Source organism: Papio anubis, chromosome 1 (genome assembly GCF_008728515.1).
Source record: "Papio anubis isolate 15944 chromosome 1, Panubis1.0, whole genome shotgun sequence".
NCBI lineage: Eukaryota > Metazoa > Chordata > Mammalia > Primates > Cercopithecidae > Papio > Papio anubis.
Genome location: NC_044976.1, coordinates 148817608 through 148961786, shown reverse-complemented (window position 1 = coordinate 148961786; position 144179 = coordinate 148817608). Strand labels below are relative to the sequence as shown.

General features: G+C 43.3%; 3 protein-coding genes across 17 annotated transcripts in view; 2 read left to right on the top strand and 1 right to left on the bottom strand.

The window, feature by feature from the left end:
* Window positions 1-27235, top strand: part of FLVCR1 (FLVCR heme transporter 1) — a 32233-nt gene extending 4998 nt beyond the window's left edge. Inside the window, exons 2-10 of the mRNA XM_003918797.4 lie at window positions 501-645; window positions 9362-9502; window positions 15386-15453; window positions 17333-17436; window positions 19616-19726; window positions 20221-20326; window positions 20878-20989; window positions 26802-26869; window positions 27036-27235. Of these exons, the coding sequence (XP_003918846.1) occupies window positions 501-645; window positions 9362-9502; window positions 15386-15453; window positions 17333-17436; window positions 19616-19726; window positions 20221-20326; window positions 20878-20989; window positions 26802-26869; window positions 27036-27110 (930 nt within the window). The 3' untranslated portion in view covers window positions 27111-27235. The remainder of the gene's footprint in view (window positions 1-500; window positions 646-9361; window positions 9503-15385; window positions 15454-17332; window positions 17437-19615; window positions 19727-20220; window positions 20327-20877; window positions 20990-26801; window positions 26870-27035) is intronic.
* A 36080-nt stretch (window positions 27236-63315) lies between these two features.
* VASH2 (vasohibin 2) lies at window positions 63316-119477 on the top strand. Of its 8 annotated transcripts, none has more exons than XM_017954609.3 (8): window positions 63316-63395; window positions 63814-63898; window positions 88642-88730; window positions 93502-93558; window positions 94036-94110; window positions 100063-100444; window positions 101441-101556; window positions 106592-109702. In XM_017954609.3, the coding sequence occupies exons 2-8, from the start codon at window positions 63842-63844 to the stop codon at window positions 106716-106718; spliced, it is 903 nt and encodes a 300-aa protein (XP_017810098.1). In that variant the 5' UTR covers window positions 63316-63395; window positions 63814-63841; the 3' UTR covers window positions 106719-109702. The 8 variants fall into 8 exon arrangements, with proteins under 8 accessions (XP_017810098.1, XP_017810097.1, XP_009197300.1 ...); XM_017954608.3 differs by having other exon boundaries at window positions 63814-63907; XM_009199036.3 differs by lacking the exons at window positions 63316-63395; window positions 63814-63898; window positions 106592-109702 and adding exons at window positions 77954-78059; window positions 116413-119477.
* Window positions 119478-120089: 612 nt separating this feature from the next.
* On the bottom strand, window positions 120090-143919 carry ANGEL2 (angel homolog 2). Of its 8 annotated transcripts, none has more exons than XM_003918800.5 (9): window positions 143660-143919; window positions 141164-141489; window positions 135964-136220; window positions 134906-134975; window positions 132777-133198; window positions 128498-128624; window positions 128026-128083; window positions 124846-125009; window positions 120090-123089 (listed from the first exon to the last, which is right to left on the bottom strand). In XM_003918800.5, exons 1-9 carry the CDS (start codon window positions 143716-143718, stop codon window positions 122938-122940), a joined length of 1635 nt encoding a protein of 544 aa, XP_003918849.1. In that variant the 5' UTR covers window positions 143719-143919; the 3' UTR covers window positions 120090-122937. The 8 variants fall into 8 exon arrangements, with proteins under 8 accessions (XP_003918849.1, XP_003918851.1, XP_003918850.1 ...); XM_003918802.4 differs by lacking the exon at window positions 141164-141489 and adding an exon at window positions 138964-139214; XM_003918801.4 differs by lacking the exons at window positions 141164-141489; window positions 143660-143919 and adding exons at window positions 138964-139214; window positions 143213-143559.
* Between the last annotated feature and the right edge of the window lie 260 nt (window positions 143920-144179).

Below are 144179 nucleotides of genomic sequence, written 5' to 3'. Positions count from 1 at the left end.
GGTCAGCAGTTTCCCTTTAACAATACAATAGTAAAAAAGACATTGGAACATAGTAGTTTAGGCTGGGTGCAGTGGCTCATGTCTGTAATCCAGCACTTTGGGAGGCCGAGGCAGGCAGATCATGAGGTCAGGAGTTCGACACCAGCCTGACCAACATGGTGAAACCCCGTCTGTACTAAAAATACAAAAATTAGCTGGGCGTGGTGGTGTGTGCCTGTAATCCCAGCTACTCAGGAGGCTGAGGCAGGAGAATCGCTTGAACCTGGGAGGGACAGGTTGCAGTGAGCCGAGATTGCATCACTGCACTCCAGCCTGGGTGACAGAGTGAGACTTTGTCTCAAAAAAAAAAAAACAAAAAAAAAAACAAAAAAAGAACATAATAGTTTAATTTTCAAAGCACCTTTATAAACACCAGCTGTCCTCTTTATGTTCTGTTAATTGCCAGCATTTACTTTTTTCTCTAATGATAATAGCTGTTAACAGGACTATGTGTTTTTCAGCTTGGAACTGCAGTTGGCTTTTTGCTACCACCAGTTTTAGTACCCAACACACAGAATGACACAAATCTCCTGGCTTATAATATCAGCACCATGTTTTATGGAACATCAGCTGTTGCCACACTTTTATTTATTTTAACAGCAATTGGTAAGTGAATTACTTTCCCTAAAGCTTAAATGAATGCATGATAGAAATTTGAGGATGACTAACTCTGGAAATTTTTGTTGATAATATCTCAAGTGTCATATGCTTGTTTCATTCTTCCATGCCCTGTCTTGCTTAGGTAATGAATGCTACAACCCTAGGGATGTTATGGCCCACTACATCTGTTTTCACATCGTAAAGGGTTTGAGGACTAATTCATTTATCTCTCTACTAACTTTTCTTCTTGGTAACTGTTGGTTTCAAATATATTACCTGCCTCCTTTTCCCATATTCGCCTACATGATCTGCATCTTATGCCTTTTATGCCTACCTAGCCAGGAAAAAGTTCTTGCCATACTTTGAAGTGATGCCCGTAGGCTATGGTCTTTCTGGTAATGCTAAATTCTCCCAAGATTTCCAATTTAACAATTAACTGGATCTGAAAATGTTGACTAGTGAATGGTCCTGGGCAGCAGCTGTTCAGCAGAATTTCAAACTGTGGCAACTATCTACTTGTTAGGCCACTCCAGCAAAGCACGGCTGCCACCACCCGTCACTGAGTCCTCTCGTCTGGGCCTGTCTCTTGAAGCAGTCAGTCAAAATCAGCTGCAAGCAGCCATCATCAGTTTGGAAGAAGCTTTGGGAAGGTCTGCTTTTTAAAGTTTATTTTTAATGGGAAACTTTTGATTTCAGGGAAAAGGATAGGTAAGGTTTATTTAAGTAATATAGCTGCTAGCATAACTATAATATTGCCCTTTAGGCACTCATATCTGAAATTGATTTGAAGAGGAAAATAACTAATAAAGTTGAAATGCTATCTTTTAATCATTCAAATTTATAATTTCAATATAGCTGGAGTTTCAAAATTTTTATACTCGTTTTTACAATGGCTATAATAGTAATGGAAAATTCATATTTTATGATCTCCAGATATAAAATCCTTAGTTTTCAAAGAAATGTATGCTGAACATTCTAGAGTGTTTGAATAGAGACTGCCTTGGTAGATGAACTGCAGGATCCAGGTACAGGAAGGTCAGCCCACGTACTTAATTTCCCTTAATATAATGAGCAGAATGTTCTCTTGGTATCATATGAAGTATTCCAACATGTCTAATCCACTTACTGGTTTTTGTTTTCAGTTAGTTAGGGAATGGCATATTTGTGATTTGCAGACTACCAAAAAGGACACATTATTCCTATCCTATTTTAGCAGTTTAGCAAAGTTTTAAAAGAAATTTGTATTCTTAAAAAAAAAAAAACACCAAAATTATTAAGTCTACTTTTCTGGTAGCCATGTTTGATTTGCTAGATGAAATAGGAAATACATTTTGCATAAATGGACCTTCCATTTGCAATAGGGAATTTTTTTTTTTTTTTTTTTTGATACAGAGTCTCGCTCTGTCACCCAGGCCAGAGTGCAGTGGCATGATCTCAGCTCACTGAAGCCTCTACCTGCTGGGTTCAAGTGATTCTCCTGCCTCAGCCTCCCAAGTAGCTGGGCTTACAGGCATGCACCACCATGCCCAGCTAATTTTTGTATTTTCAGTAGAGACAGGGTTTCACCATGTTGGTCAGGTTGGTCTTGAACTCCTGACCTCAAATGATCCACCTGCCTCAGCCTCCCAAAGTGCTGGGATTATAGGCATGAGCCACTGTGCCTGGCCAGCAATAGGGATTTTTAAAGTATAGAATTCTCTTTTCTTTTTTTTATCGAGACGGAGTCTTGCTCTGTCGCCCAGGCTGGAGGGCAGTGGCGCTATCTGGATTCACTGCAATCTCTGCCTCCTGGGTTCAAGCAGTTTTCATGCCTCAGCCTCCCTCCCTGGAATTACAGGCGTTTGCCACCGCACCTGGCTAAGTTTTTGTGGGTTTTTTGTTTTTTGTTTGAGACAGAGTCTTGCTCTGTCAGCCAGGCTGGAGTGCAGGGGTGCAATTTCGACTTACTGCAACCTCTGCCTCCCAGGTTCAAGGAATTCTCGTGCCTCAACCTCCCAAGTAGCTGAGATCACAGGCGCATGCCACCATGCCTGGCTAATTTTTGTATTTTTAGTAGAGACAGAGTTTCACCATGTTGGCCAGACTGATCTCGAACTTCTGACCTCAGGTGATCCGCCTGCCTTGGCCTCCCAAAGTGCTGGGATTACAGGCCTGAGCCATGAAGCCCGGCCTTTTTTTGTGTGTTTTCAGTAGAGACGGGGTTTCACCATGTTGGCCAGTCTGGTCTCGAACTCCTGACCTCAAACAATCCGCCTGCCTCGACCTCACAAAGCGCTGGGATTACTGGCGTGAGCCACTGCACCCAGCCAAAATTCTCTTTCTTTTGATTGCTTTTGTGTCTTCACATAAATTCCAGTTTTCCTTTTTTTTTTTTTTTAAATCCTCTTCAATTGCTTGTCTCAGAAAGAAGTGAGAAAGTAAGAGATTGCATGTAAGATATCACAAAATCATACATGTGATGTGTGTATGTTTAAACTGCTACAAATATAAGATTTTTACTTGTTGAAGGAGGGAGACCAAGAATGTTATTATAATAATAGGTATGACTATTGGCATATTACCCTTTGTTATTTGAGAAATTAAAAGAGAGAGCTAATTATGTACTTAACTAATTATGTACTCATGGCCTACAGGTAGAGAATGGAAATAGAAATGAGGGGAAAATAATGAGAAAAATGCCTTTAAAAAAAGGCTCTTGGTCAATTTTTGCTTGGAGGACTCTAATTTTAATTTTATGATCCCAAACATATTATAAAAGCAAGATAATATGTAGTTGTGATATGAAAGTCTTAAGTTGAAAATTGTGACATTTAAATAGAACATGTACTTGTTTTCCTCGTTCCCAAATATTTGCTGTTGAGCAAACTTTGGATTATTTAAAAAATCCATACCAAATAAAGTTCCTTAATTACTAAAAGGTGATTTTACTTCTCTCTAAATTCTACCCATAGTTATTTTGGAAGTCCCACCAAATTCTTACAAAGTAATTTAATTTTGTTAAGGTTTTTCAGCAATGTGACATGTACTAAATTGATAGCAGTCTACTTAAAATATTGTCTCAAAGGTTCATGCCATGTAATTGTGTTCCTCTCCCTCATGGAGCTTATATTGAGTATAATCCATCTAGTGTTTCCAGGAATTAACCCAAGTATTCCACTGAATTTCACACTAATACTATTCCTATTAGGAGAACTCTATTATATCCTCAAATATTTGGTTTGTTGATATGTACCAAACGTGTTTAGAGGCTTACTACATGCTGTATATCATTTAATCCTCATGACTGTATGAGGAAGGTACCAATATTATTCCCATTTTATAGACGAGGAAACAGACACAGAATTTAGTTAAATCTAATTTGTCCAAGGCCATAGTAAACACTGAAGGTCAGATTTAAGCCTAGACAATTTAACTCCATATATAAAAGTTACAGATAAAAATATATCATTTTAATTTTTACTGAGCCTATTTTTTGTTCGAATTCAGATTCTTGCATAAGTGGTAATGCTATTGTATTTAAAAGCTGTTCTTGTGCAGCAGAGCAGTAAACTATGTCATTTAACTCATGTGTCAATTAAAATACTTTCCTGTCAGGCCGGGCGCGGTGGCTCACGCCTGTAATCCCAGCACTTTGGGAGGCCAAGGCGGGTGGATCATGAGGTCAGGAGATCGAGACCATCCGTCTCCGTCTCAAAAAAAAAAAAAAAACCTTTCCTGATTCACTAAATTGAGTGGATGACAGAAGCCAAAAGTAATCACAATAAAAATATTTAATATTAATATACTTAAACACATAAGCATATAATGTGTGTATAATTTTACTTTTGATTCTTTTTTAAGAGATGGGGTCTCACCCTGTCACCCAGGCTGGAGTGCAGTGGCACAATCTCAGCTCACTGCACCCTCGATCTCCTGACCAGACTCAAGCAATCTTCCTACCTCAGCCCTCTGAGTAGCTGGGACTACAGGTGTGCGCCACCATGCCTGGCTAATTTTTATATTTTTTGTAGACAGGGTTTCACCATGTTGCCCAGGCTGTTCCCAGCTTGCCTTGGGCTCCCAAAGTGCAGGGATTACAGGCATGAGTCACCATGCCCAGCTGCTTTTGATTCTTAATTCAGGATATCTATAAACTTTATTTTGGCCGGGCGCGGTGACTCACGCCTGTAATCCCAGCACTTTGGGAGGTCGAGGCAGGCGGATCACGAGGTCAGGAGATTGAGACCACCCTGGCTGACACGGTGAAACCCCGTCTCTACTAAAAATACAAAAAATTAGCCGGGCGTGGTGGCGGGCGCCTGTAGTCCCAGCTACATGGGAGACTGAGGCAGGAGAATGGCCTGAACCCAGGAGGCGGAGCTTGCAGTGAGCCGAGATCACGCCACTGCACTCCAGCCTGGGCGACAGAGTGAGACTCTGTCCGCTCCCCCCCCCCAAAAAAAACAAAAACAAATAAACTTTATTTTATTTTGTTTTGAGACAGAGTTTAGCTCTTGTTGCCCTGGCTGGAGTGCAGTGACGCGATCTCGGCTCACCGCAACCTCCGCCTCCCGGATTCAAGCCATTCTGCCTCAGCCTCCTGAGTAGCTGGAATTACAGGAGGGCGCCACCACACATGGCTAATTTTGTGTTTTTAGTAGAGACAGGGTTTCTCCATGTTGGTCAGGCTGGTCTCAAACTCCTGACCTCAGGTGATCCGCCTGTCTCGGCCTCCCAAAGTGCTGGGATTATAGGCGTGAGCCACCATGCGCGGCCCGGCTGCATACTTTTAACAGAAACACATTTAACTTAGTCTGTAAGAATTTCAAGCTCCTGAGGTAGTCTCTGATTTTTTAAAATAAATATTCGTCCAAAAAAGACAATATATTTTGTGTTGCACTTGATAATTACAGAATTATTTTACATATATTGTATCATGTAATCTTCATAACAGCTTGTTATTGTTATTTACATTTTATGGATGAGAAAGCTGTAAAGGCGAGAGACAGGGATTTACTTCCTCAAAGTCATACAGTGAGCTGAGGCAGAGCCAGGATTCAAACATTTATTTGTCTTTTAATAACCGAATATATGTAATATATGCCTGAATCACACAGGGATAAATAATGAAATTTTTAAAATGTTAAAATATGATTGAAGAAGTAAAAGTGGCCCTAAACAGCAATAGATTTACAACATATTCATCACAGGAGGAAAAGTTTGAATGTGGTGCTCGAGAATATTTTGGCTACTTTATAAGACTAACGCCAGAAGTGGAGAATAACTGCTTCAAATAATCAATTGTTTTATTGGTGCAAATTTTTGGTTGGGAGAAGACAATAGAAAGCTATTATTTTTCTGTTTCAAAGGAGAAAGAAGAAGCCATATTTCATCCTTTAAAAGTAGCAGCTAGGCATAAACAAGGTCATAGATCTGTGGCTTTTTGTTTCTCTTTCTTCAAGTAGACTTAAGTTCGACTTTCCTACAACATGTAGCTGGTAAATACAGGCTTGATTTTTGCCAAAAGATAGTTTGACTTCCTGAAACTAAAAGATAACTCTTGTATTAAAAAAAAATAAGTGTAGTGGATTTAAAGACTGGTAAGAAGTATTTTCTTTTCTTTTCATTTTTGAGACACAGTTTCACTCTGTTGACCAGACTGGAGTGCAGTGGTGCGACCTCAGCTCACAGCAACCTCCGCCTCCTGGGTTCAAGCGATTCTCCTGCCTCAGCCTCCCAAGTAGCTGGGATTAAGGCACCCACCACCCCTGGCTAATTTTTGTGTTTTAAGTAGAGACAGGTTTTTGCCATGTTGGCCAGGCTGGTCTCCAACTCCTGACCTCTGGTGATTCGCCTGCTTCAGACCTCCCAAAGTGCTGGGATTACAGGCGTGAGCCACTGCGCCCAGCCAGAAGTCAGAAGTATTTTCATTTTTGCATTTCAGTTCAGATTTGAGCCATTTAGATTTATTTTGCCATGGTAAATAAAAAAGTAAGAGACTTAAGATTCATTAAGTACCCATGACTACCTAGTAAGCATAGTTTTTACTTTCTGAAACTTCGTTTTATAACTATATGAGTTCTGCATTACCAATCTTAGTAAAAAGAGATATTTCCTATCTAATTAGGATACAAAGAGACTCAGAAAAGGACAACAGACATCCTAACAGTACAAGATCAGATAGAATGAAAGGAAGAGGAGGATTTGCAACTTAAACCTTTTATGTGTACCAGCCTTCCAATGTAAGGATATTAAAAAGTAAATATTTATGAGTTATATCTCCACTTTAATTAGTTGTGAGATCTGTGAAAATAGAAGTATATTTTAGTTTGGTAAGTTTTAGTTATATCACAGTTAATGTGTTAGTCAGCAATGAACTGTAATTTAAAACATTTTTAGCAGCAAACAGGAAAATTAGAGAATTACAGTATTTCATGGAAATTTTAAGGGTTGTTTCTTACTTTCCCAGTGATTGTTTCTCCCTGGCTGGTTTTCAAAAGCATTTGGGGAGTTTTGTGTTTAAAACAGTTTCTTTGGCTTCATCCTGGAGTTTCTGATTCATTGAGCCTTGGGTAGAATCTCAAAATCTTTATTATTTTTAAATTTCCAAATGATTCCAGTTGATAGGTCCATCAGATATAACCCTCTTTCAAACTACAAAGCAGGTCTTCCTTGTTGGAAGAAAGAAATAGCCAATTAAAAAAAAAAAAGAAATCCTAATTTCTATTAAAAAATGTTTTTTCTTACTGTCTGGCTGAGGATGGCAGAAAAATCCTAATTTCTAAAAAAAATTCCTAAACAATGTTATTTTCTGATTCCATTTACCTTCTTTTTTCTTTCTGTTTTTTTGTTTTGTTTTGTTTTTTGAGACAGTCTCACTCCGTTGCCCAGGCTGGAGTGCAGTGGCACAATCGTGGCTCACTGCAACCTCCACCTCCTGGGTTCAAGCAATTCCTGCCTCAGCCTCCCGAGTAGCTGGGACTCCAGGCATGTGCCACCATTAATGCCTGGCTAATTTTTGTATTTTTTTGTAGAGATGGGGTTTCACCATGTTGGCCAGGCTGGTCTCAAACTCCTGACCTCAAATGATCCACCTGCCTCGGCCTCCCAAAGTGCTGGGATTACAAGTGTGAGCCACTGTGCCGGGCTTCTTTTTTCTTTTTGAATTTACCCTGTTTCATCAATCCCAAGGTATACTTTTTTCATGAAATCTCTGAAATCAAGATGCCTTTAATAATCAGTGGCATCTAACATTTGTGGTAATTGAGACATGGTTATGTGAAAACCTTCTATTGATACCTGGCAAGATCATTGACTGCAAGCATTAGAGTATTTTAGATTCAATGAAGTACAGTATTTTCCTACTATTGTAGTTAACAATTTTGAGACACTTTAAAGTTTGGAGTCAATACAAAGACTAGATTTTAATTTCTGCTGTACCGTATATTAGCAGTTCAGCCCTTCTGTAAATAGTTTTTTGTGTTTTTTTGTTTGTTTTTTACAGACAAAGTCTTGCTTTATCACCTAGGCTAGAGTGTAGTGATATGATGATCCCAGCTCACTGCAGCCTTTACTCCTGGGCTCAGTGAAGCGATCCTGAAGTGATCCTCTCACTTTAGCCTCACAAGTAGCTAGGATTATAGGTGCATGCTGCCATGCCTAGCTAGTTTAAACAATTTTTTTCTAGCAACAGTCTTGTTCAAATGATGCTTCCACTTTGACTTCCCAAAGTGAGCACCATGCCTGGCCTATGAATTAGTCTTGACTTCTGGTTAGCCTAATCCTAAAGAAATCTCTCTATAGCCATCTTTTGTGGAAAGTTGGTTGATCCTTTCCTGCACAGCTAAAAGGTGGTCTCTAGACGTGTGCCTGGGATGGCTGTGAAATTTCTAACTAGAAATGGACAGTGCTGAAACTTACATTATCAGACACCATATACTACACTTTTATGTCTCTTAGCTCTACCCCTGTACTTTCCATATGCAGCTCAAGTGAGTTAGTAAGACCTAGCTCTGCTTCCATGAATCCACCTGAAGTTTTTCAATCCCAGAGGTGCAATTGGATCAGATGATAAACTTTATATCAAATTTCAGAAGAAAATGGTTACTAACTCAAGTCCTTTAAAAGTTCAATAGTATATTGGCTTCCTCATATCTGATTTTTTATTTCTCTCTTCTATTTTCCTTTTTTTTTTTTGAGAGAGGGTCCTGCTCTGTTGCGCAGGCTGGAGTGCAATGGCGCAATCACAGCTCACTGCAGCCTTGACTTCCCAGGCTCAAGGGTTCTTCCCGCTTCAGTCTCCCAAAGAGCTGGGATTACAAGCATAAGCCACTGTGCCCAGCCTTCATGTTTATCTCTAATTACAAATTGAACTGAATTTAAAAGTAGAGTTGTTGAATATTTGATGTAGTAAAAATTAGTCTTTCTTAGGTAAATAGAATAATCAGTCAGCAAGGTTGTGGCATGTTATTGATGGTTTTGCAGTTCATTATGTGAAATTGGCCATATCTCTGAGTTTTAGTCGGTTTCAGAGAACTGAGATGACAGTGTTAAACTATTCTTCACTTAGAAATCAGTGAAAATGAAAACCCTCACCATAAAAGACTTATACTACCTCTTTAAACTTAGACTGTGTTCTGTCTGCTCACTAAGGAAGAGACATATAATTAATTACTTATTGTAATATATAACAACATATCATACATATATTAAATATACATAATCTTTTTATATATATTCTCAGCCTTCAAAGAAAAACCTCGGTATCCACCAAGTCAGGCTCAAGCAGCTCTTCAAGACAGTCCCCCTGAAGAGTACTCCTATAAGAAATCAATAAGAAACCTGTTTAAAAACATTCCTTTTGTCCTTCTGTTGATCACTTATGGTAAGTGGTTTTCTTGTACTTTCTTTAATGTCTGTGTGAGCCTTTCAGCGTTGTGAATTCTTTTCATTTAACCTAGTGGTTTGAACTTCAACAAGATTGGCCTGTTAACTCTATAGCATAATCATGAATTTAAATTTTAAACTAAAAGCAGAAAATCCAGGATGGATCTTCTTACATGTTTTTAAAAATAATAATTTTTAAAAAGTAGTTTTTGGCCAGGCATGATGGCTCACGCTGGTGATCCCAGCACTTGGGTTGGCCGAGGTGTGTGGATCACTTGATGTCAGGAGTTTGGGACCAGCCTGGTGAACACGGTGAAACCCCATCTCTACTAAAAATACAAAAATTATCTGGGTGTGATGGCACGTACCTGTAATCCCAGCTACTCGGGTGGCTGAGGCAGGAGAATCACTTGAACCTAGAAGGCAGAGGTTACAGTGAGCCAAGATTGCGCCACTGCACTCCAGCCTGGGCAACAGAGTGAGACTATCTCAAAAAAAAAGAAAGAAAGAAAAGTAGTTCTCAAATAGAGAAACTCAGTCTTCTTTTGTGAGTTCTCATGGAGTGTTTTAGGCCATTTGTGAACTATAGTTATACTGGTATAAGCATGTGGGAAATGCTATCAGCAATACCTTTCTTTGACACTGCAAGCTGGCATCTGTTTTGACTTCTCAGTCAAAACTAGACATTAAGGAACTCACCTTAACCCGTTTTGACATCTAAGAAAATTCTCTCTCTCCAGATCTTTCAGGATAGCTGACAGGTATTCATCCTGACACTGTAGGTTTGACTACAGACACCAACACACTTGGTTTTCTTCAGAGTTTTCTGACAGTTCATTCTTTGTTTCTTGTGTTAACACCATTTACGTGAACACCAGCACTCCCTATTTCTATCTTACTTGCCTCCAGAAATCACTCACTGCTATTCTCTGTTTCACATTTTTTGGGGATACAAACCCTGGTACATAAATGTTTTACAAGTTATAGCAGATTAAGTCCTGACCTAAACTATTTTTACCAGGATTAGTTCTTTTTTTTTTAGTAGAAATTACTCATCACCAAAGTTGAACATTTAATCTAATAAATTCCTATATACCTATGTCCTGTGTATGCCATCACCCAGCTTCAACAGTTATCAACATTTTGCCATTCTTGCTTCATCTATTTCCTCCATTTTTTTCCTGGAATGTATTTTTTTGAGACGGAGTTTCACTCTTGTTGCCCAGACTGGAGTGCAGTGGTACAATCTCAGCTCATTGTATCCTGCACCTCCCAGGTTCAAGCAATTCTTCTGCCTCAGCCTCTCGAGTAGCTGGGATTACAGGTGCCCATAACCACACCTGGCTAATTTTTCATATTTTTAGTAGAGATAGGGTTTCACCATGTTGGCCAGGCTGGTCTCAAACACTTGACCTCAGGTGATCTGCCCGCCTTGGCCTCCGAAAGTGCTGGGATTACAGGTGTGAGCCACCACGCCCAGCCTTTCCTGGAATATTTTAAAGCAAATCCCAGATGCCGTATCATCTCATCCTTATATATTAATACTTTTGCATGACGTAGTTCGTTTTCTTAATTTTGCTGGTTACCTCCTTGTTTAGCTTAAACCTAAAATTCCTAATTAGATACAGAGAAAATATAGTGGCTTATTGTTAAATAGTAGAGCAAATTAATTTCTTTTGCCTGTCATTTAAGGTGGCTTTTTTCTTTTGTTTTTTTTTTTTTTTTTTTTGAGACAGAGTCTTGCTCTGTCACCCAGGCTGGAGGACAGTGGCGCAATCTGGGCTCACTGCAACCTCTACCTCTCAGGTTCAAGCAATTCTCCTGCCTCAGCCTCCCTAGTAGCTGAGATTACAGGTGCATGCCACCATGCCTGGCTAATTTTTGTATTTTTAGTAGAGGCGGGGTTTCACCATGTTGACCATGCTGGTCTCAAACTCCTGACCTCGTGATCTGTCTGCCTTTGCCTCCCAAAATGCTGGGATTACAGGTGTGAGCCACCACATCTGGCCTGGCTTTTTGTTATCACTCCTTTATCACTCACTTTCCCAATACAAAATTCTCTTTCAGCCACACTTATAACTAACCCCCTGTCACAGACATACACAAGCACACACACACAGACACATCACCACATGATATACACTGTTAATTCTAGTCTCTGTAATTTTGTGCCAATATTTCTTTTACCGGAAATGTGCTTCTTTTTTCTGTAAGCAATCCTGCAAGAGCTAGCTTAATCTTTGCCTCACTTATTGTTCATTTTGGTGTTCATTCTTTTATTTATTTATTCCATCAATAGCTATCAAATACCAACTAAATGTATAGTAGTGCTCTAGATGTTTTGTGGCTAGAAAGAGGCATGATATATGATTTCTGTCCATAGGAAATTGATCATCTAACTGGGGAGATAATATAAACGTCTGAAAAGTAAGCAACATTACAGTTGGTATTTATCAAAAGGATAACAACACAAGATAAGTTGTATGGCAAGTGCATGCTGAAGGCCTTCATTGAGACCTATCATTGAGAAAGGATAAACAAAGGGAAGGCCTAGGGATGGCAGGGAGAGTCTCACAGAAGGGAGTGGTTGAGCTGGGCCTTGAAGAGTGGGTTGGATTTGAATAGACAAAGGGGAGGAAGAAAATAGCACCAGCGAGGGTGTTAGATTGTGCCTTCAGTGAACACTCAGGTATCTGTGGAGTTTTGGTGTCTTTGTACCACATCGCTTAATACTTACTGGGGCTGGGCACAGTGGCTCACGCCTGTAATCCTAACACTTTGGGAGGCCAAGGTGGGTGGATCACTTGAGGCCAGTTCAAGACCAGCCTGGCGAACATGGCAAAACCCTGTGTCTACTGAAAATACAAAAATTAGCTGGGCATGGTGGTGTGCACCTGTAGTTCCAGCTACTCGGGAGGCTGAGGCAGGAGAATCACTTGAACCCGGGAGGCAGAGATTGCAGTATTATGAGACCGTGCCACTGCACTCCAGCCTGGGTGACGGATCAAGACTCTATCTGAGAAAAAAACAAAAAAACAAAAACCTTGATTATACATAAATGATTAAGTTAATTGCAATATCGGTTTTGTTGGTTTCTCACTCTGTCACCCAGGCTGGAGTGCAGTGGCGTGATCTTGGCTCACTGCAACCTCTACTTCCCGGGTTCAAGCGGTTCTTTTGCCTCAGCTTCCTGAGTAGCTGGGACTACAGGCAAGTGCCACCACACTTGGCTAATTTTTGTGTTTTTAGTAGAGATGGGGTTTTGCCATGTTAGCCAGGTTGGTCTCGAATTCCTGACCTCAGGCATCATCTAGGTATTAAGCCTAGCATCCATTAGCTATTATTCCTGATGCTCTTCCTCCCGCAAACCCGAAATGTCCCAATGTTTGTTGTTTCCACCCTCGTGCACCATGTGTCCATCATTCCGCTCCCACTTATAAGTGAGAATGTGTTGTATTTGGTTTTCTGTTATTGCCTTAGTTTGCTGAGAATAACTGCTTCCAGCTCCATCCATGTCCCTGCAAAGGACATGATCTCATTTCTTTTTTTTTTTTTTGAGACTGAGTCTGGCTCTGTCGCCCAGGCTGGAGTGCAGTGGCCGGATCTCAGCTCACTGCAAGCTCCGCCTCCCGGGTTTACGCCATTCTCCTGCCTCAGCCTCCGGAGTAGTTGGGACCACAGACGCCCGCCACCTCGCCCGGCTAGTTTTTTGTGTTTTTTAGTAGAGACGGGGTTTCACCGTGTTAGCCAGGATGGTCTCGATCTCCTGACCTTGTGATCCGCCCGTCTCAGCCTCCCAAAGTGCTGGGATTACAGGCTTGAGCCACCGCGCCCGGCTTCTTTTTTTTTTTTTTGAGACAGAGTTTCACTCTTATTGCCCAGGCTGGAGTGCACACAATCACGGCTCACTGCAACCTCCGCCCCCCAGGTTCAGGTGATTCTCCTGCCTCAGCCTCCCGAGTAGCTGGGATTACAGGCATGTGCCAACATGTCCGGCTAATTTTTGTATTTTTAGTAGAGACAGGGTTTCACCATGGTGGTCAGGCTGGTCTCGAACTCCTGATCTCAGGTGATCCACCTGCCTCAGCCTCCCAAAGTGTCAGGATTACAGGCATGAGCCACCGCACCCGGCCTGATCTCATTTCGTTTTGGCTGTATAGTATTCCATGGTGTAAACATACTACGTTTTCTTTATCCAGTCTATTGTTGATGGGCATTTGGGTTGATTCCATGTCTTTGCTATTGTGAATAGTGCTGCAGTAAACATACATGTGCATATATCTTTATAACAGAATGATATATGTTCCTTTGGGTATATACCCACTAATGGGATTGATGGGTCAAATGGTATTTCTGCTTCTATATCTTGGGAATTGTCACACTGTCTTCTACAGTGGTTGAATTAATTTATACTCCTTCCAGCAGTGTAAAAGTGTTCTTTTTTCTCCACAGCCTCGCCAGCATCTGTTGTTTCTTGACATTTTAATAATCGCCATTCTGACTGGCATGAAATGGTATCTCATTGTGGTTTTGATTTGCATTTCTGTAATTACCAGTGATGTTGAGCTTTTTTTCATGTTTGGCCACATGAATGTCTTTTGACAAGTGTTTGTTCATGTCCTTTGCCCACTTTTTATTGAGGTTGTCTTTTTCTTGTAAATTTAAATTCCTGTAGACTCTGGATATTAGACCTTTGTCAGATGGATAAATTGCAAAAATTTTCTCCCATTCTGTAAGTCGTCTGTTCACTCTGATGATAGTTTTTGTTTTGTTTTGTTTTGTTTTTTGCTGTGCGGAAGCTCTTCAGTTTAATTAGGTGCCAACAAATGAACTTTCTGAACCTGATAAAGCTTATCTACAAAGACCCTATAGCAAGTATTATACTAAAGGCAAATGTTAGAGCCATTCTCCTTAAGAATCAATAAGAAGTATCCTTAAGGATATTTACTGTCATCACTTCCATTCAACATCTAACTGGAGGTACTGGCTGGCTCAATAACACAAGAAAAAAGAAAGAAAAGGCATATGAAACAGAAAACAGATGTTATTGCTCATACTGTAATTATTCATATCAGAGGTCAGCAAACCGTGACCCATGAGCCAAATCTGGCCATTGCCTGTTTTTATATTAAAGTTTTGTTTGTCTACATATTGTCTATAGCTGCTTTTGAACTACTAGGGCAGAGTTGAGTAGTTACATTAGTTACATCAGAGACCATATGTCCTACAAAGCTAACAAAGGTTTGCTACCTGGTGCTTTACAGAAAATGTTTGGTGATCATCCATCTATTAAAATAATATGAAAGAACCTAGAGATAGCTATTAAAACTAGTAAGAATGAGTTAGCAAAGTTACTAAATAGCTGACAATGTGAAAATATCAATTGCATTCCTATGTATTTATAAGTATTGTATTCCTATGAAAGATATCTTTTATAATAGCAACTAAAACTATAAAGATATCTTAAAATAAATATACCAAAAGAACTTCATAGAGAAAATTATAAAACATTGAAAGGTATAAAAGGAGACCCACATCCTAGGCAATGTGGCAAAACCTCATCTCTACAAAAAATACAAAAATTATCCAGACACAGTGGCCTGTGCCTCTAGTCCCAGCTATTTGTGGGGCTGAGGTAGAAAAATCATTTGAGCCCAGGAGATCAAGGATGCAGTGAGCTGTGTTTGTGCTGCTGCACTCCAGTCTGGGCGACAGAGCGAGTCTCCGTCTCAAAAAAAAAAAAAAAAAAAAGAAAAGAAATATATTTCCACAATTGTCACATAATATTCCATGTCACTTCATGAACTGGTAAATGACACACTTTTAGTATTCTCTTTATTATTGTAGATATCATGATTTAACATCATCTTTATTATTGTAGGTATCATGACTGGTGCCTTTTATTCAGTCTCAACATTATTAAATCAAATGATATTGACATATCATGAGGTAAGCTTCTGCTTGTGTCAGATTGCATGCCTGACCAAGAATTTTTCTTTAGCAATATAACTGTCGTTAGCAGGGTCATGAGATTAAGGATTATGACATTGTTGCTATCAAATATTTACATTTGTTTTAATTGAGAATATATTTGTTAAAAAATGAAATTTCCACAACTTTAGAGATCTGATTGGCTTTTATTATCGATTCCTTTATTGGACAGCATCCCATCTAAAGATTTAGAAAGGTACTGATGAGCTGAGCAGAGGAGACGGGCTTTATAGACAGAAAAAGACTGAAGAAAGCAGAAACAAGGAGCAAAGAGCAGATTCGTTGTTACAAAGTTACTTTCCTTATAGGATTAAAACAAGGGGGACTGGGCCCCATCTGACAGGTTGCTTATGAATCTCTTTTTTTTGGAAAAGTGGCCCATTTTAAATTTCAGTTTGATTATGTGGCACCTAGCGCTAGTGACACTGTTCTGTGTGGTCTGGTCTGTTGGGTCTAGTGTGGGAGCTCACTCCAAAACAATGGCCTCCTATCATTTTAATTTAACATATTTAATCCAGTTTATAAAACACACAGTATGGCCAGGCGTGGTGGCTCACGCCTGTAAACCCAGCACTTTGGGAGGCCGAGGAGGATCACCTGAGGTCGGAAGTTTGAGACCAGCCTGACCAACATGGAGAAACCCCGTCTCTACTAAAAATACAAAATTAGCTGGGCGTGGTGGCGCATGCCTGTAATCCCAGCTATTCGGGAGGCTGAGTCAGGAGAAACGCTTGAGCCTGGGAGGTGGAGGTGGCGGTGAGCCGAGATCGTGCCATTGCATTCCAGCCTGGGCAATAAGAGCGAATCCCTGTCTCAAAAAAAACAAAAAACACGCCAGATGCTGTGGCCCACACCTGTAATCCCAGCCAAGATAGCACCACTGCACTCCAGCCTAGTGACAGAGTGAGACTCCACCTCAAAAAAACAAACAAAAAAACTCACACAATATGGAAAGCAGAAGTTACTATCCCTGTGATGATACCTAAGTTTATTTTTAGGAAATAATATGATTGGTTATATGGAAAAAGACAAAACATTTTAAGGGAACTCAGCATAAATATAGATAAATAAATATCAAGTTCCGATTGATGTGTCTTTGCTTTTGAAAGGGTAAAAGCAGTTGTACTATGTAAAAGCTATCGATTAACCTCCTTTTGAGACATCTATACAGTGTCATACCTTGCTTAGTGACAGGGATACCTTCTGAGAAATTCACTAGGCAGTTTCATTGTTGTGAATATAATACAGTGTACTTCATTGTTGTGTGAGTATAATACAGTGTAGTAGGCAAACCTAATGGTGTAGCCTACTACATACCTAGGCTGTGTGGTATAGCCTGTTGCTCCTAGGTTACAAACCTGTATAGCATGTTACTTTACTGAATATTGTAGGCAGTTGTAATGCAATGGTAAGTATTGTGTATCTAAATATATCTAAACAGAGAAGGTAGAATAAAAATATGGTATTATAATCTTACGGGATCACTTCTGTATATATGAGTCAGTGTTGAGCTAGATGTCATCATGGAACACATGACTATCTATACTTAAGAATCCTCACAAAAATCATTGTACTTCTAACCATAGAGGATTAAGGAAATTTTTCCTTTTTTATTTCTTCTATTATTTTAGGTTTCTTTTCTTGTTTTAAAATGTAATGCTTATGTATATTCTTTACCTGCCCTCCCCTCTCACCCTAACACGTGTACTAAATCTTCCTACTGTGTGCTTAGTTTTATCTAATTATTTTCATTGACTATGAAAAGGTGTGGGAATGTGAAGAGTCTGAATTAGTTAATCCATTTATTTGATCAACTTCTTATGCAAATTGTTTTCAGGGAGAAGAAGTCAATGCTGGAAGGATTGGGCTAACACTAGTAGTAGCTGGAATGGTGGGCTCTATTCTTTGTGGCTTATGGCTGGATTATACCAAAACATACAAGTAAGTGAAAGTAAATACATGTATGGTGTGTAACCAAAGGTATTTTGATTTTAAAAGACAATTTGCTTTTTATTTTAAGAAATTTAAAACATGTTATTACTTAGATATGGATTCTAAACACTAGTAGGTTCTCTTCACTTAAGTGTTTCAATACTCTATGTATTGTATTATTTTATTGGTCACATTTATTTCAATTTTGAGAACTTGGATACCTTATGAATCCCTTCTTTCTAACAATACTCATACCTACCACTTCAGAAGGAATTATTTCTATTCTAAAAAGAGCCCTTTCTGAGAAATATTTGACTTTTGATAGACTTTGTCTTTTTTTTTTTTTTTTTTTTGAGGTGGGGTCTCACTCTGTCACCCAGGCTGGAATGCAGTGGTACCATCTTGGCTCACTGCAACTTCTGCTTTCCAGGCTCAAGTGATTCTCCCACCTCAGCCTCCTGAGTAGCTGTGACCACAGGTGTGCACCACCACACTCAGCTAATTTTTTGCCTTTTTGGAGACAGGCTTTCACCATGTTGCCCAGGCTGGTTTTGAACTCCTGAGGTCAGGCAGTCCACCCACCTCAGCCTCCCAAAGTGCTGGGATTACAGGCAGGAGCCACCATGCCCGGCCTATCTTGTTCTTTTCTTATGTTGTGGGCTTAAATACAAAAACAAAAAAGTAATTATTTCCAATCAAAAAATTATCATTGAGCATAAGGCTTTATTTTGCTAAAAACTTTTTGGCTAAAGTACCCCCAGACTATAGTACCAGTTAACTGTAATATAATGCATAATGTGAAAGTGCTGGCTTGATACAATGTCTTACACCTGTAATCCCAGCACTTTGGGAGGCCAAGGTGGGTAGATTGCTTAAGGCCAGGAGTTGGAGACCAGCCTGGGCAACATGGCAAAACTCCATCTCTACTGAAAATACAAAAAGTAGCTGAGTGTGGTGATGGGCATCTGTAATACTAGCTACTCAGGAGGCTAAGGAAGGAAAATTGCTTGAACCCAGGAGGCAGAGGTTGCAGTGAGCTGAGATAGCATGCCACTGGACTTCAGCCTGGGTGACAGAGCAAGACACTGTCTAAAAAAAAAAAAAGAAAGAATATATTCTGTTAATTGTACATTATATGGAGCCACCAAAATGCTAATACCAAAGAAAATAAATGATACCAACTGGGAGACTAAGAAAGGGTTTCAGAGGCAGCATATTTTGCTCTGGGAGTTAAAAGAATCACCACATTTTTTAACAGGCCAAAACTTCCCCCTGTACTTGGAAATGAATGAATGAAACTATTAATAAATAAATGAATGAAATATGGAACTGTGTCCTGTGCACCTTTCAAGGCTCAAGATATATTTGATATTATTAGTCTAAACCCTACCAAAAATATCTCTAATCTTGAAATTCTCCAAGATAATTTTTCCATAATTTAGGACAACACTTACCTTAGCTTCATTATTGTAAACTGATAGCTTAGAGTGAAACCTACTTGATTTATAGATGAAGGAAGCATAGGTAAAGGATTAAATTCCTTAAGTTTTTCATCCATTATACATTTAGAAAACTTGATCGGCATAGACGTGTGTTCTTTGCCACTGTGGCTTTCTTCTCAGGGTAACTGCCATTCATTCGCCAAACTCCTGTTATGTGCATCTCTCTTAGATGAAAATTATGGCAAGCAGTATGTGATCCCTGTTGTTAACATGTTTGTGGTCTAAATGGAGCAAATAAGGCATTCACATGTGAAAAGTTAAATAATATAACAAACTAAAATAGATGTCATCAGTTTTATAGTACCAAAATGACAAAGGAATTTGGAAGAAAGAGAGACCCTTATAAGCTGGTGTGGTTCCAGAAGGCATTTGGAAGAGGTAGAATTTGATCAGAATCTTGAAATGTGAATAGGGAACTATCCCATTTGGTGGCATAAAAATGATTTTATTCATAAAAAAGTATCCCCGTCTGAGCATTCGATACAGTGTGGTTTTGTTTCCTGATGCTGCTGAATCTTAAATTAAAAATGCTTTAAAATTTATGCTTTGGTGGATACATTTTCCATAGACAAGAAGCAGTGAAATTTGAAAAACAAAGATTCATTACTGAACAGATAAGAGTGATGATTTTTATATGTCTAGGAGAATTAGACAAAATACTAACAACTTTGTTGTTTTTGTTTTAGACAGACTACTCTGATAGTTTATGTTTTGTCTTTTATTGGAATGGTTATCTTTACCTTCACATTGGACCTTGGATACATTATCATCGTGTTTGTTACTGGAGGGGTGCTTGGGTAAGTATCAGATGTGTTTAGGAGGAGTGATAGCATGCTGTTATAATTCTGAAGTATTATTACTCTGGTCTCTAATTTTTTAAGTTCATCCAAAGGTTCTTCAATATTTTAAACTTTAAGGATTCATTCTATGCATATAAACGTGTAATTCTTAAGAACTATTAAAATTCTTTAAAATTGGTTTTTGGTATACCATAGGTAAAAAAAATGGATAAGCCTTACTTAATCTGTGTAAGTTTATTTGGTTACAAAGACAGTTGACTTACAAAACTAGAAGTAAATTTTTCTCAGAAAAAAATTTGATATTTGTTGCTTCCAGTTCTGTAACCTTGAGCTGATTGGTCAATAATAATAGTTCCTTACTTTGACATAGCAACTTCAAAATATTCACTTATTTGGTCATTAGAATAAGCCTGAGATGCAGAATGATTACATCAGTATGTGATTGTGACCTTCTGATAATTCTTTCTATAATTCTGGATTTATTTTCCTAGCTTCTTCATGACTGGTTACCTCCCTTTGGGTTTTGAATTTGCTGTTGAAATCACTTACCCTGAATCTGAAGGTACTTCATCTGGTCTTCTTAATGCTTCTGCACAGGTAAACCTCTGATTTCTCTAAACCTGAGATGATTATTGTACCAGATATTCTAGTGAGTAATGAGTTTGACCATGGTTTTATTTGTTGTTGTTGTTGTTTTGTTTTTTGGAAACAGGGTCTTGCTCTGCTACCCAAGCTGGAGTGCAGTAGTGCAGTCATGGCTCACTGCAGCTTCAAACTCCTAGGCTCAAGCAATCCTCCCTCCTCTGCCTCCAGAGTATTTGGGATGACAGGTGCACACCAGCATGCCCAGCTAAATGTTTTTTGTTATTTTTTGTAGAGAGGGGGTTTCGCCTTGTTGTCCAGGCTGGTCTCGGACTCCTGGGCTCAAGCAATTCGCCTACCTCAACCTCCCAAAGTGCTAGGATTACAGGTGTGAGCCACTGTGCCCAGCTTGACCATGGTTTTTGTTTAATAATTCAACTTTTCAATGAATGTTTCTAGAAAACAAATCATATAAACAATAAGTTAAGAAAAGTTCTGGTGAAAACTTTATACTTGTTTTAAATAAGTAAACTTAATAACAAATTATTTTTCTTATTGTATTTTAGATATTTGGAATTTTGTTCACATTGGCTCAAGGAAAGCTCACATCAGACTATGGTCCTAAGGCAGGAAACATTTTTCTCTGTGTCTGGATGTTTATAGGCATCATTTTAACAGGTAAATTAGGGTGTTTGCCTGGCAAAAGGACTTGTGTCATGTGTTGATTTTCATGTATATTGCTTCTCAATAGCTTGGCAGAACTCAAGGGGAAAAAATGAGGTAAAAAGCAGGACATTATTTGTTTTCTTCTAAGGACATGAATCTATTACTTCATTCTGCAGATTTCAAATTCAATATAGTTACTCTGCATAGCAAGCAAAACTGTTGTAAAAAGAGTAGTAAAGGCCTGGTGCGTTGGCTCATGTCTATAATCCCAGCACTTTGGGAAGCAGAGGCGGGCAGATTACTTGAGGTGAGGAGTTTGAGACCAACCTGGCCAACATGGCAAAACCCCATCTCTACTAAAATTTGCCAGGTGTGGTAGCGCGCACCTGTAGTCCCCGCTACTTGGGAGGCTGAGGCAGGAAAATTGCTTGAACCCAGGAGACAGAGGTTGCAGTGAGTCAAGATTGCACCAGTGCACTCTAGCCTGGGCAACAGCAAGACTCTGTCTCAAAAAAAAGAGTAGTGAAGACCTGGAGTTGGGAAGACCTGGCCTCAAATTGCGATTCTGCTGCTCACTGGGAGTGTGACTTTAGACGGGCTGCTTAACCTCTCACATCCTCCTTTCCTCATTTATATAATAGAGCGTTAAAGCCTGCTTTATAGGGTTACCGTGAGGATTAATTGAAATGGTTCATGAAAAGTTCCTAGTGTCTGGCACCTGGGACGTGCCTAACACGTGTTTCTACTGTTACAGTGTGGTAGAGGTGGTAAGCAGTCAAGTGGTAGTGGTGGAAATAGTATGTGGAATCCTTAGCTAGTGCTTATACTTCTCAGGTATAGTCATCATAGACATGGGCAGGAAAGAAAATAGTGCTCAATCTCCAGAGAAAGAGAATGTCAAAGAATTTTTATCCATAGTTTGCCCATGCACATGGGTGTACAGTAGATTTGGAAGCAAGACTTATGTTCAGAAGTATTTCCAGGTGCATGCTGGCTTGTAGTATTATTTTACTTTGTGAATTTCCTTCTGTATCCCTTTACCGTCGTGAGGGACAGAAGCTTTGTATATTCAGGAGAGATTATAGTCAGCCCTTTGTGTATCCCGTGGGTTCTTCATCTGTGGATTCAACTGTGGGTTGAAATTAATTGGAAAAAAAATGGATGGTTGCATCTGCACTGAACATGTACAGACTTTTAAAATGTCATCATTCCCTAAACATTATAGTATAACAACTATTTGCATTGTATTCGGTATTAGTAATCTAGAGATGGTTTAAGTATGTAGGAGGATGTGTGTATGTTATATATAAATACTACCCAGGGGGGTCCAATCTTTTGCCTTCTCTGGACCACATTGGAACAAGAATTATCTTGGGCCACACATGAACTACTCTAATACTAATGATAGCTAATGAGCTAAAAAAAAAATTGCAAAATATCTCATAATGTTTTTAAAAAATTTATGAGTTTGTATGGGGCCACATTTAAAACTGTCCTGGGCCACATATGGCCTGCAGACCACAGGTTGAACAAGCTTATACTACACCATTTCATATAAAGGAATTGAGCATTCATGGATTTTGGTATCTGAGGTGGGTTCTTGGAATCAGTTCCTTGCAGATACCAAGAGAGATTGTGCTTCTTTGATCTGGTTATAACTTAGTTGGAGGACAGAATCTATCAGAAAGATGTGAATCAGAATTTCTTCTACTGTTTGTTGAATACCTGATCATTCTTTGTGAAACCTTCAATATGAAATCTCACCAGTGATAAAGATTTTGGGTATACACAACTACCTAAGGTTGCTCACTCATTGTTTTATGAATGATAGGAACCTGAGCATTCATTCGTTAAGCTAAAGGAAAGTGAGTGTAGTCTGTTTCCTCAAAGAAAAAGCATCTTATCACAAGGGAGTTTTTCCCCCATCCAATTAGTAAAATGAAACATACAAAACTGTGAAATATGTAATATATTAACAATATATTAAATAAATATGTAATATTTAACTATTCTTTAATAAGTAATTCCATGTTGGTTCTTAATTTCTAGGCAAGTATTATATCTTATCTAAGACTATTACTATTGGCAGGACGTGGTGGCTCACGGTTATATTCCCAGCACTTTGGGAAGCTGAGACAGGCGGATCATTTGGGGTCAGGAGTTCGAGACCAGCCTGACCAACATAGTGAAACTTCATGTCTACTAAAAATACAAAAAAATTCAGCCAGGTGTGGGGGCACACACCTGTAATCTCAGCTACCTGAGAGGCTGAGGCAGAAGAATTGCTTGAACCTGGGAGGCGAAGGTTGCAGGGAGTGAAGATCACACCACTGCACTCCAGCCTGCACAACAAGCAAGACTCTGTCTCAAAAAAAAAAGTATTATTGTTATACCAAAGAAGGGAGCAGTTTTGTAATTCCCTTTCAAATTACTTTTACAAGAGATTCATGAATACTAATTCAAACAAATCAAGTCTTGAAAAATAAGAAGTGAGAATAAATCTTTAAAATTAGTTTTACATTAATGCTTTTACCATCTCAAATGCTAATTAATTTCTCTCATATGTTGAGTATTTTACTACAGAGCTTTATTATTATTATATCTGTTATGGTCTTCTGCGATAGTGATCTTTGGTGTTACTATTGTAATTGTTTGGGGACATCATGAACTACACCCATAAAAGACAGCGAACTTAATAAAGGTTTTGTGTGTTCTGACTGCTCCACTGACCAGCCATTCCTATATCTCTCTTCCCCTTATTGGGCTTCCCCTGTTCTCTGAAACATGCAATATTAACATCAGGGTCCTGATTAATACCCCTGAATTAATATCCCTACAATGGCCTCTAAGTGTTTAAGCGAAAGGAAGAGTAGTAAATCTCTCATCTTAAATCAGAAGCTAAAAATGATTAAGCTTAGTGAGGAAGTCATGTCAAAAGCCCAGAGAGCCCAAAAGGTAGGCCTTTTGCACCAAACAATTAGCCAAGTTGCTAATGCAAAGGAAAAATTCTTAAGGGAAATTAAGAATGCTACTCCATTGAACACACAAATGATAAAGCACAACATCCTTATTGATATGGAGAAAGTTTGAGTGGTCTTGTTAGAAGATCATACCAGCCACAACATCCCCGGAAACCAAAGCCTAATCTAGAGCAAGGCCCTAACTGTCCAATTCTGTGAAAGCTGAAAGAGGTGAGAAAGTTGCAGAAGAAAAGCTGGAAGCTAGCAGAGGTCAGTTCATGAGGTAAGGAAAGAAGTTGTCTTCATAACGTAAAAGTGCAAGGTGAAGCAGCAAGTGCTGATGTAGATACTGAAATAAATTATCCAGAAGATCTAGCTAAGATTGTTGATGAAAGTGGCTACAATAAACAACAAATTTTCCACGTAGATGAAACAGGCTTATATTGGAAGAAGATGCCATCTAGGACCGCCATAGCTATAGAGGAGGAATCAATGTCTGGCTTCAAAGGACAAGCTGACTCTCCTGTGAGAGGTTGATGCAGCTGGTGACTTTAAATTGAAACTAATGCTTGTTGACCATTCTGAAAATCCTAGGGCCCGTAAGAATTAGGCTAAATTTGCTCTGCCTAAGCTCTATCAATGGAACAATGAACCTGAAACCTGTAGTTGATAGTACATCTGTTAATAGCATGGTTTGCTGAATATTTTAAACCCATTGTTGAAGCCTGCTACTCAGAAAAACATTCCTTTCAAAATATTACTGCTCTTTGACCAATTCACCTGTTTACCCAAGAGCTCTGATGAAGATGTACAAGGAGATCAACGTTGTTTTCATGCCTGGAAATACAGCATCCCTTCTGCAGCCCATAGATCAAGGAGTAATTTCAACTTTCAAGTCTTATTCTTTAAGAAATACATTTCAAAAGGCTGTAGCTGCCAGAAATAATTATTCCTCTCTTGGATCTGGGCAAAGTAAATTGAGAACTTTCTGGAAAGGATGCACCATCCTAGATGCCATTAAGAACATTCTTGATTCATGGGAGAAGGTCAAACTATCAACATTAACAGGAGTTTGGAGGAAGTTAATTCCCATTCTCATGGATGATTTTGAGGGGTTCAAGACTTCAGTGGAGGAAATAGCTGCAGATGTGGTGGGAATAACAAGAGAACTGGAATTAGAAGTGGAATATGAAGAGGTAACTGAATTGCTGCATCTGTAAAACTTGAACAAATGAAGGGTTGCTTCTTATGGATAAGCAAAGAAAGTGTTTTCATGAGTTGGAATCTACTAGTAAAGATGCTGTAAATGTTGAAATGACAACAAAGGATTTCGAATATTATATAAACTTAGTTGATGAAGCAGTGGCAGGGTTTGAGAAGATTGACTCCTATTTTGAGGAAGTTTTGTGGGTAAAATGTTATCAAACAAGTATTGCACACAGAGAGATCTTTCGTGAAAGGAAGAGTTGATTAATATGGCAAACTTCGTCACTGTCTTACTTTAAGAAATTGTCACAGCCACTCCCACCTTTTAGCAACCACCACCCTGATCTGTCAGCAGCCATCAACATCAAGGCAAGACCCTCCACTAGCAAAAAGAGAACTTGCAGAAGGCTTGGATAATAATTAGCATTTTTTAGCAGTAAAGTGTTTTTTGTTTTGTTTTGTTTTGTTTTAGATGGAGTTTCGCTCTTGTTGCCCAGGCTGGAGTGGAATAGCGCCATCCCGGCTCACTGCAACTTCTGCCTCCTGGGTTCAAGTGATTCTCCTGCCTCAGCCTCCTGAATAGCTGGGATTACAGATGCCCACCACCATACCGGCTAATTTTTGTATTTTTAGTAGAGATGGGGGTTTCACTATGTTGGTTAGACTGGTCTCAAACTCCTGACCTCAGGTGATCCTCCTGCCTCGGCCTCCCAAAGTGCTAGGATTACAGACATGAGCCACCGTGCCTGGCCAGTAAAGTGTTTTTAAATTAAGGCATGTAGATTGATTTTTTTTAGACATAATGCTATTGCAAACTTTAAATAGACTACAGTATAGTATAAACATAACTTTTTATGCACTGGAAAACCAAAAAATTTGTGCAGTTTCGTGATCTCGGCTCACTGCAAACTGCATCTCCCAGGTTCAAGCAATTCTCCTGCCTCAGCCTCCCTAGTTGTTGGGACTACAGGCGCGTGCCGCCATGTCCGGCTAACTTTTTGTTTTTACTAGAGATGGGGTTTCACTGTGTTAGCCAGGATGGTTTCAATCTCCTGACCTTGTGATCCACCCACCTCGGCCTCCCAAAGTGCTGGGATTACAGGCATGAGCCACCGTGCCCAGCAATATTCACTCTTGTGGTGATCTGTAGCTGAACCCACAATATCTCTGAGATATACCTGCATTCCCTTCTGCCTAGAATGTCGTCCTCTCCTCTTGTCTGCTTGACAAGTTATTACTCAGTTTTTTCCAGTATCAAGTATGTCTTCTCTGGAAAGCCTTCTCTAATTTCCTTTGGCTGACGACATAGACTTTTTTGCTCCCACTTCCCCACCATACCTTGCAATTATCATACACTGTTATACTTGTTTACATGTCAAAGTTTCCCTAGATGGGAGAGTCCTTTCATAAAAAGAATTAGTTTTTATTTTTGTATCATTGGTTGCTAGCATTCCCGTGTTTGTTCGATAATGAATGACTTACTAATTGTTAACAACTTCAGAGAGGTACTATTATTTTTCAGGCTATTGGGATGCTGTTAAATATCATGACACTACAGTGTATTAAATTTGACAATACCAAGAAAGACTTTGAGTTGCTTTTAAAAAAATCTTCACAAAACAGTTTATAGTAAGTCCATTGATGCCTCTCTGTTTCAGCATTAATCAAGTCGGATCTGCGAAGACACAACATAAATATAGGAATTACAAATGTTGATGTTAAAGCTGTAAGTAATGAATATTTTTATGATTATACTGTTGAGAAGTATGTATAGAATAAATGTGAAACCATGTTTTTTTATTTAGCTATTTTTCCCCCGAGTCAACTGTTGATCTGTTATAATAGGATATGCCAGATGCTATACATTTTTAATCTTCTGATTATTTTTATAGGTACCAGCTGACAGTCCCACAGACCAAGAATCAAAAACGGTTATGTTGTCCAAGCAGTCAGAATCAGCAATTTGAAGAGAAAGGAAAAGTTACTATCCTGTAGTAATTGGGGACAATGTGATCATCCTTGGAGAGATATATGAGCACCAAGACTGGGTTTGTATGTGGTGGGGGAATAGACACACTTACTTGAAAATTACCATATGAGCTCTAAATGCATAATTATTATTTTGCTTAATTGTTAATTTAAGGGAAATTTTCTTAAAATTCTTCTGTTTACATCATGTTAACACTATTGTTTATCTAATCAGTATCCAGTTTTTAGTCTTATATTGTATCTGAAAGTAAGCTTCTTGACATTTACTTTTTAAAAGTCGATGTTTTTCTTTTTTGTAGAAAATGGAAGCTTAGAAGACTTTTTAAAGTGATAATATGGGGTGTTCAGTCCCCATAAGATATAATAGTTCATGCAGTTTATATATTAAAATATCCAGTGGAACTAAATGTACAATATATTCCTAATTGGCTGCCTTTTCACTGTGCTGACCAACTGTTCAAGCCACTTCATATGAGTACAACATACCAACATGACACTACTCACCCACAAAGGACAGCATTGGGATCAGGCTTTCAGATGACCTCTACGATTTTTCCCATTTACTGTACTCTTGTTACAAAGTACTTCTTAACACATGCAGTCAAATGGCTACAAAAACTATTCTGTGTACAGATTCTACCCAGACTTTGGTCTTAGAATTATGTTCTCATTAAGGAGCCTGGTTATAGGCTCGTTCTGTCTTGAGTTCTGTTCTGTGCTGCCTTTCTATCATGGATAAATGCTAACACTGTATTTCTTTCATTTCAACTTGAGATAGAGTAGTTTTGTACCCATTGCCTTTTTTTTATTTTAAACTCTCTTCTTTCTTTTTCCTGATGTGTAACTTTCTAGTAAGACAATTTTATCATATATGTTACTGGCTATTTCATGATTTCTTGTATCACATCCTATATTTTGCTTCGAAGATTCCTGAAATAAGGAAATCTGTAATAACCAGATAGCCTACATGTCTCCATTTAGTGGAGATCTCTTGAATGCTGTTTGAATTCTGCAGTGTCATTTTTATGACCATTCTCCTTTGAGGAATACTATTCCCAGGTACATGCTCCATCAGTGTGCCAGGGAGTGGATTCTTTTCTTCACTGCAGCGTCATCACACTGTTGGAGTTGTCTGCTCTTTTACATGCTCAGGTAGGGAAAATAGGACCAAATATATTTCCACAGTGCCTACCACTGTGTCATGTTTACAGTGAGAGGTTAAGTATTGTTGATGTCCTGACTCTGAGCTCATGGGGAGTATCTTTATAGTAATGACATTTGATCAGCCATAGAATTTACATTATGTTCATATGCACCCAAAAAAGCTAGTCAGGTAATGAATACCCTTGAAGTGAATAGCAGTTTTGATTTAGGCAGTGTGTTAGGCCATCCTTGCATTGCTATAAAGAAATACTTGGGCCAGGTGTGGTGGCTCACGTGTGTAATCCCAGCACTTTGAGAGACCGAAGCGGGTGGATCACCTGAGGTCAGGAGTTCAAGACCAGCTTGGCCAACATGGTAAAACCCCATCTCTACTAAAAAAATAAATAAATAAAATAAAATAAAATAAAATAAAATAAAATAAAATAAACCAGGCGCTGTGGCTGTGGCTCATGCCTGTAATCCCAGCACTTTAGGAAGCTGAGGCAGGTGGATCACGAGGTCAGGAGTTCAAAACCAGCCTGGCCAAGATGGTGAAACCCTGTCTCTACTAAAAATACAAAAATTAGCCGGGTGCAGTGGCAGGCGCCTGTAATCCCAGCTGCTCAGAAGGCTGAAGCAGGAGAATCACTTGAATGTGGGTGGCAGAGGTTACAGTGAGCTGAAATCACGCCACTGCACTCCAGCCTGGGAGATAAAGTGAGACTGTCTCAAATAAATAAATAATACCTGAGGTTGAGCACGAGCACGATGGCTTACACCTATAATCCCAGCACTTTGGGAGGCTGAGGTGGGTGGATTACTTGAGGTCAGGAGTTGAAGACCAGTCTGGCCAACATGGTGAAACCCCATCTCTACTAAAAATACACACACACACACACACAAATTAGCCGGGCATGGTGGCACACGCCTGTAGTCCCACCTTCTTGAGAAGCTGAGGCATGAGAACTGCCTGAACCTGGAAGGCGGAGGCTACAGTGAGCTGGGATTGCACCTCTGCATTCCAGCCTGGGTGACAGAGCAAGACTCTGTTTTAGGAAAAAAAGAACAGAAATACTTTAGACTGTGTAATTTACAAATAAAAAAGGTTTAAGTGGCTTATGGTTCTGCAGGGTGTGCAAGCCTGGCACCAGTGTCTGCTCGGCTTCTGGGGAGCCCTCAGGGAGATTTACTCATGGTAGAAGGCTAAGTGGGAGCAGAGATGTCACGGCGAAGCAGGAGCAAGAGAGCAGGGAGGTGCCATACACCTTCAAACAACCAGATTTTGTGAAAACTCACTCACTACTGCAAGAATAACACCAAGCCATGAGGGATTCACTCCCAGGACCCAAACACCTTCCATTAGGGCCACCCTGCAACATTGAGGATTACATTTCAACATGAGATTGGAGGGACAAGTATCCCAACTTTATCAGGCAGAATATATGCATTGATATATATTGAAATTATAACTTTATAATCAAGTTACTGTAAATTATGTAGAATCTGACCCTGGAGAATGTGTTACCTTAAGAATTTGACTAAGAATCAGGAACTCTGTGTCCATGTCCTGGATGTGTTTCTGTACGTTCCTATAACTCTGGACAAGTCGTTAAACCTCTCTGGGCAGCATTTTCCTCATCCATAAAATGGATGTGTTCAGTTTGATCTCAAAGATCTTTTCAAAATATTAAATGCTATTAATCATGGAATAGACCAAATTATTATATCACAGGAACTTGAATCCAGCCAGAGAAAAAGTCCCTGGACAACAGTCAGTTGAGGGTAACTCAAGCAGAGTATGTCCAATCATTACTTCTTTTGATATTTATGTTACAGGTAAAAACAGCCAAAAATATATTTTAAGGTCTCTCCCCAAATAATTGTTTTTGTTTTTAAACTATCAGTGTTGTTTAAACTAATCATGTACTTGTTGAGTTCCTGAGGTTTTGAACAAATTACAAATGAAATTTAGAATACTTTATTTCTGAAAAGCATATACATATATGTTTGTGTATTTTTCCTTGTTAGAAAGGAGGTGAAATATGTGACAGAATGCAAAATGAATTGATAATTTTTCTGTATTTTGAGTGAAAGTTGTCTGTAATATGTCAAACAAGAATGTTATAAATCTACAGTAATATGTGACTTAATGACAGCTATATTCTGAGAAATTTGTCGTTAGGTGATTTCATCATTGTGTGAACATCATGAAGTGTACTTACACAAACCTAGGTGGTAGAGCCTACTACACACCTAGGCTATATGGCAAAACCTGTCACTTCTAGGCTACAAACCTGTACAGCATGTTCATGTGTTGAATACCGTAGGCAATTGTAACACAATGGTATTTGTGTAGTCTAAACACAGAACAGATAATACATTGTGCTACAATGTAACAATGGCTGTGGCATAACTAGGTGATAGGAATTTTTCAGCTCCATTATAATCTTATAGGATCTCTGTCATATGTGGTCCGTTGTTGAGCGAAACATCATTATGTGGCACATGACTGTATGTCATATTTTCGGAAAATGGAATAGGTAATCATCACTTGTGTGAATTTTAATCAAATGATTTAGGAAAGAAACTGGATGTTTTAAAAGCTGTTGCATTTATTATAAATGTCACAAATACAGCTCTTGCCTATTGAGAATGTTGGAGAGATGTCTTTAAAAAATGTTTATATGTAAAAATGTGTTTGTATGCAATAGCTCGAAAAATGCCTGTGTCGTAAGTCATTACTCATGTTCTAATTTTTGCTCTTTGTACTGTTTATCTGTATGCTTGTTCTTCAATATTTCAGACTCAAAATAAATTTATTTTTTTATGTTAATTTGCTATGACTTTTTGAAAAATTCTGATGCTTAGGTACACATGGGGAGTTTAAAGGGATTACAAAATTTCAGAATGGGAATGAGGGAATGAGGTAGTGCGTGGAACATAAAATAGGGAAACAAAGTCTACCAGGATCAGGGCTAAAATAGATACTAAAATATTTTATTCCTTTAAAAGTAACTTTAGAGAGTGATGTTAGCACGATGGCAGAATAGGAGCTTTGTATCATCATTCTTCCACAGAAGCATTGATTTTTACCAGTACTTTCAGACGATAGTTCTTTTGTAGGAATCCAGAAGTCCAATGTAGAAGTTCCAGCACACCCTTGGAGCAGAAATATCTGAGAATAAATGCATTAAAGAAAGGAAAAAGAACATTTTCACTTTATCTGCATCACTCCTCCTTGAAGTTGGCACAACTTAGTGGCAAGAGAGACTCCCCTCAGTCCACGATTTCTCCCATAGGAGAAGGTGATAGCATAGTGAGTGAGTGCTCAGCCCCTAGCTGTGTGGGATGCAGCCTAAGAACCCTACCTCTTTCTTACCCCAATTAAAATACTGAGGTGATTGGCATAGCTAAGTGTTGGGAAAGGCTGGGAGGAGGGAAGAAAGGCTCTGAAACCTGCTCAGCATTCCACAGACTCCATCAGGAAGCGTACACACCAGCCACTGGGATACCTTGCATATGGACCTCCCACATGACCCATGGCCACCCCAAATGCTCTGTGCACCTCACCCCCTTCTCCCTGAGGCTGGCTTCCCAAGCATGCCACATTGGATGGCAACTGCAAACATCAAATATAGAGACAGATGGCTTGATTGTGGAGCTGGAGCAAGGTACACAAACTTGAGTACTTAAGGGCACCACCCTAGGGGAAACAAATAGTATGCTGTCAGCACCTGGCCTGGCTTTGTGGGATTGAGAGAAGGCGTATAATTTCTAAGAATCCCCTGCTGCAACTGAGAACGGGTTGTGGAGCAGGTGAATCCACAGGAAAGGTAGGAGAGAGCCTCAGAATTCCTAGCCAGGCAGATTGATGAAGGCATTTCTCTCCTGAAGCTAGTCAATTAAGACTGGAAGAAGTGATTTTCTTCAAATGCAGGGATAGAAATGGAAGACTTCAAGAAAACAAACAAAAAATGGAAACATGATATCACCTGAGGAGCACAATAATATTACAGTAACAAATCCAAAGAAATTGAGATCTATGAATTGCTTGACAATACATTTAAATTGTTTTAAGAAAATTCACTGAGCTATAAGGAGAACAGATACACAACTCTATGAAATCAGAAAAACAATGCATGAACAAAATGGAAGTTCAGCAAAGAGACAGAAATAAAAAACAAATTCTGCTGCTGAAGAATACAATCAGAAAGGAAAAAAAAGAATCTGAATTCCAAGACAGGTCATTTGAAAATATCCAGCCAGAGGAGAGAAAAAGAACGAAAGGATTAAAGGGAGCTTATGAGATTTATGAAACAATATTAAGAGCTAACATTTGCATTATGGAAATAATGAGAAGAGAAAGAAGGAGCAGAAAGCTTATTTAATAAAAAATGGCTGAAAGCTTCTCAAATGTGGGACACAGACATTAAGGTATATGACGCTCAAAGGTCTGCAATCTGGTTCAACCCAAAAAAGACTTTGCCAAGACACATTGCATTCAAACAGTCAAAAGTAAAAGAATTAAACTTTGTTTATAGTATAGTCACAGATGTATGCAACCATTACCACAGTCAACTTCAGAGCATTTTCATCACTTCAAAAAGAAATTCCTTACCCCATAGCTATCACTCCCCTATGCCTTCATCTACCACCTCATTGATTCCTTAAGGATCTAGAACTAGAAATACCATTTGACCCAGCCATCCCACTACTGGGTATATACCCAAAGGATTATAAATCATGCTGCTATAAAGACACATGTACACATATGTTTATTGTGGCCCTATTCATAATAGCAAAGACTTGGAACCAACCCAAATGTCCATCAATGATAGACTGGATTAAGAAAATGTGGCACATACACACCATGGAATACTATGCAGCCATAAAAAAGGATGAATTCATGTCCTTTGTAGGGAGATGGATGAAGCCGGAAACCATCATTCTGAGCAAACTATCGCAAGGACAGAAAACCAAACACTGCATGTTCTTACTCAGAGGTGGGAATTGAACAATGAGAATATTTGGACACAGGGTGGGAAACATCACACACTGGGGCCTGTCGTGGAGTTAGGGGGAGGGGAGAGGGATAGTATTAGGAGATGTACCTAATGTAAATGACGAGTTGATGGATGCAGCACACCAACATGGCACATGCATACATATGTAACAAACCTGCACGTTGTACACATGTACCCTAGAACTTAAAGTATAATTTTTAAAAAATGAAAAAATAATAAAAAATTTTTAAATAGAGATCAAAGGAATTTTTAATGCAGCACAAGGAAAAAGAAGCTTATCACATATGAGGGAGACCCCATAGGCTATCAGATTTCTCAGCAGAAACCTTGCAGGCCAAGAAACAGTAGGATGATATATTCAAAATGTTGAAATTTAAAAAACAAAAATAGGGCCAGGCACAGTGGCTGACGCCTGTAATCCCAGCACTTTGGGAGGCCGAGGTGGGCAGATCACAAGGTCAGGAGATCGAGACCATCCTGGCTAACAGAGTGAATCCCTGTCTCTATTAAAAAATACAAAAAATTAGCTGAATGTGGTGGCGGGTGCCTATAGTCCCAGCTACTAGGGAGGCTGAGGCAGGAGAATGGTGTGAACCTGGGAGGCAGAGCTTTCAGTGAGCCAAGATCGTGCCACTGCACTCCAGCCTGGGTGACAGAGCAAGACTCCATCTCAAAAAAATAAAATAATAAAATAAGATTAAAATAACAAAAAAAACCCTGCTAACCGAGAATACATTACCTGATAAATCTGTCCTTCAGAAAAGGAAAGATTAACTTTCCCAGACAAACAAAAACTGAGGGAGTTAAATCACCACTAGACCTACCTTGTGAGAAATGCTAAATGGAGTTCTTCAAGTGGAAACAAAAGTATGCTAATTCTAATGCTAATATGAAAACATAAAAAGGTATAAAACTCTCTGGTAGAAAAATTTTGACTATACATATATAGTCAAAATCAGAATATTCTAATATTGCAGTGGTTATGTGTAAATCATTTTAATGCGTGTACAGGCTAAAAGACAAAAATATTAAAAATAACTAGCTTTGGTAATTCATTAATTGATACACAATATAAAAGGATGAGTATTGTGACAGCAAAAGCATAAAATGGGGGCATATAAAAGTGTAGAGTTTTTGTATGTGAACAAAGTTAAGTTGTTATCAGCTTAAAATAGACAATAAGATGTTTTATGTAAGCCTATTTTAACCACAAAGCAGAAACCTGTAGTAGACACACACAGCTAAAGAGAAAGGGATCTGGCCGGGCGCGTTGGCTCACGCTGGTAATCCCAGCACTTTGGGAGGCCTGGAGATCAAGACCATCCTGGCTAACATGGTGAAACCCCATCTCTACTAAAAAAGACAAAAAAATTAGCCAGGTGTGGTGGCAGGCACCTGTAGTCCCAGCTACTTGGGAGGCTGAGGCAGGAGAATGGTGTGAACTTGAACCCAGGAGGCGGAGCTTGCAGTGAGCCGAGATCGCACCACTGCACTCCAGCCTGGGCAACAGAGAAAGACTCTGTCTCAAAAAAAAAAAAAAAAGAAAGGAATCTAAGTATACTACTAAGGAAAATCATCAAATCACAAAAGACAGCAAGAGAGGAAGAAAAGAACAAAGGATCTTTAAAACAGCCAGAAAACAATTAACCAAACGCCTATAAGTTCTTACCTGTCGATAATTACTTTAAATGTAAATGGGTTAAATTATCCAACCATAGACATAGATTGGCTACATGGATTTAAAAACCAAACTGTATGCTGCTTACCAGAGTCACTTTAGCTTTAAAGGTATACATAGGCCATAAAGGGATGGAAAAAGAGAATCCATGCAAATGGAAACAGACATAGAGCAGGGTAGCTTTATTTATTTATTTATTTTTGAGACAGAGTCTCACTCTATCACCCAGGTTGGAGTGTAGTGGTGCAATCTCTGCTCACTGCAACCTCCAACTCCTGGGTTCAAGTGATTCTCATGCCTCAGCCTCCCAAGTAGCTGGGATTACAGGTGTGTACCACCACACCCATCTAATTTTTATATTTTTAGGAAATGGAGTTTCACTGTGTTGGCCAGGCTGGTCTTGAATGCCTGACCTCAGGTGATCCGCCCACCTTGGCCTCCCAAAGTGCTGGGATTATAGGCATGAGCCACCATGACTGGCCAAAGTTAAGTCCATTTGGTCTAAGGTGTAATTCAAATCCAATGTTTCCTTATTGATTTTGGCTGGATGTTCTATCCATTGTTGAAAGTGGGGTACTGAAATCCCCTATTAATTCTACTGCTATCTATTTCTCCTTTCAGATCTGTTAATATTTGCTTTGCATAATTTTAAGTAGTCCACTGTTGGCACACACACACACATGCACATACAGCTTGTTAGATCCTCATAAAGAATTGACCCCATTAAGGCCAGCCACGGTGGCTCATGCCTGTAATCCCAGCACTTTGGGAGGCCAAGGTGGGCAGATCATGAGATCAGGAGATAGAGACCATCCTGGCCAATGTGGTGTATCGAATATTCCATTTAATAGCACAGAATATACATTTTCCTCAAGTACATATGGAACATTCTCCAGGATGGATCATATGTTAGGCCCAAAAGAATGTCTTTAAAATACATTTAAATAAGAAATACAATTGAAATAATCATATATTCCTTAAGACATAATATCATATTAAGCAACTTTTCTGATGCTTACAATGATAGGAAATTACACAACTACATATTATTTCACAATGACAAGAAATTACCCACCAACAGAAGGAAAACTGGAAAATTCAAAAATATGTAGAAATTAAACAACAGATTCTGAACAACCAGTGAGTCAAAGAAGAAATCAAACAGGAAATCAAAAAATATTTTGAGACAAATGAAAATAGAAATACTTTCTATTTCCATTACCATATCAAAACTGATGGAATGCAGCAAAAACAGTTCAAGGAGGGAAATTATAATAATAAATGCCTATGTGAAGAAATATCTTAAATAAATCACCTAACTTTACACCTGAAGGAACTAGACAAAGAAGAACAAACTAAGCCCAAAATTAGTAGAAGGAAGGAAATAACAAAGATGAGAACAGAAATAAATGAAATGTAGACTAGAAAAATAATAGAAAAGATCAGTGAAACCAGGAGTTTTATTTTTTGAGAAGAAAAACAAAATTGATGAACCTTAGAGTAAGAAGGAGAAGTCTCAAATAATTGAAATTGTAAATGAAAGAGGAGATATTACAACTGATACCACAGAAATACAAAGAATCATAAGAGACTATTAGGAACAATTGTACTTCAACAAACTGGATAACCTAGAAATTAATAAATTTCTAGAAACATACAACCTACCAAGACTGAGTCATGAAGAGAGAGAAAATCTGTGTAGACCAATAACAAGTAAGTAGATTGTATCAGTAATCAAAAATTGTCCGTAGAAGTAAAACCTAGGTCCCAGTGGCTTCACTGGTGAATTCTACCACACATTCAAAGAAAATAATACCAGTTCTTCTCAAAGTCTTCCATAAAATTTCAGAGGATGAACACTCCAAACTAATGGTCAGCATTACCCTGACACAAAAACCAGTCAAGGACACTATAAGAAAATAAAACTATAGACCAGTATCCCTGATCCTCAACAAAATACTAGCAAACCAAATTTAACAACACATTAAAAGGATCATACACTATGATCAAATGGGATTTATCCCTGGGATATAAGAATGGTTCAACATATGCAATTCAATAAATGTGATATACCATAAGAGTAAAAATTATATGGTCACCTCAATAGATGCAGAAAAAGTATTTAACAAAATTCAACACCCTTTCATGATAAAACCTCAAAAAAAAATAGATATAGAAGGAACTTACCTCAACACAATAAAGACCATTTATGAAAAGCCCACAGCTAACATTATATTCAATGATGAAAAAGCTGAAATCTCTTCCTCTGAGATCCAGAACAAGGCAAGGAGGTCCCCTCTTACCACTCTATTTAGTAGGATTGGAAGTTCTAACATGAGTAATTAAACAAGAAAAAGAAATAAAAGGCATCCAGATCTGAAAGGAAGAATTAAAATTGTCTCTGTGTGCAGATAACATGATCTTATGTATAAAAAACTGTAGAGATTCTATGAAAAAACATTTAAAAATAATAAATTCAGGAAAGTTGCTGGATACAAAATCAACATATGAAAACTGTTGCATTTCTATATACTAATGAACTATCTGAAAGACTAAGCAAAAAATTTCATTTACACTAAGATCAAAAAGAATAAAGTACTCAGAAATAAGTTTAATCAAGGAGGTGAAAAATCTGTACAATGAAAACTACAATGCATTGATGCAAGAAATTGAAGACAAATTAATGGGAAGATATCCCAAGGACATGGATCAGAAGAATCAATATTGTCAAAATGTCCATACTACCCAAAGCAACCTTAAGATTAAACACAGTCTCTCTCAAAATTCCAATGGCATTTTTCATAAAAATAGAACGATCTTAAAATTTGTGTGGAATCTCAAGAGAACTTGAATAGCTAAAGCAATCTTGAGAAAGATCAAAGCTGATTCACACTTTCTGATTTCAAATTATATTACAAAGTTACTGTAATCAAAACAGCATGATCATGGTACTCTCATAAAAACAAACATACAGGCCAGTGGAACAGAAAGCCTAGAAATAAACTCATACATATACTGTCAACTAATCTGTGACAAGAAAACACAATGTGGAAGGGATAGTCTTCAATAGATACTGTTGGGAAACCTGGATAACTACATGCAAAAAAAAAAAAAAAAAATGGAATTGGATTCTTACATCATACACAAAAATCAACTCAAATGGATTAAAGACAGGGCAGGTGCAGGGGCTCCTGCCTGTAATCCCAGCACTTTGGGAGGCCGAGGTGGAAGGATCACTTGAGCTGGGAGTTTGAGAACAGCTTGGGCAACATAGTAAGACCTCGCCTCTACCAAAAAAATTTAAAAATTAGTCAGGTGTGGTGGCACATGCCTGTAGTCTCAGCTACTCAGGAAAGCTGAGTTGGGAGGATCACTTGAGCCTAGAAGGTTGAAGCTGCAGTAAGCCGAGATTGCACCACTGCACTCCAGCCTGAGTGACAGAATGAGACCTTATCTCAATAACAACAACAACAACAATAACAAAGACTTAAATATAAGACCTGCAATCATAAAATGTAAGGAGAAAACACAGGCATTGATGAGCAATGATTTTTTTTTTTAATATGACACTAAAAACAGAGGCAGCAAAAGCAAACATAAACAAGTGGGACTAAACTTTTAGCATAGAACAGTAATTTTACCCACCACCACCACCTTTGCACCATCATTGCAAATGTCAACACAGTGAAAAAGGTATATAGCTTCTTTGTATTATCATGAAAAGAGTTTGAACATTATGGATTCCCTGAAAAGGGTCTTGCTTCTAGAAAGGAGAATCTGGCTATCACTGCAATGATCAATGATTGACAATCTGAGAATATAGAAAGAATAAAGAGTAAGGGAGGATCAAGGATCAAAGGTAGGTGGAACATAAAGGAGGTAGGTGGAACATAAAGAGTTAATGGAGACAAAGAAGGAGCCTAAGGGAAAGACAGGAAGAATTTGGGTGGTTTTATTAGTGAGGCCAAAGAGGAGAGAACTGGTAGCTGCAAAGGAAGATACTACCTCTGTGTAAAAGGAAAGTTATAAAACTTTCCATTGTCATGCCATTTAAATGATAATTAGTATGATATTTCAGGATAAAGTTTCCAACATTATTTAGCTTTACAAACAGCTAAATATTTGAGGCAAAAGCCATGGAACTGTTTAAAATATAAAATAGTAACATGGCATTTTATCTGTTACTAGTTACCCTATAAGAAATAGAAACTTTAAAATTTAAGACCTTTCTCAGATCCCATTGAGAATCACTAAAATTTACATTTGGATTTTCAGTGGGAAAAACGACTTCCATCCAGAAAAAAAGATACCTTTTTATTTTCAATAGCAGGCAAAGAAATCTAGGTAAGTAACACATTTCTGAAGTCAACTCTTTCCTGTAACCCACCTGCTAGTGTCAGCTTCCTGTCCTCACCACACTGCCCCTCACTTTCTGCAAGAAGAGTGGTCAAACTAACAGGTGACAGCCCACCCTGAAGTAATTTCAGGGCCCTTGACAGGATCCCATGCCTGGAAAATGCCTTTATGACCTTTCACCGGAGATACAATATCTTTGGGTCCCTAAAGAGAGATAAGGTTTCAAAGCACAGCAGACTACCAAGAGGGAATATCTCATCTTAAATCTGTGCTAGTATCTGATGGCTGTCCTGCGAGCAGGTTTGAATAGGCCTGGAGGCCCTATAGCCTTGAGAAAGGAGAAGAGGACGGCACAGGAGAGAAATTTAGAAAGGACTCCTTAAAATAAGACATATGAGCCTCATTTTCCATTTCGAGAAGTGACGTATTAAGCCTTTGCTTTATCTTGTTATATGTACCCATTTGCACTTTTCCCTTTATCTAGATTATTTTAACCCCCTGATGAAATGGTAACTGTAAAGAGAACAACCTGGCGGAAACCAGTGGAAACTTGATTTCTGGTTGGAGCCCGTAGGTTTTGGTTGACAAATGCTGCTTGAGTGTACCTCTCATTCCCATAATGAGGAAAACATTTGGTTCTTCCAGGGATGAACTGGCCCAAAACTCCCTGAGATAAAATGATACATTAGATTTTTATAAAGTTTCATAATGCATAACAATTAAAATGAGGCTGAAATAGGAGTGACAGTGCTTTCTTTTTCAGTGAAAAGACTGAATCCTTCAAAACATACTTTGACCCCAAACCGAGACAGACAAGCTCTGGGTCATTCCAGCTAGGGCAGAATTTGTCCACGGCCAGAGCTTTCTATTGTGTCATCAGGAGCTCAGAATTTAAAAAGATGTCCCTGGAGAGGCTATACACAGCAATAGACTCATTCTTTGCAACGTTATTCAATACTTGGTACTCTTATTCATAAGGTAGTTTCTTTGAATGGTTTTCTTCTGTTATTTATGTGCATTATCTCACTGCCTCAACTGTACCATGAGCCCTTTGAAAGTATTCATTGGCCAGGTGCTGTGGCTCACGCTGTAATCCCAGCACTTTGCGAGGCCGAGGCGGGTGGATCACCTGAGGTAGGGAGTTCAAGATCAGCCTGACCAACACGGAGAAACCTCATCTCTACTAAAAATGCAAAATTAGCCAGGCATGTTGGCACATGCCTGTAATCCCAGCTACTCGGGAAGCTGAGGCAGGAGAATCGCTTGAACCCGGGAGGTAGAGGTTGCGGTGAGCCAAGATTGCGCTATTGCATCCCAGCCTGGGCAACAAGAGCAAAATTCCATCTCAAAAAACAAAAAAAAGAAAGAAAAGAAAATAAACAAAATATTCATCACGGATTACAGGATAAAAACATGGTCTTTCGGGGGCTCGAAGTCTTAGGTTTGAAACCTATTTATGATCTTGAGGAAGTAACTTAAACCCTATGAATTTCCGTTTCCTCCTCAATTAAATAGGACAATATTTCCTGTTTTGCAGCTTTGTGGCGAGGGTTAAATTTAAGCAGAAAGCACATAGTAGGTCCTCAGTGAATCAGATCCATTATGATTCTCATTTTAAAAAACAGTGTGAATAGGAACTTGCTGCTGATAACACACACTTGAGAAGCAACAGCCTGATTTGAAAGAACCAGTGTTTGAACTTGACGTTTTTTGTTTGTTTGTCTGTTTGTTTTTCGAGATGGAGTCTCGCTCTGTCACCCAGGCTGGAGTGCAGTGGCACAGTCTTGCCTCACTGCAGCTTCCACCTCCGGGTTCAAGTGATTCTCCTGCCTCAGCCTCCTGAGTAGCTAAGATTACAGGTGCACGCCACCACACCCGGCTAATTTTTGTATTTTTTTTTCAGTAGAGATAGGGTTTCACCATGTTGGTCAGGCTGGTCTCGAACTCCTGACCTCATGATCCGCCCGTCTTGGCCTCCCAAAGTGCTGGGATTACAGGTGTGAGCCACTGCCCAGGCCTAAACTTGACGTTATTTATAAGCAGCTGCCAATAAAATTATTATTATCCCAAAATATTGTCACTTGCATGTGCATGTGGGTACAGTGCTGAGCACTGTGCAAAGATGGTGAAACAAAAATGAATTCAGAAGATACCTGAATTCAGGGGAAATATGGGCAAATGATACGGTAGCCAAGGGATTTGGACACCAAAAGAACAAAACTGAGTTGCTTTTATGAGCAGGAAAAATGGTTCCTATATTTATTGTGCAATCCTCAACAAAGGAAATTAAAAAACAAATTTTTTGTGGTGAGGGGGTTGGGGGTGTTGAGGATAAGGGACAAGGATGTGCCAGCAAGCCCACTACCCATACACAACTCAATTTTTGTTCTCTTTTAGTTTATATGCATGCATAATTTTACATAAGAATAAAGCAATTTCTATATTTAACATAAGACCATAAGCATTTTCCAATTGTCCTTTTGAACCGTTATTTTACATAACCACATAATACTGCAATAAGCTGACATAACATCGTTACCTAATGCTTGTCTACTCGTGGACATTTATTCATTTACTTATTCAACATGGAGCATTTAGAATTTTGTCAGTTTGTGGTAGCAGCTGGAAATGCAAAGACAGTGTTCCTCTTTCAAGATGCTCAAAGACAAGAAAAGAAATCATTTCAGTCCACAGCACTTGCCAAGAGGACATACACGTGCAAATGAAACAGGAGCCCCAGGGGGACAGCGGCCCCTCCTGCTAGACACAGACACGCAGGAGCAGACTCAGTTTTCAGTGTTGGAATCAGACAAGGCTTTTCTGACCGTTTGAGCAGAGGATTGCGCTGCGCAGGAGGCCCCCGTTTGACTGTTTTATGCCCCTTATGCTTCTCTGTCCATCCCAGAACTCATTCTCACCTTCTAGTTTGTCAAAATACTCTCTCATCTCCTTTCATCTCAGATACAAAAGACAGGCAACAACCTCAAATATAATCCCAGTTGTATTTGCATTTTAATGTGATCTAGGCTGAATAGATACAGCTCAGCCAGCATCCATTGTCCAGTAAGACAAACGGGGTGGGGTTTTGGCTCTCCTTGTGTCCTTAAAATTACTCTGCCTTAGACCAGTGCCTCTTTGGCTTGCAAGTACATCTGACTTTTTCTAAGCCCTGAAAATCTGGCAGCTAGACCCTGACCTGGCACTGTACCTGGAGAGAGCCATTTCCATTCCACAGATGGGCAAAGCACCCTCTCTACTGGTCATGTCATGAACTGTTACAGATTCATTGCTGAAATTTCACTGGATTGTGGTGAGGGGGTTGGGGGTGTTGAGGATAAGGCACAGGGATGTGCCAGTTCATTTCAGCCATATCATGAAACCTGTAGCAGTCACTTGCCCCAAACACAGACACGCACACGCACGCACACAGAGACCTGCCACTGCCTGGATGGAAGGTCACATTGCATGGGGCAGTGGTGAAACATTAGCCATCAATGACCTTTCCAGTGACGCAGGAAGCCAAATCATGGGATGGTCTATGCGAGAACAGCCCAGTGACTCAGCTTACCTGGAGGTAGAAGTTGTCCAGGACACCACTTCTGTGAAATGGGAGAGAGCATGCTGTTTTTCACCAAAGGCTGCTCCTTTGTGTAATCCCTTGGGCGCCCTCGGGCTGTGCTGCTCCAGGCCCCACCCAGTGGCCCAGTGAGGGGCTCCCTTCCACAGGAACCCCTCAGTCACACCCGCATGCTTTCTCTATTCCCGGTCCCCGGGGACGAACAAGCAGGAAACGGCTGCCCTGCGCTGAAACAGCAGATGCACGTGGGGCAACAGGATTTGGACACGGTGTTAGCCTTGGAGCCAGGTTACTTGGGAATCTGTGAAAACAAGCTCTCCAAGTCTGGAGAGATGCTCTCCTGTGCCTGGAAGAGTGAAAGCACCATTCCTCAGCCCAGCGTTTCTCCCTCATTGTATGCTTCTCGGGGAGAAAAGGACACGATTTTCACACACACACACACACACACACACACACACACACACACACACACACGAGTACTGTGTATTTCTGCAACACTGGGGTAAACGGATGAGGCCTGTGAGTGGAGCCCCAGCATGATCTCCAGTACCCCACCTCCTGCCTCCCACCCCAGGGCCGAGGGCTCGCTACATGGCATCCGTTAACCCAGAGGTTCCCAAAGTTGTAGCTGCCTGGGAATCACCCGGAAGGCCTGTAGGAACACAGTAGGTCTGAGGCGGGACCCAAGATTTTGTATTCCTAACAAGGTCCCAAAGAACCCTGGGATCTTGCTGGAGCTGTTGATTTGGGACCACACCTTGAAAGCATCGTCCTGCAGTAGCTGCCCCAGGCAGCCAAGAACAGCCACTGCCTCTCCCCACCGTGGCTCCGTGGCTCCCGGGCTGTCCCAGAAACACTCCCTCTGGCCTGATTGGAAAGATGACCGGGCTGTTCTTTTCTTTACGGAAGGCTTTTGTATTTCCCCCATGAAGAGGAACAATATAGAGATTCGGTTTCCGGGCAGCCTGGCTGTTCCAAAACCGTGGGTGCATCTGTGACTGTGGTGGGGAAAGAACACAGATGGTGCTGCCAGGCCGTCTCCAGACTGTGGAAGCCACAAGCCACCGGCGTCTGCTTCTGTGGAGAAACAAACTTCAGCCACCCACGGGCGCCCCCGCACGGGCCGGGCTGATTCCTCGAGAGTGGCTGGCGCTGGGCCTGCCCAGCACTCTCCCCTACCTTATCCTTACCTTCCTCCCCTCCGCTATCCTCTGGGGCAATTCAGAAACGGTACAGTGGATGTGAGAAGGGAGTGGAGGATGGGGAAAGGCAGGTTGGAAAACCTGGCCTCGAGGTAATAAAAGTGATTTCCCACCTAGTGAAGGCAGCACTGACATCCGCTCCATGCAGTCCCGGGATGGCCACCAAGTGAGGGAGCAGCAAAAAGGAGAAGACGCAGGGTAGGAGAGAAGAGGCTCTGCCTCCCAGACTGCAAAGGAGATCCACCGCTTCCAACAGAGAGCATTCCTAGGCTTCAACCACAGCCCTCGTTCTTCTGAGAGAGTACAGGCAGGAAAGACAGACGTTCACAGTCTTGATTTTTTTTTTTCCTCCAGAAATTACCTAGAGATCCCCAGGACTGCCATGCTGGGCCAGACTCACAGGACACTACTTCCCTGAATTATTTGCTTCTAGAACTATTGATGATGGGTTCGTCTAACCCTTCCTTGATTTGTTTGTTTCCATTATGTTATTTATAAAGATAATGGGTTGTATGATAAAGACTTCTTTTTTTTTCTTCTCTCTTCTTTTTTTGGGAAGGAATCTCGCTCTGTCGCCCAGGCTGGAGTGCAGTGACGTGATCTCGGCTCACAGCAACCTCTGCCTCCTGGATTCAAACAATTCTCCTGCTTCAGCTTCCCATGTAGCTTGGATTACAGGTACCACCACTACGCCTGGCTAATTTTTGTAGTTTTAATAGAGACAGGGTTTCACCATGTTGGCCAGGCTGGTCTTGAACTCCTGACCTCAGGTGATCCACCCACTTCGGCCTCCCAAAGTGCTGGGGTTACAGGTGTGAGCGCCCGTGCCCAACCTTCTTTCGCTCTTTAAATTATCTCTTAAAATTGATTCTCTCCTTTGGGTGTTCATCCTACAAGTTGATTATGGAATTGGTTCATTTATTCTTTCAACACACATCTAACAGCACTTTGGGCCAGGGGTTGGGGTTGCAGAGCCAAGCAAGACCTCATGCTAGCCCTTTTAGCCTAGTGAGGACAGACATGTGGAGAACTTCAAAGGTGAGAAAGTGGTAAGGAGGGGCCACACGGCACGCTGTGGCGCATTAGCGAGGACGGCTCTGTGGAGGGGTGAACGTGCTGGGGAGGGAGTGATGGAGAAAATGGCATGGCAGAGCGGAAGTTTGGGCAGAGTCTGATGGGGCCCCCACCTGTCCCCCTAGTGAGACCTCTTCTAGTTTTCTATCTTTTACCACAGACAGGAGTTTCTGCCCTTAGCAAAAGCTGCAAGTGCATTTAAAACCTGACCTCCCCAGTCCTCCTTTTTATCTCGGGTTTTCTTCCTGCACTGTCTCAGTTGACTTCCCAAAGGGACTCTTGGCTGATAAGTTTTATGCATTCCTGTTGTTTCCTTATCCTCCAAAATAAGGTGGGCTCTTTAGAAATGGGAAAGAGTGTCTGGAATTTGAATGGTTCACAAGAAGTCTCTTCTGGACAGGGGACCAGATCTCATGACAGTTCCTTTCCAAGTGTGCACAACAATAAACAGGAGTGCTTATAATTTAAAAAAAAAAAAAAAGACACAGATCGCTCAAGCTCACTCCCAAAAATGGATTTCTTAGACCCAGGATGGGGTCCTGGAATTTCATATTTCACCAGCATCCCCGTGTTCCTGCAATAATTGGGCAGTGGTCACCTTTTGAGGACTACTGACTCATTAGAATAAAGCCCTCAAGCTTTTGAAGGCTCTGGTCACCTATTCGGAGGACCGCCTGGGCTGTTGATGAGTAGGGAGTTTCCTCCTGAAAATGGTGCTCTGGAGGCTTGGCAGATCTGATGAAGTCCCTGGCTTGGGAAGAAGCCCCCAGGCAACAAGCTGGTGCGTGGTCCAGGGCTGGGAAAATGCTCATTGGTGACTCTTCTGCAGAAGGGGTCCCAGGGGACATCATTCACTGTGCCATCAGTAAGCAATGCTGGTCAGGCTCTTGGGATCCTTCTGTAGGAGGGGCTAAGCATATTCTCTGTCTGTGGAGAGCATGACAGTGCCTGAAGGGCTTCATCTTCATCTGCATGATCTCTTTTGACCATTGCAACTACAGCATGAGGGAGGCAGGCTTTGAGTCACGTAACCAGTGGCAGCACCAAGAGATATGTGGGAGGGGCTCAGTATTGCCCTGGTTCCCAGTCACCAAGGCTCCCGAGCCGTCTCTAGTTAGCCTATAATCTAAGCAAAAGATAAGTCTACTGAGATATCTTGTTGGGCTATACCTAAATGTTTGGAATGTCTATTTTATACGGAGTGTGCCTAAATGTCAGCAATGTTATCATGACCTAGAATTCAATTATGAAAACAAACCATAAATAGAATAATATTGCTTGCATTTGATGTTCATACTGTTTCTCTGAAGAACTGAAGATGCACCTGTACCAGATGTATTGGTGTAAAAATAATAAACAATCTGTAATAAAAAGAAATGGCAAAGCCAAAAAAAAAAAAAAAAAAAACACAACTAAGCAAAAGAGTGTGCCTGTGCTTCCAAACCATTTTCTGGCACCCCACTCCCCTTCTTTAGGGCACATTGGTGTTCATAAGTGCCTCCTATAAAGAAGACTGGAGCCTCACTCAAACAACCATTTCGCAGAAAAGTAAACTCAGACCCAGGCTTACCAAAAGATGCATGACTAGAAAAGAATTGAGTCAGAACGAGGGCCCCACTCTTGAGATTCCCAGGGGAGGACTTTCCTGTCCCATTCGGCTTCCTTGGGAAAGGGAAGGTTGGATCAACCTTGAGCAGGGAGTGGCTGGCAGCAGCCTCAGCCTCAGGCAGGTGCCAGTCCATCCCCACGACACAGAGGGATGCCTTCACGGAGGAGTCTGCGCCGATGACCAACCTGAGGGCATCAGATGTATGCTGTCTTCCACCTGGCAGGGAATTGCTGCTGGCTCTTCTGCCTCCCAAGGCCTGAGACATGATTGCCTGGATTACTCCATGGAGCCGGGGCCTATGCAGACCCTCAAGAGAGGTCTTTTGCACCCAACCTGTTGGGCAGCCACCCTGGTGCCCTCAAAGTGCCCCCTTTTCTGTGCCTACCTCATCTTCGGGGCCTCACAGTGAGGATCTGGCCAGTGACAGGGGCTGGGGAAGACACACCAGGGTAGAGAGGCGGACACTCTGGGCTTCTGGTTATGATGATGACGATGGTCAGACTGGTGATTCCCAAACTGGAGGGTCCTTGGGATCTTCTGGCAAGGCAAAAAGCCAGCATGCCATACCTACCAACTCCTGAGTCAGATACCAGGAAAGAACCTGAGGTTATCTATGTCAAGCTCTTTGATGACAATTTTGTGTTGGATAAAGTTTAAAGCACAGATCCATTCATGCTTTCTCATGTTTATTTTAACAACTGTTAAGTACTTTCAAGTCTGCGGCTGGAAATGTATCTTTAAAAACCACCTTACTTTTGAGTGATCTCTACTCTGAGGGGCTGTGGCCCACGTGGTGCACCCAGAACAGTAGGGCATCCGAGGACCACCATCCCAGGCTCACAGGGGCTGGGCACCGGCATCTGGGGCTCGTGACGGCCGAGCTGCCGAATGCTGCTACAGGGGCCCCATCCATCCTTCCTCTGGATGAGCTGGGCAGCGGCTTTGCTGCTCTTTCTGCCTCCCATCCCAGGCTTTACTCTGCATCCTCAGCTTGGAGTTCTGTGCTCTCCCAGAGAAGAGAGGACTCTGCCTGCCCTGGTACCCCCCGAGGATGACGGCAGCATTTTGAAGCCTGGCCCTTGATGGGTTCATCGGTCAACCACAGATGCCTCTTCCACCCAGCTGTGCCTGGTCCCTATGAAATGTAAATGTAGGTGGGTTCACCCTTCTGGAAACAGACTTTGGGTCTGGCTCTGGGCTGGACTCTAGTTCAAGTCTTAAAAACTGTCCAAGAGGCGGACCCAGGTTAGCCCCATGCTGGGCACTGTGGGGTTCCCAGCGCCTTCCAGAATCTACTTCCTAATCTACGTGTTATCATTGTTGCCACCTCAACCCCAAGTTTGTCCCCAGAGCTGGAGGCTTGACTGTTGTTCACTTAAAGGCCACTGGAGGGCAGTAAGAAGCACTTCCCCATTTGCACCCTTCCCGTGGGCCTCATCCATCCCCACAGCAGGGACTGTCAGATCTGCGTGCACCACAATCACCTGAAAGTCTTGCTCAAATGCTTTTGTCCTGTCTCTTACTTGCCATGTGACTTTGGGCAGGTTACCGACTTTTCTGAGCTGAGTTTCTGAGTTAGCTGGTGTGGGAGGGGGCTGAGAGTTTGCATTCGTAAGTTCCTTGGTGATACAGCTGCTATGGATCAGGGAGGGCAGCAGAGGCTAAGAGCCCCTTGCAGGCTCCTGGGAGCCTGGCAGCCTGGGATTGTGCTCTCCTCGTCTCACAGGAAGCAGGTGGAGGTGGCTACGGCTCTCCTCCCTGGAAGGTTCCTCTACCAGCTCCACCCTTCAACATCCCTTGTTGCTAAATCCCTAGGGCGCCTCTCCACCAAAGGCCTCCATGGCCAAACAATGAACCTTTCTCCAACCACAGGAGCTCAATAGAGGGTAGATGCCCTTGGAGAGAGAATAGGAAGAAGAGAAAAGTAACTGGAGAAGGCCAGAGAAGGAGACTGGGGCAATGAGCCCCACACACGGACAGTGGCCCTAGAGCAAGTTGCAGACAGCACAGCCACCATGAGTCTGGGCGCCTGAGATGGGAGACAGTCTGGCCCACTAAGAAGACCCTGGAGGTCGAGTCCTAGAGGCCCCTGTCTTAGTCTGTTTGGACTGCTATAACAAAAATACCGTCAACTGGGTGGCTTATAAACACCAGCCATTTCTCTCTCGCAGTTCTGGAGACTGAGAAGTCCAAGATCAAGTTGCTGGCAGCTTTGGTGCATGATGACAGCCCATTCCTCGTAGAGGCTTCTTGCTGCATCCTCACATGGTAGAAGGGGTTAGCCAGCCCTCTGGGATCCCTTTTATAAGGGCACTAATCCCTCATGACTCCCTAAGAAACCCACCTCTCCCTACTTTCACACTGGGGGTAAGATCTGAACATGTGAATTTTGGGGGAACGTAAAATTCAGACCACGGCGGCCCCTCCCGCACTTCCTCATGGGTACCTTTCCCAGGCACCTGTGGCATACGACTGAGTTCTGGCTGGTGGGATGTGAGTGGAAATGATGCCACTCCCTGGCCTGCAGAGGCCTTCCATGTGACTGTGTACTCACTCCCTCATGTGGTGTGTCACTGGGATGTCAAAGCCCTGTGATGCCTCAGGACTCATGCCTTGAAGATGATGGCACCTCAGCACCCTAAATGGTTGCATGAAGCCCAGCACCCCCTCCCCAGGCACATCAGACTTTACATGAGAGAAGAGTGAACTGTTGAATGAAGCCACTGGGATTTCAGGGCCTACCTCTTATAGCATCTGCCATTACCTTAACCAACATATCAGCCCCATGCTCTGATGGGAAATGAGAAAGAGCAGGTACCACCATGACATACTTCATTAGCTTCATCACAAGCACATTTAACATCTTCTGCTCCAGGATAATAACAGTCACCACGAACTGAGTGTTGATCATGTGTCAGCCTTTCTTAGTAACTGCTTTGCCTGTATTAATTCAGGCAATTCTCTTCACAACAGTCTAAAGGTTAGTAAAAGGTGGTGCTATCACAATCCCTGTTTTGCAGATGCAAACTGAGTTAGGTGGCTGGGTGCTGTTAGATATTGTGCCCAAGGTCACACAGCGATAGTCTCTAGTAAGAGGCCATCTGTCTCTAGCCCTCACATGCTAAACTACACCATCTGCTCCCCAAAGATGCAAGGCCCAGTCCTCAACTGTGAGGAGCTTATGTTTCAATTGGGAAGACCTGATATATACCTGGGAGCGTGAATTTGGGATCAGGGAGCAGAATTTTTCTGACCCTACTGTTGCTTGCTAAATTCAGACATATATGACCCTAGAGTTGAAGGAGGAAAGGAAAATGAGATTAATGGGATAAGGACAGGTCCATAGTAACCTTAGGGATTTCAGAAAATAATATACACGTTTGAAAAAATCTGTGTGACTCACATCCCCAAATTTCCCTTTCCCTTCCATTCTCTGCACCACCCTGCACACTTCTTTAAGTTTATGGTTTCAGGTCTCTCTCAGTAGTTGAACACAGGAGAGAGTCCTGTTGTATCCCTGGAGCCTACAACAGTGCCAGGCACATAGTAGATGCTCAGTAAATATTTGTGGAGTGAATCAATGGGGAGAAACAGTTGGCTGGAACTTGTCAGCTAGTTCCCATCCACTCGGAGTCTCAAATCATTGAACCTTATGGACCGTGGAACACTCAAGAAGCCATTTGGTCTATGCTTTGCTTCTGCTGAGGACTGCCTGCCAGCCACCCCCTCTTTCCTTTTCTTAAAGACTTAATGAGGCCGGGTGCGGTGGCTCACGCCTCTAATCCAAGCACTATGGGAAGCCGAGGCAGGTGGATCACCTAAGGTCAGGAGTTTGAGACCAGCCTGGTGAAACCCTATCTCTACGAAAAATACAAAAATTAGCTGGGGATGGTGGTGGGTGCCTGTAATTCCAGCTACGTGGGAGGTTGAAGCAGGAGAATTGCTTGAATCCAGAAGGCAGAGGTTGCAGTGAGCTGAGATCACACCACTGCATTCCAGTCTGGGTGACATGAGCGAAACTCCATCTCAAAAAAAAAAAGACTTAATGAATGTCAGGGCTGATGGAGACCTTTAGATACCATCCAGCTGTGCTGTGGACCCCACTCCTAAAGATTCTGATTGAAACAGTCTGGGTTGCAGCCTAAGCATCGAGAGTTTTTAGCAGCTCCCAGGTGATTCTAATGTGCAGTCAAGCTTTAGAAAAAGGGATGTCGTTCAGCCCCCTCCTTTTCTGGACCAAACTTCAGAGAGGGGAGGGGCATGCCCAGGATTATCCACGGATTATTGACGGGGCTGACCCCAAATCCAGCAAATGCTGCTCTCTACCCAAAAGGCATCTCCATTATCTGTCCAGAAAATGCATTTTAGGGTCTCCTGGCTCTTTCTGTAGAAGGTTCTTCTTTAAGTCACATCCTTCAAGCTTTTCCTTGATCTGCCCAGAGTAGATTTAGTTTGAATCTAGCAGAGAGTGCAGCTTCACTCAGGTCCTCCCTGCTGTTCAGTGCTGTCCTCCCTTTAAAATTCTGTGCGTAGCTGGGTGCGTTGGCTCACACCTGTAATCCCAGCACTTTGGGAGGCCGAGGTGGGTGGATCATGAGATCAAGAGATCAAGACCATCCTGGCTAACACGGTGAAACCCCGTCTCTACTTAAAATACAAAAAATTAGCTGGGCGTGGTGGCGGGTGCCTGTAGTCCCAGCTACTCAGGAGGCTGAGGGAGGAGAATCGCTTGAACCTGGAAGGCGGAGCTTGTAGTGAGCCGAGATTGCGCCCCTCCACTCTAGCCTGGTGAGAGAGTGAGACTCCATCTCAAAAATAAAATAAAATAAAATCCTGTGCATTGATGTATTCAGTTTCTCGGAGAAGTCTCCGATGATGTACCTCCTTGGATGCCTCACTCTGCTCTACCCCTTTGTCCCTTGCCACTTTGTTTCTGGCCTGCCTTCCTCCACCTGGCCTCTAACCCATTCGTTCTTCTTTGGGCTAGTCCCCCCCAGATCATCACTGCCCCACTGAGCTGCTCCCCAGCAAGAACTGGAAATAAGTGAATTTTTGCCTCCTCATTTTTCACTCCTTCATCCTTTTGACTTCCCTCCGGCTCTGCAAAGGGAGGGCTGGCCCCAGAGGATCCAGCTCTGTCTCCCTCACAGCTGGCAAACAGCTAACTTGAGTCATGGCCTTGGAACACAAATAATCTGTTCTCATTTATTTAAAAAATAAAACAAACAATCAGCAGCCAAAACAACACACTGATAAAGGCTTTGGTGAAAGATGATCCAGAGCAGATAAACTGATCCTTAATCAGCAGTGCGGTAAATAAAACCCCTCTCGGGGAGCCTTGCTGAGGGTATTTTGGGCAGCCTGGAGAGTTTTTAACCCTCATTAGCCCCAACTAAAAATGGACCCACTGGAATTTCTGCACCCAGCTATTAAGCATTGAGTAGGACTTTGAGTGTGTTATTACAAACGCTCTTACTGATTTTGCCTCCCAATCCCTCATGAGCAGAGGAGGAGGCTGTTTTGTGCCTGCCTTCCATGGGTGAGATCACTGCTGCTCTCACCCCTTCCTGACAATTTCTTCACCTCCCAGCCATGCCCTTGGGCTCGGTAGAACACCTCCTGCTGCCTTTTAGAACTTTGCCAATCATGGCTGGGCATGGTGGCTCATGGCTGTAATCCTAGCACTTTGGGAGGCTGAGGCAGGAGGATCACCTGAGGTCAAGAGTTCAAGACCAGTCTGGCCAACATGGTGAAACCCCATGTCTATTAAAAATGCAAAAATTAGCTGGGCGTGGTGGTGGGTGCCTGTAATCTCAGCTACTTGGAAGGCTGAGGCAGGAGAATCACTTGAACCAGGAGGGAGAGGTTGCAGTGAGCTGAGATCATACCACTCCACTCCAGCCTGGGCAACAGAGTGAGACTCCATCTCAAAAACAGAAAAAAGAAAAAAAAAAAAAAAACTTTGTCAATCATGTCTATTTCAAGCATATTACAGCCAATAAAACCAGGAGTCAACTGTACGTACGTAGCTCAGACACCTAATGATGTATGGAAAGCATAGGCTCAATGTCTCTGATACACAGCAGAAGTTCTATGTATCGTGGAGAATTCATTGTTCACTGGTTGCTTCCCTCTGCAGCACCTTATTTAATCTTTATGGAACTCCTGTGAAGTGGGTGTTACTGCACCAACTTTTAAAAGAGGAAGCACACTCAAAGACATGTGGCATGGCCAAGTCTACTGCTTGCACTGATTATGCCTTAAAACAAGTCTGCATCATTTTGGTTCTCATTTCCCCAAAGGCAGGGACTTAGCATCTGCATGCAAGAATAATGCTGAGGCCAGGCGCAGTGGCTCACACCTGTAATCCCAACATTTTGAGAGGCTGAGGGGGGCAAGTCACCTGAGGTCAGACATTCAAGACCAGCCTGGCCAACATGGTGAAACCCCGTCTCTACTAAAAATACAAAAATTAGCTGGGCATGGTGGCAGGTGCCTGTAATCTCAGCTACCTAGGAGGCTGAGGCAGGAGAATCACTTGAACCTGGGAGGTGGAGGCTGCAGTGAGCCGAGATGGTGCCACTGCACTCTAGCCTGGGCAACAGAGTAAGACTCCATCTCAAAAAAAAAAAAAAAAAAAGAAAGAAAGAAAAAAAGAATAATGCTGAAAGCAGAGAATGATGGCCAAGGGGAGAGGCAATAAGAGAAAGGTGTATAGAAAAATAATCTAGCCCAGAAAGGACAAAGTGGCCACTGCACACTGAGAAGTCCCATAGATGTGTCTTCATTGGCCTGTACACTGTTTTGTGGTGGAATTCCTTGCTAACAGTTGAAAAACCAGAACAATTCCTAAAAAGATCCAGATGTCTTGAAAAACTGTAGCTCTGAGAACAGGAGGCACTTGGCCAGCGATTGGTTGCTGCTGACCAGAGGCTGCCTCTCTCTCTCTTTTTTTTTTTTTTTTTTTTTTTGAGACGGGGTCTCATGCTGTTGCCCAGGCTGGAATGCAGTGGTACGATCTTGGCTCACTGCAACCTCTACCTCCCAGGCTCAAGTGATTCTCATATCTCAGCCTCCTGAGTAGCTAGGACTACAGGCGTGCACCACCACATCCAGCCTGTTTTTTTTTTTTTTTTTTTTTTTTTGGTATTTTTAGTAGAGACAGGGTTTCACTATGTTGGCCAGGCTGGTCTTGAACTCCTGGCCCCAGGTTGATCTGCCTGCCTCGGCCTCCCAAAGTGCTGGGATTATAGGCATGAGCCACAGCGCCTGGCCAGAGGCTGTCTCTTTCTAAGGGGGCCTGCCCTCTCCAGTTTGCCACACCCCGGTGCAGACAACTTTGTTTGTTTCTTTATCCGTTGCCTCCCTGTTGACATCTGGGGCTATGACCCCTGATCTATTTCCACCCACCCCTTTTCTGTAAGAAAAACAGGACCCTGAGAGATGAAGAGACCAAAATCTAAGGCAAACGGGTGAGTTTGAGAAAGCTACTTAGCCTCACTATGCTGCAATTTCCTCGTTAATAAATGGGGAATATTGATAGTGCTTGTATTAGGCTGCCATAACAAAGTGCCACAGGCCGAGTGGTTTAAACTAAACATTGACTTTCTCGCAGTTCTGGAGGCTAGAAATCCACAATCAAGGTGTTGGCAAGTTTGCCTTCTGATAAGGGCTCTCTTCCTGGCTCGTAGATGGCCACCTTCTCACTATGTCCTCACATGGCATGTGTGTGGAGAGACAGAGAGAGAAAGAATGTGAGGGAGAGACAGAAAGAGAGGCACAGTGAGAGGAGAGAAAGAGCTTTGTGGTGTCTCTTCTTTTTTTTTTTTTTTTTTTTTTGAGACGGAGTCTCACGCTGTGTCACCCAGGCTGGAGTGCAGTGGCACGATCTCGGCTCACTGCAAGCTCCGCCTCCCAGGTTCAGGCCATTCTCCTGCCTCAGCCTCCGAGTAGCTGGGACTACAGGCGCCCGCCACCACGCCCGGCTAGTTTTTTGTATTTTTAGTAGAGACGGGGTTTCACCATGTTAGCCAGGATGGTCTCGATCTCCTGACCTCGTGATCCGCCCGCCTCGGCCTCCCAAAGTGCTGGGATTACAGGCTTGAGCCACCGCGCCCGGCCGGTGTCTCTTCTTATAAGGACACCAATCCTATTGGATCAGGGCTCCACCCTTATGACCTCACTTAACCGTAATTACTCCCTTAGAGGGTCCATCTCCAAATATAGTTGCTCTGGGGTTAATGCTTCAACACATGAATGTGGGGTAGGGGAGGGCACACAACAGCACCCTTTCCTAGGGAGGTTGTGTGAGGATGGAGTGAGTCCGTGAGAAGCACGGGAACGATGTCTGGCATGCAGTACGTTCTTGGTGAATGTCAGCAATAATACATGCTGGTCATATCGAGGGGAAGGGTTTTCTCCTGAGCCTTTTGCAGCACCTCTTCTGTCAAAAGATGTATTTGTCCTGGGTGCTCACTCTGCTCCCCAAATAGCTGCCATCTTTCATGAGGCCTAGAAAAGTGTTACGATTAAGAAAGACCTGTTGGCACATTTCTTTCCTTTTGTTTTTAGACAGATTTTCCCTCTGTCAGCCAGACTGGAGTGCAGTGGCACGATCTCGGCTCACTGTAACCTCCACCTCCTAGGCTCATGTGATCCTCCCACCTCAGCCTCCTGAGTGGCTGGGATTACAGGCACCCAGCACCACACCGGGCTAATTTTTGTATTTTTAGTAGAGACAGGGTTTCACTATGTTGGCCAAGCTGGTCTCGAACTCCTGACCTCAAGTAATCTGCCTGCCTTTGGCCTCCTGAAGTGCTGGGATTACAGGCATGAGCCACTGTGCCCAGCCTGTTGGCACATTTCTACTGCTGAACCTGTTCCTCAAACCAGATGCTCAGGGAGGATCAAGAAAGAAGGTTGGATGCCCTTCTTATAGAGCCATGGGCTCATGGTCTCAATCCAGTACATCAAGGAGCAGATTCAGCCTCTGAATGTGCTGGCGCTGACAGTCTGAACACACCAATGCCTTGTTTTCCCTCATGTATTATTCAGCCCTGTGACGTCTGATCTGTTTTTCCCTTTTATCTCTGTGTGTAAAACACCCCCAGAAGGCATGGGGTATGTGCCAGTGTCCTGAAGACTGGGGATGCATGAGATAGTCTCTGTCTGTTCCCCAAATCCACTTTCTTCCCTGCTCTGTGCACAGGAGGCTGCCCTCAGAGGGGCTGGGCTCCTGGGGCTCCTGCCCTTGCTGGCTCCTCCAGGCCTGGGTGGGAGAGCTTTCCAGATGTTTCCAGTCCTGGCTGCTTCCCCATCCTTGGTGTTTCCCTTCATCCTGCCTATACCTCTGTTAACATTCCGTTCACAAAGTTATTTCACTTACACCCTTTTCAGAGTTCCACCTGCAACCTGCTTGCCCCCTGACTGATACAGGAGGAATCTGAGCTGTATATAGTTTTCTGGGGAATAGTGGAGAAGTCTGAATTCAGATAATGCTGTTCAGTGGCCAGACATGAAGGGGATACACCCATTGTGCTCAGGGAAGAGTTTCCGACTCTAATTTTGATGACTATTCATAATACAAATCCTCTGGCATTCACTAAATAGGTAGGGCGGCTACCTGCCTTGCCCAGGACATTGCAGGCTGAGCTGAGACGAGCAAGTATAGCTCCCTGCACAGCACGCAGGTTCCCAACCCTTCAGAAACTCCCCAGTGTGGCTCCTGTACAATCCCAATGCCATGCCTCCAGCTTAACTGCTTGAGGTCTTGCTCATCGGACTGGACAGGCCTGTAGCAGTGTGTTCTCATTTCCCTTGGAATAAAGATGCTATCTTATTAAGCTCATTGCATTTTTGTCTTTCTGAAGTGGCAGGGAGCCCAAAGGGGGAACTTCCCCACACCACCCCTGCTGTCCCAAGGCATCCGGCAACAGCTCCTCTCTGTATAACTCTGTCCAGGAAACCCCCGCAGAGGCCAGGCCGGAGCAGCTGCAGGATGGCTGCTTTCCTGGGAAGGGCAGGCACAGAGCCTGCGGCTGCGCTGTTAAAAAGGTGACAGCAGGTTTCTCCCTGAAGGCTGCCATTGTAAGAGAAGGCAGTCATTTTACAGCAGATGATCCTCTTCGCTGGACAAAGAGGAGCTGTCATCCAAGAAAGGCTTAAATTTCTGCTCCCTCTCACCAAATGTCCTCAAAGCACCCTAGAACCCTAAACCTGCAGGAAGGACCATTATCCAGGCCCGAGGCTCTCCAGTGGATTACTCAGATCCTAGTTTGGCTCTTTGCCCTGGCCGTGGTCATTTAGTTTCTAATTCTCTACCATTTCTCCCCTCCTCTGGCATCCCCCCTCCAAGAGATAGATGAGAGATGTAGATGAATCTGAAATTCCAGGCACTTCCCTTGGAGGCAAAAGTTTGAAGCAACAGGGCAGTACAAACTCTTTGATCATCAGGATGTCTGGGGAGTGTCTGTTATTACCATTTAAATCTATGTTCTTCCTGCTATTAAAAAGGAAAAGAAAGACAAGGAAACAGGAAATCATTATATTAAAATGATTTGGTCTAATTCCCAGTTCTGACACTTACTAGTTACATTACCTTGCAAGTTACATAAATTTTTAAACCTCAGTTTCTTCTTTTGTAAAACAGAAATAATATGTATCTCACAGGGTTATTATAGTGGATATTTATTATGTATTTTCAGTCCCCGCCCTTTCAAACTTTTCATTTTGAAATAATTTAAAACTTACAGAAAAGAGGCAAGAATAAGAATAGTACAAAGAACACCCCATATATCCTTTACTCAGTTGCAAATGTCATGCTCCTTTTTCTCTACATATTTCAGTGTGTATTTCCTACAACTAAGAATATTCTCTTATATCACTAATGTCATTAATAAATGGATAGTTACTAGTTAACATGAATACAGTATTTTTTATCTAATCTAATATGTATATTTCAATTTTTGTCAACTGGTCAAATGATATCATTTATATTTTTTCCTGCGGGTCAGGATCCAGTCTATGGTTATCTATTACATTCAGTTCTCTTTCTTCAGTCTTCTTCAGTTTGAAACATTTCTACAGCTTTTGTCTTTTATTGCATTGATAGTTTTAAAATATGCAGTTTTTAAAAAATATAGAACGTCCTTATTTTGGATTGGTCTGATGTTTTTTCATGGTTAGATTCATGCTATGGATTCTCAGCCAGAATATTGCATGGGGAATGTTGTGTTCTTCTCAGGACATCACTTCTGTGTACATATCATGTCCATCTGTCCATCAACAGTGATGTTAATTTTGATCACACGGTCAAAAGTTACACCTGTTGTATTACTATTCGACTGAATAGTTACTATTTTTCCCCTTGCAACTAATAAGAAATCTGGAGGAAGACGCTTTAATATCATGCATAGCCTACTCTTCATCTGAATATCCCCCCTAGATTTAGGATCCGTTCCTGATTCTTGCCTGAACTAATCTTTATTGCAATGGTTGCCAAATGATGATTTTCTAACTCTAGCACTCTCTCCACACTGGCATTGTACTCTACACAAGGATCTTCCCTTCTTCCCAATTTGTTTGTTTATCTATTTATAACCAATATGGACTTATGAATTCCTATGTTTTTCCCCAATGGTTTGTAATTCATTACTGTTGTTATTTTACACTAAAAGTGTCCCAGATTTGAAGCTAACTCTTTGTCCTTGTGCCTTTGTGAAGTGCCCTTATTATTTTTTAAGCAGCTAATTTCTGACAGAATAGGATTGTGATAGTTAATTTTGGGTGTCAATTTGACTGGGCTAAGTGATGCCCACATAGCTGATAAAATATTATTTCTGAGTATGTCCATGAAGTTATTGCTGGACAATATTATCATTTGAATCAGTGAACTGAATAAAGCACCTGGCCCTTTTCAATGTGGGTAGCATCATCCAGTCCTCCAAGGGCCTGAGTGAAACCAAAAGTTAGAGGGAAGGTGAATCTGCTGTCGCTGTTTGAGCTGAGATGTTCATCTTTTCCTGCCCTTGGATGTCAGTGCTCCTGGTTCCTGGACTTTTGGACTCAGACAGGGACTGAGACTATCAGCTCCCCAATTCTCAGGCCTTCCGACTTGGGCTGAATTATACCACTTGCTTTACCAGTTGCCAGATTGCAGACAACAGAACATGGGACTTCTTGACCTCCATAACCATGTGAGCCAATTCTTTTGATAAATAGCCTCTAATATTATCTCTACATAACCTGTTGGTTCTTTTTCTCTGGAGAGCCCTAATACAAAGGCAATCTGGGTTCATTCTGTGTTTACCCTGCACCAGCCATGGAACTGGCCATTTCTTTATTTTCTTTTTCTTTTTCTTTTGAGATGGAGTCTCGCTGTGTCACCAGACTGGAGTGCAGTGGCGCAATCTCAGTTCATGGTAACCACCGCCTCCCGGGTTCAAGCAATTCTCCTGCCTCAGACTCCTGAGTAGCTGGGACTATAGGCGCGTGCCACCATGCGTGGCTAATTTTTGGATTTTTAGTAGAAATGGGGTTTCACTATGTTGGCCAAGCTGGTCTCGAACTTCTGACCTCGTGATCTGCCCACCTCAGCCTCCCAAAGTGCTGGGATTACAGGCGTGAGCCACCGCGCCTGGCCCTGGAACTAGCCATTTCACCAAGGAGCCCTGGGTTTTGTTTCGTTTTTCGATGGGTGGGGAATGGCATTTAAAAACCAAGATATGGGTTCCAGGCTTGCTCATTGCTACTGGGGCATCTTTGCTTCTTGGCTATTTCAGCATATGGCACTAGTAAATGTACATATATAATACATACAAACATGCATAAATATGTAGATATATACATGCATCTACACATATTTTAGAAATGAGTTCTTATCAATACCTACAACTCCAATTCATCCTACAGGGTTTCTTTTTTTCTAAATTTTAAATTTCTTTAAAAATTTCTGATTCTGCTGCTTAACTCAGAGCCACAGGGTTTTGCTTTATTTTTTCTTTTGTTTCCCCTCATTCCATATTTGTATGTCTCTTCTCCCATAGTGAGAACACTGTCTCCCAACAAAATCAATATATTTACTTATTTGTTCAACCCTATAAGACACCTAAAATAGTTTCAGAATTGTGCAACCTCTTTTTTAAATGTATTTTTTTCATATAAAAACCCCATAATGGGATGCAACCTCTTTTGAACACACTCTTTTTATGTCTGTGGAATTTCCCACCATGTGAGTCTAAAAAAAATCTAAAAAACTCCCTTCCCAGTCTTCTTCGTAGATAGGCACAAATAAGTTACCTGGGTTCCACCAGTCACATTCACCCGTGTGGGATGCTGGTCCACAATAAAGCAATGGGAGGAAACAGGCTCTGCCCTAAACATCTATTTACCTGGTGAGAATGGCTGATGGCTGAAAAGTCTGGAATTCAGAGCCCACTGAGTGTGTTAGGTGGAGCTCTACACAGAAATGGCACTAGAGGTGGCAGTAAGGGCCACTCCAGCAAAGTCCAGTTGGAGGCAATGCAAATTGCGTGGTCTAGTATCAAAGGTGGTAGCAGAAATTCCTCATCAGACTAGTGCTGAAATATGGTTTTGGATATTGACCTTGGAAGCTTAGCCTAAAGCATAGTTCTCTAGTCCTACCAGAAATTCTGTGAGCTACTCAGTGTTCTTTAATAAGTAATATTTTTTCCTACATGGGCAAACAGTCAGCTTTGAAGCTTATTATGAATAATTCTGCCCTGTAAATTTTTCTGATCACGGGTCAGTTTCCTCCAAAAATTTTACATTTGTTTTTCTTTATTTTGTTGTTATTTTTTTCATTGAGATGGGGTCTCACTCTGTCACCCAGGCTGGAGTGCAGTGGCACCATCGCAGCTCACTGTAGCCTCAACCTCCTCAGGCTCAGGTCATCCTCCCAGCTCAGCCTCCCAAGTAGCTGGGACTACAGGCACGCACCACCATGCCCAGCTAAGTTTTGTATTTTTTTGTAGAGACATTATTTCACCATGTTGCCCAGGCTGGTCTAACACTCCTGGGCTCAAGTGATGTGCTTGCCTTGGCTTCCCAAAGTGTTGGGATTATAGGCATGAACCACCACACCCGGCTTTGTTTTTCATTTAAATAATTAACTCACCTGGAATTTTAAAACTTTCTTTTCTTTTTTTTGAGATGGAGTTTTGCTCTTATTGCCCAATCTGAGTGCAGTGGTGTGATCTCGGCTCACTGCAACCTCCGCCTCCTGGGTTCAAGCGAATCTCCTGCCTCAGCCTCCCAAGTAACTATGATTATGGTGATGCGCCACCATGCCTGGGTAATTTTGTATTTTTAGTAGAGATGGGGTTTCACCATGTCAGTCAAGCTGGTCTCCAACTCCTGACCTCAGGTGATTCACCTGCCTTGGTCTCCCAAATTACAGGCATGACCCCACCTAGCCTTAAACTTTTTTTCTTAAGGCTATGTCTTAACCCAGGTTCCCTGAAACTTGCTTCTCAAAGTGGGGTCCTCAACTAGCAGCATCAGGGACAGCTTATTAGAAATGTAGAAGCTTAGGCCTCACTCCTGACTCACTGAATCAGAATCTGCATTGTAATGAGCCCCCTAGGGGATGTAAAATTTGAGAACCACTGCCCTAAAAATAGTGTCTGAAGCAAGGATTAAGTGCTGATGCTTTATTTGGCGGGTGTTAACTCAGAATAACAAGATTGGGAAAAAAGAGAATTGAGGCAAGGAAAACTAGAAGTAATGCATGGTGGTGGGTTTCTACTCTGGCCTCTACTTTATAATGAGTAGAGGCTTGCAGGTTGCTTGGCAGGAGTGCACACTTGACCATGTGGCAAGTGTTTGGACAGGATGTATGGAGAAACCCTGCCTAAGAGAAATCCACCAAAGGAGGTAGGTGAGGGAATTATCCTCCCATCTCCTGTTTCCCAATGATTGCTCCACAGGGGGTTAACCCTTATGCTTCTGGGTCATGTAAGTCAGACCCTTTGGTGGTCATTCAGAAGCCAGATTACATATCCTGTTGCATACTATTTTATCCAAGTGTGGAAGTGGCAGGAGAAGCCAGAGAGTGCATCCACCAGCTAGTCACTGTGGTTATACAACAGCAGCCAGAAAGAAGGGCCTGGGCAGTGGGACTGGGTGGAGCTGGTTGGCTACAGCCGCAGTCAAGGCCAAAGAAATCTGAGAAGACGTCAGAAGACATATCCAATACAGCTTACCCATTCGCCAGTCAGAAAAGTTGTGTGGGGTAACATGCCAATGGATAGGACCTTCTGTAAGCTTTAGATGGTGGTGTTGGTTGAAGCCCTGTAGACAATGAAAGCGAACTCATATATGCTATGCATATTGATTCTGGTAAAAATAAATCATTGCCCCAGAGTAGAAGGCATGGCTTTCCATTACAGATGGTTCTCACACTAGAATATGGAGCTGCCGTTCTCAAAAAATAAAAAAATAAAACTCGTCACCTCTTTTCTAAGAGAGGAAATACAAATCCTTTTATTTATAAAGTTCCCTTTAAGGTTGTCGCCAGTTGCAATTTTCTGGAAAGCGTAATGGAAGAGACAGATGTATCAAGCTACAGAAGGCTTGATTCAAGCTACCGTTACTAGTTCTAAGGCCATAATTGATATTCATCATCTCCCTTCTCCACCACCCATGCTAGACTTCCCTCTTGTCCAACACTTCAGCTGATTCATCTAGATTGGTTGCCTGATTGGATGATCTTCATACCTAGGGGAGGAGGTAGGGATCTGAAGCTCTTAGTTGAACAGCCCTTTCTGAGTTATAATTGCTTTACCAGGAGTGGAAGTACTAGGAGGTATCTCAGTGAATCTCCTGGATTTCCTGCAATCCAAGAGGAATAATCCAGGCTGCTAAAGGTTTTATAATTTTTTTGGAGACAGGGTCTTGCTCTGTTGCCTGGGTTGGAGTGCAGTGGCATGATCATGGCTCCCTGAAGCCTTAAACTCCTGTGCTCAAGCGATCCTCCTTCCTCAGCCTCTTGAATGGTTAGGACTATAGGTGTACACTACCATGCCCAGCTAATTTTTTAATGTTTCTGTAGAAACAGGGTCTCACTATGTTTCCCAGGCTAGTCTTGAACTTTTGGGCTCAAGCAATCCTCCCATCTTGGCCTCCCAAAGTGCTGGGATTATAGGCTCATTCATGAGTCTCCACACCTGGCCAATTATTATAATTATTCTACTTTAACTCCTTTCTTTGCCCACTGACTTGCAGTGCTCAAGGCAGCCAGGTAAGTAGTTACAGCTTCCAGGTCAGTGGAACCTGAGTGTGTGCCCTCACAGAGATATCTCCCGGGAAACCAGAACTTCTAACATAAGAGTCCAAAGTTCTGGGAACAAAAAGCAAAAATTCCTCAAATGTATCACTGGGTGTAAGAGTGAAAGGGGCCACTTCTACTTCCATCCCTTGCTTTCTGGATTCATCCTTTCTAGTCATTACAGATTAGTACCATATATTGGTCTTTAGTTCAAAGAATATTATAACCTGGAGGACTGGGCCACAACCCTGTGAGATGTTGTCACCTTGTTTTGCCTTATCTGAGTCTCAACAGGCTTTTCCACAATATTATCAGGTCAGCTGCTCTTGTGTGTGTGGTACATGGTAAGGCCAGTAGACCACGGTCATCAGCCCATTTTCACTCCCTCTTTCACCATAAAATAGCTCTCTTGTTTGGAGGAAGTGTTGCATGGGTTAATATGTCAATGGATAGGGTGTCTATGAGCTCTCAGATGGTGGTACTTCTGAAGTCTGTGGCAGGAAAGGCAAACCCATGTATTATGTTTATATTAACACGTGTTTATATCTTACCCCTTGTGTTTCTACCTCACCCCTTGGTAGGGTGACCATAGGTGGCAGTTTGATTGGGATGGTCCTGGTTTACACCCACGGGTATTTACCCATTGTTCCTGTGTAATCATGACTAGCATTCCTTTTTGCTCTCAACAGTGACCCAATTTGGACAATAAATTCTGTGGTTACCCTTTCCCTAGGAACACCATGCTATGTTAGCCGAGCACCATGAATCCCTGCAGAGAAGGTCATCCTGATTGCCCCTCTACCTTGCTGTCTGTTGTGGTAAGTATGGTAAGTATGACTGCCTTGTCCTTTATGGTGAAGTGCTCCCGCCTGGCCCCTGCAATTCTGGGATTTTTATCATCTCCGCTACCAATAGGGAACTCAGTTCCATAGCAGCCTTTTCCTTAGCAACAACTCTGGACTATAAGGAGAGCCAGTACCACCCAATGCCTCCAAAAGCCTCCTCCATGGTGAATTCTTTTTTTTTTTTTCTTTCGAGATGGAATCTCACTCTGTTGCCCAGGCTGGAGACTAGTGTGGCATGATTTCAGCCCACCGCAACCTCTGTCTCCCGAGTTCAAGCAATTATCCTGCCTCCGTCTCTTGAATAGCTGGGATTACAGGCGTGTGCCACCAAACCCAGCTAATTTTTATATTTTCAGTAGAGACAGGTTTTTGCCATGTTGGCCAGCCTTGTCTCGAACCCCTGACCTCAGGTGATCTACCCGCCTCTGCCTCCCAAAGTTCTGGGATTACAGGTGTGAACTACCGTGCTTGGCCGATAGTGCATTCTTTATTGGCTTAGTAGGGAGTGTCCTCTGGGCCAGCCCAGGGCAGGTGGTGGGTTCTTGAGCCATACCTAGGAAACATTTTGAATACTCCCACCTCCCTGAGCCTTCTGACTCCTTCCTCAATAATACACAAGGAAATCTGGCTTCTCCACTTTATTTATTGTAGGCCATTGCTGGGACCAGGCTTTCAAGAACCATCCCAGAAAACATCTAAGACAAACTCCAGCCTTCCCTACTGAACATTAATTCTCATGTTCTGTATGTGTGTATTAGCCAGGGTTCTCCAGAGAAACAGAACTGATAGGATATACACAGTGATATATAAGGGAATTATTATGGGAATTGGCTCAGGCAATTATGAAAGCTGAGAAGTCCCACAATCTGCTGTCTGCAAGCTGGAGAAACCAGAGAAACTGGTGATGTAATTCAGCCTGAGTCCAAAGGCCTGAGGACCAGGGTGGCTAATGGTGTAATTCTCAGTTCTGGGTCCAAAGGTCTGAGAACCAGGGTGGCTGATGGTGTAACTCTCAGTCCAGGGTCCAAAGGCCTGAGAAGAGGGTGTGGGGGCAGCTTGGGTATAAGCCTCAAAGTCTGTAGGCCAAAGAACTTGGAGTTCTGATGTCTGGGAGCAGGAGAATATGGATGCCCCAGCTCGAGAGAGAGAGAGAGTTTGCACTTGCTTTGCCTTTTGTCCTATGAGGGCCCTCAGTGGATTGAGTGATGCTTGCCCATATTGGGTGAGGGCAGATCTTACTCAGTCCAGGGAGTAAGATCTGGGTAACCCATAACCCTGTCAAGTTGACACCTAGTCAAGTCCACACACATTTCACAGTTCCTGCCAGTCCACATTAGCCAAGCTCTGCGATATCTTTGGCAAGTATGCTTTTTTCTCCCTGGAGCAGGGCATTTTCTTCCCAGTATGGGCTGTGCTACAACCTGACTCTGGTATTGTTGGAGGCAATAAAGGGGGGGGCCAGGTCTTGAGGAGAACAAGTCATGGGGAAGGGGGTCTTCCTTGGGCAGGAGACTTCAGGGCATTTGAATGGTCATGATGCTCATTAACTCTGATATCCCTATCCCAGGTCTCAGGGTCCCACTCTTTTCCTATCTGGGCTCTCACTTTGAAATGGCAGCCTGTCAAGGGCATGCGTTTAGTTTCCTTTGCCATTCTGCTACCCTTTAATCTTGGGCTTGATTTTAAGACCCTATCCTATGACTACAGGAAATAAGACTCTCAAAGTTTCCATAGAGGCTTTCTGGCTTTAAAGCATTGCATGACTTGGCTCCGAGCCTGCTATTTTTTGTTTCCAGGATCTCCAGTGCCTTATAATTATCATTGTTTCTGAGCTGATTATCACAGCTACTTGATCTTCCAAAGTCTTGCTCTCCATACAGTTTACTCCAAATAAACTCAAGTGAAAGCTACGGTGCTATTGCATATCAGGATTATCACCATCTGCCTTAGAGAGTCTCTATTGATTTCAGGAAGGTGAGCCATACAAACCCAAAATTTATCTTGAGGATTTGCTTTCTAGAACTACTTGTGGACCCAATTGTCTTAACTCATTTTCTCTAGAAAATAGAATCTGAAACAAAGATTAAATGCTGATTGGGAAAGCAAACAGAGAGAGTAAAAAGGGAAATGACATTGGCTAGGATGAGAAGCAATGCAAGGTGGTGTGTTATCATATAGGCAACTGCTTCATGACCAGTGGCAAAGAGCCATGGCAGGCTACTTAGTAGCTATGTCTGCTCAGCCATACAGGACATCTCTGGACAGGCTGTTTTGGAAAATCATAACTCAGTTCATAGGAGGGAAGAAAGGGAATTTATCTGACCAGCTCCCTCCTGGTTTGTTGGTTTTTATTTTTATTTTTATTTTATTTTATTTATTTTGAGAGAGTCTCACTCTGTCCCCCAGGTTGGAGGGCAGTGGGTTAATCTTGGCTCGCTGCCACCTCCTCCTGCCAGGTTCAAGCAATTCTCGTGCCTCAGCCTCCCAAGTAACTGGGATTACAGGGGTGTACCACCACACCAACCTAATTTCTTGTATTTTTAGTAGAGATGGTGTTTCACCATGTTGGCCAGGTTGGTCTCAAACTTTTGGCCTCAAAATGATCCACCTGCCTCAGGGTCCTAAAGTGCTGGAATTATAGGCATGAGCCACCGTGCTCGGCCTCCCTCCCATCTTATTTCTCATTGGTCAATATGCTCCCCATAGGGAATTAATTCCCTAGGTGGCATCCTCCAGCTCCTCTGGCTGCTCGGAAGCCAGATCCCACATCCTGCAGTGTGGCATTTCATCTGAGTCCAGAAGTGGTGGAGGACCAGAGACTCCAGACAGGTGGCTGGCCAGCCTTATTGTGCAGGAGCAGCCAAACGGAGAGTTGAGCACTTCTGGGCAAGTGACTAGTCAGTTGCAGGTGACTGAATGCACAGATCTAGTTGGCCATGAAGGTAGCTGTGGAGCCAGGAGAAAGGCTAGACCTAAGGAATGTGAGGCAGCACATGGGATGTGTCTGATACATTTATTAATAAACTATTAATACACATATTGTCTTTGCTTTATATGGAAAAGGTCAAACATTCATAAAAATTAGGAAAATCGTTTAGTGACTCTCTGTACCCATCTTTTAGTTTCAACAATTATGATCATTTTACCAACTGTTTTTTTACTGCAACATTGTAAAGCAAGTCCTAAACATTGTGTCATTTCATCCATAAATATTAATTATGTGTTTCTGAGATTTTACATAACCACTATGTCACTAATAAAACTAACAAATTATCAATAGTTTTGTAACATTATATAATGCTTAGTCTATATTCAGATTTCCTTAATTCTCTCATAGGAGTTTGTTTTATTTTGGTTGGTTTTGGTTTTATAGCTGTTTATTTGAAATAGAATCAAAGCAAAGTCCACACATTACGTTTGGTTGCCATGTATCTTAAATCTTTTCAGTTCTATTTGGTTAATTCCCCACCCCATCCCACACTTTTGTTTCCCCATTGCCATCAGTTTGCTATTGATTTGTTAGAGATAGTGTAACATTTGTCTCACATTCTGAATTTGACTGATTGTTTCCTTCTGGTGTCACTCAACTGTTTCTTCTATCCCACCTTTTAATTTTTTTTTTTTTTTTTTTTTTTTTTTTTTTTTGTATTTTTTTTTGTAGAGTTGGAGTTTCACCATGTTGGCCACTCTGGTCTCAGACTCCTGACCTCAAGCAATTCGCCCTTCTCAGATATCCCTTTTAGTTCCTAAAAGTTGTTCTTTAGATCCAGACACTTAATTATAGGTTCAATTGTGTTTTTTTAAGGCAAGAACACTTCATAAGTGCTACTGTGTACTTACTATGGCACAACACCATAAGGCTCATAGTGATGATGCTCTGACTGACAAACTCATGTGGAATTAATTTTCTTATGTAGTGGGAGGTAGGAATCCAGCTTCAACTTGGTTGTGAGGCATGATAGCTTTTATACATTGCTGGATTCCATTTGTGGATATTTTGTTTAGGATCTTTTCAGTTATGTTCAAAAGTAAGATTATCAGTAATGTTCCTATCTTGTACTTTCTTTGTCTTATACCAAGATTTTACCAGCTTAATACAATTAATGGGGGACTGGTTCTTTTTCTATTTTCTCAAAGATTTCATAGAGGATTTGTTTCTTCAATATTTTATGTGACTCAAGTAAAACTCTCTGGGTCAGGTGATTTTTTTTGGAGGGTAAATTTTAATAGTTACAGGACTACTAAGGTTTTCTATTTTTTCTCAAGTCAGTTTTGAAAATATGTTTCCTTAGAAATTTAAATTGTTAGCTGGGTGTGGTGGCTTACTCCTGCAATCCCAGCACTTTGGGAGGCTGAGATGGGTGGATCACCTGAGATCAGGAGTTCGAGACCAGCCTTTCAATATGGTGAAACCCCATCTCTACTAAAAATACAAAAATTAACTGGATGTGGTCGCAGGTGCCTGTAATACCAGTTACTTGAGTGGCTGAGGCAGGAGAATCACTAGAACCTGGGAGGCTGAGGTTGCAGTGAGCTGAGATCATGCCATTGCACTCCAGCCTAGGGGACAGAGTAAGACTCCATCTAAAAAAAAAAAATTAAAATTGCTTTTTGTTTGTTTTTTGAGACAGGGTCTCACTCCTGTTGCCCAGGTTGGAGTACAGGATACAATCACAGCTCACTGCAGCCTTGACTTCCCGGGCTCATATGATTCTCCCACCTCAGCCTCCCGAGTAGCTGGTACTATAGGCACATGCCACCATGCCTGGCTAATTTTTGTTATTGTTTTACTTTTACTAGAGATGTGGGAGGAAAAAGAAATTTAAATTGTTGACTTTGTTTTCAAATTCATTGGCATAAGTTTTCATAGTATTCTATTTTCTTTTTAATCTGTCATATCTATAATTTCTCTTCCAACTTCATTTGTTTCTATTATTGCTTAAGTCATTCCTCTTTTTTCTTATTAGTCGTATCAGAGGTTTTGTTTTAGCTCATTAGTCTTAGTCTTTAAAAAAAATCAACTTTTGGTTTTGTTGATCCTGTCTCCCATAACTTTCTTTCTTTTTTTAAAATTTATACCTGTTCTTTTATTATTTCCCTTTTTATTTTCTTTAAGTTAATTCAGTTGCTGTTTTGTAACTTCTCATGTTGCATGCTTAACTCATTACTTTTTAGCCTTTCCTATCAGTACTAGAAGTGGGATCCTAAACACGTGATCCTATCACAGTGATATGTTGGCACATGACAAGGAAATACACATCATAGGCTGGGAATATAAGAACCTAGGTTATGTAGTAACAAAACACTTGGTAAAATGGCTGCTTGCAGTGATTTGATTGCAAATCTGATCAAGTGCCTGATACTGATTCAGTTGCTTCAAGGAAGTGGTTGGAAAGAGCCAGTGTTAGCATGTGTTGGTTGCCTTTTGCTTTGTTTAGCAAGGTTTTTATATAAAGAGATAATCACTGGAAAGAATTGACTAATACATGAAAAATGGAAAAGAATGGACTGAGCGCAGATATTTGGGGCTTTCTTGTGTTAGAAAAAAATTGCTTTTAGACCCCAAATACAAAGTAAGACTGATAAAAGTTTTGAGTGACTAAAGCCAATTAACACTTTCTAAAAAAACACAAAGTGATTCAGTCTATGGCAAAGATTGGATTGGAAGTTGAGACTTCTCACTCAAGCCTATTATTTCAGATGGCCTCAAAATAACCATTATTAGGTGAAACAGAAAGGCATGGGGACAAGGAAATTAATCAGGCTTGGGAATTTTATTTAAAAGAGAAATTTGGATGTGCTTGTTGGCATATGGAACTATCTAGAAGCAAGTAAGTTAGAAGCCTACTAAATTTGTAAGGAATCGATTAACCAAAGAAAACACAAATGCACCTTTGAAAAAAGGCTTCGACTATTTAAACTTCAAATTAACTCTAAAGTCCTTAAATTCACACCACTATGGCATTGGCTATAAGAGTTCTGCAGCCCCCCAAGGATGTAGCCACTTCAGATGTGTTCATAGAAGAACCAGAGAGCAGAGTGAGGGGCCATGATAACACAGGATAAAGAATCTTTCCAGAACGCAGAATTAGGGTCTAATGAAGGAACTTTCCCTATCCTTAGGTCAGACTTTATAATGCTTGTTTCTCAGGGTGTAATTGATAAGTTCTAGTGACTTTTTTTTTTTTTTTTGACAGAGTCTCTGTTGCCCAGGCCAGAGTGTAGTGTTGCAATCTCCACTCACTACAGCCTTGAACTCCTAGGCTCAAGCAATCCTCCCACCTCAAGGCACCTGAGTAGCTGGGCCCACAGGCATGTACCACCATGCCCAGCTAATTTTCTGTGTGTTTTTTATAGAGACGGAGTTTCGCCATGTTGGCCAGGCTGGTCTCAAACTCCTGGCCTCAAGTGATCCGCCCACCTAGGCCTCCCAAACTGTTGGGGTTACAGGCGTGAGCCACTACTACTCCCAGCATGCATCTAATTTTAGTATCTGAAGTTTTTAGAGATTTAACTCTAGTTGTGTATGCTGACTCTTGGTTTTGGTGGCTTGCTTCCTTGTGACTTGGTAATTTTTAGACATGGGTTTCTCTTTGCCTGAGCTCTTTAGGATTACTTGTGGGCCTGGGTTGAGGATGTGTTTATCCAGAGAAGATGTATATTTGCTGCTTCCAGGCACCTAAGGACATTATCAACCTGGCACTATTTAAACATAATTTTTCAGCTTGGGTTTTCCTGAACTATCTAGATAGTGTAAGTTAAATGCAAGGCCAGACAATACAGTTACAACCTCTTGAAGGAACCTTTTTTATTATTATGTTTTTTTCTATTCAGAGCTGAGGCTGAAATGGACATTTTATTTTTGTGGTTTTCCTTTGTTGGCTGGACCTTGGGCCAATTATTTAACCTTTTCCAGTTTCAATTTAAAACTTACAGCATATATTTCTTGTGAGCATTAAATGACAGAATGCAGGTGAGGTGCTTAGATTGTGCTTGGCATAAAGTACTTGATAAGTGTCACTTTTTGGTTTGCTCTTTCTATGGCAAAACCTAGATCCAAACAATTAGAAATGGTACAAAACAGACCAGGCATGGTGGCTCACTTCTGTAATCCTAGCACTTTGAGAGGCTGAGGCTGGTGGATCTCTCAAGCCCGAGTTTGAGACCAGCTTGAGTAACATAGTGAAACCCCGTGATATGACTTGGATTTGTGTCCCTGTCTAAATCTCAAGTAGCATTGTAATCCCCAGTGTTGGAGGAGGGACCTAGTGGGAGGTGATTGGGTCATGGGGGTGAATTTTCCCTGTGCTATTCTCGTGATAGTGAGTTCTCATGACATCTCGTTGTTTAAAAGTGTGTAGTACCTTTCCCTTTGCTCTCTTTCTGCTGCAGACAAGTAGGATGTGCCTGCTTCCCCTTCACCTTTCACTGTGATCGTAAGTTTCCTGAGGCCTCCCCAGCCATGCTTCCTGTACAGCCTGTGGAAACATGAGCCAATTAAACTTACTTTCTTTATAAATTACCTAGTCTCAGGCAGTTCTTTTTTTGTTTGTTTTTGTTGTTTTGAGATGGAGTCTTGCTCTGTCGCCTGGGCTGGAGTGCAGTGGCACGATCTCAGCTCACTGCAATCTCTGCCTCCCGAGTTCAAGCGATTCTCCTCCCTCAGCCTCTTGAGTAGCTGAGATTACAGGTGTGCGCCGCTGTGCCTGGCTAATTTTTGTATTTTTAGTAGGGACAGACTTTCACCATGTTGGTTAGGCTGGTCTCGAACTCCTGACCTCGTGATCCACCTGCCTCGGCCTCCCAAAGTGCTGGGATTACAGGCGTGAGCCACCGTGCCTGGCCTGGCAGTTGTTTATAGCAATGTGAGAATGGACGAATACATACTGTCTCTGCAAAAAAAAAAATACAAAGAAAAAATAGCTGGATGTGGTGATGTGCACCTGTGGTCCCAGCTACTCAGGATACTGAGGTGGGAGGATCACCTGAGCCTGGGAAGTCAAGGCTGCAGTGAGCTGAGATTGCGCCACTGCACTCCAGCCTGGGCCTATGAATAGGTGACAATTCATGTGATTCAGATACTACCATGGAATATATGCAAAATATCCTTTAGGGAAGTGAGAGATGAAGAAGCTATTTGATTTTTCTGAGACCTCCAGGAAAGACACTTAAGTTCCTCATTTGGCATTCTCTTCTGTGGTCCTAGAACAACACCAGGTTTGCTAAATCTCATGATTACAGAATACTAGTGTTGATATTTAGTGAAAAAGTCAGTTCACTAGTTCAGTGCAGTGGTAACATTCCTCATGAGGATGATCATAGGCCCTAAACAAATGGGCTGAACCTCCATCAGTCCCATGTGGGTATCAGCCTCATATGGGGTATATTAGTTTGCTAGGGTCGCTATAACAAAGTGCCACAAACTGGCCAGGCGCGGTGGATCATGCCTGTAATCCCAGCACTTTGGGAGGCCGAGGAGGGTGGTTCACCTCATGTCAGGAGTTCGAGACTAGCCTGGCCAACGTGGTGAAACTCCGTCTCTACTAAAAATACGAAAATTAGCAGGGCGTGATGGTGGGTGCCTGTAATCCCAGTTACTTAGGAGGTTGAGGCAGGAGAATCACTTGAACCAAGGAGGCGGAAGTTGCAGTAAGCTGAGATTGTGCCACTGCACTCCAGCCTGGGTGACAGAGCGAAACTCTGTCTCAAAACAAACAAACAAACAAACAAAAAAACAAAGTGCCACAAACTGAGTGGCTTAAACAGAAATTTATCATCTCACACTTCTGGAGGCTGGAAGTCTGAGAGCAAGGTACTGGCAGGGCCAGGCTCCCTCTGAGGGCGAAGGGAAGGGTCTGTTCCAGGCCTCTCTCCTGGATTCTGGTAGTTCCTTGGCTTGTGGCAGCATCACTCCAATCTTCACATGGTGTTCTCTCTGTGCACATGTCTGTCTCTGCATCCAAGTTTCCCTTTTATAAGGATATCAGTCTTACTGGATTAGGAGCCCAATCTACTCTAGTATGATCTCATCTTAACTAATTACATTTGCAACGACTCTATTTTTGAATAAGGTTATATTCTGAGGTGCTAGGGGTTGGAACTTCAACATATGAATTTGGGGATGGGGACGCATGACTCAACCCGTGACTGGGTAGATCTTCCTCTGTGCTGTCAATAGAGGCAGAAACAAACTCTTCCTGTTCCTGTGTGCCGCTGCCCGCCTACTCCTGTGCCTCCCAGCTTTTTCTCTTCCCCTCCATACACCCATGGCTTGTTTGAAATATACATCCCTTTCCCTGAGCAGCTGCAGTAATTTCTCAGTCTTGACTCCCAGGCAGTAAAATGTCTGGGAACAGATGTCTCCAAATCTGTTTGTGTCACTGTCTCAGATTCAGATGAAGGCCCAACTTAACATGTACCAGGCACTTAGCAAGTGTTACCTTGCTAGGCACTTACCTTACTTCTCTGTCCTCATAACATCCCTCTAGAGTAGTATCCTATCTTCTTCATGAGGAAATTAAGGTTCATAGATGTTGAGTAACTTACCCAAAATTGCACCATCAATAAATAGTAGAACTAGAAATATGAACCATCAGGGTAGGATTTTGTCTTATTTCTCATCACGATAGCAGCTGGCATTTGAATAATGAGATCTTATCTGAATCCAGTTCTTCTCATTCCAAACTTTTCCACTATGCTTCTCTGCTATACCAGTAGTTATGCCAACAAATACAAGTGGCCCTTCTCTCAGAGGTTGAGAATCCAGTCACCAAGTCCTTGTTCAAACTGCAAATTGGCCTTGTCCCACTGTGTGTATATGTGGCTGTGTCAGTCTTACTAACTATCAGAACATTCAAAATCCTTAATCTAACTGGCCTGGGTTCACTGGAGTGTCATATAACACAAAATACACAAGGAAATGAAGAACAAAGTTGGCCTGCCCATGCAGCCTAGTGCAACTGTCCAATGAGAAGCGATTCTGAAGAAGAGAGCCCTTCTGCCTGACAATGCCCTTGCTGAGACAGCACAGTTCACTTCAGAAGCTTCCTTACCAGCTCTTCGGAGAAGTAGCAAAATCTCCTGACTATATTCATGTGCCATGCCACTTGTCTCTCCACGCCATCCCACTGCTAGGGAAGAGAAGAAAAGACAATTGGAATATTGGAGATGAACAGCAAAAGCTCTTCCCTTCAACTGTCAGGGAGTCCTGAGGTGCCTGGAGGCAGGAAGATGAACTGATAACCCTCTCAGGTCCCCAGGACTTTAATTCAGGTAAAGCAGGATGCAGGCTCTGGCTTAACAGGGTAACTGTAGGAGCTCGGACTTGACCTGAGTGGGGACACTGGGAAGTGATTCCAAGGAAGATGACCCTTGCCAGACATCCTTCGATGTTCACCAACTGGTCTGTTCACCTGAGATTTGAGAGCTCAGTTTTCTCCAGAGGGACTGTCAGGTCAAATCCTCATTCTCTGCATACAGGTCCGCATCCTGAAATTCTAGTCTCCTGGACTTGAAACTCCCGGGAAATGTGGAGAAAAGGGTGGATTTGAGAGGTGAATGCAAAAAGAAGGGAGGAAGAATGTTCAAGATGAGAAAATAGATCAGTCTCTTTGGCATGTTTTCTGTTAATCAGGAAATGAAAACTGAGGCAATTATATAGTGAGGGGATAATTTTCTTTCACTTCTTGCTTTTTCTTTCCAGGTGTTCTTCTTGCAGACAAATGAGTCAATTTCATGAATTGGCCCATTTCCTTTGTCTCTATGAACCTAAGGTATTATTCCCATTATTTATTTTTGTTTTACTTTTAGAAATGGAGTTTCACTCTGCCAACCAGGCTAGAGTGCAGTGGTGTGATTGAACTCCTAGGTTCAAGCAATCCTCTCACCTCAGCCTTTAAAAAAACTTTAATTTTAATTTCAATAGTTTTGGAGGTACACGTGGTTTTTGGTTACATGGATAAGTTCTTTTGTGGTGATTTCTAGGAATTTGGTGCACCCATCACCTGAGCAGTGTATACTATACCCAATATGTAGCCTTTTTTTTTTTTTTAAAAAAAAAAGACTGAATCTCACTCCGTCGCCCAGCCTGGAGTGCAGTGGTGCAATTTCAGCTCACCGCAACCTCCGTCTCCTGGGTTCAAGTGATTCTCATGCCTCAGTCTCCCGAGTAGCTGGGATTACAGGTGCTGTGCCACCACGCCCAGCTAATTTTTGTATTTTTAGTAGAGATCAGGTTTCACCATGTTGGCCGGGCTGTTCTCGAACTCCTGACCTCAGGTGATCTACCCACCTCAGCCTCCCAAAGTGCTGGGATTACAGACATGAGCCACCCCACCAGGCCCAATATGTAGTCTTTTATCCTCTGCCCGCCTCCTCCCCTTCGTCGCTCCCCCCACCAAGTTCCCAAAGTCTATTATATCATTCTTATGTCTTTGCATTCCTATAGCTTAGTTCCTACTTATAAATAAAAATATTTGGTGTTGGATTTCCATTCCTGAGTTACTTCACTTAGAATAATGGCCTCTAGCTTCATCCAAGTTGCTGCAAAAGACATTATTTCATTCCTTTTTATGGCTGAGTAGTATTCCATGGTGTATATATACCACATTTTCTTTATCCACTCATTAGTTGATGGGCACTTAGGTTGGTCCCATATTTTTGCAATTGCAAATTGTGCTGCTATAAACACACGTGTGCAGGTGTCTTTTTCATATAATGACTTCTTTTCCTTTGGGTAGATACCCTGCAGTGGGATTGATGGATCGAATGGTAGTTTTAGCTCTACTTCTAGTTCCTTAAGGAATCTCCATACTGTTTTCCATAGTGGTTGTACTACTTTACATTCTCACCAGCAGTTTTAGACATGTTCCCTTTTTGCCACATCCATACCAACATCTATTATTTTTTGACTTTTAAATTATGGCAATTCTTGCAAGAGTAAGATGGTAATTTTTTGTGGTTTTAATTTGCATGTCCCTGATAATTCGTGATGTTGAACATTTTTTTCATATGTTTGTTGACAGTATATCCTCTTTTGAAAATTGTCTATTCATGTCCTTTGCCCATTTTTCGATGAGATTGTTTTTATCTGGCTGATCTGTTTGAGTTCCTTGTAGATTCTGGATACTGGTCGTTTGTCAGATGCACAGTTTGTGAATATTTTCTCCCACTCTGTGGATTGTTTGTTTATTCTGCTGATTATTTCTTTTGCCGTGCGGACCCTTTTTAGTTTAATTAGGTCCTGTTTATTTATTTTCATTTTTGTTACATTTGCTTTTGAGGTCTTAGTCATGATTTCTTTGCCTAAGCTAACGTCTAGAAGAGTTTTTCTCATGTTATCTTCTAGAATTTTTATGGTTTCAGGTCTTAGATTTAATTAAGTCTTTGATCCATTTGGAGTTGATTTTTGTGTAAGGTAAGAGACGAGGATCCAGTTTCATTCTACATGTCTGCTTCAGCCTTCTGAGCAGCTGGAACTACAGGCGTGTGCCACCACATCTGGCTAATTTCAAAATATTTATTTATTTATTTATTTAGTAGAGACAAGGTCTCGCGATGTTCGTCCAGTCTCTAATTCCTGGCCTCAAGTAATCCTTCCTCCTCTTTCTCCCAAAGTGCTGGGTTTAAAGGTGTGAGGCACCGTGTCTGCCCTATTCTCATTATTGAATCTATAAAGTCCTTGGCATAGACTCTGTCTCAGGGAGCAGTGCAGGGCTAAGTCCAGAATCCAGGTCTTCTCACCCAAGCCCTGGCTCTCAACTACCCTTCAGGGGGTCTCTGCCCTCCTGTGGAAGAGAAGTTCCGGTTCCATGACAGGCAACTTGTCAGGGTAAGCATTCAGAAACTGATCCGCCCTCAGTGGCTCTCTGACAACTGTCTTCTTAATTCAAGGTTCACTTAGCATAGCTCTCATAACTGCTTCGCTCAGAGCTGGCCTGCTGACCTGCAGTTTAAAGAGAAAGGATGCTATGGCCAGGATCCTCAGTGTCACAAGAGAGGAAGTCAGGGAATCACAGAACCTTACAGCCAGAGCAGACCCTGGAGGGCGGGAGGTCTGCTCTCATTTCAGAAAGAGAAGCTAAGGCGCAGAGCAGGGAAGTGGCTTGTCCAGGGTCACACAGCTGAGCAAAGTGACAAACCTGGACTTGGAGCCAGACTTCAGGTCAGCAGTCTGGTGCTCTTCCCACCTCAACCTGCTCTCCTCTTTCTTAAAGAAAAAGAAAGAGAAGGCGTTTCAGTAGTGAGTGTGGGATAGCCACCCACTTCACCATGATTTGGAAGCATCTCTCCATCCCTCCTCTCACTGGACAGCTGTGGCAGAACAGTCAGGGCCTGCCTGACCTCTTGAGTTTTATTGTCTCCTCTCAACTTGGGCTTAAAGGGACTTTATTAACCGTGACTAATACCAGAGGATCCAAAGCTGCACCCACTTGTTAATTTTGAGGAATTTGTAAATGCAGGATTGAAAAAAGATTTAATTTTACGCGTAGGTATGAACAGCCCCTCATAATCCCGGGTAGAGGATGAACCACTCATCATCCCGGGTAGAGGCAGGTAAGTGTGTCCAGCGTCCCTCAGGGAATGCTGTTCTGATGCCAAACCCTCTGCTTCCGCGGGGTCACTTCTTGGGTGGTTTTGTTTCTCCTCTGCTTCCACAGTTGCAAACCCTCGAAGTGCCACGACCCCTGGGGTAACTCGATCTTAAGTCCCATGGCCAAACGCTCCAGCCCGCGGGGCTCCCAGGACACGACAGCGATCGGATTTCGCGTGGCAGCCAGGCTCCCCCTACTCCGGTCCCCTCCCGCCAGGGAACCCCTGGAGCCAATCAGAACGTCGCGGAGCTCGGGGTTGTAGAGTCCCGAGCCCAGGACCCGCCCCTCTTTGTTGCGGTGGCCAATGGACGCATTCGGAACATCGGTGGCTGCCCGGGTGACTCGGTTATATGTCACAGAATAACATTCGAGAATGGGACATGGAATGAGGCGACGGCCGCAGCAAGCCCCAGCAGCCCCAGCCCCAGCCCCAGCCCCAGCCCCAGCCCCAGTCCCAGGCCCAGCAGCAGCAGCAGCAGCAGCAGCCCCCACTGTCCCGCCGCCCGGAGAGGCTCTGCAGCCATGAAGCCGACCGTCCCGAGGTAGGACACTGGAGCTGCCGCGCGCCCTTCCTGCGCTCCGCCCGCCTGCAACCAGTCCCTCCCGGTGCTAGGCGCTGGAACTCGGGGAAAAGGGGGCGGATGGAGCTCTTTCCACTAGGTCCCCGCCGGGGTCCGGGAGGGCTTCCTGGAAGAAAGCGGGCCGCCTTGCAAGCCAAGGCTGCTGCAGCGCCCTCGCGCCAGCCCTGGGCGCTCACGTGCCGGCACGTTCGTGGCTGCGCTCCTTTCTCGGCCACATCTGGGGACCTAGGAATGTGTGGAGCCTTGCGGGAACCTCCTGTTCCTTCACGCTGCACAAGCTGTCTTTCTTCTCCCCACACCTTGCGCTCCGCATCCCCCACGCTCCTTGTGCCCCTCCATCCCCAACCCCCGGGGTTTAGATGTGTGTGAAGCTTCGTAGCACATTTTGAGCTGCCTTTCTAGGTAATAGCAGGGCTGGAAACCCGTCATCGATTCCCAGGGAGGTTGTCAGCGTGCAGGGGGAAGCGGGGGGTGTCGTGGAGACACTCCGGGGCCCCTTACTCGGTTCCTCTGTGGGTCCACTTAGCTGTGGTGTCAGCTGTGTCTCCGCTGATTTCAGGCACCGCCGGTAAGCAGGGAGTCTCCGCGGAGCTCCCGCCGCCGCTCCCCCTTGGCGCGTCCTGCCGCAGCAAGAGGCATGGAGAAGGCCGCCCCCGCGGGGCGCTGATCCCCGCGCCGCGCCCGCGCGCACACGCCCCCCGCCGCCGCCGCCGCCGCCGCCGCCGCGCGTCCCCAGTACTTCGCTCCCCGCCCAGGCCCCACCATGACCGGCTCCGCGGCCGACACTCACCGCTGCCCCCACCCCAAAGGCGCCAAAGGCACCCGGTCCCGGAGCAGCCACGCGCGGCCCGTGAGCCTCGCCACCAGCGGGGGCTCGGAGGAGGAGGACAAAGACGGCGGGGTGCTGTTCCACGTTAACAAGAGCGGCTTCCCCATCGACAGCCACACCTGGGAGCGCATGTGGATGCACGTGGCCAAGGTGCACCCTAAGGGGGGAGAAATGGTGGGCGCCATCAGGAACGCCACCTTCTTGGCAAAGGTCAGTGGCTTCCAGGGCGGGGCTGGGGGTTTGGGGGTAGGTAGGCAAAGAGGGGACCGTTTCAGCCTGTACATAGCAAATAGAGGCAATCTCCATTTTCCTGGTCCTGCTACAAACTCCTTCCTCTCCCCATTCCTCCCTGCCAGCCCTTTTCTAATTGAGATGTTTAGATTGGAAGCCTAAGAAATGGGGAAGGGAGAGGTAGTGGGCTTGCTATCCTGGGACTATGTAATTGGATTGTGCCAAGGTGTCTTTGAACCTCCAGCCAAACTCTATTATTTACTCACCTCCACATACATCCTTCTTCAGCAAAAGCTAGAGCCAGCAGGTACCAGCGATGCCAAAGAATGCATAGACCTCAGGGATCCCACTCTGCTTGTTCTCTTTAGAGTGTCTTGCTCCTCCTCTGCTCCCCTCTTCCCCCAGCAAATGATTTATTAAGCTGTGAATGAATTTGAAATCAACCAGTCAGACTTCTCAGTGTGAATCATTTCCAGACTTTTTGCCAATTTTTTTCTTTTCTTTTTTTTTTATGACAGTGACTTTCACCTCTGAAACTTGCAAAACAGTGAACTCTCTCTCTCTCTCTTCCCAGCTTATTTGGGCTCCAAGAAAAAAGAAATACTTTTGGCTGAGACTTAAAAGGGACTTTCCAGTACACATGATGAATTAGTCTCACTGGATAGAAAAAGAGGCTGAGGAGTGAAACTCTCTTTTTGCCTTGGAGAGAAGCCAGTGAGCCATTTGGGTTTGGTGGCTAAGGATATCGTTACCGAGGGAGGTAGATGTCCCCTGGTGGGAGTAGATATGTTATATGAAACATCAAAATGCAAACTGGGGAGAAATGCTGCCGAGCCTCGGGGTTATAGCGTGACGGATGGTTTCCCCTGGACCCTGGGGACGCTGGTACGGCTGAGAAGATTCCTGGGCAGGTCTAGGAATGCCAGACTTGAGACCCTGAAGGCCATCTGGTTGAGTCCCCAGCCTGGTGACAGCTGAGCATCTGAGCCTGCAGGCCAGAAAGCTGTGTGTGTCCTTGGGGAAGTGACAGAGCCTCTAAACTTACTGCTGCAGTCAGTTACAGTGTTCTGTTACTCTGCTGGTCAAGGAGATCTTCATTGTGCCCAGCTAGAATCTTGCCTGCTTTAGTGTCAACCATAATTACCCTTGCTGAGTTCTTGAACATGAGAACAACCTTGTTCCTGGTTTGCAGTTCTGACTTGAGAATTGAATTTTTCCTCCAGTGAGGAGCCGAGAGCCCTTAAACTTGGAAGAAAAGTGACCACAAGGAAAAACACGCCTGTTCCTACTGTCCCATGCTGCCTTCCTTAGTAGCACCAGCACCAACCCTGCCTCTAATTGTGCTTTCATCCTTCCCCCAACCATGTATGGGGGCAGGTGGGGGGGTGCATTCTCTATGTGGGAATCATGGAATTTTCCTATTTGTAGAGACCAGTCTCCCACCTCTCACCAGAATCCCCTCCTCTTTCTGAAGACCTCTTGGGAATGGGGAGCTTGCTGCTTCCCAGGCAGCTGATCTCAGGCCTGGCCAGAGTTGACTGTTAGGAAGCTCATAGACCAACCATAAATCCTCCTCGCAGCACCCTCCCACCCCCAAATCACATTTCATCACTGATTATTGTGTTGCCTTTGGAATCAGGGCAGAGCATTGGCGACTTCCTTTGCTACTCACAGCACCCTTGAATGTTATGAGAGAGTGCTCTTAGGATGGAAGGGACTTGGAGTAAACATCAAGGAACTGAATCCTAGTCTTGCTTGTATGACATCCAGCCCTTGTGCCTCACTTAAGTGAGGTCATTCACTTAAAATCTCTGCCCTTAGTTTTCTCATTTATAAAATGGGAATAGAGCAGACTTTGTAAGTTCTTTCCAACTCTAAAATCTCATGATGTTATGACCCGTGAGTCTCCAGGTCGCTAATGCTGATCTGTGTGATGCTAGAGGTCCGCTGGACTATGAGCACTCAGGACTGTGACTTTTTCTATCATTCTGCTTCTGCTTCTTCCTTTAGCCTTCTTTGTCCACAGATAGCTCCTTTTGCCCTTTTCTTTTTTCTTTTTTTGGAAACAAGGCCTTCCTCTGTCACCCAGGCTGGAGTGCAGTGTGTGATCATGGCTCACTGCAGCCTCAACCCCCCAGGTTCAAGCAATCCTCCCACCTCAGCCTCCTGATTGTAGCTGGGACTACAGACACATACCACTCAACCTGGCTAACTTAAAACAAATTTTTTTTGTAGAGACAAGGTCTCACTGTTTTTCCCAGACTGGTCTCAAACTTCTAGGCTCAAGCGATTCTCCTGCATTGGCTTCCCAACGTAGTGGGATTACAGGCATGAGCCACCGCGCCTGGTCTTTTGCCTTTTCTTATGTGTCATAATTCCCAGACCAACTCACCCTCCTCCTTCTGAGACAATTCCTAGTTTGTCATTAGTCATTTGCAAGCACATATGAAACACAGTATTCTAAATCATGTCTGAGCAGTTTAGAACACAGACTGCTACTTCCTGAGACCTGTACTTGATTTTTCCATTATTGTAGCTGAATCCTGTGTTCTTAAGAAAGTGTTCCTTCTTTTTTGAGATGGAGTCTTGCTCTGTCGCCTAGGCTGGAGTACAGTGGCATGATCTTTCTTCACTGCAAACTCCGCCTCCCGGGTTCAAGCAATTCTCCTGCCTCAGCCTCCTGAGTAGCTGGGATTACAGGCATGTGCCACCACACCCCGCTATTTTTTGTATTTTTAGTAAGACGGGGTTTCACCATATTGGTCAGGCTGGTCTTAAACTCATGACCTCATGATCCACCCGCCTCGGCCTCCCAAAGTACAGGTGTGAGCCACCGCGCCCGGCCAGTCTTCCCTTTTTTATACAGTGGCCATATCATATTGTACTTTTCATAGTAACTAAAAGGTCACATGAAAACTGCTTCCAAACCAGGAATCCCCAGCCCAAATGTGGACAGTCAGCTTTTTGGCCCTAAATATAAAGAACTTAACATTTCTCTTACATTGCATCTTAATGGTTGGTTCTGTATCCCCAATCCTATCATGGTATCTCCCCTGGCCCCGACATTCCCCAAGCCCTGACCCCTGCCTAGGCCTTAACATGGGAAGAGCCTCAAAAGCTCCCTTTTCCAGGGGCTACTCCTCTGGGATTAGAGGATTGTTCCTGTGCTCAGCTTGGCAGACTCTTTCCTCTGGGGTCGAGTCGTTTTCTCCATCAACCAAATCAATATCTTACTGAGGAATTTGTACAGAAGAAGGGTGGTAGGGTGGCAGCAGTGGTAAAAGCTTGGTGGGCTTCAGGGGGATTAATCATTTTTGGCCATTGACTATAGACTAAGAAGCAAAAGAAGGGGATGGGGGAGGTTTTCAAGGACCTCCATGGAGGACTAAATGACACTTCCTTTGACTACAGGACATTCCCTTAGCAGCCATGGTAACTTCTGCCTGAAGGGTCCAGATGTCCCCTCCTTGCAGGGATTCCCCTGCTTTGAGATCCTCCTTCTAAATTTGTGACTCCAGGCCTCTCCCCTGGTGGTTGTTGGGTCTGAAGATAGCAATTGACCAGGTCAGAGGCAGGATTTTTTCAGAGAGACTTTAAGGAAACAGCAAGAGTCAGTTGGAGGATAATAGCAGATGGGAAGCGAGGCTCAGAGAGAGTGGCCAGCCCCGAAAAAAACAGTGGACATTCTAGGAAAATTCTAGGGCAATCCTCCTCTTTCTTAACAGCCTGGAACTAGACTCTCCTTGGGGCAGAAAACCAGGATGGATTCAGCAAGAAACAGCAGTCAGTTTCTTGCAGACCCCACTTCTTGTGTCTTACTCTCGTGTTGATTCCCAGTTGGAAAATAATTCACATTTAGAGGACTGAGTTTCACCTGAGTGAAGACACGGGCGTGTTTAGTACTAGAGACCTGGCTGCAGTCAAGGGCCATCCCTGCCCGCTGCCAGCTCTTGCGGGCAGCTCCTTCCCTCCCCAGTCCTGGATTGAGAACCTTCTGTCTGTCTGTCTGTCCTGCACCTCTGTCCCACAGATTCCTGGCTGCCTCTGTTGCAGGAGCCTGGGGCTCATCCTGGGCTTGCGGGTGCTGTTTTGTGCTTCTCTTCCCAAGCTGCCAGAGAAGATTCTTCTGTCTGGTGCCTGCATAGTGTTTTCAGAGTAGGGATGACAAAAGGTTTTGAATTCTCCTTGCTCTTGTTAAAGATTCCTAGTGCCTGGGGTTCTTACTGCCTCCCTGGCTCCTTTCCTGGTCTTTCCCTTCTCTCCCGCACGGCAATGTCAGTTACACAACTGTGTCGGTCCGTATCACCGACAGGTCTGTGCTTCACAAGAACAGAGTGGAAGAGAGGCTCCTCACAAGAGCTTTGCCTGTGGTTTGTTTCATTATTCTTTCTCTTGAACACCATCTTTCTGTCCACTCCACTCCCTCCTTGTGTCCCCTAGCCCCCAAGTTGTCTGGGGCCTCCACCCCTAGAAAACAGGCACAGTGCCTGTGTGAAGAGGTTGGTTTCTATCTGTTTCCTCTAGATTCTGCCTTCATCAGCCTGGCCACGGCTGTGGGGCTAATGTAGGCAGCAGGTGGTGAAGCCCTTGAGGGGAAGGGCACAGACAATCAAAGCTGGAGTTTCAGGTAGTACAGCAATTGATGAAATCTGGCAGGAAAATAGCATGAGAAGGGACTCTGCGGGCCCCAGTCACGAACAGAAAAAAGGGATGTGCCCTGGGCTTTTCCTAAAAAGGTTGTACCAATTTATGTTTGCCTCGGTCCTGTAGGAGAGCATGCTTACCAGCATTGGGTATCTACATTTCAGCATGTTTTTGCTAACTGGAAAGGTGGAAAATGATGTTTTGCAGTGGCTTTAATTTGCGTTTCTTGTATTACTAGAGCACTTAAACAATTTCTTCAAATATTTGGTTACTATTTGCTTTTCTTGTTTTGTGAATTGTCTTTTCATGGCTCTTAAAATTGTGGAGAGAGAGAGATATATCATGTAATTTACCGTTTTTAAGTGTACAACTCTGTGGCACTGAGTACCTTCACATTGTTGTGTAGCCGCCACCACCATCCATCTCCAGACGTTTTTCATCTTCCTAACCGAAACCTTGTACCCATTCAACACTGACTTTCCGTTTCCCTCTCTCCCCAGCCCCTGGCAGCCACCATTCTACTTTGTGTCTCTATGACTTTGACTACTCTAGGAACCTTATGTAAGAGGAATTATTCAATATTTGTCCTTTTGTGACTGGCTTATTTCATTTAGCAAAATGTCATCAGGTTTCATCCATGTGATAGCATGTGTCAAAACGTCTTTCCTGGCCGGGCGCGGTGGCTCAAGCCTGTAATCCCAGCACTTTGGGAGGCCGAGACGGGCGGATCATGAGGTCAGGAGATCGAGACCATCCTGGCTAACCCAGTGAAACCCCGTCTCTACTAAAAAATACAAGAAAATTAGCCGGGCGTGGTGGCGGGCGCCTGTAGTCCCAGCTACTCGGGAGGCTGAGGCAGGAGAATGGCGTGAACCCGGGAGGCAGAGCTTGCAGTGAGCTGAGATCCGGCCACTGCACTCCAGCCTGGGCGACGCAGCGAGACTCCGTCTCAAAAAAAAAAAAAAAAAAAAAAAAAAAAGTCTTTCCTTTTAAAGGCTGAATACTGTTCCATTGTATACCATCGTATATTCCGTGGGATGCCACATTTTGTTTATTCATTCATCTGTCAATGGACATGGGTTGCTTCTGCCTTTGGGGGCCATTTTTAGTTTCACTGAGGCCTAAAGAGTTTTCTTGTCACTTTGCATGAACTCATAATGAATTAAGGATATTAACTCATTGTCATCAATGCATCCCCAGGGAGCAGTGAACGTTTTCATCCTCTCCGTTAAGGTGGGAAGGTATCTTCATGATGTGAAGCTCCCAAGTTGAGTGTCCAGGGACTCTGCTGCTGCTGATTCTGTTTTCCAGTTCCAGAAAAGTATGGATCATTCAGGTTTCCCCAGCCTAGACCCCTGACAATATATTGGTGATGAATAATAACACAGCTTACACTTTTCTTTTTTCTTTTTTTGAGATGGAGTATTGCTCTGACACCCAGGCTGGAGTGCAGTGGTTCAATCACTGCAATCTCCGCCTCCCAGGTTTAAGCAATTCTCCTGCCTCAGCCTCTCGAGTAGCTGGGATTACAGGCGCCCGCCACGACGCCCAGCTGATTTTTGTATTTTTAGTAGAGACGGGGTTTTGCCCTGTTGGCCAGGCTGGTCTCAAACTCCCGACCTCAAGTGATCCACTCACCATGGCCTCCCAAAGGCGTGAGCCACAGGGCCTGGCCAACACAGCTTACACTTAATGAACACCATATGCCAAGTCCCAAGCTGCCTACTTTTGCATTAGGTCATGTAATGCTTACAACCAGCATGGAAGGTTGGAAGTAGGTGATACTATTCCTATTTTATCAGGAAGAAAACAGAGGCTTAGAGAGGTCATGCAGCTTGACCAGGGCCCACAGCTAGTAGGTGGCAGAGCAGGGCTTTGGACCTGGTTGTGTGTGTCTCCTAATGACACTCCAGGAAGCCCACCTGGTTTACAGTCCATGGCCAGTGGGAATGTTGGCAGCCCGAGGCGCTGGCCGGAAGTGGACCCTCCAGGGTAAGCCCAGCCATCTCTCCCAGACATCAGAGTGAGCTGTAGCCTATGACATCATTCCGTCTGCGGTCTCTGCACCTCCCCACCACAGCCCTGCCCCCAGCTGGGACTTGGGGAATGTATACGTTTGTCCTCCCAATGGGCAGGAAGTGTGGCCACAGCTCCTGCACTCAGCTCACAGCCAGGCTGAGGTAACCATGCAGCTGTTTTTAAAAGCCCTCGGGCGCCATCGGGTTGCTATTCTGAGGACCAGCTGCCGTCGGCTCCCACCCTGCCATCTAGCTCTTGTGGGCTTTGTTGGGCTTGAGGGGGGTTGAAATAATTTGGTGGTCAGTCCTTCAGCAGACTCTTGAGCCAAGTCTTACTGGCTACAGCAAGGCTCTGGCCTAGGGACACCTCTCTGGGGATCTCTTAGGTGGCTGGTGATTCTTCAGGGCGTTTTCCCACGCTTACCAGCTTTTCTATTAAAGAGGTTTAGCCTGTGTTTTTCTGTGCAGAAATGTTTATGTCTTTTGTTTTGAGACAGGGTCTTGCTCTGTCACCCAAGCTGGAGTATGGTGGCTCATTTATGGCTCACTACAGCCTTGACCTGTTGGGCTCAAGCCATATTCCTACCTCAGCCTCCTGAGTAGCTGAAACTACAGGCCTGCACCACCATGCTCGGCTAATTTTTTTTTTTAGTGATGGGGTCTTACCATGTTGCCCAGGCTGCTCAAGCGATCCACCCACCTTGGCCTCCCAAAGTACTGGGATTACAGGCATCAGCCACTGCGTCCAACCTGCGTATGTCTTCATAAACTAGAATTCCCCTCCTCTCTGCCTCTGCTCCTGGGCTTTCTCTCCCGTTCATACAGGGCCTAAAGCTTGAAACACAGGAGGTGCTAAAGACATACTTGTTCGCGTCTCCCCTTCTCTCCTCACCTTGTGAAATCTCTGGCACATTTTTTACATAAAGCACTTTCTAGTGTATGTTAGGGCAAACACACAGGATACACTTTACATTTTGACTTGCTGTGTGTGTGTGTGTGTGTGTGTGTGTGTGATGGGAACAAATATTCAATGTTTTGCCCCCGAAATGACACTCCCAGACAGAAGTGTGATTGATTTGGGTTGACATGTCATACACAAAATGGAGCTTGCAGAATAGCTGTGCTTGAATGGGCACACACACTCACATTCACACGCACATTCACGCACACACACATAATACCTTGGCTGTAATGCAGGAAGTGTGATTCTGATGAGTTTCCTTCCAGCTGACGAGGCAGTTGCTGTGAAGTAGGACATTTCAAAGCCAAGAGAGAATTGAGGCAGTGAGAGGAAAGGAATGTCAAGGAGCATTTGCAGTAAGTGCAGCCAGAGGGGTGGAAGTATGGAAAGAGCCCGATGCCCAGGCGGGAGACAGCGTGCCCTCAGCCTCACACTGGGGCTGGTGCCTGGAGAGCCAGGGAGAGAGCCTCGAACAGCCTTAGGCAGTGTCTGGCTCTGCTGCCTGGCCTGGCTGCCCAGGGCCATCCCCGTCTCCCCAGCGGAGTCCCCTTCCATCAGCGGAGCACCAAATCCCCAGGGCCGCCCTTGCCCTATTTGCTCTGAGGGTGAGTGTCACCCGTCCTCAGGCCCTTTCTGCTTCTCCTTAAGTGGCTTGGCCTGGAGGAGCCTCATTTCTCCTTCCCAGCAGCAGCACTGCCGGAGCCCCACCCACGTGGGCTGAGATTCTCTGTCACCAAGGACCTCAGGAAGACAGAGGTCAGAAGACCGAGAGACACATAGGGGAAATAAAGCAAAAAACAAAACCAACCAAGAAAACCCCAAACCGTGCCTGGCTTTTCAGCAGTGACTCGACTGGACGTCCCTGTCTGTTCTTGCTCTTGGCCTTCAGGATAGGGCTGCTTCCCCCTTTCCAGTCCTTGCCTGCCTTTGGTTCTTTCTCTTCCTGGCAGGGATCAGGACTTCATCTGCTATGTTGTAGACATTCAGGGAGTGTTGACTGAGGGGCAGACTAGGAGGTGAATGTGTTGATTGAGTTGCTATGAGGGGTAAAGTGGTAAGATGACTCATGAGTCAGAGGAGCTGCACTTGCCTGGGGAGAGTCAAGGCAAGAAGAGGGATCTTCCCTAATCCATCTGGGATAGGACTCAGGGAAAGGGACACACTGGGCATTGCAGGGAGGGTGGTATTGAGATGTGGCACTCTTGGTGCCATGTTGCAATTTTCTAGGGCACCGTTCACTTTATTTATTTATTTATTTATTTATTTATATTTTAGAGATGGTGTTTCACCATGTTGGCCAGGCTGGTCTCGAACTCCTGGACTCATGCGATCCACCTGTGTTGGCCTCCCATAGTGCTGGAATTACAGACGTGAGCCACGGTGCCCGGCATCCATTCACTTTATATTCTGTGTAAATGTGGCCCTGCAGTAGAGCACTTGTAGTGGATCACCACTGGCCACGCAGCAAAAGGTGTTATGCAATCATTGATGAAGTGCTTTCATGCCCGTCCTGGGCCAGGCTCGGCGGGGGACACGATAGAACGTGGTCCTTTGCCTCAAGGAGGCGTTAGGCTCCTGCAGGGAAGAAAGCTGTATTCACACAGCACGGAGGGCCATAGAGAACCACCATGACTCAGAGGGAACTCAGAGAGGGAGAGCGTCAATGAAGGACTCACTGTTCCCGGGAGACCTCATGGAGGAGGCACTGCTCAATCAGGTGGCCACGCCAGGGTGACCATGTTGCCATTGGCTCTCAGGAGCACCTCTCTCTCTGGTGGCTTCAGCCCGCTGCCTGTCCCCAGAAGCTGGGCCCCAGAGCGCCTCCTTAATAAACACTTCCTCTTCTCTATTTCTCTGCAGCCTTCAATACCCCAGGTCCCAAACTACAGGCTCTCGATGACGATCCCAGACTGGCTCCAGGCGATCCAGAATTACATGAAGACCCTACAGTATCCTTCCAACCAAGGTCTGAGCACACCCAGCCAGGGGACAGGCATGGTGATCGCAAGCCTGGTGGCAAATCTGTCCCCAGCTGGTCATCAAAAGCTCTCTAAGGTTGGTGAGGCCAGGCATGGAGGGATGCCCCAGGTGGGAGTCTAGAAAGAGTGTGCACGGAGGATGTAATTGCAGTGACCCAATGGAGCAGGCTGGTCCACCTTGAGTCCCTCTGGCTTCTCTTTCTCCCTCCTCGTCCCTGTCCTTTCCCTTTTTCCCCTGAGCACCTCTCTTCCTTCTATCTTCTCTTTTTCCACTTCCTTCCTCTTGGTCATCTTTGTTCCCCTCCTCCTGTTCTCCTTCAGTGTCTTTCTTTTTTAGATGAAGACTTGCTCTGTCACCCAGGATGGAGTGTGTTGGCACACTCTCGGCTCACTGCAACCTCCACCTCCTGGGTGCAAGCGATTCTCCTGCCTCAGCCTCCTGAGTAGCTGGGATTACAGGCGTCTGCCACCACACCTGACTAATTTTTGTATTTTTAGTAGAGACAGAGTTTCTCCATGTTGGTCAGGCTGGTCTCGAACTTACCTCAAATGATCCACACGCCTCGGCCTCCTAAAGTGCTGGGATTACAGGCGTGAGCCACCACACCCAGCCCTTTACTGTCTATTGCCTTCTTCCCTCCTACTCTTCCATTCCTTTTCTCTTTCTCTGTTTTGCCCTCATACCTAACTGCTCATGATCTACAAGAGGCCCACCTGGTGCTGCCTTTGTTTCCCCAGGTGACCCAGGCTGGTGACCTGCTCAGTTCTACATGAATGGTTGGGCTTCTACAATTGGGGGCCCTCTCCCCCAACTTGAGCTTGAGGAAGACCTAAGAAACTCACTGGGTTCAGTCCGAGTTCAGACCAGCCGGTTTGGTCCGTTTCTCCTCCGCATCTGCAGGTTGTCTGTAGTCAGGATTAGATCAGTTCCGAAGACTCCCACGAGCAACACTGTAGGGACAGGGGGACAGGAGTGGATGGTCCACCTGCCCCTTCTGGCATTTTATAGAGAGAGGAGTCAGATGGGAAGCTGGACCCCAGCACACTGTCCAGGAGGTCAAGCTTCTGTGGACCGCTAGCCTTCCTCCATAAATGTATAAAACATAGCCTGTTCTACAAGGTCCCGGGCACACTGACCGGCTTCCTGTTTGTCTGTCCATACCCAGCCCTGAGGCAGAAAGGATTTCAGGGGACACTGCACACATGCCCCACATGTGCCAGAAAAGCCCGTCCATTCTATGTTATGGCAAAAATCTTCCGGGTGGATTTTTGTGTCTTCCCTGCAGGGACCAAACACTAGCACCGCCCCCGCTCCCAGGGCTTGGTATTACTAGATCAGAAAATACCAGTTTCTGCTCATTTGGGTCGGGAGATGACTTGATTGGCTTCTTTGTTTTCACTTCACGGATCATCAGCTCCCCAGCCGGCATCTTCCCAGTAAATCCTAAGGCAATATTAGGAGGAGCAGGTAGCGCCAGTCTCCAGGAGTGAGGCTGGCGGCCCTGGCCCTTGGAAGGCTGTCTGGTGTTTGTGCTGATGCCCACCCTGGGACCCACATGGGGAGTTCCATGTGGTCCCGAGGCACCAACTCCTGCCAGAGCAGACCCGGACCCAAGAGCTGGCCCTTTCTGGATGTGACTGACTCCTCATAGACTATTCTAGAAGGTGACAGCAATTAGAATGCCTCCCACCTCTTTTTTTTTTTTTAACTTAAAAGTTAATTATTTTTTTTAAGACCCCCCCCTCTTTTTTTTTTTTTTTTTTTTTTTTGAGACAGAGTCTCGCTCTGTCACCCAGGCTGATGCAATCTCGGCTCACTGCAAGCTCCACCTCCCAGATTCATGCCATTCTCCTGCCTCAGCCTCCCGAGTAGCTGGGACCACAGGTGCCCGCTGCCATGCCTGGCTAATTTTTAGTAGAGATGGGGTTTCACTATGTTAGCCAAGATGGTCTTGATCTCCCGACCTTGTGATCCGCCCACTCCAGCCCCCTAAAGTGCTGGGATTACAGGCGTGAGCCACCGCACCTGGCCTAAGGCTTCCCTCTTCTATCTAGGACATGGTCTTCACAAGGATCATCTGGCTGAGAGTTAAGAGAATTAGCCTAACTGGGAATGCATTGATAGGGGCAAATATGCATGTGCTTTACATATCATTTGCTCACACTGCTGTAAACCTGTCAGCACATTATCTGCCACCTTTTCATGGTTGCCCTGAAGGATCTGCTTTTCCATTTTTCTCTTCTCTGACCCATTATGACTGCAAAGGTCAATGACCAACAGCATCACTGACTACAGAGAGGGCCAGAGAAGGGAAGCACCAGCAGGCTGCGGGGACCTGCTCCCGGCCCCCTGCCCACTGGGGCCACTGCACGAGGAAGGCAGGGCACCCACTCTTCTACCTGCTGACCTGACTTTTATTTAGTTCCTTGGGACTCCCTACTGCTTTGTCCTGGACACAGTGACAGGTGCCAGGATATGGGGACTGGTTGGCGTCAGTCCTGACGGTGGATGTGCTCAGCTGGCAGTGGAGATAGGAAAGGACGAATCCTGCTTTTCCCCTTGGACATCCTCAGAGCAGCAACCAACAGGAGTGCTGGTGTTGCATGGGGTTCTGGAGAGAGAGGTGCCACATGAGCTCTGCTGGATTAGGGGAGAAGCCTTCTAACAGCAAATTCAGGCTCAGTGAGTATCTCCCCCTCAGGGCATGTTTAGAGCAGACTTCTCCCCAGCCCACTTTCGGGGGCTCAATGATTAAGGAGCCGAAAGAAGACGTTCAGGTACACTTTTTAAAGTTATTTTACTATATGCTTGTCTCACTTGATACACTAGATGTATAAATTAGATATGTGAGCAGAGGAAAGTTGGGCATAGAAGTGAATTTTTGCCAACCGAATTCTACTTTATGTACCAGGAACCTCATTGCTTGTATAAATTTTTGGTGAGGTAAAGAAATCGCTTCACAATGAGAATATTTAGCCCTTCATTTTTGTCTTTTACCTCTAGGATCTTGTATGTTGTATGCTTTAAAAACTGGGCAAGCCTGTAAGGTTAGTTGTTGTTCTTACGGCCCAGGTCAGTAACCCTCAAACTGGTGATCTTCAGAGGTCCCCCAGCCCCTCAGCCTGGAGCTTCCTGCTCAGTCATCTAAGGTGAGGTAACTTTGAGTAGCATCTGGGGTTATGAACCATGGCCTGAAGTCAGACTCTCCAGGGCTGGAGCCCAGAATCTTCTTATACCGAGCTCTTCAGAGGGTTATGTGTGCTCGTGTCTGAGTGACCAAGCACAGCTGTGCCAGGAGAGGAATCCCAGCCCTTTTCAAAAAGGAGGGATCAAAGTGTTTCCAGGCACCCTTGTCACTGTGGGGCACCCACTGACTCTCCCACACCCACCTGACCTGCAGCAGCTCTGGGCATGGAAGTTCAGGCTTCATTAGCACCTTCCCGATGTGCACTTTTCCTATAGGCTTTTGTTTGAGGCAGAAGAGCAAAACCTACAAAGCAACTTCTCACTAGACTCAGAAAAATAAAAACCCAGCCCTCAGAGAGCACAGCATCGGGAAACTCTTCATCTCCTTCAGAACAACTTGGTGCAAGCTGGTCAGTTCCTGAGACCTTCTGGGTAGTCAGCTAAATCCCAGATAGTCAATAATGGTACAGCTTCTCAGATTTAGTAATCAATGCCAAGTGCCAGCACAGGCATGAAAAAAAGTGACATCGCCACAGTAAGCCCTGCTACAGAGTCTGTGCACTACAGAAAAGCCCTATTGCTGTCAATCCACCCTTTCATCCTTGCTTCCATCCATCCCCATCTGCCCTTCCATTCTATCCATCCACTCATTCATCCATCCATCTTTCCATCCATCCATATATTCATCCATCCATTCATGTATTCCTCATTCATTTAGTAATATTTGTTAACTTGCATATGTTGGGTTTCTGCCAGTTTTTTTTTTTTTTTTTTTTTTTGAGACAGAGTCTCACTCTGTTGCCCAGGCTGACATGCAGTGGTGCGATCTCGGCTCACCATAACTTCCGCCTCTTGGGTTCAAGTGATTCTCCTGCTTCAGCCTCCTGAGTAGCTGGGATTACAGGCCCATGCCATTACACTTGGCTAGTTTTTGTATTTTTAGTAGGGACTGGATTTCGCCATGTTGGCCAGGCTGGTGTCGAACTCCTGACCTCAGGTGATCCACTCACCTCAGTCTCCTAAAGTGTTGGGATTACAGGCATATGCCACTGTGCCTGGCCTTCTGCCAGGTTTTATGGGTGATACAAAGATAATGAAAGAACAGTTCTAGCTAGGTATGGTGGTGTATACCTACTACTTGGGAGGTTGAGGCAGGAAAATCACTTGAGCCCAGGAATTCAAGACAAGCCTGGGCAACATAGAAAGCTCATGTCTTAAAAAAATTGTTTTTTTAAAAAAGAATAGTACCAACTCTTGAAGAGCTTGTAGTCTACTAGGTGAATTAAGACAAATATTCAACTACCCAGAATACAGAGCAGATTGAAAAGAGCTAGTATAAAGGTCTGTGGTACTTTGAAGCACAAGTTAGAAATTAGATTTCCAGGGCAAGATAGTGAGGAGTTAGAGGCTACTGGCTACCTTCCGGGTACTGGCGACTTCTGAAAAGCCCTCACATCCTCATCTCATTGAGAAATCAGAATGCATAGCTTTCTCTGCCACATTACTGGGACCTTTGGAGTTTTCTGTCACTTTCCCTTTACATACTTTACACAGATATAATCACACAGGGACCCAGTTCTTTGAAATTAGGAAAATGAGACCGCTGAGTGGGTAAGTGGTGCATGATCTATGGGCCAGATGACCTCTCTCCTACCCTCAAGCTGCCATCTTGCTCTCCCAACCTCTATTCCCATAGCCCAGGGCTCAGGTATCCTAGTCTGTAAGGGGTGGAGGTGGAGGGTGCCCCAAGGCCAGGTTGGAGGTGGGACTGAGGACTGAGCTCAGTGGTGAATTCTAACTCCCAGGATGGAGGAGGCTTGTAAACTCTGCCTCATGAGACTTCCTTTATTTGTTCTATTGTAATGCCCTCTGTCTTGGGACATTGGGAGGGTGCTATGGAATACTGGCACTAACTCCAGGAATTAACTCTTGTGCTTTGGTGCCTTCCTGTGAGGCGACTTCTCCCTTTTCCCTCTGTGCTCCTGCGTGGTTCCTAGTGTGGGGATAGGCATGCTGATGGATTGACAGACTGACCCGAGTGTGTAATTAAATAGGTTCTGAGATCCTCTGCTGTGCTCTATCCTACAGGTTAATGGAAACAGCAAAAGAAATGACGCGAGAGTCCTTGCCTATCAAATGCCTTGAAGCTGTCATCCTGGGCATGTATCCTTTAAGTTATGTATGCTTAGTTTACTGCATAAATGGTGGCTTCACAATGGGGCTGGTTGTGCCTTTAACATTGTAAATCCACAGAGATGATTATCTCCTTTGAGGAAAGTGTCAGACTCCTCTGGTTCCTCTCTTTAACTTCCACCATGGAGAAGTGAACCAAATCAATGCTTGGCTTCTTGGACCAATATTAGTCTCACCTGTGAGCTGCAGCCTCCATCAGGGCCAGCTCTCAGGCCAGTGACCTTGCAGACTCACTAATACTCACTAATCACAAGGAGAATTCTAACTTGGAGCGACTACAGAGAGTGCGTATGTGGCTGTTCTTTGCATTAATATGACATTGCAGCAGGAAAGACAGTCAAGGGGAAATGCAATCAGAGCCAAGAGTGCTAGTATCCAAACCCATCTCCAGGGAAAAGTCTTTGAAAATTCAGTGATGTGATCTCAGCTGCCTGCAACCTCCGCCTCCCAGGCTCAAGTGACCTTCTGACCTCAGCCTCCTGAGTAGCTGGGACTACAGGCACATGCCACCATGCCCGGCTAATTTTTTTTTTATTTTTGTATTTTTGGTAGAGATGGGGTTTCACCATGTTTCACCAGCAGGCTGTTCTCAAACAGCTGAGCTCAAGCGATCCGCCCACCTCAGCCTCCCGAAGTGTTGAGATTACAGGCAGGAGCCATCGCGCCTGGCCTGTCAGGAAAAATTCTAAGAGTGGCGTGTGGAGGAGACCAAACAGTGCTAGTGTATCCTGACCTGACAGGACCTCCAGCTAAAACAAGGGTCTAGCTTCTCCCAAACTTTCTGTTCCATTTTTCACCAGACTCCTGGCTCTTCAGCCTGAGAGGTATATGGTGCAGAGAAATTGTGATGGCATCAACATCTTGGTGGTGATGGCAATTGAACACGATCAGATAGAAAAGCAAAGACACTCCGAAGTCCTATGGGATGGATGCTGGAAGGGACAGTGGAAAAGGAAACACTGCAAGACAGGAGCTTGAGAGATGGTCCCAGGCAAGATCAGTTAGGTCCTTGACTGCTGTGCTGAAAATGACTGTTTTCCAAAAGGCAATGGGCAACCCAGATGAAAACTCTGAAGCAGAGGTGTGGCGTGCTTCGGTATATGCTCTAGAGATGTAGTTTTCCAAAGGACAGGCTAAAGGGCAGATTGGGGAAGGCTGAGCTGGATCAGCAAAGCCCGTTGGGAGCTGTTACATGAGGGAATGGTGAGGCTAGACTGATGGCCCTGGGGATGGGAATGGATTTCAGGGAATGTGTTTAAGAGCTATCAAGGAGATAGAATGTATAGGACTTCTAGGCCAACTAGATACAGGAGTTGATGAGGAAGGAGTCAACAGCTCCAGGTTTCTGAATTGGGCAATCGACTGCGGGATTAGCAGGAGGAATGAGAGTGGCAGAGAAAGGAGATGCTTCAATGCAGACCTGAATTAAAACAGCGCCAGTGAAGGTGGAGGGAAGAGATGGAGGCATATATCATCACCACCACTGGGGGACTGCTTAGATGGGAGGAGTTACTGGAGAACGGCAGTGACTCCATATTTCTGGCTTGCATGATAATGCCATAGTCCAAGGGAAGGACTTCAAGGAGAGGATTAGATTTAGGGAGAGGTGAGCTCAGATTTGGACATGTTAAATTTGAGGTGCCTTGTGGGATGTCGGGATGAGGTATTTGCAGTGTGGAGCTCACAGAGAAATCTGCACTGGAAATGCGAATTTAGGAGCTGTGATTAGGGGGTTGCGCTTACTGTTCAACAAGTGAGAAGAGAAAAAGATCAAAGATGAAATCAGTATTTTTTTGGTCTAGTTTGGCACAAAGAGCCCATGAAAGAGACTTAAGAAGGAAAGTCAGAGAGGTAGAAGGAAAATCAGGAGAGAAAGGAGATGGAGAAGTGAGTATAAGGACATGTGGCTCAAAATTAGACTGGGGACAGGAGGATTGATCTAGTCTGTTTTCTGGGTCTCCTGGACGTCTTTGTGGGAAGGGGAATCTCTGTGTCTTTCTGCAGCCTGTGGAAACACTTGCAGGCCTGATCTGAAACAAGATTGACCACAGGTGCCTTGGCTGACATTTGAAAAATGGAAACTTGAACCTTACTGAGGCCCCTCTCCAACCCTCCTGTCATCCTCCTCCCAGTTTCCCACAAAGGAGATGAGACATGTGCCTGGGGAACCCAGCAGGAGGCTGGGAATGAGGGTCAGGGCAGCAGATGGCTCAGGGCCCCAACTCTTTAGTGGCAGGAGTCAGCCACAGCTGTTCAGCGAAGCCTCCTGCAAGTTTAATGGAGGCAGACAATTGGCTGGGGATGCGCTGGTGGACGAGATCAACGAAGGGGAACACAAGCCCAGGCCCTTCATGGGGTGGACAAGCTAACTTCAGACTCTTTGTTGAGGTGTGTCTGAGTGCCTCTGGATTTAGGTCATTGAAATGACCACCTCCCTTACACAATAGTCTCATCCCTGCACAATTTTATACATTCGAACATCATGCCATTGGAATCACCCACAACCTTTTGGAATTGTGGGGATAGACCCAGGAACAGCCTTTGAGCCTGTCCAAATCAGAGACAGTGTGCTGGTGGTTTTCCTTTGTTCTTATCCTTCTGACATTTCAGAAAAGTGTGGGAAGGTGGAGAGCTTCAGTTCACACTGCTGAACTCAGGGAAATTTGACTCTTGCACACAGACAGGAAACACAGACCTGAAATCATCTTCTTTTTTTTTTTTTTTTTTTTTTTTTGAGACGGAGTCTTGCTCTGTGATCCAGGCTGGAGTGCAGTGGCGCGATCTCGGCTCACTGCAATCTCCACCTCCTGGGTTCAAGCGATTCTCCTGCCTCAGCCTCCCAAGTACCTGGGATTACAGGCGTGTGCCACCAACCCCGGCTAATTTTTTGTATTTTTAGTAGAGATAAGGTTTCACCATGTTGACCAGGCTGATCTCGAACTCCTGACCTCAGGTGATCTGCCCGCCTCAGCCTCCCAAACAGACCTGGATTCTAAAGGTTACAGCATCTTTGTCTTTTTGCGCCGGTCAGCATCCCTGGGTCCTGCTTTCCACTCGGGGATAGTGAAGGTTATGAATGGGGTCATCCGTCTGTGTCTCCCACAGGCCCTTCTGCAGGTCCTGGCTCAACAACTTTGAAACTGGTTGGCTTGGCTGCTTGGACACCTGTGTCCATCGGCCTGTCCTTCCTTGCTTTCCTTGTTTTTGACTTTAGCCCAGAGTTCGGGATTCATTAGTGCTGAGCCACTTCTTTTTAACTTGCTTAAGGACATGCGCATGCTTTTACATGCATGCTAGAGAGGTAGACCTTTGCTTCCAAATTATCTTGTGAACTATGGCAGGTATTTTGGGGGACCTCACTGGCCATGGTGGGGCTTGCTGGTGGTACTAAAGCACTGTGGTTTATTAAAGTAACAGGTTCATTATGAGAGGCAGGTTAGGAATAGCCCCAGGAGGCTGGATGCTGGAAAGATGATCCCGGGTTTGGCACTGCTGCTCCCACTTCCCTGGAAAAGCTCAGGTTACTTCCCTGCCTGCCTCCATACTACCTCGCCACCTCCCTCTCCATTCCCAGTTGCTCCAGGTCCCAAGGCTTTTCCAATTGACGTCATGATGGGACAAATCCTCGAAATCAGTGACTCATGACACGAGGGACTGGTGCTCTCTCTTGTCTCCTCCCCACTTCTCCACCTGGCTGACTACTTATCCTGTAAGACGAATTCCAGTGTTACCCTGCTGAGGCCCCTCCTCTGTCTACCCAGAGGTTGCTGGGCTTGCCTTTCTTATAGCACACATCACATTGTGTTTTGGTTTTTATTGTGGTAAAATATTTATAACATAATTTACCATTTTAACCATTTTTAAGTGCACAATTCAGTGACATTAAGTACATTCATAATGCTCTGCAAAATGACCACCATTCTGACCAGGCGCGGTGGCTTGCTCCTGTAATCCCAACACTTTGGGAGGCTGAGGAGGGCGGATCACCTGAGGTCAGGAGTTTGAGACCAGCCTGGTCAACATTGTGAAGCCCTGTCTTTACTAAAAATACAAAAATTAGCCGGGTATGGTGGCGGGCACCTGTAATTCCAGCTACTCAGGAGGCTGAGGTAGGAGAATTGCTCGAACTTGGGAGGCAGAGGCTGCAGTGAGCTGAGATCGCGCCACTGCACTCCAGCTTGAGTGACAGCGTGAGACTCTGTCTCAAAAAAAAGAAAGAAAGAAAGAAAGAGAGAGAGAGAGAGAAAGAAAGCAAGAGAGAAAGAAAGAAAGAAAGGCCACCATTCCTCCCCAGAAATGAAACCCCATACCCGGTAAACAGCACTCCCCAGTTTCCTCCCTCCAGCCCCTGCCCACCACCGTTCTACTCTCTGTCTCTGCACTTGCTACTTCAGGTACCTCAGATGAACGGAATCATACCATATTTGTCCTTTTGTATTTGGTTGATTTCACTCAGCATGTCTTCAAGACTCATCCTGCCCATTGCAGAATTTCCTTCCCTTATGAGGCTGAATAAATTCTATGGCATGTATACACTATATTTTGTTCATGTCTTTATCCATCGATGGATATTTGGGTTGCTTCCACCTTCTAGCTGTTGCAAATAATGCTGTTCAGAGCATGGGTGTACAAATATCTGTTGGGGTTGCTGCTTTCAATTCTTTTGGGTATGCACCCAGAAGTGGAATTGCCAGGTCCTAGGGTACTCCTGTTGAATTATTTGAAGAATTGCCATACTGATTTCATTGTGTGCATTCTGAGTCCATCTCCCACCAGACCTCTGGGGAAGGGTTGTGTTCTTATCTTTGGCTCCATAGCCCTACCTGGCAGGCTGTCGGGCACAGCAGACACTCAGGGTTAAGTGTTTGTTACACTGACTTAAGCAGCTAAGGAATGCCCTTGTTCCAGCCCCAGAGAACTTGCCCCAGAAAGCAGCTAGGAATTTACGTAAGAGGACTCAGAAGGATGTGATTTCACTCCCTAACTGCCAATTGATCTCACATGATAAAGTGAAGAGAAAGCAGCTACAAAACATTTTTAGAGAGTGGAGCCATCCGTGACTAAACCGAGGGCAGAGGGTGAGGCTGCTGCCAGTGCTGTGGATGGGTTCTGTCGGCATCCTTCCCTTCAGGACACCTGGATTAGCTCTGCACCGAGAGCAGTCCTTTTAAGTGTAAGGCAGTGCGCATCCACAACCTAAGGTTCATTCTTTCTGTAAACATTAAACAAGCCCGTCTGTGTACCAGGCCAGTGCTGTGCCCAGGGAATGCCAGGATGTGAGACACAAGCCCTGCCCTCACAATTGCAACACAGGATGGGTAAGCACCAAGTGCCATGAGGGCTCTTGTGTGTTTTGGAAAGATGATCCCAGGCTTGGTGCTGCGGCTCCCCCTTCCCTGGAAAAGCTCAGGTTATACTCCCCTGCCTGCATTCACACTTCCCTGCCACCTCCCTCTGCATTCCCAATGGCTCCAGGTCCAAAGGATTTACCAATTGACTTGGGGCGGGGCAGGGAGCAAGAATACCTAAACTAGGACGAGGAAGGTCAGGGAGGCATGACACCCAGGAAGGGAGAAGGGATGGTCATGAGGCTGTTCCAGGCCGGGATGCAGCCTGTGTGAGTCCTGGGAGCAGAGGAAAAAGTGCCTTGTTTTGTTTTGCAGGTATGTAATTACTGAAGAAAATGACAAGTTTTTCTTTTTGTCTCATATTAACTTGGTTTGGATATACAACATATAGTAGATAGTTAAAGATAACAAGCGAATGGTTTATAAAAGGATTAGTCCGGAAAAGTTAGATGTGGGCCTGCGCAGAGGCAGGGGGATGGACTCACTGACCCCTATGAGACACTTTCCCTTCCTGTGCATCCAGGCTCCGAATTTTCAAGGCCTCCTTTCTCTTCCTTGACTCGGATTGTCTAAGCTACTTAACCAATGGACAGCCTTCCATCGAGCGGTTCCCCATCAGCTTTAAAACCTACTTCTCAGGAAACTACTTTCATCACGTTGTGCTGGGGATTTACTGTAACGGCCGCTATGGCTCACTGGGTATGAGCCGCAGGGCTGAGCTGATGGACAAGCCATTGACTTTTCGGACTCTGAGTGACCTCATCTTTGACTTTGAGGACTCCTACAAGAAATACCTACACACAGTCAAGAAGGTCAAGATTGGACTATACGTCCCCCATGAGCCTCATAGCTTCCAGCCCATTGAGTGGAAGCAGCTGGTCCTCAACGTCTCAAAGATGCTGAGGGCTGACATAAGGAAGGAGCTGGAGAAATACGCCAGGGACATGAGAATGAAGGTGGGTGCTGGGAAGACAAGGAAGCCATGCAGGAGAGCTCTTTTCCCATTCCTTTCTCTCTGCCTCTTGCTCCAGGCCTCATTTTTCTAGGATGGTCAAACATTTCTTGAGGTTAAAGTCTCTCTTTGCACGTACTACTGCAAAGAAAACCATATAAAATCAGTTTAGATGTGACATTTAAAATAATGTCTTGTCCTGCAATTCCTTCTATGAAATCAGATCTAAAGTGTTAGTCATTTTATACTGAAGCTCTAGTTTGTTCTGTTTTGTTGATGTAATAGGGTGACCAATTGTTCCAGTGTGCCTGGAACTGCGGGCCTTCCCAGGACAAGAGATTTCCAGTATTAAAACCTGGAAAACATTACATGCTGGCCTTATATAGACTATACTCATACGTCCCTCTTCCCTCTCTCAGTTTTACCTCCAAAGTGATGTGATTCTCGCTTGTCCATGTCCCTCCAGGGCTTGTGCAGTCACTAAGAGAAAAGGATTATGCTGACTTCAGGCCTGGCTATGTTTAGCACTGGTGGACTTGTCATGTTCAGTCTGCAGGACCTGGAGTGACGATTCCTGATCAATTAAAACCATTCTGTCATATGTGTGGGATGGGAGCATCAGAGGAAGAACAAGCTGGTTTCTGGGGCAATGTAGATGGGACTTTGCCTTCATGAGGAGAGGAACTTGCCAAGCAGATACACACAGCCCCGGTGTGGGGGCTGAGGCACTGGGCCGTGTTCCTCTCTCCACATGGCACGGGGCACAATGTGACCATCTGTATATCCGTCTTAGAAGTGGTGCCCTTGCTGCTTGACAGTACAGGACGAGAGAGGAACGTGTGTGTCTCCAGCCTCCTTTTTTTAGAAATCTTCCTGCTCAGTGCTTTCTAATCCATGGCGTCATGATTGGGCTGGGGGTGTGGGATGCGGTGCTGGAAGAAGACGTGGGGCTGGAGATCCTTTAGGAACCAGGGTGATTAACTCCTCACATCTCCTTCAGATCCTGAAACCTGCAAGTGCCCACTCTCCGACCCAAGTGAGAAGCCGGGGAAAATCCCTGTCCCCCAGAAGAAGACAGGCAAGCCCCCCGAGGAGGCTCGGCAGGCGAGACAAGTCGTGAGTAATATTTCCTCTTCCCCAACTCAAAGCCCAACACACACATTCAAGGGGTTGTCCAGGCCCATGGGGACAAAGCTGTGTCTTGGGCCCAGCATTTGAACCAGACAGCAATCTCCAAGAGGACTGCCCCTCATTCAGGGGACGTCTATGGAAAAGGATCCGCTGTGCACATCACCCCCATTGCCACTTCTCTGCTATCAGTTGCACACACAAATGGAGGGATAAGTCCTAGGCAGAATGAGGTGAAGAATAGCCTGAAATGCAGGCAGCCCGGAGGGAACTTCGGACTTAGAATTAGGAAACCTGGGGCTGGAACCGGCTCAGCTGCTTGGGGATGTCTTTGTTATCTTTCTGGGCATAAGTTTTTCTCACCCATAAAATGAGATTGTTAGAATTTATGAACTTTCCTAAAATTCTGTAGTCCTCTGTACCCAGCAGAAAGTGTGATAACCATCAGTAGACGGTGGCGTCAGAAACACCCACCCGCTCATCTTCTTCCTTGGCTAACTCTACCCTCTCCGTTTCAGCCCTGAGGCCAGTGATCCCACGTCTACTTCTTAGGTCAAAATAACCCACTTAAGCAATGACAGATTGGAGATGCTGGGGATGCCCAAATTCACCAGTGATTATCTGCTGGCAAATATTTGAACGATAGCCATCCTGGGAAAAAGCACTGCTTTTCTAACAGTAGCAGCATGCTGTGTCACCCAGCCTCTTGCCATGCTGGGACCATGTGGCGCAGAGCACAGAGGGGCTTGGTTGAATCCCAACTCTGTCACATGTTAGTTGTGCAGCTGGGCACATCCTTCCTCCTCAGGGAGCCTTGGTTTCCTCATCCATGAAAGAATATCAAAATGCTCTCCTCGCCTATCTGACAGGGTGGTTTGTGAAGATCCAGGTAGATGATGTAACGAGAGTGACTTGTCAACAGTGAACTGTGTTCACACAAGCACATTATCATCGCCACATCAATCCTGTACAGTGAGCAGGGAACATTTTACAAGTTTTGTTTTCAGGTGAAGAAACCAGGACCCAAAAAGGGCTTGTTATCTTGTAAGTTCTGTAGCTGGTCAGTGGGAAGTGGGGCTGAAACCCAGGTCATCTGATTCTGGGAGGTGGCAGGGCAGAGTCGGGGAGGGTTCTGTTTTCAGAAGAACAGGACGGGACGAAGTACTTTCATTTCCAAGGATGGTTTTTTACTTGCCCCATTCCACATCCTAAAGCCAGTCCTGGGTTCAGCAGGTACTGCCATGAGGGCCTTGGTGACAATGGCTGTCGTTCTGGGCTGGAAAGGAGGGTGTGAAGCAGTGAGAGGTCACGTGTTCCCGGTAGCAAGAGAGGCTGAAGATGAGAATGGCTTCGGCATTGGTTTGCCCTTGTAGGGAGCAGGATGGCTTCCGACCTTTCACACATGGCCTCCTGACCCCAATCCTCCCCCTGATGCTGGCCACTGCCCTTGACCCTTCACCCTAACCTTAGCCCTTTCTCTCTCTCTGTCTCTCGCTTTGATTCAAACATCCATTAATTGCTGTCGCTGCACAAAGTAGGTTGTCTCAGAGGACTATGAACATAGAAACCCTTCCCAGAGGGCCATTTAGCATAGAGTGAGTGATCCAGCAATAGCAAGTTGCTCATAAAACAACTGATTTTGTCTGATTTATTATCTGTTTTGCCCAAGGAGGGCTGAGTCATTCCCTGAGGAGCTCCCAGTCTTCAGGAAATGTCGAGCAGTCTATAAAAGCCTGCCCTTCCCTTTAGATTCTAGAATCTAGAGCATATGAAGGCCCAAGCATTCCGCCTGGCCATGGATTCCTGCACAGAATGGCAGCTATTGATTTTGAAGACTAGTCCTGGTGGATCCATTTTACTCGGATCCACAGGGACATTGCATTCACAGGGCCATGTTGAGTTTTTAACCAGGAAATGTGACCATAAATGCGAGGGGATGGTAAAGATCCTAGAAACCATGGTAACAGGATGATGTCAGGAGTCAGGAGGTGGTGGTGGCTGTTTGGGAAATGTGGAGGAAGGAGCGTTTGAGTTTGGATGATGGAATGTGGAGTGCATCTTTGACATCAGGGGAGTTGCTGAAAATGCAGACCTGGAGTTTGAGGAAGCTGGGGGATAAAGGTCGTATTGGAGCCATCTACTTAGAATTGCCAGTTGAAATGACAGCCGGATAAGTCTGTGAGCAAAGAAAGTAGAGAAAAAAGAAATGGCTGGACGTGGTGGTTCATGCCTGTAATCCCAACACTTTGGGAGGCTAAGGAGAGATAATTGCTTGAGCCCAGGCGTTTGAGACCAGCATGCCTATGCCACATAGGGAGACCCTGTCTTTACAACAACAACAGATTAGCCAGGCATGGTGATGCATGCCTGTAGTCTCAGCTTCTTGGGAGGCTGAGATGGGAGGATCTCTTGAGCCTGGCAATTCAAGCCTGGATAGTGCCATTGCACTCCAGTCTGGGCGAAGGAGTGAGGCCCTCTAAAAAAAAAAAAAAAAAAAAAGAAGATGATGAGGCCCTGAGGAAGCCCAAGAAAAAGAGGCAGAACAGAAGATGGAAAAGGAACAGTCAGAGAGGGAGAGGATGGATCAGGACTGTGAGCGCACCTGCGCCTGCAGAGGACAGCTGTCAGAGTGCAAAGCTACCGTGAGTGCAAAGCTACCTTCTGGTGTTGGGGCACCACTTGCCCTCTGCCCTCCTGCCCATCTGGCACACCAGAGTGGGCTGGGAATGAGGAGAAAGACCAGGGAAAGGGAGTGGTCACCTGAGGTCAGGAAGGAAGACCTGCAGGAAGAGGGCGACTCTCCTCCTGCCTCGCATGCCCCGGAGTCGACCCCAGCCCCACTGGGGGAAGCACAGGAGCACAGAGGTGATGACTCATGGCTCAGCAGTGAAAACATAAACTTTTCAAAAACGATGAGAAGTGGCTGCAATAAGGTGAGGAGGAGTGGGTTTCAAGGGGGAGGGGGGAAAGTAGTGGGGGAAGGAGAAGCGCTATGGACTGGGGTGACATTTAGAGAGGCAGTGTTGAGAGGGCTGAGGGGCTGGAACCAGCCTGGGAAAGGGAGTGAGAATGAGAGCTGATGGAGCTGATGCAGGCCAGGATTCGTTTTTCAAGAAGGAGCCCTGAACAGAGATGCAGCAACCTGATTTCTGACTCCAACTCTGCATGAACCAGCTTGTGGCTTTGAGCAAGCTGCTTCTCTGTGCCTCACCTGTGTAAGGGGACAGGGGACTTAGAGCAGATTGTTCTAGGTAGTTTGTAAACTCTGTAGAGTTCCCCTGGGGCTTTTGTCTTTCTAGAATTGGAAGAGACCAGAGTGTCTTTGGACACATAGAGGAAATAACCAGGAGAAAGAAATGAATGTTCAAGAACAAAGGGATTAATGGAGCAAGATATATGAGCAGCTGGGGTCAGAGGGGATGGAAGGCTACAGAGAGGGCTTAGAAGGTGGTGGGTGGGGGAGAGGGTAGGAGCAAAGGAAGGGGGGACATTAGGGAGAGCTTGACATACATGAGGAGGTAGAAGTTGAAGGACTGTACCTTAAGTGGCCTTTATCCTGCCGTGAAGGAGTTGAAGAAAGGGCCCAGCTGAGGACAGATAGATAGGTCCTGCCGTCCTGTTCTCAACTCTGAGTGTGCACCAGCATCACCTGGAGGGTCTGTTGAAACAGAAGACTGCTGGACCTCTTTCCCAGAGCTTCTGAGTCAGCAGATGTAGGATGGAGCCTGAGAACCTGTGTTTCGAATGATGCTGATCCTGCTGGTCCGGGGACCACACTTTGACATCTACCATTTGCTTCAGCCGCAGGCCTCCCCCTGTGTTTGATGAATCAGAATGGGAAAACTGAGTTGGTGGTTGACCCTAAAAAATAACAGTCACCGGCTGAAAGTACTGGGTCTGTTGAGAGGGCCAGATAAAGCCATTGGGTGTGATTTAGGGGCTCAGCCTTGTCCAGTGTCACCTGGATCTCTGGATAATGAGGTTGTGGAGGTGAAGTTAGGGGGTCTGACCCTGCGCTGGCTCCCATGTTTGGGCTCCAGTGAAGTCATTCTGGGAGGGGCCTGCTGGTCACTCTCCTGGGGCCCAGACGGGGCCTCCGATCCTGCATCCCCTAGGCCATGCCCATACGCTAATCTCTGACTACTTTGTCACGCAGCCGAGGCAAGTGAGCACCCCTGCGCTTGCAGAGGACAGCTGTTAGACTGCGCCAGCTGTGAGTGCAAAGCTCTCCCGCTCCCCTCCTACCCCGCTGGCACATCAGACTGGACCTGGGAATGGGGAGAAAGACCAGGGGAAGGGAGTGGTCTGTCACTTGAGGTCAGGAAGGAAGACCTGCAGGAAGAGGGGAATTCTCTTCCATCACCCTCCTCCCTCCATGCCCCAAAGTCGATCCCAGCCCCCCGTGGGGAAAGCCCCAGGAGCATGGAGGTGATGGCTCATGGTTCAGTGAAATCATAAACTTTTCAAAAAAGGTGAAGAGTGACTGCCACCTGCCTCAGAATCCCCCTGACTCATGCCCCAGCCCCGGAACCCTTCCTCCCAGGTAAACATTGATTCCCAAAAGTCCTCCTTCCTAAACTGCTCCCAGTAGGTCAGAGTCTTCGGGGTTTTTTTCCCCACAGCTAGGGCCGAGTGGCCTTGGAAGAGTTTGACCATCCACAGAGCCCAGTTGGCTTGCAGGTGCCCGTGGACAATTTTGTATGCGCAAATCCAGTAAGGCCATGGTTAGTCTTGGTGGCAGAAACCCCTGCCACTTCTTTTCTCTCTCTCCAGCGCTTGGAGGTTGGGAGGGAACCCTAGAGGGCACATATCTCAGCTGAAGTTTCGAACGGATTGAGGTGTTCCAGGAGGGAAGATTCTCTCCCTAATTCCTCTGAAACCTTGACTTCTGAGTTGCAGGGCTGGGGAAGGGATTGCAGGGGCTACTGTGTAGGAGAGGGAAGAGAGGTGCGGGACGTGAGAATAAGAAGGGCTGTGAGAAGCCACAAGAACTGGAGCGCCAAGCCCCAGCTTCCCTCTCTAGATTCCAGCTCCTGCCATTCTGCCACACTCCACCCAGGGGCGGCCGCATTCCTGGAGGTATGTTTGGAGAGAGGCAGCCCCTCAGCTTCCACCCGTGGCCTTCGCCAAGCAGGCTTTTCTCCAGGTAATCTTGCTTTTGGCGAGGAAATGAGAAAGTGACAAATACGGTCTTGACCCAATCACTGCACAAACTCCGGGAATCTTACTGTAAGATGCCAGGACTAGGGTTTGGTGACTCTTGTCGCTGTGCTATTCTGTCAGCATTACATAAGGCCATCGCGTCATTTCTAAATGTGTTGGGTGTCATAAGGAAGCCTGGGAGGGGCCCAAAGGGTGGAAAATTACCATAACAGGCGAGAGGCCCATCAGCTGTGGGGTCCCAGTCCCTGTCTGCCATGGATAATTTTAGTGGCATTATATCCCCATCCACCTCCTCCCTCCAGCTGGAGCGACTTCCAGCCTTGAATTCCTCTCCATTTTTGCACTTGTCTAAATAATCCCTTTTGAAAGAAGGATCAGTGTCACTGGGTTGACAAGAATCAGCTGAGTGGGAGGGCAGGTGAAGATGACTGTGTGGCATCTGTTGGGACCAAGTTTCAAGAGGGAAACCAGGACTCCCCCACCCTTCCACCCACGGGTCCTTTCTCACACTCTGCTCCCCTGGGAGTGTTTAAAGCACCTACTACACTGAATTGTCAAGTTTTTTCCTGTGGTTTGTAAAGAGGAAGGGAGAGGGAGGTTGAGATTCATGTTTCAAAGGCCATCTGTGAACTTAAACCAACTCCTTCCCAGCCCCGGGCCTCGGAACCCTTGCAGCTGTTCACTGAGGGGTGTTCCCAGGGGTTCTCAACTGGGTCAGCTCTGGGAGAGGAGGGTTAGAAATGTGGTGGGAGGTGGAAGTTTTTGCTTCTCACATCTCGGTAAAGTGAGGAAGCTCCTTGTTAGGGCCGGGGGTCTGAGACGTAAATGCCCCGCAGAGCCCAGGACCACCCTGCCCAATAAAGAACCGTTCCACCTCAAATGCCAACAGCGCCCTCGCTGGGAAGCTTCAGCGCTCTCTGAGGTCCTTTCCATTTCTGACAGTTCATGACTCTTGGCTTGCTGCCTATGACCTGGCCCTGGGCAAATTGGAGTGAGCAGATAGCGATTTTCTGGTTTTGCAGCCAGAGTGACCATGTGGAACATTTTTCTCAATTGAGGCCAGTGTTCCTGAGGACCCATGAGAACCTCTTCATCTTCTCTCCCCTGTGTGGCTGCTTTTTCCCGCTGTCCCTCCTCCTGTTTTCTTTGCTGGTCATCTTTCTTTGCCTCCCCTTTTCTTCCTCTTTGATTTCCCTTCTTCGTCATCAATCTCTGTGGCAGTTGATGGCTCCAGTAGGCTCTGTCTGCCCTGCTGGACACCCTGGGGGTCCCAGAGGTTAGTAAGCCCTGAAAGCCCATCTCCTTTCACTGCAGGGCCTCTAGCTGGACAATGGGATTCCTGCTCCATTCTGTCAGGAAGGATTACGTATGTCCAGACATCTGGTTGAGTGAGGGCAGAGGTTGTTTTAATGAGGTCATCGAGAAAATCTGATTCCATGGTCTAATCACATTGACTGGTGCCCAAGAAGTAATTCTCCTTAGATCCCAAGTGAGAAATATCCCCAGTGGGAAAAGGAGATTTCCTTAGGGTGGAAAGTAGAGGGAATAAAACAAAACAAAACAAAAACAAAAACAAAAAACAAACAAACAAACCAAAAACACTAGGAAGGCTATGAAGGGAAAAGCTAAACCTCCAAGATGGTGAAGGGGCAGTTTCTACTCCAATGACTGCCTGGTCAGTTCCCCCAGGGAAATTCATGTGGCCCAAAGTCCCCAGGGATGCTTGATGGAATGATGGGCCTCATCAGAAAAGACCACCTCAGGCAGAGTGAGCCAGGAGCCTCTGTGAGCTCCCCAGGGTCACACAGGGTCAGACAAGGGCAGACAGGGTGAGGTTTCCTAGAGCTGAGGGGTTCTTGTCCCAGAAAGGAGAAGTGACATCAGAGCCTGGAAACTGTGCCCTGGAATCTCCAACAGTTGGCCTATGGCCAGAGTCTCCTGCCTGGGGAGAGCTCAAAGGGATGAGCACCGGCTGAAAAATCTCTTCTGGGCCGAATCCGTCTTGGCTGAGGCCTCCGTTTACATAGCAATGTCAGCTGTCTGCCCTGGCAGCTGCCAGCAGCGGTGCCTTCCATTCAGGGAAGCAAGGAATGTGAGGGAGGAGCGGACTGGCCTGGAATGAGGGTGACCGGTGTGAATGAACCTTCCTTCATCCCTGTGTCGGTCTAGCTGAGGCCATGCTGTGCCTCTGCGGCCTACCCAGATAGGCAGTGTATGCTAAATCGGGGCCTGGTCTGACCTGATTCCGGCCAGACTCCACAAGAATGGGGGCCCTGGGGTCTTTGCTTAAACTTGTAAATGCTGGGCCGAGAGCACCCCTGGTTTAATCTCTTCCACACTCTTAACATCGGGATTAGGAGTCTAACGGTAGAGTGGCACCTTTCCCACACATCCCTTCCTGGACTCCTGAGCCTGCAGGCTGTACCGCCAGTCTGGCCTTTGTATTTCTGGGTGAGGGTGAGCACCTGCCAGCACATGTGCCCAGATATGGCCCTCGGTCAGAGATGCGGAAGAGAGACTGGGTGGTTGAGGGAACCTGGCGAACTTCCTCTCCTCTTCCTATTTCTTTTCTTAAACCTCATCTCTTCCAGATACACTCCTATGCATGTTCAGCCTTGGGATGTGTTGATGTCTCCACTCCATCACTTTCTGGTTCTGAGGCTTCTTGTGGCTGCACAGATGGCACCATCTGGTCAGGCCGAGCTCTTCCTCTGCACCGAGGCTGCCTCAGAGTGTGAAGGACTTGGTGTGCAACTGTCAAAGTTGAGGTAGCAGTGGTGGAGACTAGTAGGATTTTTCACAGAATAACTTCTCTGTGGAGCCACCACCCTGCTCTCCCCAGCCTACCTCCTGCTTTGAGCAGCCTCTGTCCACCTGGCTGCGGGAATGCAGACCTGTCATTGGGGTTAAGCATAGCCTTGGGGCCAGGCCATCAAGCTTTCACCCTAGCTCACTCTGAGTCCATTCACTTCACAACAGGTGAGGCTGGGACTATCCCTGCGTGCGGATATCGTTCCTCCTGCAAAGTGAGTCAAAGGAAAGTTTTCTACTCTCTTTCCCCTAAGATAAAATGTTGCCTGAGAATCTTGAAAAAAGAAAATTCTTTCCTTTCTTTGCCTTGTTTGGAGGAGGATGGCAGGGGGGTGGGGTTGGAGAAATATATTAGTCTAAAATAATAACCCTGGATCCGATGAGAGGTTCTGGGCAAGTGCAGACCCGGCTGAATCATCATCCTAGTGCTCGTGTTTCTTAAAAATAAACCCCCTTGCAATATTCTAATTATAGCTGGGGGAGCACTTGGAAGAGGCCTCTCTACACACAATGGCTCACCCAGCTCTGGTCCTGAGATGAGCTGGCAAGGACTGAACAGCATTTCTGGCTGGGCCCCACAGGCAGGTGGCATGCTGTGATAACCTACTTCTGCCCTATGCCAGCCAAGGAAATTGCAGCCGTGGTTTCTGTAAAAGAAAAGGATTTCATCTTCTGGGCAGTTCACCAGGAATCTCAGTTTAGCTCATTTTCTGCCAATATTAGCCCTTTTCTTCTCCTGGGTTCTGGGTACTTAGTGGAAGGCCACGTGGCAGGGGTGGGGATACAGAAGAAGATGACCTAGTCCCTTTCCTTTTGAAGCACTCAAGCTGTTGATGCATTCAGCTTAATGAGTAGGCAGGTTCTCCACATGGCTTTCAGGGGTAAAGCAAACCCGCTCCAATACAGAAAATAAATGTTCTTCCTGCTTGTTAATTCTGAAAATGTTGTCATGGTAACTTGAATCCCTGGCTTAGGACTTTGTCTCTAAAATAAAATATCCCATGATGAAAGTAACAGATGATTCCCTATCAATCATCCATTTACATGTTAGTGAGAATTTGATTGATAGGTACATATTCCGCAGTGGGATTCATAGATGAATTTCCTTGGTCCCTGCTTTCAAATTGTTCACAATCTCTGAGGCAGGGGTAAGGGTTATGAATTGGCAGGATTCTTGAACAGATGTTGTCTTAGTCCATTTTGTGTTGTTGTAACAGAATACCTGAGACTGGGTCCTTTATAATGAACAGGAAATGTATGTATTGGCCCATGGTTCTGGATGCTGAGAAACCCAAGATCAAGTGGCTGACATCTGGTGAGAGCCTTCTTGTTGCCCTGTCCCATGACAGAAGGGCAAAGGAGGGAGAGAGGAAAGAGAGTAAGCACGAGTGAGCAAAGGGGCCAAACTCATTCTTTTATAAGAAACCCGCTCCTGAGAAAACAACACTAATCTATTCATGAGGGTGATGCCCCAGGATCCACACACCTCCCACTAAGCCCTGCCTCCCAACCCCACTGCACTGAGGATCGAGTTTCCAAAGGATCCACACACCTCCCACTAAGCCCTGCCTGCCAACCCCACTGGACCGAGGATCCAGTTTCCAAACCCGTGAACTTTGGGGGACACATTTAAGCCACAGCAAATGTACCAAAGAAAATGACAGAGCATACAGAGCAAGTAGTGGATTGTGACGGTAGGGAGTCAGAAAATAAGTCCTGAAGTAAGTGACATTTGGGATGGCCCTCTAAGGATGAGGAGATGTCAGGGAGAACATTCTAGACAGGAGACAGCATAAGCCAAGGTGCAGAGGCAGGAGTGGCCATGGTGTCCTTCCCAGATGCTTGGAAAGATGCTTTGAGCTGGCAGAGGAAGGGGGAAGTTTGCATTGTGGTTAAGGGTGTGGGCTCTAGATTCTGGGGACCAACTCTGGTTCCAACGCCTGCTAACTGTGTGACTTCGCTTTGAGCAAGTTCCCTACCTTTCAGTACCTCCATTTTCTCTTCTATAAAATGGACAATACCAGTATCAACCCCATGGGTTATGGTGAGGATTAATTAATCCACGGAAACCTCTTAGAACAATGCCTGGCACATCGTTAAGTGCCTGAATACATAAAAGCTATTTATAATGGTGATTTCCTGGTACCTGGAAGGCATGGGAAAACTGGTGCAAGTGCCAGGGAAAGACTAAAAAAAAGAGTCCAAAGGTTCCCAAGTTAAATTTCATCTATTTTCAAAGGTGCCAATAGCAGAACACAGGTAATGGTAGAGTGAAGTTTAAGAAACACATGAACTACAAAAAAAATTTATGGACTGAGGGGCTCCAAAGTGAGGAATTAAGGCAAGTGGCCAGAAAGTGGCTTCTTGAGGAGGTGGCAGGCCTGTGGCTAGTTAGCTACAGTGATCCCAGTGAGCCTCCATGACAGGGATGAGCAGGTGGGTTTTGTTTTCTCCCTGAGCCTACCCTGTAGGCTCTCCTGGCCACTGACTTTCCAGGATAGACTGCCCGGCACAGGACTGAGAGAGAGAACAGGTCAGTGCATATCTGGTCCAACAACTTGAAAATACTATGAAGCTAGTGTCTTATTTTCTTATATGAAGGGCAGCATATTTAGAGTTTCAGAAGGAGGAGAGGTGTGACTTGGTGTTGAGGAAGATGCCAGGCCAGGAAGGGAGCATATGTAAGAAAGCTTCAGAAACTGGGATGAGCTAACTGGTAGGTCCTACAAGGACCATGGAACGAGAGAGTCTCTTGTTAAGCACATGCACTGCTTAATTTTCAGAGACAACAGGAGATCTAAAGAGCTACCATGGCTTAGGTCCTACATAGTTTGCAGGGTTACAGGGAAGAAGACTGACTCTTAGAAGTGAGTATGACTCCTGACTTCATTTGGACTGTGGCCATTCCTCCCGAGTTAGAACTTGCTAGGAACATGTTCTCCATACTCCACACAGTAACCTTCCTCAGGTTGACTTAGCACCCACTATTAGTGGAACAGATTTGGCTAAGGTTGGGTGTAAGCTGTAGCTTAAACATAATTCACCTTTTTTTTTTTCTCTTTTTTTGAGATAGGGTCTTGCTTTGTTGCCCAGGCTGGAATGCAGTTGTGCGATCTAGGCTCACTGCAACTTCCACTTCCTGGGTTCAAGCAATCTTCCCATCTTAGCCTTCCAAGTAGCTGGGACTACAAGTGCACGTCACCACGTCTGGCTAATTTTTTTGCATTTTCTTTTTTTTTTTTGTAGAGATGGGGTTTCACCATGTTGCCCAGGCTGGTCTGAAACTCCTGGGCTCAACTGATCCTCCCTTAGCAGCCTCCCAGCTTGTAGTGCTGGTACTACAAGCATGACCCACCGCACCAGCCATGATTCACTTTTATGTAAAAGCAGCTCAACAGAGGTGGTGGAAAGGGGCTTCCTGCTGCGTTGCTATCTTTAGAACCCATCTCTTTTTTTTTTTTTTTTTTTTTTGAGACAGAATCTCACTCTGTTGTCCAGGGTAGGGTGCAGTGGCGCATCCTTGGCTCACTGCAACCTCCACTTCCCAGGTTCCAGCGATTCTGCCTCAACCTCCCAAGTAGCTGCGACTACAGGAATGCACCACATACCCGGCTGTTTTTTTTGTATTTTTAGTAGAGATGGGGTTTCACCATGTTGGTCAGGCTGGTCTCAAACTCCTGACCTCAAATGATCCACCCACCTCAGCCTCCCAAAGTGCTGGAATTACAGACCTAAGCCACTATGCCCAGCCCTAGAGATCATCTTGAGGTCCCCATTCCAGCCATCACTTCCACGTTCCCATCAGCAGGAAGAACAAAGGAAAGAAAAAGTTGAAGGGCACATACCAGTTGTCTTTTGAAGACATGTCTGCTAACTGCCACACCACACTTGCATTTAAATCTCACTGGCTACAACTTAGTCTGAGGCCATGCCTGGGTACAGGGAGGCTGGAAGATAGACTTTGTATTCAAGGCAGTTATACACCTAGCTAAAAGTCAGGGATGGGAGACGGGGGTGTTTACTAAAGAAGGGAAGAGTGAATGTGGAAGGGCAACTAATAGACGCTGCCACACACAGATTGTTAGATAAATCAGTTATGAAAATCATCTAATACAAATGTAGTTTATATTTGGGTAAGAAATATATGCTTGGCTGGGCGCGGTGGCTCAAGCCTGTAATCCCAGCACTTTGGGAGGCCAAGACGGGCGGATCACGAGGTCAGGAGATCAAGACCATCCTGGCTAACAAGGTGAAACCCCATCTCTACTAAAAAATACAAAAAACTAGCCGGGCGAGGTAGCGGGTGCCTGTAGTCCCAGCTACTCGGGAGGCTGAGGCAGGAGAATGGCGTAAACCCGGGAGGCAGAGCTTGTAGTGAGCTGAGATCAGGCCACTGCACTCCAGCCTGGGTGACAGAGCCAGACTCCGTCTCAAAAAAAAAAAAAAAAAAAAAAAGAAAGAAACATATGCTTACCTAGTTACAAAACCAGGAACGCTAGTGTGGAAATAGTTTTACTAGCTCTAGGAAATGACCCGCATTTAATCTTTTTCTAAAGCAAGGAATGTATAGGTACTGCAGGTTTATCCTTTTGCCATATCCTGCAAGCAAATTGAATTTTTGATTGCTGAATTTTCTACAAGTGGGGCACACTGCGGAGAAATGATTTACTTTTCTAACCACATTTTCGTCAGGCTGATGCTAATGTATGGGGAGTCTACTTGAGAAAGTCTCAAATTAGCTATTTGTAAAGATGACACCACCTCAGGCAAGGAGACAAAATGGAGGCTTCACTTCAGGCTTTATGAGAGAACCAGATGCATATGGACTCATTAAACCTGACTTGTGTGTAAGAACCCTGGTTCTCTCCACATTAGTGGGCTGAGGGCTAGGGTTGGAATATAAGTTTGAATCCCCAAGCAAATGTGTGTTCCTTTTCCTGTCAACCCAAGAATGGTCCTCATAGTGTCCTCTGGGGCCCACTCCTCCAGGCCTGTAGTAGTGGCTTTGTTTAGGGGAATGGCTAATCTCCAGGGCATGCAGAGGCTGGAGGACACCATCCCCTGAAGGCCAAAAGCCTTGAACTCTGATACAATGAGCTGGAGTCTACACACTGAAGTGTAGGGATTTCTACTGGCAGTCAGCTGTGTTAATTAGCATCATGTGTATGTCCCAGGCACCATGGGGAGACACACAAAGAAATAAGAGGCATAATTCCTGATCGATAAAGGAGGGGACATGGTCAAGCTAAGAAATAAGGCTCATGCAACAGATAAGTGAGGTTACAAGTTATTTGAGTAGGGCCTAGTCAGGGACGGTTTCTTGACCACCTTGAGTAGTCAGGTTTCAGAAGGGATGATCAGACTGTTGATGACTGTTCCTCCCCATCTGAGAGAGAGAGAAAGAGAGAGAGAGAAAGAGAGAGAGAGAGACAGAGAGAGAGTAGTGGAATTGCTGGCAGAGATTAATGCCATTTACTGAGCTGTGCTTTAGATAGAAGCTAGCTGATTTCTAGTTCTATCAACATTGAATTAATTGGACCACTTTTATGCCAGGGAAAAACCATTAGCTGTTAGGAAATCTTTCAAGGGCATCAACTAAGAAAGCTTCTAACAATTACGTTTTCTTTTTGGTCTTTTTTTTTTTAAATACTTAAGAACAAGGTTTCGCAGGGTGCAGTGGCTCATGCCTGTAATCCCAGCATTGTGGCAGGCCGAGGCGGGGAGATCACCTGAGGTCAGGAGTTCAAGACCAGCCTGACCAACATGGTGAAACCCAGTGTCTACCAAAAATACAAAATTGGCCAGGTGTGGTGGCACGTGCCTGTAATCCCAGCTACTCGGGAGGCTGAGGCAGCAGAATCGCTTGAACCGGGGAGGCAGAGGTTGCAGTGAGCCAAGATTGTTCCACTGCACTCCAGCCTGGGCAACAAGGGCAAAACTCCGTCTCAAAAAAACAAAAACAAAAACCGACGTTCATGTGTAACCTAAACATGTCTTTTTCTTGCAAAAATGGATGTGAAACTTTTGAATTAGAACTCACTAGCCATACTGAACATCCTAATCTTGATTCATCTCAGTTCTCTCTTATCCAAGGTGAGAAGAGGCTCATTAAGAAATGGAAAAGTTGTAAGACACATTGTGAGATTGTTTAGGCATAGTTGTATTTTGGAAGTCATTTAGGATGCATCTTTAATGAAGACAGATGATGTGCTACTGAATGTTGTATTTCCCAGCTTGACGTACTTTCTCACATGACTTTGCATAATTGCTTAGTTGTAGTTTTATGTTGGAAGTGACTTTAGCATGTTTTTAGGGGAGAGGTGTTTCACCACTGAGTGTTTCCACACTGACATGCTTTTTCAGATGAATCCTAAGATTCACCTTGATTTTATACATTTAAGCCTGGAACATTAACCCTCTCCCTGGGAATGTGAGTCGTCTTTGATTCCTTGGCTTTCTCCAGGGCACATACACTAGGAAGCCAATGTTTCAAGGAGAATTCGACTCCGATTGTTGGCTCTACTGTAGTGTATGTGACTTTTAGATCCTTGCAAGGTTCAAGGGTATTGGGTTTCAAAAGTTTTAGTGTGACCAAATTCAGGCTTAAAGCTGCAAAAGCTCATTCAACACTCTGAAAACTCTCCTGAACTCTACACTGAAAGTCTGTTAAAATGTTCCTTAAAACCTTTAGAGGTGGACTTAAGAACAAGAAGTAGAGTTGTGAGCTAAGACTGGCAGGTTGGGGGAATGGGAGGATGAGACAAGTATCAGAAGGATTAGGAAAACCGAATAGAGGCCCTTGAAAATGCTCAGTTATCTTTCTTTGTCCCATCCTCTCTCCTCCACCATATTTCTGTCTTTTACCCTTAGGCCTGCACTGCCTGAAAAGAAGGTGGCTGATCTAAGCACTCTGAATGAAGTGGGCTATCAAATCCGAATTTAGCCAAGCCATACCGGCCAGCAAGAGGGTTTCTGTGGTGCTTCTCTCTGCACTTTACCCAGCATCTTCAGGAGGAACTGCAACTATTTATTAAGAACTTGTGAATTTTATTTTTAAGGATTCACCTGGAAATAGAATCTGAGTGGGTGGTAACCATTAGCTTTAAAAAATTCACTAAGAGGCACCATGAAAATGCTGAAGTAATAAACCCCACTGGGGTTGGACTATGTCCCTCACTCAAGATCTTAAGGATAACAACCATTAACTGTAGTTTTATATTTTTCCATTTACCTACTTTCTTTCACTTGCTTTGAACATTATGCCTCACCAATAGTAAATGTTCATGAAATAATCTCTTGAACTTTTGGTATAGTAAGGTAACTCAAACAGTATTACTGTCTTTTTCAGCAATAACAGAAAGCAAAAATGGGTGGGTTTTTTTTAAGCAGTTAATATTACCTCAGCATTTTGACATCAGATATGCAAACTTAATGGCGTTTTGTTTTTTTATATTCTATTTATATTCTTTCCCCAGTATTTCCCATGGGGATCTCCACAAGCTTGAAGTTTTTTCCTGGTGCACACACATGATGAGATTTAAGGTATTATATGCAAGTGTTTTACTAAAAAGCACTGAAATTCTTCTGGCAATACAAGAACCATTTTCAGGATCTTGGAGTTACTTCCTTCTTAATCTTTCTTAAAGCATTCACTGATGTTCTTTCAAAATGAAACAAAAATATCACATTGAGAAGCTAGTCTATGTTCTGTCACTAACATTTAAACTTTGCAGACTCTAGCAAAAAGCACAAGAGGTCATGTACTATTATACAAATTTAGCAGTACTGGATTACCTCTGGACACTAACACACTCAGGCAAAGAAACCAGGAGTGATGATCAGGTCTTCAGAACCAAAAAACCTTTCTATTCACATTTCATCTGATTTTTAAACTGAAGCAGGCTTTGATTCTTCTGAAGGATGCAAAGAATCAAACTAAAGGAGGACTCACTGTTGTTAAAGATGTGTTCTGATGTCTTATATTAAGACCAAATGTGACATAATGTGATTATCTTCCAGTACTTTGCTTTTACCTACCACTTCATGACATTTTAGGAATGAGTATTGGAAAATATAACGAATTAGAAAAGCAGCACTTTTTTTTTTTAATGGAGAAGTCTTCGGTCCAGTGTTACACCTTATAGTGTGATTCAGTCCCTAAGCACGGAATGAATGTCTGGCCTGCATATGGTAGTTACGGTGTAACCTCTGGCTGCAGACCACAGAGGACAACCCTAACAGCATAGTCTTGTATGGTATAAATATCAAGAGTACAGCTTCGATTTCATTTGCTTTATCTTAGCAACAATGCCAACTCAGGAGACCAGACGGCCGATTTCAGTGAAGTCTGGTAGTCAACAGATGTTATTTCAGTCTCAGTGCATGTCTTCTGGCTTTCTTTGACTGAAGGTGTCTATAGGAAGGAAGTTAAAAAAATATATCCTCATTGAGATTCTTTACCAATTCTTTACAAGATTTCTGGGGGTGATAGGGAAAGCAAAAGGACTTCATCCTTTAGCTATGTGCACAAGAGCTTACTTTACCCTAATAATACCTTTTATTATTAATGAAAAGTACTGTTTTCTTAAAAAAAGAAGTCTAATGTCATGTAGATGAACAAGACCAAGGATACATCTCCATTAGATTAAAATGTAGCACAGGGTTAAAAATTCTCAGTTTAATCTCTTTAAGAACAGTATTATCAGAGTTTAAAATGAGTTATCTCTGTCTATCTTCACACAGCAAACCCATTTGCAGCCTCTTGGTCACATGTATTCAGATGTTTGAAATAGTGAATCATTTCATTTTCATTCTAAAACAATACTGACTTAAACATATACCTTCTGTTTGTCAATCTGAAACTTGCTTACATCTAGTATGTACACCTCTTATAACACTGCATCCATTCTAAGAGTTGGAATTTATTTTTGCCCAAGTATTAAGTACTGTTACATCTAAAATACAGAATGTCAAATGGTTGCATAGCTTGTTTCCCACAACAAGGAGGAAAATAGGAATACAAACTCTGTAATATGCTGATATAGAAGCCTTAGAACTGCCAACTGGCTTGATGGTTCAATTAGTAAGCTAATTTCTCCCACACCCGCTCCCGCCCCAAAGCAAGGTTTAGTCACACAAACATGAAAGTACATTTAAAATGTCCTTAGTTGTCATCCTACTTTTATTGCCTATGGAATATGCTAATTTCTTAAAAAAAAAATGGGAAATGCACCAAACCCCTAAATTCTAGTGCAATAATTTAATAAAAAAAGACAAACAAACATGTTTTGTGCACCCCCCTCCCAAAGTTGATTTTAAGACTGGCTAGAATTCAAAATGTAAAAAATAAAACTGAAGTGATTTGAAATCGATTTTTAAAAGTTCTTAGTGCAAGAGAAATTTTATGTTTAAGCCATCATGGCAATATATGCAAAGTTTAAATGAATGACAGAAATCTTGATTTTAGACTGTATGTTGTGCTGTTTTGAGTACACTTTATTTCAGAAAGTGATATTTAGTATTTTCTATACACTCTGAAATCATGAGCATTTCACTTTTTCTAAGTCAATTCTTTCATAAGGATTTTATTAATAGATATTGGTAAATAGAACTTTGGAAATCTTAATTCAGAATTCTTACTATACCTGAGGCTTTTGTAAGCTATAGTTTTATGTACAACCTTGTACAGTTTTTTTGACATACAATTCAGAACTTTGTTTATTCTCTTGGACTTTGTTCTGGCCAATACATTTTTTTAAAATCTTTAAGAAGAACTGTGATTGTTTTAGTGGGTATTTTTCTAAGTAAATGAAAACTTGTATAATGGTATTTTAGAGAATGCCAGATAAGTGCATGTTTCGAGTTAATGTTTTTCTCATCACTTGTATGTTTCTAACACAGCATGGGACTTTAATAAAACCATCCTGGAAACTTAACCATTGTTTTTCTTCTAAATATGTAAGTTGCAGCTGGGCTCAGCGGCTCAAGCCTGTAATGCCAGCACTATGGAGGCTGAGGCGGGTGAATCACCTGAGGTCAGGAGTTCGAGACCAGCCTGACCAACATGGTGAAACCCCGTCTCTACTAAAAATACAAAAAATTAGCCAGGCATGGTGGCGGGCACCTGTAATCCCAAGTATTTGGGAGGCTGAAGCAGGAGAATCGCTTGAACCTGGGAGGCGGAGGTTGCAGTGAGCTGAGATCCTGCCGACACACTCCAGCCCGGGCAACAGTGCAAGACTCAGTCTCAAAAAAAAAAAAAAAAAAAAAAAAGAAAAAAAAGTAAGATGGTGTGATTTTTTTTGGTCATCGTATTATATACTTATTCTAGTGAACCTGTTCATCATTCTTTCACCCTTCTTTCACAATCTGCAGACTCTATATTAAAAACTACTCTATTACTCTATTTTGACACATCTCAATTCACTCATCTTTTAGCACCACCCTAAGTAAAAATGGCTGAAAAGAGCAATGAAATAGTTTAGTAAAGGTAACAGGACAGCTTATACATCTCAGTATACCTACCACAAAACCTTCAGGCACAGAAGTATGAGTATAATAGTTTATTACATAACTTACAGGTACAAAGTGCAAATGACTTGACGCCTCTCTTTCCCCAATCCCTTGAACTCTCTGGATCTCAAACTTTCTTTAGGAAAGCAAATGGTTAAAAGCAGACAGTAACTGAATTACAAATAAAGACAAGATTTCAAACATGCATATTATCTTGATAGCAAAATGTACAGTAAAACCAAAATTTCATTACTCCACAGTTTACCTTTCCATTTAAAACTTGTATAGTATAACACTTGAGACTGAGAGATTTGGTTTCAGGCATTAACCAGATTTAATTGCTTTTGGCAGGTAAGTAGAGGCTCCGGCAGAGTTACCAACTATTCTGGTCAACAAAAGTAAAGACAAGTGGATAATTATTTTTAGTGGAGCTTTAAAAACCTGTGAGAAGCTCACATTGACTTTCTGGCCTCCAGTCCACAAAATAATACTTCATTTGATAAGCTAAAGTAGGGAGCAATTTTATGGATTAACTCTATCAAAGTGAAGCACATGAAAAATGGGCCAGAATATATTAATCAGGATATAAAAACTTTTCACAGAGGTTTTCAGGGATGTTCGTTTGTTAACAATGACCTATATGTAATAATGTTATTTGTTAATAAATTCACACAACACAAGGCAGTAATTAACTAATGAATTTTCATTTTTCTTTTCCCCAATACTAAAAAGGGGATTATTATACTATCAAATTATACTATCATTATAATTTGATGTCTGTATCTGCTAATTAGGGCACATAATATTCTGTAAACTACTACTATAAAATGTGGGAAATCTTGGAACTACAGTTAATACTGCAATTAAAATCCCCCCAAAGGCCAGGAGTGGTGGCTCACGCCTGTACTCACAGCACTTTGGGAGCCTGAGGCAGGTGGATCACCCCTGAGGTCAGGAGTTCGAGACCAGCCTGGCCAACATGGCGAAACTCCATCTCTACTAAAAATACAAAACTTAGCTGGTCGTGGTGGTGCACACCTGTAATCCCAGCTACTGGGGAGGCTGAGGCAGGAGAATTGCTTGAGCCCAGGAGGCGGAGGTTGCAGTGAGCTAAGATCGCGCCACTGCACTCCAGCTTGGGTGACAGCGTGAGATGCCGTCTAAAAAACAAAAACCCCCCCAAAGTGAGAAATTAAATATTTAAACATATTCAATTACAATTTTTACTAGATAAATCTTATAATCCACATGCCTCCTTTGAGGTTTTCATCTGTTTTTTTAAAAATAATTATAGCAAATGCTTTAGTACAAAGACTTAGTCCAAGACTATCATTATTTTCCAATTTAAGGTGAAGCATTCTATTAATAAAACTCACTGTAAAAACATTTATAATTCAGTGTAAAATTACTACTTAGTAAAAATGTATGTAATTCCTTGTTCCTACTGTCTACAAAAAAGGAAATTTCCACTTTTTATGTTTTAAAATCAATTCAAACACTTGTATATAGGATTTATTAAACCTACTCATAACCACTTCATAGAAAGTGTCAGCACCATCTCACACTGGTGCATCACTGTAAAAGAAAACATTTTAGAAACAAAACCACTAAAACCAACAGTTTAATGACTATTTACAGAGTATTAGGACTCCAAGTTAATATCTTCCCACTAGAGTTTTACAGGCTTCCTCATATTTCTGAGGCATAACAAAAACAATTTTATAGCTGCCATTTTGTTCCAAAGACAAATTTCCTAATAAAATAAATTTCTACAGAACTGGTTCAGTAAAATAAAATCTCTCCCCTAACCCAGAGATCTTAAAACTGAATTTTTAAAAAATGCTGCCAGCTGCAGTGGTTCACGCCTGTAATCCCAGCACTTTGAGAGGCTGAGTTGGGCAGATCACCTGAGCTCGGGAGTTTGAGACCAGCCTAACCAACATGGAGAAACCCCGTCTCTACTAAAAATACAAAATAAGCCGGGAGTGGTGGCGCATGCCTGTAATCCCAGCTACTCGGGAGGCTGAGGCAGGAGAATCGCTTGAGCCCAGGAGGCAGAGGTTGCAGTGAGCAGAGATCGCACCATTGCACTCCAGCCTGGACAACAAGAGTGAAACTCCATCTCAAAAAAATAATAATAATAAATTAAAAATAAATAAATAAAAATGCTAGGGAAACAAAGGTATATCCCCAGTCTCTGCCTCTATTAAGCCCACCTTGTCTGTTCCAGGGTGAAAGAGTGAGCTTTACATGTTATGCTGACTTACATTTCCCAAACATTTCCCCAACACGATGCAGGCATATTACATGGCTCAGGACAGTAATATGATGGATTAAGCATTCTGTACAACTTAAAAAGCATTATCAAACCCCTTCAAAAACAAACTAAACAATGGCTGGTTGGATACCTGTGAATGACCCAAGGGTTTCTAAGATAAACTATTTAGAACTCAATAGAGGGGTCTCCTAATGAAATCAAGCCTTCTGGAAAGAAACCGCTTATAGTTTGCAAGAACTCAAAGATATTTTGGATCCACTACAGAGCTCACCAAAATTTATGAAATGAAATTTTTTACAAGCAGACAAAGGAAGATGCATTATATTTAAAAATCACTGTCAATTTCACTAGGATTTAGAATACAAAACCTTTACATCTCTTTTACAATAAAGAGTATTTAGATCTCACTTGTCAGAAAAATATTTTTCATTATTAAAAAAATTGTTATAAAGTTGTTTCTTCTGATACAGAGTTTCAAAGCATCTAACATAACCTCCTCAGAAACTCCACAGTGCAAAAATAAACAACATGCATACACTTAAGAACTTTACATTCTTTGAAAAACAATACAAATTGGAAAGAAAATTAGTATGTGATCAAAGAAGTCAGAGCTCAAGTCTGAACTTTGCCAATAAAGGCAGATGATCTGAAGAGTTATTTTCATTTGGAAGTCCATTAACAGTCCATAAGTCTTGTTCTGTAAGAAGTGACAGTCTAGCTAGAAGTTTCAAGCCACCAACCAAAGCAACTTCAGCTCCTAAAGAAGCACATACATATTTAGTAAAACTGTCAACAAGTTATTGTAAATTAATCATACAAGTCTTTTCTTTTTCATATAGAACTTGAGGCCCCTCCAGAAGACTAAAAACTATGAAACAGTTTTTAGAATATTTAAGCTTAATATTGAGTTATAACCTAATTGTAATTACCAAACACACAGCAGTTTGAGATATTGTTTCTATTTCCAGCTCTGTAACTGTAAGCAATCTTTAGAAGAAAATATAAATCAAATACTTAAGAATGTTAAGAGTAATTTGTGATTGACAACTACATAAGAAACTCATCCAGCAACCATTCTGTAGTTGCATAAAGCCAGAGATACCGGGCCACAGCCCTGCAGAAGTTTATAAGGTGAATGGAGAATAAATTAGTATAACTTAGTCCCGAGTCAGCAGCCACAGAAGTAGAGTAAAAGATGACAGGCTCTTATCGTTAAGAAATTTGAAATGCTGATTGGTAACACTCTCCCGCCACCTAGTGAACTTCTGGCAGCATGACAACTATGAAAACCTTACTATAAATTCAAAGCAGCAGGCATATTTTGTAGAGTAGATCTAGTGGCAGGGGTAAGTCATCTCCTGAGTGTTACTAATAAGGTTATTCCCAGAAGAAAGGAGGGGGGAACAAACAGGGGAAAAGGGTAAAGAACAAGAAGCATTAAAAAAAAAAATGGAAGAGAAAAAAAATGAAAAAATCAGAAAAGAAAAAGCTGCCCACATTCCAAAGTTTTCTTAATGATATTTTTGTACTTCCAGTAATCTTAAACTGCATTTTCTTCTCCACTTTAAATCCTTTGGCTAATGTTTAAAACCTGATTTTCATTGAGGCGCACAAAGAAAACTTTTATCACCTTCACTTTTTGAAAACACCTAGTAATGATATAGACTTTTCTGACCGAATGTGGAGGCTCATGCCCGTAATCCAAACCACTTTGGGAGGCTGAGATGGCTGGGTTGCTTGAACCCAGGAGTTCAAGACCAGCCTGGGCAACATGGTGAAACCCTGTCTCTACAAAAATTAGGCAGGCATGGTGGCTCGTACCTGTAGTCTTAGCTACTCGGGAAGCTGAGGTGGGAAAGTCACTTAAACCCAGGAGGCAGAGGCTGCAGTGAGCTGAGAATCCCGCCACTGCACTCTAGCCTGGGTAACAGAGTAAGACTTTGTCTCAAAAAAAAAAAAAAAAAAAAAAAAAAAAAAGTGTATATATATATATATATATATATATATATATATATATATATATATATACACATTTCCTCTTCAGAAAAATCCAATATTCCAGAGTCAACATGACAGCATAAGCTGTGTTGCTGGCAGTGTAACTAGGGTCCTCCAATGAAGGCAGCATGCCTCCGTAAAATTTAAGCACAAAACTATGATGACCATTAACAACATACTCAGTTCCTGTCACAGGAAAAACAGTAAATTTATGGCAAGTAAAAAGAAAGGGCAATATGAAAGACCTGTAACTCAGAGGCTGACTGGAACTGGAGGGTAGGACTGATAATGTAATTCTTGGGTAATAATTTGCTTGAATGTGTTTTATTGCCTCCCTCATATGCAAGTAATCAACTGATTTATTCAAAGATATTACCAATCTGTCTATTTCAAAATATTTTTACCTTCTAGATCTAGAACTTCAACTGTATGTTTAGAGAGCTTTCTTAACTTTAACCTTGAGGTTTTAGCTACTGTGCTCTCTAGCAGAATTTAAGATTACATGCATTCCTTACCTGGGTGCCCAGCAACATCTTCCTTTTCTGCAGAGTAGAAAATATAATCCACAGTTATGGCACTTCGGGAATGACAGGTGGTCACTTCTGGAATTCCAGTGTCAGGAAAGTAATGTGAATAAACAGATGACAAGCTGAAATGGTGCTGTAAATTTGAAGATAATCTAAATAGAAAAGAAGAAGTGTTAAGTATTCAAGTTTTTTGTAACTTCAAGAATTCCTCCTATCTGAAGTTCTTTTTCATTTAATTTCTAGACTAAGACCAGACATTAAGACAAGCTTTATTTAAATAGACCATATCATAATTTAGTATTAATTTACTTATGCAGTGATATCTAAAACCCATCAATAAAGCCATCTAAATGTGGCTTAAAAGAAAGCTCTATAATTAACATACTAATGTGTTCATTATTTATAACATGTGTAAATGCCTCCATTTACTAAAGAATACGTATTCTAAAATAACTTAGAAGTTTCATTGTGTTTTTAAGAAAGAGAATGAAGGGGGTCTTCAGGAACACTATTTGGAATCCCCTAGACTTCTGATGACAGAGAGGCCATATTCTAATTTTTCTTGCTATGACATATGAGATAATTTTGTATTGCATCTTAAAACAGCTTCTCTAATGGTTTACTACATTTTTCCCATGCACAAATATAATGCATGTGATGTTATGAGTAAAAGGTTTAAAGATAATTTTCTAGTGATACTTTATGAATCATAAAGATGTTTTACGCCTTGAAGGAAAATAAAATTTTAAAAAACTTATCCAACAAACATTTACCAAACACCTTCTAAGTTCTAGGCACTATCTCAGGTGCTGAGAATATGTAGATGAAGATGTTTCCCTTGCTTTTAAAGTGTTCATCTGTCAGGAACAAAGGTAAATCCTTAAAAATGCCCTCTAAGTTTTAGCAACTTTTTATGTCTAAGGATTTATAATATTAAACACAAATAGGGCCGGGCATGGTGGCTCACACCTGTAATCCCAGCACTTTGGGAAGCCAAGGCAGGAAGACTGCTTGAGCTCAGGAGCTCGAGACCAGCCTGGGCAACACAGTGAGACCTCCTCTCTACAAAAGAAAAAAAAAAACTAAGAAAATTAGCTGCACATGGTGGCCCATGCCTGTGGTCTCAGCTACTTGGGAGACTAACGTAGGAGAATTGCTTGAGCCCAGGAGGTGGAGGCTGCAGTGAGCCAAGATCATGTCACTGCACTCTAGCCTGGATGACAGTGAGATTGACTCTCAAATAAAAATAATAAATAAAAATAGGTCTTCGGCAAACTGTTATTTTACTATCAATTTTTCAGTTTACAGATATAAGCTATGCATATAAACACTCTATTTATATATAGATACTAAAAAGTATCTTTTTTTTTTTTTTTTATGAGACAGAGTCTTGCTCTGTCACCCAGGCTGGAGTGCAGTGACGTGATCTCAGCTCACTGCAACCTCCGCCTCCCAGGTTCGCACCATTCTCCTGCCTCAGCTTCCTGAGTAGCTGGGACTACAGGCGCCCGTCACCACGCCCAGCTAATTTTTGTATTTTCAGTAGAGATGCAGTTTCACCATGTTAGCCCGGATGGTCTCAATCTCCTGACCTCATGATCCGCCTGCCTCGGCCTCCCAAAGTGCTGGGATTAAAGGTATGAGCCACCGCGCGCGGCCTCTGTTTTTCTTTTAATTTTTAGATAGACACCAAGGGCAAGTAAAGTATCTGTTTTATTTTTTAATATTATTATTATTATTTTGAGACGGAGTCTTGCTTTGTCGCCCAGGCTGGAATGCAGTGGAGCGATCTTGGCTCACTGCAACCTCCACCCCTCTGGTTCAAGCAATTCTCTGCCTCAGCCTCCCTGGGATTACAGGTGCCTGCCACCACACCCGGCTAATTTTTTGTATTTTTAGTGGAGATGGGGTTTCACCATCTTGGCCATACTGCTCTTGAACTCCTGACCTCGTGATCCACCCGTCTCAGCCTCCCAAAGTGCTGGGATTACAGGTATGAGCCACCGCGCCCGGCCAGAATGTTTTATTTTTTTCTTTGTTTTAAAATAGAGGCAGGGTCTCACTGTCTTGCCCAGGCTGGTCTCAAACTGCTGGGCTCAAGCAATCCTCCTGACCTGGCCTCCCAAAGTGTTGAGGTTACAGGCGTAAGCCAACACGCCCAGCCAGTATCTTTTTTCATATCCTATATTGTTATAAAAAGATTTAAGGATTACTCAAAACTAAGTACTTGTTAGATTAGCCTCCTTATTAATCTTATTCAAAGAAGTTTTTACTCTATTGAAAGGTTTAATCATTAATTTTTAAATATTCATTTAAAAAAATTTTTAAAAAATTGCTTCCATTCTTACTAGTTCTTATTTATGTAGTAATATTTTCTCAAAACAAGGTATACAAAATAAAGATTTAGGCAGATAAAATGAATGAGAATTTGTTCCTAAATTTAAATGTTAAAACAAAAACCTATAAAATAGCCACAATATAAAACAAGCAAGATATTTCAAGAATCTTCCCAAGATTTAAGTCTCTGTCCTGTTTTATTAACATGTATCCATTTCTCAACCATAGCCCCAAATATTCCTATTTCTTTAATGAAGAATCCCAGCATCTTTACCCCTCTGACAATCTTTTCCTACAGTTCAAGAGATAAATTTAAATGATCATCTTTTCAACTGGAATATTCATTTTTGGATCAATTCTCTTATAGACGGTTTTGAGATTTAGTAAATCAAAGACAACTAAAGATCCTCTTGATATCTGAGAGATATGTTTCTGTGATCTTGACCTTTGTTTAAGTATGTGAATTTCAAAGAGTACTTGAGCTGGTCCAGGTCCACAAACAAGCTGTTTCCCTTCCTAACACTACCTAGGCACTTAACTATGTTTCAAACATTGTGTTTTATATGCTTTGTCTCATCTAATCCTCACAACAACCCGAACTACAGACAAAGAAACTGAACCTCAGAGATGTTAAGTTTCTTGCTTAAAATTATTCAGCTAAAACACAGCAGAGTCAGGACTGGAACTCAGGCCTATTTGACTTAAGGGCCTGCACTCTTCACCAGCACGGAATATTATCACCTTAATTTTTTTATCCAAGTGATTTTTGAGAAATGAGTTTTTTATTCAACTAAAGTTAGCAAATGTCTCCTTTTACTTTCCAGAACTCACTTTTCAGCAGTCACTAGGACCTCTGTTTGCTTCAGTTGTGTTTGTGTCAGATCACTGTCTGTAAGAATAGAGGAAAATATATTAATTTTATTAATATAGTTTTGTTCTAGCTTGCCTTAATACCGTCATCTTGCTCCAGAAACAATATTTAAGACTTATCTAGGTTAGAAAGATGCCTAGTTACATGTTTCATTCTGGAATCTATATATTTTGATGGCCTCCAGAATTCGGAAAAATAAAAAAATGCAAACAATTCCAAAGCAACATGCAAGTAAATCATGCACAGATAATTCTGGAAGTTCAACTTTAAAAAGGTAAATTTAGAGGTCTTAAGAAAAAGAATCAATAACTATATATTTATATATATGAATATTCATCCCTGGGATTTTATCTTTTTAAAAACTTAAGTTTTATGTCTTCAAAGGGAACATGATTACCCAGCAGACTGCCAAAATGTATTACAAACACTTACCTGTCTTTTCTACTTTTGGTACCTGCTGTACCTCATACACACAGTTCTGTGAGATACCTAGGTTTGGGGGCCAAATTGGAATAGATAAAATTCTTTGTCCCCGTGAAGACTGTTCCTGGCCAGATACCTAAACAAAATTTCAACAGGTATCTTAAGTGAAAATATTTTAAATAGTTTATGAATTGAAAAGTTTATGTCTTAAATAAAAGGTAATCCAAAAGTGGTAAATTATTACCCTTTATTCATTATATTAAGTGATTCTTTGGCCTTATAAAATCTTCTTTTCTTCAAATACAATTCAGAAAACACTTATCATTTACATAAAAATGACAATCTTTTTCCCATACATGTTTTTCTTTAATTTGGACATACAAATGATCTATCACTTTGGACTAATACTACTCATCCTTTTTTACTACCAGCAATATAGTTCCCATTGTATCAAATACAGGCATGCTCAGAGATACCACAGGTTTGGTTCCAGGCCACCACAATAAAGTGAGTATCTCAATAAAGCAAGTCACATAATTTTTTCAGTTTCCCAGTGCATATAAATTGTGTTTATACTATACTGTAGTTTATTAAGTGTGCAATAGCATTATGCCTAAGAAAATACATACCTTAATTTAAAAATACTTTATTGTTAAAATATCCTAACAATCATCTGAGCCTTCAGTGAGTCATCATCTTTTTACAGGTGGAGGGTCTTGCCTAGATAATAATGGCTGCTGGCTGATCAGGGTGATGGTTGCTTAAGGTTGGAGTTGGCTGTGGCAATTTCTTAAAAATAAGACAACAATGAAATTTGCTGCAGCCATTGATGCTTCCTTTCATAAAAGATTTTTCTGTAGCACGTGATGCTGTTTGACAGCACTTTATCCATGGTAGAACTTTTTTCAAAATTGGAAACCTTGCCAATGTTTTATCAACTAAATTTATGTAACATTTAAAATCCTTTGTCGTCATTTCAGCAATGTTCACAGCATCTTCACCAGGAATAGACTGCATCTCAAGAAAATACTCTGCTCATCTATAAGAAGCAACTCCTCATCTATTTAAGTTTTATCATGAGATTGAAACAATTCAGTTAATTCTTCAGGCTCCACTTCTAATTCTAGTAATTCTAGTTCTCTTGCTACTTCCACCACATCTACAGTTACTTCCTCCACTGAAGTCTTGAACCCCTCAAAGTCATTCATGAGGGTTGGAATCAACTTCTACCAAACTCCTTTTAATGGTGATATTTTGACCTCCTCCCATGAATCACGAATGTTCTGAATAGCATTTAGGCTGCTGAATCCTTTCCAGGTTTTCAATTTACTTTCCCCAGATCCATCAGAGAAATCACTTCTATGGCAGCTATAGCCTATGAAATGTATTTCTTAAATAAGGAGACCCGTAGATACAAAATTACTCCTTGATTCCGGCTGCAGAATGGATGCCGTGTTAGCAGGCATGAAACAACACTCATTTCCTTGTACATCTTCATCAGAGCTCTTGGGTGACCAGGTGCCTTGTGAATGAACAGTAATTTTAGGAAAGGAATCTGTTTTTCTTAGTGGTCTCGGCAGTGTGCTTAAAATATTCTATGCCACAAACAGATGCACTGTCATCCCCAAGCTTTGTTTTTCCATTGATAGAGCAGAGGTAGAGTGGATTTAGCATAATTTTTAAGTGCCCCAGGATTTTCAGAATGGTCATCGAACGCTGACTTTAAATAACAAGCTGCATTAGCTCCTAACAAAAGAGTCAGCCTGTCCTTTGAAACCAGGCACTGACTTCTTCTTTCTAGCTATGAAAAGTCCTACATGGCATCTTCTTGCAACAGAAAGTGGTTTCATCCACATTAAAAATCTATTGTTGGCCGGGTGCGGTGGCTCACACCTGTAATCCCAACACTTTGAGGGACTGAGGCAGGAGGACTGCTTGAGCCCAGGAGTTCGAGACCAGCCTGGGCAACATGGTGAAACCCCATCTCTACCAAAAAATATTAAAAAATTAGCCCGGCATGGAGGCATGCACCTGTAATCCCAGCTACTTGGGAGGCTGAAGCAGAATTGCTTGAACCCAAGAGGCGGAGGTTGCAGTGAACTGAGATTGTGTCACTGCATTCCAGCCTGGGCAATAGTGTGAGACTCTGTCTCCAAAAAAAAAAAAAAAAAAAAAAATCAATTATTTAGTGTAGCCACCTTCATCAACGATCTTAGCTAGATCTTCTGGATAACCTACTGTAGCTTCTACATCAGCAGCACTTGTTGCTTTACCTGTACTTTTATGTTATGGAGATGGCTTCATTCCTTAAACCTCACAAATTAAACTCTGTTAACTTCCAACTTCTTTTCTGCAGCCTCCTTATCTCTTTCAGCCTTCATAAAATTGAAGAGACTTAGTGCCTTGCTCAGGATTAGGCTTTGATTCAAGGGAATGCTGTAGCTGCTTTGATCTTCTATCCAGACCACTCAAGCTTTCTCCATATCAGCAATAAGGCTGTTTTGTTTTCTTATTATGCCTTCATACACTGGAGTAGCACTTCTAATTTCCTTCAAGAACTTTTCCTTTGCATTCACAACTTTGTTGTTTGGTGCAAGAGGCCTAGCTTTTGGCCTCTCAGCTTTCAAAATGCCTTCCTTGCTAAGCTTAATCATTTCTAGCTTTTGATTCAAAGTGAGACATGTGAGTCTTCCTTTTACTTGAACACTTAGAGAGTGCTGCAGGGCTATTACTTGGCCTAGTTTCAATATTGTTGTGCTTCAGGGAATATAGAGGCCCAAGTAGAGGGAGAGAGATGATTAGTGGACCAGTCAAAACACACTTATCGATTAAGTTCATCATTTTATATGGGTACAGTTCATAACACCCAAAACCATTATAATAGTAATATCGAAGATCACTAATCTGGGATCAACATAACAGATGTAATAATAATGAAAATGTTTGAGTAATGCAAGAGTTACCAAAATGTGGCAGAGACAGGAATTGAGCACATGCTGTTGGAAAAATGGCACCGATAGAGCTGCTTAAGGCAGGGTTGCTACGAAACTTCAATTTTCTAAAATGCAGTATGGTTGAAGCTCGATAAAGCAAAGCACAATAAAATGAGGTATACTTGTACTAACAGAGATTAACTTTTATAAAATTTTAAACTATCTGGGCACGGTGGCTCATGCCTGTAATCCCAGCACTTTGGGAGGCCGAGGTGAACCTCCAGATCACCTGAGGTTGGGAGTTCGAGACCATCCTGGCTAACACTGTGAAACCCCGTCTCTACTAAAAATACAAAAAATTAGCCAGGTGTGGTGGCGTACGCCTGTAGTCCCAGCTACTCGGGAGGCTGAGGCAGCAGAATTGCTTGAAACTGGGAGGTGGAGGTTGCAGTGAGCCAAGATCACACCTTTGCACTCCAGCCTGGCAAAAGAGCAACACTCCATCCATCTCAAAAAATAATAATAAATAAATAAATAATTTTAAACTATCACTGAAAACTCTAGTGGTGGAGAGCTTATTTTGGTAAATATACTGAAGATCAAATGATCTAAAGTAACGAAAGGAAAGCACAATAAAAATAATTACATGAGCTAAATTGTGCTAAGCTAAAGAAAATATTTATTATTATACAAGGGAAACTTATATAATAAATGCTGAATTACTATTTTGCCCACATCCAGTTTTCCAAATTCTATCCTGCCACCTTGTGTTACTTATTCTGAAGTATCCATGTCTGTCAATACTTTTTTTTTTTTTTTGCTGCCTGTTAATTCCTCCAAGCAGTATGTTGCCACAGACAGATGAAAGAGATGAAAATCAACCAAATGAAAATAATTATTTATTAGACGTGGCTGGGCACAGTGGCTCACGCTTGTAATCCCAGCCCTTTGGGAGGCCGAAGCGGGTGGATCATGAGGTAAGGAGTTCGAGACCAGCCTGGTCAACAAGCTGAAACCCTGTCTCTACTAAAAATACAAAAATTAGCCAGGTGTGGTGGCGCACACCTGTAATCCCAGCTACTCAGCAGGCTGAGGCAGGAGAATCACCTGAACCCGGGAGGCGGAACTGAGCATGAGCTAAGATCATGACACTGCACTCCAGCCTCCAGCCTGGGCGACAGAGGGAGACTCCATCTCAAAAAAAAAACAAATAAGAAGTCATGGAAAATCAGTTTGATAAAGTGAGGGTACTGGATCATCCAAGGTTTTTAAACAGCCATGTAATGAGTATCTTCACATTATCATGAGCAGAGCAACTATGTCCACTTCCTACTAACAATGGAGCAAGCACTTACCTTTCCTATGGGAAGTCCTTCATAATTCAATTTTCCTTCCTTTATGAAACTATATAGTGGAGAACCAGGAACAGAATTAAAGTCACCACACATAACAATAGGGCAGAAGCTGCCATCTTTCTGGTGGGCAACACTGGAAATCTCTGCCAGTAGCATTGCCAATTGGGTCAGCTTAATATCACCTCGCCTTGGATTATACAACAGATGGGTATTTGCTACACAGATCGCAGGAGAGGCAGCACATGCAATTTTGGGCTGCAAGAGTAAAACTAATCCAACATTGTCTCTGTCCAACAGAGAAATATCAGGGCGGAAGAATTCCACTGGATTCACTGACAAGAGTGAAAATTTGGAATGTTTGAAGCAAATAGCGCAGCCATCAGGTTTCCTTCCTGTCCGCATCTTATATTCACAGTGATAACCTATAAGAAACAAATGAATTTAAAACAAATGACTGCTTTTATATATTTGTCAAAACACAGCTCACCTGATACTTCTGAACAATGTTTACCAAACTGTATTCTGCAAAACATTAGTAATGTAGGATGTCAATAAACATTGGAATAAAAAACGTTTGACACTGGGTCTAACAGGCCTCTTTATATGCAGACTTCAGCCCTTGATATGCTAATGTAATACTTATCAGTCTCCCATTGCCATCCTAGTAAAACTTGGTCATGGCAATAATAGTAAAGCCCTTCAATAATCTATTCTCACACTCTCTCCACCCTATATTCCTGATCTTTTTGCTTATAATTCCTTCCCCCTCACTTCATTCCAACCTCACTGGCCTCCTCACTTGCCTTAACACACTCCAACCTCAGGGCCTTTCCCTTGCTATTTCTGTTGCCTAGAATGTTCTAGGCATAGCTTATTCCTTCACCTTCAAATATTTGTTCAAATGTCACCTTGTCTGATCCTTTTGTTTAAAACTGAAACCTCTCGCATTCCACTTTCCTGCTTTTCTCCAGAAAACTATCATTACTTAATATGCTATTTACGTATTTATTTGGTTAGCCTTTCTCCACTAGAAGGAACACTCCAGATGAGGGAGAAATTTTTTACATCTTTTTTGCCCAGTGCTATATCCTCACTCCCTAGAACAGTGCATAGTATATAGTAGACACTCAAAAAAAAAATTGCTGAATGAAGGCCGGGCGCGGTGGCGCACGCCTATAATCCCAGCACTTTGGGAGGCCAAGGCAGGCGGATCACGAGGTCACGAGATCAAGGCCATCCTGGCTAACACGGTGAAACCCTGTCTCTACTAAAAAAACACAAAAAATTGGCTGGGCGTGGTGGCGGGCGCCTGCAGTCCCAGTGACTAGGGAGGCTGAGGAAGGAGAACGGCATCAACCTGGGAGGTGGAGCTTGCAGTGAGCCAAAATTGCATCACTACACTCCAGCCTGGGCAACAGAGAAAGAATCTGTCTCAAAAAAAAAAAAAAAAAAAAAAAAAAAATTTTGCTAAATTTATGAATGCAAAGCAGGCACATTTCTCAAGTATGTGGGACCACAGATAACTTGTTTCTAGAAGTGTTTATTTATCAAACAGGTTTTTGGCATCTATCCATTAGGTAGACACTGGTAGGCACTGGTATTATAATGATGAAAGAGACAAAATGGTCCCTGACCTCATGGAGCTCAGAATCTAATAGGTCTAGAGGTGGACAGAACAACTCCTAGGAAAGGGAGTTACTAAGAGATTCTTACACATCTTTCTGTTTGAATTAAAATTATACTCCAACACAAGTTTCCAGAGAGTACCTCAACCTTTTCCTGACTCTTTGAGAATTTTTTAAAATTACGATTTTTAGCCAAAATATGCCACACATCTTTGTTAGCAAGTTATATCTTAATGACACATGAATTTTCAAAAGTAAATTTGGCTAAGATAAAAGTTACATTGCCTTGTCTCTATAAAAAAAATTAAATAATTAGCCAGGCATGGTGGCACACATCTCTAGTTCCATCTACTCAGGAAGCTGAGATGACAGGATTACTTAAGCCCAGGAGGTTGAGGCTGTAATGAGCCATGGTTGTGCCACTGCACTCCAGCTTGGGTGACAGACTGAGACCCTGTCTCAAAAAAGGAAAAAAAAAAAAAAAAAAAAAGAGTTACACTGTACCCAGTGATTCCAAACTTGGCCTGATCTCTGCTCCATAATGATCTTCTTGAACTTCTTGCAAACAAAGTACCTTGGAAGAAAAAAAAAGCTTGAATTAGAACACAGAGATACAAATATGAATTTCCTGGTGCTTTTATCTTAAAATATCTAAAAGCTGGCTTCTAAAATTCCACACCTGATAATAATTGAAATAAAAGGCATCCTTTTTTCTTGTTGTAGATCTACCAAATTAATGTTTCCAAATTTTGATCAATCTCAAAACTCTGGCCCTCAATCACATGGAGCTCCCTTAGTACTCAAAATTATTATATTCAAAAGGAAATATTCTTAGCTTACACGTCAGGATATTTTTTCGGGTTTTACATGTTCATTGGTACTATCTTTCAGGTCTTAAGAGGCTGATTTATTTGAATGCTATCAGGTAGGTGACATTTTTGCATGAATTACTGAAACTTTAAATCAAAGTTAATATTTACTGAATACTTAATATGCTGCCAATTTCTGTCTCAAAACTGACCCATACTTAAAAACGTTTTGGATCCTTTTTGAAAAGTTACATGATTATTCACACCAGCTACCACTAACAAATGCCTCTCTGAAAGTCATACCTTATTAAGACTTATTCCATCATTATTCTTAAACACATTCCTTTCTTACCCCACAAACAAAACAGAGAAAACCATTTAGTTCATAAATGCACAAATGAAACATGTAACCCAACTTTTTCTTTTTCTTTTTTTTTTTTTGAGGCAGAGTTTCACTCTTGTTGCCCAGGCTGGAGTGCAATGGCGCAATGTCAGCTCACCGCAACCTCCACCTCCTGGGTTCGAGTGATTCTCCTGCCTCAGATTATAGGCATGCGCCACCAAGCCTGGCTAATTTTGTATTTTTTAGTAGAGACGGGGTTTCTCCATGTTGGTCAGGTTGGTCTCGAACTACCGACCTCAGGTGATTCACCAGTCTCAGCCTCCCAAAGTGCTGGGATTACAGGCATGAGCCACTGTGCCCGGCCCCAACTTTTTCTTATGTGAAGAATTTCAATAACATTTTGCACTTACGTCTGCATCAAAATGTTTAATTTCTTTCAGAATATTGGGAAACCTAAAACTCCAGTGTAATACTGGCCGCCGGCAATGTCTATAAAGGTGAGAGTTATCTTCCAGTAAATCTTGTGAAAGTATATTATAGGACATCACTGAAAAGTCAAACTTGTTCTCACTGTCTTCACATTTGGGATCAACATTTTTGTCTCCTAGGATCTTCGTTTTTTCTTTATCATGGCTACACATATATTCCCAATTCCGCTTTATCACGCCTGTTAAAAATATATTGCACAAATATAAGGAATTAATCAAAAGCAGACCATACAGTTTCCCACATATATGTAGTTTTCAGCCTCTTAAAAATTCCTATAAGCAATGAATAGAATGTTTTTCCCTAGGAAGTGGCAATATAGCACTGAATAATTAGAACTGTTACCAAATTGGTAAAAATGTGGTAACACAATATACTGACTGACCAACAGGTTTAAACAGGTTTAAAATAACCTTGCAAGTCATTCTGGAGGCTGAGAATACGTGCTTATAAAGCTAAGACTATACGGAGGTTGTGGTTTCTCACTTCTCTACAGTTAAGAAGCGGCTCTGCCACAGATGTGATTGACACTTTTATAACTATAACAACATATTTGTATGTCAAAGTTGGCTTTTCAATAAGATGATTTTACATTGTATTTTATTCCCTATTAGTGGGATAAGATCATCAAATGATTAACTAAGTTCCAGTAGCAACCCTTAGTTCAGAATTCTAGTGTATACATGAAAGAAGCATATACGATGGCAATATATGGAAGAAGTTTTAGTGTTTAAAACACTAAAGTGGAACATGCAAACCAAATAAACAAAAGAAATCTTTTAAATGTACAATAAAGAAAAAGTTAAATATGACATAGCTACAGAATGCTAGTAAATGATGGCTAACCAACAAACCTAGCATGCAACAACCAGAAATGTGTCACAGTTCATATTCTGCAAACACATCATGCATTCTGCAAAAGTGATGAAAAGAGAATTTAAAAAATGAGACTTTGCAATCATAGGCAGTCCCTGACTTAGAAATAACCACGTGTGTGATGCGTGTCTGTGTATTCACCTTTGATCTTGCCTCCTACATCCTATCATTAAAGAGGATGCTCTTATTGCCATGGAAACCATGAAGAGAAACACAGAATTTTTAGAGAATTTATGAGCTCAAAAGAAAGAGAAAACAAAAAATGGGAAGAACATGGGAAAACAGATTTGGAAATGGACTTCTAAGTATGATTAAATAATATAAAAAATTTCAGTCCTAGAATATCTCCCTCTATCCTGCAAAGGTTTTCACTTCACTGGAATACAATGCCTAGAATTCCACCAATCAAAAATTAAATTGAAGTTAAAATATCCTATACACTTATACAGAGGGTGAAAGAAAGACTAAAAGGAAATACACCATTTTTTTTAAGAGTAGTTATCTCTGAGTGTTAGGACTGTGAAATATTTTTGCAAATCTTCTGCACAATACATTTACAATCAAAATATCGATATGCTACGTAAAAACGCCAATGAAGTAATCATTTTAAAGTATGATTAGGCTGGGAACAGTGGCTCACGCCTGTAATCCCAGCACTTTGGGAGGCTGAGGCTGGTGGATCACCTGAGGTCAGGAGTTCGAGACCAGCCTGGCCAACATGGCGAAACCTTGTCTCTACTAAAAATACAAAAATTAGCCGGGTGTGATGGCTTGCGCCTGTAATCCCAGCTACTCAGGAGGCTGAAACGGGAGAATCGCTGTAACCCGGGAAGCAGAGGTTGCAGTGAGCCAAGATCACACAATTGCACTCCAGCCTGGGCAACAAGAGTGAGACTCCGTCTCAAAAAAAAAAAAAAAAAAAAAGATAGAAACAAAACCAGACAAGTCTTCAACTATGAAGAATTTTGCCTAGGGCCTATCCTATGCCCAGGAAAGGAAACTATTCCCTATCATTCACTGAAGATAGGAATCCTACCCCCAATAGCTCAGAACTAAGGCAAATTGTACAGGCTCTGCAGAGCCACTCAGGTTTGTAACAAAACTTCTATAGGGAAAACAGAACTGATTGGCTGGGCACGGTGGCTCACACCTGTAATCCCAGCACTTTGGGAGGCCGAGGAGGGCAGATCACAAGGTCAGCAGAGCGAGACCATCCTGGCTAACACGGTGAAACTCCGTATCCAAAAAAGTACAAAAATTTAGCCGGGCGTGGTGGCAGGCACCTGTAGTCCCAGCTACTTGGGAAGCTGAGGCAGGAGAATAGTGTGAACCCAGGAGGTGAAGCTTGCAGTGAGCCGAGATCGCGTCATTGCACTCCAGCCTGGGCAACAGAGTGAGACTTCTTCTCAAAAAAAAAAAAAAAAAAAAAAAAACTGATCATGTGTAGAACACAATTCATTCATAAACTGGAGACTGTCTATGATGGTTTTAGCCAAATCAAAGTCTTCTTACGTATACAAGATGGAAAGGGTTCTAGTCATGCAAACAATATATAAGCTATCATCATAGATGGAGCACTACCCTGGTGTCACTGCCATATTAAAATATGAAAATTAAGGTCTAAAAACCTCATTCATATTTCCTTATAAAACACGTACATGTAATGGCATATAAATGCATTAAGATTTGTATTGTCCTGGTCATTAAAGCTTGTAACCAACTCTTTTTGCAATTCCATTTTGTAAACAACCAGGACCATTAGATTATCTGGTTAATACAGTGGCTTTCAAACTTCTACAGCTTGTAGAACCCTTCTGCGTTACTTTTCATGTCATGGAACACCAATCCCTGGCATGCTGGGACTGGGGCTGGGATGATGGGGTGAACACACATTTTATACTGACCACATTTGCTTTTAATAAACTTACAGAAATGTGTTCAAATGTGAGGGTTCCATGGAAGACAATTTGAAAACCACTGATAGAGTGGATAGTCTCTGGCCTTCATATGCTTCACAACATAAATTCACACTACAAAAGCTTATATACCTTCCATATCAGGAGGAACAAGGTGATCACAGCAGAGAAGACAGATGAATCAAAGAAAGTAAGCAATAGGCCTGATCGGGTTTTTAGGGTGCCTAATTACAAAGTCATAATTGTATCACACAAATCCTTCAAATACCACTTTAAAGTGATAGGCAAGTTAGCAATGCTGTTTTCTTGATTGAAAAGTATTAGTGAAATATCGGAAGTCACAAATATGGCTTAACGAAGAGCATTTTCCTTATTCACAACACCTAGGAAGAATGGACATATAGAGAGTCAGGTTGTAATCAAGCTTTATCAGTAGGTAAATGTAATTCCCCATCCATTAAGGGAAAACAACACCATAATTTTCTGAGTACCTACTATGAAGCCAACAGTGTGTTAGGCACTTTGACATACAGTATCTCATTTCATTCAACAGACTTTCAAGTAGGCATTATTTTACATGAAAAAATCAAGGAGCAAAGAGGTTAAGTAAGCTGTCCAAGTTCACATAATTAGTAGTGGGGCAGAAAGGAAAGCAGGGAGTGGTTCCTCAATCAATGCTTATGTAGCTATGCCACAGCTCCATCTGAAAGCACCCCAGATTTATAAGAGGCTAAACAAAAGAGGAGTGTGCTGACCTGATGAACAAATTATATGAGTGAAAAGCAATCTGGTATCATCATACAGCCCTAGATGTATAGATCTTAGGATTGTTTTCAGAAACCTAATTTTAATGCCTCTAAATACACCTTTCATTCATTCAAATATTTCTTGTTTATCTCCCTATGCTGTGGTTAAGTACTACACACAAACAGATTTTCACTTTTGGATAGTTAAGAATTTCTACAAGTGTTTGTTTTTTCTGACTAGGTTCTTTGTAACCGTATAGCAATAAGTTACACATTTATTTGAATATTAGCTTAGCAAAGTTGATTGGGACCCAGCGGAAGCCTGTAGACTACTTTCTGATAACAAAACCAGAGGGAACCTGAAGAGCACTAATTCTAGCTTTGACTTCCAGACGAGACTCACCTTGAATGTCTTCCTTTGACAAACTTATATATCAGTTCCCTAAACATTAACACCGACACAGCCTTCTCTCAAATATCTTCAGAGGAATTATCCTCACTGAAAATTACGGTTCAATAAGAAAGACAATTCCAAATCCAAATTCTACCTAGACCTCTCACTTATACTTTCAGGAGATGGGGTTGTGGTGGGGGCAAGACTGGCAGCAGAGAAGGAGTCTAGTGAATTGTTCAGAGTAGAAAGAATATGAAAAAATAGAAGTAAATTAACACATTTTTAAAAACTGTTTCTCAAAGTGGAGTAAGATGTGGTTCCCCTTCTAAAAGATAATACTTCTGGCAAACTCTCAAGATTTTATCTATGGACCCCAATTTGAGATATACAGATTTAATAAACAAAAATCTTATCCTATAACACCATGTCTTTCATTTATGGTTGCTTCTATTTATGAGTCCTTTTGTCTTACATAAAAACGTTGCCTTAAAAATGAAAACACTAAAATTTTTTTAGCTCTTTAGACTTCTAAGCCTATAGCCATCAATTTCTAAGAAGTCTAAGGGCTTTTGTTTCAAAAACATTGGATTTAAAAATTATGCTTAAATAAAACTTACTTTTGTAATCTATTTCTCCTTTGTTTGCCAATCTTACTCTATCTGTAGACTCATTTCTATTTTTACAGCCAGAAGTACACAATTAGTTGAAGATAAAAATAAAGACTTCATTTAAGGAAGAATTCATTTTTTTCTTTTTTTTTCTTTTTTTTTGAGACGGAGTCTTGCTCTGTAGCCCAGGCTGGAGTGCAGTGGCGCGATCTCAGCTCACTGCAAGCTCCACCTCCCGGGTTCACGCCATTCTCTTGCCTCAGCCTCCTGAGTAGCTGGGACTACAGGTGCCCGCCACCACGCCCGGCTAATTTTTTGTATTTTTAGTAGAGATGGGGTTTCACTGTGGTCTCGATCTCCTGACCTTGTGATCCGCCCGCCTCGGCCTTCCAAAGTGCTGGGATTACAGGCGTGAGCCACCGCGCCCGGCCAAGAATTCATTTTTTTCTAACATAAAACTACTGGCTAAAAATCAACACCAAATACCTCTAAAACCTTAGGAGGTTTAAAGGATTAGATATGAAAGTTTCAATTTAGTCTATCACTTGTATCTATTTCTACACCAAGATAAACGTCACCTTTACCTTGGTGTTTTCTTCGTTTTGATGAAGGCTCATCTCCCTCAGCGTTCATGACGTAACTAGAGAGATGAATCAAAGATGTCTGGCTCAGGTTGTCAGGTCTCCAGTTACAGTACTGGAACTGAGTTCTAGACTCAAACAAACAGGGTGGTCTCCAATTTAGTGAAAAATGCCTACTACTGAAGTATGGGTAAGGAGCTTGATAGTAATGTCCAGGCCACCTCATACAACTAGAAATATGTCTGTTCCAGCAACACCTTTGTAGATTCTCCCACGGTGTAGTCCAGTCTCTGCCCAGACTCCTCGAGTGATGGGGAAACATGGGGTATCTAAAAGAAATAAATACACTCCTTGAGGCACCACTTTTTGTTCAGCTATAGTTTACAAAATCTAAGCCTATTTCCTCAAGGGAAGATAATATCTAATATTTAAAATCTGACTTCTAAATCTGTGAAGGATGAAGGGGAAACCACCCATGATTTACCTATTAGCATCAATATCTCAAGACTCTCATCCTAAAAAACCATTCATGGTATTCTGAATACTTAACACAGCATGCCTCCCAGGCTCCCAAAACACCACATATCCCTCAAAACGTACATAGTTCAACTGAGAGATGAATCAACTATCAAAATGATATTCAGAGTAGCTTTCAAGCACCTAAAAAACTCAATGAGAAAATAAAATACACAACAAATATTATACTGAAACCGAATAAGGAACTCTTATCACACTACAATCAAAGTAAATCTCTCCTCCCACGTGGAGTGATAACAAGTTTCTGAACAGTTTTTTATACCAAGGGCAGATTTTTCCAAACACCTGTATAAGCTAGGAAAACAAAAGCCTATCCACAACTTCATAAATTCACAAAACTACTTCTCTTACTAATCAACGGGTGGATAATTTATTTTTCCATTCTTTTTTAAGCATGATTCTCCTTGGGGGAAATGAAAGACGATGGGGATTACTTATTAAGAACGCACCAACACTCCAAACCAACAGCTTCAATTTAACCCACCATCCAAAATATCTCCAAAGAGGCGCTAACATTTTTAATAGATAATGTTGCTCTCAGGCTCTCAGGAGACATTTCAGCTTAATAAAGCACCATGTTCCTCTCACTACACTACTTTGGCAAAATGTTAAGATTCTGAGGACTTCTATTCTTTCCTCCAAAATTCTTAACAGCCACATTTCTACCACAGCATCAATAATGTGCGCTCCCATCCCTAAGAGAATTGTGTTTAAGTTGCATTTACTGTTATTTAACTTTATACGCTGTTATTTTCGTTTTAACAGCATTTAAATTTTTATTATATATTTTTACAGTTTAAGTATTCCCTAGTTGTTCTCTAAAATCAACTTAATTGTAAATCTTTAAAGGCATAAAACATGGGTATCTTACACTGCTTTGTGATAACTCTGAAAGCCATAGGAATTTGGGCACATGGTCCACGCATTTTCTATCCTAATAAGCCACTGTATTGAAATACAATACTTGTACTACAACAGTTATTCTCTATATTTGCAGTTATTTATTCAGACTTTTTTTTTCTCTTAAGATGTTAAGCTCCTTCAGGGCCAGAACCGTCTTATTCATTTTAATTCTGTTCTTTTCACAAGTGCCTAGCACAGTGCCTGGCAAACAGCTGGTACTCAGGAAATATTGTTGAACTGAATTACTATCAAGTCCCAGGCCTATGGGAGTTAAAACCAAATCCCCAACACTTATGCAATAATACATGCTGTGTTTCCAAAGCGTGGTGGGTGGTACACGAGTCGGTTTCATAGAGTACACAGTTAAATTACTTAATTGTAATATCTAAATATTTGTTAGTTTATTAGGAAAAAACATAATCGCACATCAAATCCAAGACTGCTGACACTGCTTAGGGCGAAGCTAATGTGGGCCGCACCTACTGAAGTGCTTTTTTAAAAAACTGAGTCAATTTAAAGAAAAATATCTAGTAAATAAAACACGTGGAACAAGAACTTAGCTATAACAGTAAGGGATGACATACAAGTGACTAAAGTTTGAGAGACACTAACACATCAACAAATATCAAGCCCCTCCTGGGCGTGTGCCACACGCGCGCCTCCAGGGTTTCAGGACCGCCGAGACCTACTGCGGAGAGGCGGCCTCCCCGCCGACGCTCGGTGCTGCGGAGTGTGGGGAGCAGGCCAGCGCTGCTCTGGAGGCTGGGTGGGGGGAAGCGGGCCAGGGATCCAAAGCCACCGGCGCAAGCCTGGCCAGCGGCCCAGGAACTCCGCGCCAAGACCCCAGACTTCGTTGGCCCAGCGTGCCGGTGGCTGCGCGCCGGGTTTACCTATCCCTCTTGGTCTCTGGAGGCTCGTCCCGGATACACCATCACCCAGACCCTCTTCCTCTTCCTTCCTCCCCTAGCCCGCCCCGCCCCGGGTTAGTCCCGGACGCCCGCCCGCGCCCTCAGGCCGCCCGCCCCTCTCTCCTCCCTCCAAGTACCCAGCCCTACTGACCGGCCTCTTCCCACCACACAGTGGCCGTAGCCCTTCCTCACGCAGCGCCAGGCTTCCATCTTCGCCCTCCGCGTGCGTCCAGTTCCCAGGCCCCGGGTTCCACCTTAATCTCTATAACCGATGCGGTGGCCTAAAGTACCTAGGGAACCCCATCACTCTAAGTACCGACTCCGGTCCCGGCTGCAAGGCATGCTGGGAGGTGCAGTCTCGCCGCCGGCCGGTCTACTCTCCATCTTGCGCAGTGAGAGTCCCTGAATGCCTTAACCCGGAATTCTGCTCAAAGAGCATGCGCACAGCGTGGGAAGCGCGAGCAACCATTTCTGAAGAGGGCAAAACACCCGACCTTCGTCTTAAAGGAACAGAATGAAATAATTTTTTTTTTTTCTTTCTTTCTTTCTTTTCTTTTTCTTTTTTTGAGATGGAGTTTCGCTCTTGTCGCCCAGATTGTAGTGCAATGGCATGATATCGGCTCATTGCAACCTCCGCCTCCCGGATTCAAGCGATTCTCCTGCCTCGGCCA

Excerpts from the sequence above, each read along its gene's own strand:
- VASH2 (XM_009199032.2), top strand. The coding sequence starts at position 78,862 with ATGACCGGCTCCGCGGCCGACACTCACCGCTGCCCCCACCCCAAAGGC. Across the intron at positions 100,445-101,440 it reads CCAGGGACATGAGAATGAAG|ATCCTGAAACCTGCAAGTGC; the intron begins GTGGGTGCTGGG and ends CATCTCCTTCAG. Across the intron at positions 101,557-106,591 it reads CTCGGCAGGCGAGACAAGTC|ATTCCAGCTCCTGCCATTCT; the intron begins GTGAGTAATATT and ends TTCCCTCTCTAG.
- ANGEL2 (XM_003918800.5), bottom strand. The coding sequence starts at position 143,718 with ATGGAAGCCTGGCGCTGCGTGAGGAAGGGCTACGGCCACTGTGTGGTG. Across the intron at positions 136,221-141,163 it reads AAAACGAAGAAAACACCAAG|GCGTGATAAAGCGGAATTGG; the intron begins GTAAAGGTGACG and ends TATTTTTAACAG. Across the intron at positions 133,199-134,905 it reads GCCAAGTTTGGAATCACTGG|GTTATCACTGTGAATATAAG; the intron begins GTACAGTGTAAC and ends TGTTTCTTATAG.